We start from the raw sequence: 144179 nt of genomic DNA on the forward strand, positions 1-144179 counted from the left end.
TATTCATCACTCTAGTAGCTAAAATTGTGCTAGTGAGGAAGAAAAATGGAGAGATAAGGATTTGCATAGATTTTAGAAATCTAAATTAGGCTTCTCTCAAAGATAATTTTGCACTTCCGAACATGGATCATCTCTTACCGACTGTTGCAGGGTCAAAGATGATGTCTATGTTAGATGGCTTTTCAAGGTACAATCATATTCAAGTAGATGAGGCAGACAATTTAATACAACCTTCACCACACCATGGGGTACTTTTGCATATAGTAGGATGCCTTTTGGCTTAATTAATGCAGGTGCAACTTTTTGACATGCAATGCATTTGGCTTTTGATGATTTCAAAGATAAAATCATTGTTGTGTATCTTGATGATTTGATAGTCTTTTCTAAGAAAAGGGAAGATTATATCAAAGATTTAGAAAGAGTGTTACAAAGGTGTAGAAATCATGGCATCTCACAAAATCCTAAGAAATCAATATTTTGTGTAATAGAAGGTAAACTACTTGGTCACATTGTCTCTCAAGAAGGTATGAAGATTGATCTAGATAGAGTTAAAGCTATTCCACAATTAAGTCTATCATTGACCAAAATTGAAGTAAAGTCTTTCTTTGGTTAGGTAATTTTTTTAAGGAGGTTCATGCCTAATTTCTCTTAAATAGTTAGGTGTATAGTAGATACAATGAAAGGTAATAAAGCTTTCAAATGGAGTAAAATTGGAAAAAGAGCTTTTGAAGACATCAAAAGTGTTATTGCCAAATCCCCTATTCTTGTTTATCCAGATTATACTAAGGAGTTCATCATATATTGTTATGCATTAGAGCATACTATGTCAGCTATACTGATGTGGGAAAACAAAGAAGGAATACAAGCCCCAATTGCTTTCATGAGTATTCCATTGAAGAATCAAGACTTGAAATACTCACAAATGGAGAAACATGCATATGGAGTGGTGAGAGCTCTCAAGAATTTCAGGTTTTATATTTTGCATTCTCATTCAGTGATACATGTGTTAGATTCTGAAGTGAAAAAAATTTTGACACAACAAGATGTTGGTTGCAATAATAGAGAAGCCTAGATTGGAAAGGTTCAAGAGTACAATATTGAGATCAAGTCAATCAAGCTTGTGAGAGGAAATGTACTTAATAAAGCCTTAGCAAAAGATCAAATAAAAGAAGAAGGAGATACTCCAAAGGTTCTCATGGTAGGTCTTCAAGACCCTTGGTTTTCAAATATTGCATACTTTCTGACCTATGGTGAGTGCCCTAATGGATTGACTACTAAGTAGAGGAGAGATCTAAAAACAAAGGCCTTAAACTATGAAATTCATGATGATGACTTGTATAGGAGAGCTATTGATGGTACATTCCTAAGATGTGTTCATAAAAAGCAGCAAGGGAACCTCTTAAAATCTTTTCATAATGAAGCATGTGGAGGACACTTCTCTTCTACTATCATTGCATTCAAAATCTTAAGGCAATGTTACTATTGGCCTAGTACATTTAAGGATGCCTATAAGTGGGTTGTCAATTGTGAGAAATGTAAGATGTTTATTGGTAAACCTCAACTAGTTGCCTTGCCTCTTAGGCCAATGGTGATTGAAGCTCCTTTTCATCAAGGGGGTTTAGATCTTATAAGCTCAATCAATCCTTCTTCCAATCAAGGGAATTTGTATGTCTTAACTACCACAAATTATTTTAGTAAATGTGTGGAAGACAAACCTATGAAGAAGACTCCATCAAATGTGGTATGTGAGTTTCTTAAAGAACATATATTGGTAAGACTTGGAGTTCCTATAAAATTGATAATGGGCAACACATCTTATTTTTCTTCCTCATAAATTATTGAGTTTTGTTATGATAATGGTATCCAACTTGGTCATTCCTTTGATTATTTCCCTCAAATAAATGGGTAGGCCAAATTTAGCAATAAGAATTTGATTAATATCTTGATGAAATTGGTTTAGATGATCAGAGAAGTTGGCACAAGAAGATACATGATGCTTTATGGGAAGATAGGACCACACCTAAAAGAGCCATTGGTATCTCACCTTTTGAGTTGGTTTATGGAGTAGAAGCTAACTTTCCATTATCTTTGGAGCTTGCCACTTGTAAATTGAAGATTGTGATTGGAGATGGTATATAAAAAGATGGATTGGAAAAGAGAAGTTTGTATCTCACCAAACTACAAGAGGAGAGAGAAGAAATGGTTGACAAAATTATTGAACACCAAGGAAGAGTTGAGAAATTATTTGATAAAATATCAAGACCAAGGAAATTCATGGAAGGTGATTTGGTCCTACTGTGGGATAAGAGACATGAACCAAGAGGAATACACTCCAAGTTTCAGTCTTTGTGGAAAGGGCCATTTTAAATCATGCAAGTGAACTAGAACAACTCTTTCAAGTTGGCATATCCCACTGGAGAAACCCTTCCATGTTCTTACAATGGGTAGGATTTGAAGTTGTATCAAATGCAAAATTAAAAGTAGGTAACCCCTGCATAGTAGCTAGTTAAGTAGGTTTTTTTCATGCATTTTTCTTTAGCTTGGTCTCTCACTTTTTTAGTTAGTTGTCACCACTTTCCTAGATTTGTCTATTTTTTTTATTGCCAAGTTGTCACACTATTTTCTGGAACCAAAGATTGCATTGTCATGCTTAAATCCCTAAAAAGAGCCAGTTGTTGCCCAATTTTTAGTTCATCCCATTTTTTCTTTAGGTTGAGATCAAGTCAATGTGTCAATGTCGAGACTATGTCTAGAATGCCTCTAGGATGACATCCCTTCTCATCATCCCCTTTCAAGCTAACCAATGTGGAAAATCATGTAAGCATTGCACTAGTTAAGGGCTAGGTGATTTAGGGTTTGGTGGGTTAGTTATAAGTGTCTCCTTGATGAGAAGAAGGTTTGCAAACCAATGATTCATCATCTAAGGATTCAAAAGGATTCTAAGGACAAAGATCTCCAGTGGTTGCATTTCAATGGAAGATATCATAGGTGATCAAGCTTAAAATGCAAAGAACCCAATTTGTATCAGCAGCTATGTAGATGAGTGTAAAATTCAATCAACAAAGGAACGCATGTCATTGGTTAGCTCAAAAGTCAATTGCCCTTGGAGATGGATCCCTGACCGTCAGATGAAGATCAAATCAAAGATTTTTGCAACATTGTAGCTCATATTTCATATGACAAAAGATAAGTCATGAAGCTGTGAAAAGAGACCTTGGTGGTTGAATGTGTAGTCATTGCAACATTGCTTAGTTGAATGGGAAGTTAAAATATTAAGTTGAAAAGTTTCACATAGAGGGATAGTCAATTTCACATGGTTAACGCAACATCATGGGTGGAAAAAAAGTTGAGACTTTTCAAGTTGCAAGCATGCAAAAAGTTAGCAGTTAAGTTGTGAATATAGACATGCAGTTAAGTATGAAGTTGTTGCAACGTCACAGATGAAAGGAATGTTAACTCTCAAACCATAGTGAAGATGCAAAATAGTTAGTTCAATGATCATTACTTGGTTGCGAGTTGTTTTTGGCTTGAAGAATTCTAAGGTGCTTTGCTGCGAAGAACATGTAATAATAGTCAAAGTCAATGGTCACAACATCCCATGATTTTTGAAGGTTGCAAAGCTACGACGTAGTTGATCATTTGAGCTATCGATGTTTCATGACTAAGAGAAATGCTAAGTCTTGAACTACAATGAAGATGCAAGATGGATAGAGGAGATAGCAATCATCTGTTAGATTTTAAAGGATCAATGACTGTCACTTTCCCACTTTATAAATTTGTACAAGAAATAACCAAAGCGAGAAAGTGAGCATTGGACATGTGTACATAGAGGGACCCATGAAGGAAGTCATCGCTACTTCACTGTGATTCGTAAAAGGAGGGAGTGAGCAATTGTGAAGTGCCGAATAAGATGAATCACAAGGTCACAAGCTAGAAAACAATCAAGATATTCCAAGCTGTGAAAAGGTGAGGAGAATTTGATAGTAGAAGAAAATAATTTTTGCATTGTCACATGGGTAAGACATGAGCAAAGATGTCAAGCTATGAAGCCATGAAATGAAATAATAGTTAGTGAATCGCATCATCACATCGGGTAAAGCTATCATATGAATGACAATTGCAAAGAAGCGATAAGGAAAAAACAAAGAGGATTATTATGTTTTAATCATGATCATTGATTCAAGATCGACGATTAGAATTCAAACTTGATGTGATCGTTGAGGTAAAAATCACTTGAATTTGGTGCAAATAGCAGAATACGAAGGGAATGAAGATTTTCACAGGTTTTTTGAAGCCACGTGAAGATAAATGGTCGCCAAGTGTTCTTAGAGGTCCCATGAGTTTAAGATCATCACTAGGAAAGATGCCTCACATCCATACCATGTTATAGATTAGATATTTTCATGTTTTATCCATATTTTCATTCTATTGTGTGACTGTTGCACTACCAAAAATAAGGAATAACAGAAAACTATAAATGTAATTTCTGATGATAATGAAAAAGGTCAGCAAACTTGATGATGAAATGGCTCTGTAACTCCACTTACCCTATTTGTTGTTAAGGTTTTGTTGTTCCAACTTAGTTTTAAAGTAGTTTTTGCATAAAGAGTTGAAATACAATTGTGTGTGGCTCTGTTATCTCCTTTTGAATTCCATTTCATCGTGGTGTTAGCAATATAAGTAATTCCATTTATTGTCCGTATATGATTTTGTTCCTTCTCTCCTTCTTATTATTTTTCTTTGTTAGGGTTAACGATAGATTATATTTAGAAGTTAGATAGAAGTGTTGCAAGATAGTTCATGAAAAATATTCCATTGGGGGTTGTGAGTTATCCAAAACCATTTTACCTGAATTGTTTGTGTCTACAAGCAATTTGGTTAACCTTTACTGCTCTCAGGTTAAGAGCTTATTTTGTCATAAACTTTTGATCTAAGAAATACATATTCATGGCATATCATTGCAAGTCCTAAGAGATTTGTACCTTGTGATTCAAAGGGCAATGATAGAACACATACATTGACCCATTTGTTGGTGACATCCTTTTGTTTCTCCAAAACCTTAGGTATCAAAAGAGTTAGGTTGTAAACCACAACAGGAGAACAAACTATTAACCAACACTATTAAAGATGAATATAACAATGAGGAAAATGAAAAAATGGAACTTATCTCTCATTTTAGCAAAAATGATACATGGATCATAGATAGTGGTTGTTGTCATCGCATGATTGGTGATAAAACAAAATTTGAATTTAGAACACTATGATGGTCGAAGTGTTAGATATGGTAACAATGAACCATGTTATGTAAAAGGAAAAGGAATCATAGCATTAATTGATGGAATAAAATGTGAGAATTCCTATTGGGTTGAAGGATTAAGACATAATATACTTAGTGTAGCAAAATTGAACAATAAAGGATACAAAGTTGAATTTGTGAATGACAAAGCTAAACTATAGGATGGAAAAGGAAAACTAGTTGGAACTGGCAATCAGGAAAATAAAAATGAAAATTTGTTTTACCTATATCTCACTGAAAGTACATGCTTGCTAGCTCAAACAAAAGAAAGTTGGATATGGCATAAAAGAATGTGTCATGTTAACTTTGATAATCTAGTAAATGTAAGAAAGAACAAAAGAGTAAGAGGCATACCTTATTTGAAGAAACTTGAGATGGGCATGTGCAAACAATGTTAAATTGGTAAAATGAGTAAAAGAAGTTTCAAAAGTAAGTCCTACAATTCTGAAGAAATTTTGGAACTAGTTCACATGGATCTTTATGGGCCAGTAGGTGAGGAAAGCTACTGTGGAGATATATATTTCATTCTATTTGTTGATGATTATTCTAGGATGATGACTATAATATTTTTGAAAGATAAGTTAGATGCTTTTTAAAATTTTAAATAGTATTTGGCTAGAGTTGAGAAAGAAATAGGGAAGAATTTGAAATGTCTGAGATCAAATAGAGGAGGAGAATTCATCTCAAATGAATTCAATGAGTTTTGCAATGAAAGAGGAATCAAAAGATAGGTATCAACACCTAGAACTCTAGAGAAAAATGGAAGAGTAAAAAGAAGAAATAAATCCATGATGGAATGTGCAAAAACACCAATGATTGAGGAGAATGTTGTACCAAAATATTGGATAGAAGTAATCAATGCAACAATTCATACACTGAATCAAGTTCATTTAAATAAACGTATTGAAAAAAAAACCTTATGGTTATAAGCCTAATGTTTGTTATCTTAGAGTATTTGGAAGCAAATGTTATATCTTGAAAGATGCAAGGAAAGGAAAGATTGATGCAAAATTTGATGAAGGGATATTCCTAGGGTACTCCAATAAAAGCAAGGCATACAAATGTTTGAATCTTACTACTCTCAAAGTCATTTAAAGTGCACATGTGAAGATTGATGATTTTGCTAAAAGAAGTGAAGAACTAAGGACCAAAGAGCCTAAAGATTACAAAAAGTTTGTCTATTATGAGGAACCCTAGACTCTACCTCAGAAGGTTGAAGTCAATCAACAACCAAGTATACCCAATAACTCTCTAATAGTTCAGTCTGAGTAAAAAAAAAAGGCACCTGATTTACAGATAGTTCAACCCAAGATGCAGTTTTAGACAATGCAACCTAAGTCACAAGTAGTACAACTTGAGTCACAGTTAGAGGAAACTAAGTCATAACCAAATAAGCTAGAGGAGCATGAGAAAAAGGATGACAATCCTGGAGAACCAAGTGAACCAAGTTCAGAGCAAAGAAAGAAAGATCCAAGACTTGTTAAATATGTCAGAAGGCATCATGACACAAAAGGCATATTAACAAGGAACAAATTAAAAGGCACATGTTTGTGTAGTGAATTTGAGCCTAGATCTATAAAAGATGAGTTAGAAAATGAAAGTTGGATAGAAGCAATGAATGAAGAAGTTGATTAAATATAAAATAACAAAACTTTGTCTGTTGTTCCTAGACCCAAGGATAAAAATGCGATTGGTACAAAATGGATATTCAGAAATAAGATGAATGAGAAAGGAGAACTAACAAGAAACAAGGCAAGACTTGTATGCAAAGGTTATGCTCAAGAAGAAGGTATTGATTATGGGAAAACATTTGGCCCTATTGCAAGACTTGAAGGAGTCAAAATACTTCTAGCATATGCAACAAAAAAGAGATTCAAAGTAGATTAGATGGATGTTAAATCATCTTTCTTGAATGGAGTGTTAGAAGAAGAAGTTTACATTGAATAGCTTGAAGGTTTCACTGATCCAAGCCAAATAAACATGGTATGCAAACTTAATAAAGCTTTATATGGATTAAAGAAAGCTCCTAGAGCGTGTTATGAATACTACATGGATATTTGGTAAAAATTGGTTTTGAAAAGACAAATGATAATAGCAATTTGTATATTAAGGAAGGACCATAGGACAAGATATTGCTAGTAGAAATATTTGTGGATGATATCATATTTGGTGGACATGAGATATTATTCAAGTCATTTTAAGAAGAAATGAGGAAAGAATTTGAAATGTCTATGTTTGGAGAGATTAAATTCTTTGTGGGTCCACAAGTTCATCAAATGAAAGATGACATATACATCACTCAATTAAAATACATCAAGGAAACATTGAAATTATTTGGAATGGAAGATTCCAAACTAGTTGGAACACCTATCTCTATTGGACATAAACTCTCGAAGCATGATGACTCAAAGGAGGTAAATCAAACTACTTATAGATCAATGATTGAGAAACTTCAATATATTGTTCACAACAAACCTAATATTGCATTGGCAGTTAGCATAATTGCAATATTTTTTGCTAATCCTAAATAAAGTCACATGATGGTAGTCAAAAGAATTTTGAGATATCTAAAAGTAATTGAAGAATATGGGCTATGGTATAAGAAAGGAGGGAATCTTGAGTTAAGAGCCTTTACTAATGCAGATTGGGAAAGGAACATTTATGATAGGAAAAGTACTAGTGGAGGATAATTCTTTATTGGAAAGAGGTTAGTGCCTTGGATAAGCAAGAAGCAGAATTGTATTTCTCGATCTATAGCAGACACATAGTATGTTGGTGCAGTAGTTAATTGTTCTAACATAATGTGGATCAAGCAATTGATGTCAAGAATGAAGGAAGAAATCAAGGAACTAGTTGTTATCTATTGTGATAACACAAGTGCAATTAATATATCCAAAAATCTAGTAATGCACACAAAGACACAACACATTATAATTAAATATCATTCCTAAGAGAATTGGTTCAAGACAAAGAGGTGAGATTGGAATATGTGAACACTAAGGAGTAAATAGTAGATATATTTACTAAATCTTTACCTAAGGATGCATTTATGTATCCAAGAGGTAAACTAGGGGTTATTCCCCTATTTGATGCTTACTAAAGAAAAAGATAGTGAGACATCAACCAAGCTCCATTGAAGATCAATCAAGTTGATGTGGGGTAATGCAAACCATATTACATATGAATCAATACAAGAGGTACATTATAACTTCAAATTTTGTGTCCTTTGGAAATTGATGTCAAAGAGGGAGAAGTTAGTGTCAACATGGAAGATTGAGGAAAGTTCAGTTTTAGAAAGAAGAGGGAGAGTTCTGTATCTTAGAAGGAAGATATTCAGATGATGAAATGATCATCAAAGAGGGAGTAAATGAAAAAATTTCATAGCAAAGACAAATCTAAGTGGAATGTCAAAGGGAGTTAGTATGGATGAGAATCAAAATGAAACTAACGATATTATCTAATTTCTCATACTTCTATTAGTTTATGTTGACATGTTGTGTTGCCATCAATGCCAAAGAGGGAGTTTGATGGAAATAAATATTCAATTGTGTATTGTCAATGATGTTTACACAAATGTCAGTATTAACCAAGAAATGTCAGTATTAATCGAGCAATCGAGTAAAGGAGACTTTCTACTATTAACTGAGCAGTTGGTTCTTAAAAGGATTCCTGCTTGTAGTATTGACCGAGTGGTCGAGAATCAAAGGAGTGCAGTATTGACTAAGTATTTAGGCATCAAAGGAGTCATAGTGTCAACAGAGTGATTTGTCCTAGTGTTGATCGAGTGACAACATAATGTAATTGTCAAGTATTTTATTAATTAAGGCTGACTATTTGGATGCTTATTGATGTTTTGAAAGGGTATTTAAGATGATTTTTCCTAGCTTATGATATATAATAAAGGTCAAGTTGTGAGAAAATGAGGTAATAAGAAGAATATGAAATAAGATGGATATGTGAGTGAAGGCAAGGCAGAGTGGGAAAGTGTGGAAGATAAGCTACAAAGAACATCTAATCAAGAAAGATCTAGAGGTCAAGCTAGAGTAGAGATATGAATCTGCAAAGAAAGTTGCTTCATAAATTAGGTCAAATTATTGTTGCTTTCTAACAATTGTAGCAATAAAGAAATCTCTTAACAGAGTTGACTTAATAGTCATACTATAAATCCTCTAACAAGGGGCATTTCAAGATTGAAGTATTTGAAGACCTCTAATTAGGCTAGTTCTTATAGGGTGATCTAAATCCTCTAATAGGGTCATACTTAACGATATGATTTGTAACCTTTAATAGGGTTGGCTCCTAACAGGGCTCACTTTAGAAGAGTGCAAATTATTATGACTAGTTGCAAGGTGTTTTTTCTCAATTTGGGTTTCCATGTTAAATCTTAGTGTCATCTATGTTCATGTTATTTGCTTATGCTTAATGTTTCGACAACTAAGTTACTTAAGGATAAAATAGTTTAATAAATTGTAAGAGTGGTTCGTTAACTAAGCATCAATAATATTATATTATTAACCGAGCTATTCAGTATTGCATGATCAGTGGAAGTTTGTATTGACATCTAAGGGACGAGGATTTATTTTTGTGGTAACTAATTCACCCCTCCCCTCTTAGCTACTCTCTTAAATTTCTAAAATCAATATATAAAATTTGCTTCCAAAAACTTTAAAATAATTCACATTCGGTGCATATCCATACCAGAGTTCAAAAGGTGTTTTATTTGTTCCTTTCTTCACTTGAACTCAGTTTAGAGTGTAGACTATAGTACTAATGACCTCTCTCTAGTAGTTCTATGAAACATTCTTCTCCATCATCAATATTCTTGCACAATCCATAATTGATCTATTCCTTCTCTCATATATACAATTATGTGGTGGTGTCCTTTCTACACTCATTTGCCTCTTGATTCCTTTGTCATTGAAAAATATGTTGAACTCATATGAGATGAATTCACCACCTATATCTGATCTCAAACATTTTAGACTCTTTCCTATTCTTTCTCAACTCTAGCAAGATACCACTTAAATATTTGAAGTGCATCAAAATTTCCCTTAAGAAACAACATAGTCATAATTCTAGATAAATCATCAGCAAATAGAATAAATTATTTATCACCATAATTGTTGTATATTCCAATAGGATCAAACAAGTCAATATGAACCAACTCCAAAATCTCATTAGAAAAACTAAACTTTGTCATTTTACCCATTTGACATTGTTTTCATATCACTTTATCAGGTTTCTTAGTCTTTAAAACCCTCTAACTCTTCTCATTTTACTAATGCTTACCAAGTTATCAAAGTTCACATGATATAGCCTCTTATACCATAGACAAACATCTTCACATTGTACAAATAAACAAGTATCTTCAAATAGATCTATATAGAACAAATTACCTCTTGTTTTCTCTCCACTTGCAACTAGTTCACCTATAGCATTGTAGATTTTTCCCTTTTTATTCTAGAAATAAACTCTATAGCTTAAACTTATCAATCGTTCCACACTCAATAGTTATATTTGAAACCATCAACCCAATATGCATTGTCACACTTGATCTTTTCATTCAATTGAATTGATACTTTACCTTTCATGTAACATGATGCATCACTACCAAACTCAACACTACTTTTATTATAATGCTCCAGCTTATTAAACTTACTTGTATCACCAATCATATGATGTGAGCAACCATTATCAATTATCCATTTATCTTTCTTACTCACATGTGAGATTAATGTAGTTTTCTCATTTTCATCAGAATCCTCTTTCATTGCAACATAAATAACTTCTTCATCATGATCATCTATTGTTAGAACCATCCTCTTCAACAATATAACAAGATTTATTACCTTTGTCTTTGTAGTCTCTTTTATATTCTTCTATCATATCTCCTTCCTTTATACTTGAAATCTTTCCTTTACTCTTTGTCATCTCTATCAAGGCATCTAGCTGCAATATGACCAACTTTGTTACATGTAAAACACATAATAGGAAGTTTACCTTTGTATTTGTCTTTTCCTCTAGGAGGTATTCTTGCCAACAATGCTTCAAGTTGTCCAAGGTCATCATTAGATCCATTGTCACTTTCTACGTACTTGTTTTTCTTCTTCTTCTTAGATCCATCAAGATTTGGTTGTGCTTTGAATGCAAATTCAACATTAGCAAGGGAGTAATTATCAAAATTTGATAATTCAAATGTAGTAAGTCTACTATTCATACTATCCAAGGTTAGGTCGGTACTAGGTGTACACCTCAATTCTTGAATTGTAGATACTCTAATTACATAGATAGGAAGTAAATCCTTCAATACCTTACTTAACACAATTTCATTAGTTATATGTCCTTCAGATCCTTTGATAACATTCACTACTTCTTTGATTCTACCATAATATTGTGCAATATTCTCACCTCCTTGCATTCTCATGTCATCAAACTTTCCTCTCAATATTTCTGTCTTAGCTCTCAACACATTCTTGTCTCCACCATGGATTTTTGCCAACTTGTTCCACATTTTATTTGCAGTGGTGCATTCCTTCACATCATCAAATTTTGCATAATTGAGGGTTTGTACAAATTCAATCATCATTTTTTTATGCTACTACTTCTCTTTCATTTGTTCCATTGCCATGTGTCTAGGCACCTCAATGTATTCATTTTCCAAGTAGTAAGATGTGGAATCTCCAATTCCAAATAAGTGGAATCTCATTAGCCTTTTCCATGCTGGAAAGTTCTCCTTGTTCAACTTAGGTATCTCTCTCTTATACATCTTGATCTTTATCTTGAGTCCTTCAAAGTTTCTGACAAGCATCAATGCTCTGATACCAATTGTCATAATGATTTAAAATAACTGAGAAGGGCAGGGGGGTGTGGGGGGGGGGGGGGGGGGGGGGGGGACAAGTTATCCTCAAGTTCAAATGTACCAATCCAACTATTAAACACTTTAAACAACTTAATCAAACTTAGAGACCCACACAATATCTATAGCATATCATCAACAATTTAACATTTCATGCAATATCTTAACTTACTATCTTTATATGTGTTGTCATCCAGTAAATAAACTACTATTAAATATAGCATGTAAAATAACAACATCCACACATGAAAATGACATTTTGACACCAGGATTTGACATGGAAACCTAATTTGGGAAAAACCACCAAGTAACATGTCACTAATTTTTCACTCTTTGAAATGAGCTTGATTGAGAGCTAACCTCATTAAAGGTTATACGAAACACTGTTAAATATGACCCTATTAAAGGATTTAATCACCCTATTAGGAGTGGCCTAGTTAGAGGACTTTAGAACATTCCATTAGAATGTCACCTTGATTAAATGATTTACAAAATGATTGTTAGGTCAACCTTAATTAAAGGATTTTGGATTGATACAATGGCTAGAATGTAACAGTAGGTTTGATTTGTAAAGTATAATTCACTTTGCAAATTTTGATCTCCATTCCCACATCTACTAGTTCAATGATTGGCCTTTATTGAAATCTCCATCGATGATTTTCTTGGCATCTCCTCAAGCAATCACTCTTCACAAACTCTTCATACTTACCTCTGTTGTTCACCTCTTCACAGGTTCTCGTTAAGATTGCAAATCAACCTTATTATTCATTCCTTATGCCTCCTAAGTCCTTAAATAGGTAATTTTAATCTTTTGCCACTTAAATATCACTATTGATTTTAGGGTTAGTTCAAATTCATCAAATCCTTTCATCTTTTTGTTCTCCTTTCCCTTCTAAAAACTTCTAATAAAACCCTTCCTTTGACCACATAAAAAAATATCCTTGTACATTAAGTATGCCAACTCATCAATCCTTATCTTCCACATGCTCTAACTAATTAAAATCTCTAATTTTGTCAGCCTCAAAATCAAATCTTTCTCAAACTATAACTTTTGTTGTCAGTTGACAATCAAAGTGTTCTTCATCTTGGTCATCACTATGTAGCTCGACAAACACTATACTATCTTACTCGACATCAACATACTTGTTTGACCAATACTACACTCAGTCACAACTACACTTCTTCATAAATTTTCTCATAAATAACTAGTGCTTGACTTTTATATAAGTTCCTTAATCTTCTGCTTCAACTCCTTCATTGACCGTGCAATACTTATACTCGATCAAGCTTATCCTTTTGAATTTTTTTAACTCTTAGATTCATCTAACTGTCTTCTTCACTTCATTTATTGATTGAAGAAAATATTATCTTTTCAAGGACTAACTTATCAAATGCCCTTGTATTTCCATGATACTTAACACATCTCAACTCAACCATTCACTTGGTCAACTCCTAATCTTTCTTCTTTTGAAATTCTCTTCATCAATAAAATGATATGTCACTCTACACTATTAGTAAATTGTCTCTCCAGTAGGTTTGACACTTTTTTTACTAATAGGTTTTACATCAATGACAACATAACAATTGCTCCAATTATATTTTCCAACAGTACATTGGCAAAAAATATTCTATTGTTTTGATAGTGACAAAAGACAATGTGTGTGACATTGCAAAATAGTACCCACCAAAATATTTTCTATTTATTATTGGTAGCGAGAATTCATATTATATAGGTATTTACTTTATTTTTACTAAGGATGTGGGATTAAATCCCACGCCCCCAAATCTATCCCTTCAACTTGATAATCAAGTTTGCTCATATTCATTTTTCATTAGACTAAATCCAACTTGGCATCATACCGCCCAAATTGGCCCCTTCCTTGAATCTAAAGCTCCAATCAAGGGCCCCATTCTTTTAGTAGTGCTCCCATCAAAGAGCACAAATGATCCCATCACAAGTGAGCACTCTCAGATCTGACATTGCAAAGGACATAGCTTTGAGCCTAAGCTCAGTGAACAGTGGATTGCCCATAGTTGACATCAGTCTATACATTGCATCTCATCCTACAATGTAGACATTGGTCAAAGCCAAATCAACATTAGTTTAGGAGTTCATAGAGTCATGATGACTTCCTCAGCGACATCAAGACATTAAGTTGGGTAAACAATTTTTGGTTCTTGAGCTTCTTGATTTTGGGTCGTTGAACCCATGTCCAATGATTAGCATCACAACCATTCCTAAGTCTAAGATAAATTGGTCATCATCGAACATAGATCCACATGCGATATTGCAATCTACACTCACTGAGAGATCCGCATTGGAACACCACAGATCCTCAAGTTGCAACATGAGATCACAAAGATCCAAGCAAGCACTCACATCTATTGAACCTAATTCACTTCATCACTCCATGCGTGATCATAATTGGACAATGAGTTTGGTTAGAACATTCGCCCATGTTGACATTATTTTTAGTCATCCCTGGATTCCTTGCTAAGAGGGAATTGGTAAATTCTTTTTAAAGATTTGCATATTTTTGGGAAGGTAAATTTGACAATTGTTTAGTCATCTCTTGGATTTTTTTACTTTTCACTTTGACAAGTGGGAGACTGTCATATTTAAGATAGTGGAGGGAGTGTTAATTTCAATAGGTATTTGAAATTAGGACCCCTCACCATATACATTTTTGGTTTGGTAGTCCATTTTTCAAAGGCCATAACTTGGTCATCTGGGCTCCAAATTAGGCACTTTTTTTTGCTTATTTTGGTTCAAATCTCCTTAACATTTTAGTGATGCTATAATGTTTTTATATTGGTGGAAAAAATTTCTATAATTTGAAGATTTTGGTGACCGTACTTGTTCCATCATCGATTTTGCAACTTCAGAAGCTCTGTTCAAGCTCATACAAACACATTTTCTAGTGCCATTTTTTTTGGAAAGTGCATAATTTTTATAGATCATTCCAAATTTACTATCCTAAGATAGGATTTTTTGGATGAAAATTTCACTTTTTACATTTGGTCTATTTTGGCCAACATACCTTGTCAATCCTTAAGAGATCTTGTGTCCTAATTGCATTTAGTCTTTTTATTGCTTCATATTTATTATTGTAATAATCAAAATCAAAAGTCCACTTTGGCCAATTGAGCAAGTGGAAATCATACTCGCACTACATATAAAGTTCCCAATTCATCTATTTAGGTTGATGTTCTTTGGTTCATTACATTTTGGGGGTGCATTATTGATGTAATCATGGAACCACATCTTGCTGCCATACACTTAACTAGGGATAATTATGCATTATGGGAAAAGACATCATCACACATTGTAGATGGCTTAATGTCTTTCCAATTTTTTATGGACTCCTACCTGAGCCAAAGACGTATGGGAAGCAATCAACTTGATGGAGCAACAATCAACATATTAGAGGCACAATTTGTAGAAGTCTTGCTTCCTAGAGATATCATACAGTCTATCATACAACCAAGGATAATGATTCTCCTCTTCTTGCTTGGAATACTATTTGGGAACATTTTGGAGATCTAAATATTCCTCTAGTACTAGATGATCCCATTACAAATTGTATATTCCACTTGATGATGCAGATTATGTTCCCTATGATAATGATACATTATATTTCATCACAAGACTTGTATATGAAGAGAGTCTTGATGATCCAAATCTAAAAGTTGCATCTCCTAATCCTCCAATTGAAATCACATTTACTATTGTTCTTGATGATACTTGTATTCACACATTCATCAATTTAGGTGATTTACTATAGTAGGAAATTCCTTGTCTTCCAGCTACAACTCTTGGGATGACTTCCTAAAAAATATTGCAAGTTTGTTTGTGGAGTCCTACATTGAGGATTTAGGAGACAGTATTGATGACTTTCGTCTTCTCTTTGTTGAGGATGATCCTTCTTTAGTTGTTGTGAGGGAACACTCTGACCCTCATGATTATTCACTTGATCTTTCTTTTGAGTTTGATATGATTGTGGATCCTTTCTTATAGCAGTTGCAAGAGGTATCTTTCATTTTAGAGAAGATAGATGAGCCTTTTGGAGATTGATTTTCATAAGTCTCAAGCTACACTTGAGATGTCACATTGCATGGTTGATTGTACTCACAAGTTGGAGATTCCTATATAGTTTCTTGAGACATCATACTTTCGAGGGTTTCTTCCTACTAATTGGGGAGGATTCGTATATACACCCATAGCACCATTTCTTCCTCAGGGATAAACATCATTCATTTTTCATGGTGCAAATTCTCCATTGATCATGAAGCATTTTTCATGGGTGTAGAATCTACATTGAAGGGGGGCTACTTTGCTTCTCTTCCTTCTTTATCTTTTGAGGAGACATCATTTTCTTTGGAGTTTGAACTAGATTCTTACATGGATTAGTCAACATTGGTTCCTTGTTTATCATCTTCTCTCTTTGGGCTTGATCCTAGTTGGTTTGTAGCATCTTCATCATTCAAGGACAAGGTGAGACATTGGTAGACTTCAGAGACTTCATACTTCATATGGATTCCCCTTCCTTATTCCTATCCATAATGGGAAGCCTTTTTGCATTTGTATTTGGTGTATCTTCTTCCTAAGGAGATAAATGTGGTTTGTAGACATTGGACTACCTTTTGTCTTCAAGCACTCACCATATTTATAGGATATTATTCACTATGGGGTGATTTCATTTCTCCTTTTTTCCTTCCTAAGGGATTCTATATTGTATATTCATGCCATATGTCTAAATGGGGAGGGGGGTCTTGATTACTCCATCATGTATGCATCTTATTCTATTTTTTCATCTCTCTTTTTGGAGGGGTTTTTTACCATGTGGTATTCTCTCTTTCTTTGCTTTATGAGAGATTCCATTGCATTATTTTTGCAGTTTGTATATGGGTACCTAACATGGCCTAGTAGTTGGGACCCATCTTGCATCGTCATTCACCTTTTGTAAGCTTAAGTGCATTCCCCTAAGTTGTACTTAAGGGGGGTGTTGGGCGTTGGTGTAATCAAATATTACAATTTACACTTTACTTAAGTTTACTTAGGATAATGCATTTCTACATTAATTATCATGTAAACACCTAGGAGTTTGCATATTCATCCGAGTTGCCATGTAAACAAAAGAGTAGTTTGCATTCTATTTGAGCACCTGTTGTCTCACACCTCACTTTGTGTGATACACCTTTGTATTATTGTCCTCTCATTGTTGCATGCACTTTCATGCACAATGAAGGATAATCCAATGTTGGTGCACATGTGCTTAGTTGTTATGCTTATCACTTGCATGACTCCTATTCATCTTGATTGCCTTTATATTCAAGCTCATCTATGATGTATTCATCTTGATTTCATTAGGCATAGAGCATTGTGTTGTTGATTATTATTAACTTGATCAATTAATCATCATTTTTTCGATCTCTCTTGTGTTATCTATTAAGCTTCTAGATCTTGGAATTTTATTCTTGCCCTGGGTAAATTATTACATTATATAAGAGCTTGACTCAAATTCTTACACTAACCACAAAGAAGAAATCAATATTCATTGTCATACAGAAGCTAAACAAAAATACAAGAAACATGACATAGATATAGAAATGAATACCGAGATACCAAGTAGTCATTCAAGTGGTCTCATACCCCGCATAAATACAAACTTTGAAAAAACTTTTAAGTAATTTCACACTAGGATAGATGCATTTCCAAACATGCAAACATGCAAGGTGTGCAATGAATGTTACCTTGACATGCATCCCACTTTAACGTATTGTATTCCAATGTGTACTAGATGTGCTTGTGAGAAAGTAATACATCAATTGACAATGTCTAATAATATGGACCCCCCAAAAAATAAACAAATTCAAAAATCTAACCTATGTTGAAGAGGTGCTCAGATCGCCGGTAAATCCAATAGTGAAAGTAACCCACACTTGTGATGGAAAATACAAATATTGTGTGCACACAATTAGCTTGTCGCAAGATATTAAAACAATAGTAAGATATCTTCCACATTACATTAAAAATCTTTATGTATTAGTAGTTTGAAGACTCCATACCCATGGAAATTACTATGATTTCTATGTGAGTAGGACTCATGTATGAGTTGTATTATAATGTAAAGATCAAATATGACCCATACTACAATGATGTTCTAATAGATATTGAGTCTTTACAACAAGTACCAGATATAAGCATAGACATTTCGAGCATGATTCATACAATTGATGTTGACAATGAACATGAGTTATCACTTGATTTTGGACCTATTGTGGTGAGGATTGGGATGAAAATGACATAAAATACTCATTCTCATTTATGGCTAACTTACTGAATAAACAACATGAGATAGATATCATCAAAGAAACATTGTAAACTTAAAATGCAAATGACACCCTTATTCATTGGCTAGAGGCCCTTCTCCAATAAATCAATACAATACTAAGGGAATATTAGATATAGATTTTTGTCTCGAGATCAACAAGTTAGGATGAATGAATACGTATTTCACTTAATGAGATACTATGATAGAATATTTGGGAGCCACCTGGAAGGTTCCACATTTTTTTATTGAATCTAATGATGTGATATTAAAGTTAGGAATCTCTTTTGTATTTTTTAAGACAAATCTATATGAATGCATCTCAAAGACCATTGAAAGCATTCACTTGGACATAAAAAAATTGCCAAATACTCAATTAGTAGAAGAATTGATGCATTCTGGATCCTCCTTGAGGGGAACCTGTGCATATTACAGAAAACATCACGGTGAGATTTCAAATATGATCAACTAGATAGGATCCCCTAATATTTTCTTCATATTTACTATTGTAGATACTTAATGGCCTAAATTAAAGTGATTGTTTTCAAATGGCCTTCCATTTATCCTTCAAATCAACAAAGAACACACAAACAACATTATCACTAACCCACATACCACATCCCTATTCTTGCATCATAGGCTCACAATATTTCATGGATAAGTACTATAAAAACTCTTTTATATGAAAAATTACTAGTATATATATGAATTACAACATTGAGGAACAAGACACATATACAGGTTCATTTGGCTTCTTGGTGCACCTACATGGATAAACTCAACTAGTGAAACTAGGAGGAAGTAGAAAGAGAAAAGTCATTCTTTGACAAATGTGTGAATGCATGAGATCTTTGCACTCCATTTAGTAGAAATAACATACGACATTGATCTTTGCAAGAAGATCCTTTCTTGCTGGATACAATTGTTATATCCTTTATAAATACACTTGTTGACTATGAGGAAGTGATCAATCACATCTAATGACACACATGCAATGTAATGAAGCAACATGCTTACACAAATAAGGTAGAATTATAGAGTTCCATTACAAAGCCCCTTACTCCAAAAAGTGCGAGATAATCCTTGACATGTGATGATTCTGAAAAAAGCATATGTTTTGACATGAAATGATGATAGGTTAAATATACACAACCAGATATGATTTCGATATGGAGAGCTAATATGGATTGTCAATCGTTTGTATAAAAAATGCTTGTTCTTAAATATATAGCTAAATGTGCATCAAAGGCATAAAGGAAATCAAAGAGTTGTATTGATATCCTAATGTGCATATGCAAACAACAAGTAGGTGAAGACCAAGCACTATCAACATATCATAGATTTATGGTCGACATTATTGTAGATCATGATATTGGTGCACATATGACATGCCATATGCTAAAAAAATTACCACTTGTTGTTTTTAGTCACTCCTTTATAACACTAAATGTTGGATGCATGCTTTTTCATCAGATTAACAAAATTCTAGGTGATAATACATTGCTAGTGAGCTATCTTCTCTCCTATATACAAGAAATTGTTGTGATGGAACTAATACCATTAATTGAATCTACTAGATCATTTTCTTTTTGGCTACTTGCAAAGGGTGTAAGTGGAAAGCTAGAAAACATAAGGCAATGATCAATGTTTTCTCCTCCTTCTACAATATTCCCGATGAGGACAGATAACAATTTGAGACATTTTGCTAGAGCGAGATTCTTTTCTACAAGCATTGATATAGCATCTCTATAGATATTGACTTGATAAAATTGGCATTGTTGCAAATTAGAAACAAATTAAATTAAATAACTACTATGTTTGGTGTGTGAACCACATGGTAGATATAGAGGTCTACCTGAAGGGGATCTAGATGATATTGGTGAGGTGGATGTGAGAAATACAAATTAAATGAGTGAATGGGAATTTCTATCACAAATGGGTTTTATTGTTGCTAAGAACTTGAATTCCCTTGAAATGCTTGGTTGACATGACATTGATAATAATAACAAATGGGATGAGTGTTCTATACCTCTGCATTTTTGCAATAATGCAGAGCATTCCATAAGTACAAACAAGACATCCCAAAGCAATGATCACTCCATATTACAAGAGCATGATCCACTCTATCCATCATCTCCCAAACAAGAAATAACACTTGCCACTATTACAAAACATTATAATAATATTTTCTCCAACCAACCCCTACACATGAACATGCGAGGAACATCAAGCACATGGAAATCATACTTGATACATTGTATTAGGCTTGCACCTTGGGTTTTAGCATATAAAAAAAAAAACTCACTCCTTATTGTTGCTCCTATGGGAAAACAACATTCAAAATACACTCCTCAACCAAACATGCTGTTGTTAGAATACCAATAAAAGAAATCTACCCACTACATGGACAATCTCTATTGGTCATTTAGGAAGAGATGAGGCATGTAAAATACCTCCTTATTGACTAATTTGGCTTCATGGACCAAAACTACTTTTGAAAATAGATAATAGATTGCACGAAGCCTTCCCCAATTAACAACAAATTTGCTTTGGAGTACATCTGTAATACTTGTAGGTGACTTAGCACAACTACCCTCATTTATGGATAAACCAATCTATGCATCACACTCAAATGCCGAATACATTTTGGAGCAATTCAAAATAGTTATCACATTGACAACCATCTTTTGCCAACAAGGTGACACTCAAACTCAAGTAGACTTTCGATGCATGTTGCAAAACATGTGCAATGCAGAACCAACTAAACAAGATTGAGAATTACTTATGTGGCATACAAACAAAATATTAAGAGTTTATGAATAAAACACATTTGACCAACCAATATACCTTTACTCTACAAACAATCTAGTGGGGCTACACAACACAAAAATGCTTAAACTACTCAACTTGGACTTAGTACTACAATACAAACATACCTACAACCAAACATTGATAGTGATGTCAACCGACTTGCAAAATAATTCTTGTTATGTAGATGCAAACAAATAATGCTAACAACAAACCTCTAGATTCAAACATGTATTGTAAATGGATCACTTGGGGAGGTGTTAGATATTGTGTACACACTTGGCTATAAACCCCCAAAACTACCTCTTTATGTGGTTGCCCAATTTGATAATCAGAATGACCTACCTTGGAAACAAGATGACCCAAAAAGTTTACCTACAGTACCTACATCTCTAGGTATTTATAGACAAATACCACTATCCATGGCATAACACTCACCATACATAAATCCCAAGGATTGGCACTTCAAAAAACAACAATTGATATTGGTAACACAAAACAACAAGGTTTGACTTTTACAACTATATCAAGAGTTAAGTCACTAGACAACCTTCGTATATAACCACCATTATCCTTTGATCAATATTCAAGAATGAAAAACAATCCATATACAATTATCGGGCAAATGGAAGAGTTTCAATTGCAACAACTCTCAATATAGTGTGGAAAGATACAAAATCTTATTCTCTCCCTTATAATATATGCCTCTACATGTTTTTCCTTCATTGCTTTTTAATTGGCTATATTTAAGCATTTTAGTATCCTCTTTCCCTACTGAATAAAGTTGTTTTGTTAAAGGTACAATGAGAAGATGTCCCTTGTTGTGATGAAAATCATGTTTTTGCAAAATCCATTTCTTCTTGTTGCATAAACAATCTTATCATTACCTTGTACTACATACATTATATTAAACTTGCAAACAAATAAGTGTCTACTATTTTCCTCCAATATAAAATAGTTTGTGGGCAAAGCACATACCAACTGAACTATATATATATATATATATATTGATAAAAATGCCAGTTACAAAGATAAGCAACAAACGACTGTAAAAAGAATAAGCTGGAAGCATGAAAGACAATTAGCTACAACAATACATACAAGACACTGTAAACAAGAGCACCAACATGATCAAAAGCAAGATTAATCCTGTAAAAGAACTCTCAAGTGATGTCCAATGTTGACCTTCTTTCTGTTGAGTAGTTGAGTAATTTGAGCTTTAATTCGTTGAATTTGGAAATTCAACTATAAGTCCTTTTTAGCATCAGCCTGTAGTTGAGAAAAAAGAGATGTCAGACAATAAAAAATGTTTGAGTAAAGCCTTAGAATTACAAATTCCTGGTGAAGATCATTGTGATTATCAAAGACAACCAAACATCTTGTCCTCCATATATGCCACAATATAACCTGTCTCACACTATTGCCAATAATATTTGTATGCAAACCAACCCCAAGAAGAGCCTCTTTCCAGCTTAATTTATGAGAAAAAATAGCAAGCAAATCATTGAAAACATAATTCCATTGTTTTTTAGCAAACTGACATCCCCAAAAAATGTGCCTCACACTTTCTGGTTTACAACAAAATGGGCAATTGATTGACTGGACCATCATACATTTTAGTCTGTCCCCAATGGGCAGAACTATATATATTTTTTGTATTCTTCTTCTACATTTCTTTTAGTTTTATAATAAATGTATATGAATTTAAAAATAATTTAAAATTGACAATGTTTGATTTTTTTTTGAGCTTCTAAGTTTCCTTTCGTTTTATGCTAAATGTCTAATACAAAACATATTCACGGGCATCTTTTGTCATTATCGATGTACCCTTTGCTCCTATAGGTGCAAGACGAGTCAGAGGACAAACCATATGAGAATCCATATGCTGACATCACATATATGCCTTCTATTTTGCTAGTTAGATTTTGCCCTCACAAAATTACCTATCTCTTAGTTGATTATAATAAAATTAATAATAGTTTAAAAGCTCTCATAATCTTATTGTCAAAAATATTGCACAAGATGGTTTATGAGTAACTCTAATATTTCTATATTTATGACCAAATGTGCTTTATTTTTTTCTTCTCACAAGAAACATCATGCTTAAAATTTTTGATATTTTTTTATTAGATATTTTTTTATCCCTATTAATAAAATAATAAAAAAAGATATTTACATAATCATGTAACATTTAAAATAGTATAAACTATTAAAATTACATTTAAATTGATAAGTAGGAGATAATTTCCACAACAAGTCAAATTGTGATGTTGCTATCATGATCAACTGTGTGATTTTGAGTCAAACTCATTGACCCATGTTTCGTGAGTAGTGATTCAACATGAATCCATCTCTCATGAGAATAAATGGAACACTTAGCACTCGTTGAATCTAGGTGATGCTCATAGGGGTGAAGCACCGAGACTTCCCGAGAGGTCACCTATCCTAGTACTACTCTAGCCTGAGCGCGCTTAACTATAGAGTTTCCTCCATGGTTAAAGCCAAAGCTTGCAACCCCATTTGCAAAACCTTCACCAAGCGTTGTGCCTTATGAACCATTCATTAGAAAGCCAATTAAGCTCATTAATTGATAAGTAGGAGATAATTTCCACAGCAAGTCAAATTGTTATATTGCTATTAGGATCTAACTGTGTGATTTTGAGTCAAACTCATTGACCCATGTTTCATGAGTAGTGATTCAACATGAATCCATCTCTCATGAGAATAAATGGAACACTTAGCACTCATTGGATCTAGGTGATGCTCATAGGAGTGAAGCACCAAGACTTCTCGGGAGGTCACCCATTCTAGTACTACTCCAACTTGAGTGCGCTTAACTACAAAGTTTTCTCCACGGTTAAGCCCAAAGCTTGCAACCCCATTTGCAAAACTTTCACCGAGTGTTGTGCCTTATGAGCCATTTGTTAGAAAGCCCCTTAAGCTCATCAATTGATAAGTAGGAGATAATTTCCACATCAAGTCAAATTGTGATATTGCTATCAGAATTTAACAGCATGGTTTTGAGTCAAACCCATTGACCCATGTTTCATGAGTAGTGTTTCAACATGAATCCATCTTTCATGAGAATAAATGGAACACTTAACACTCATTGGATCTAGGTGATGCTTACACGGGTGCAGTATTGTGACCTGCCAAGAGGTCATCCATCCTAGTACTACTCCAGCCTAAGCGCACTTAACTACATAGTTTCCTTCATGGTTTAACCCAAAGTTTGCAACCCCATTTGCAAAACCTTCACCAAGTGTTGTGCCTTATGAAGCATTCATTAGAAAGCCCCTTAAGCTCCTTAATTGAATATTAATTTATTTAATTAAAAATAATTATGAAAGTTGTATTTAAATTCTTAAATTCTGAAACTAAATATCCTCCAAACTAGAAATCATCCCCAACTTAAGCAAAACAAAGATTTGAGAACTTTTAAGACTTTTCCAAATACTTTTGGTAATTACAAAGATTTAGCTCCTTCGTAGCAAATGAAATAGTGACTCCCAATATCTTGGAACAGATCTTAATTGGGTATACAAATTTCTTGGCTTTAACGCCGGTATATTTAAATCCACGCAAATGAAATGCCCAGATAAGATGTAAGAAACATATATTTCTGAGGTGGACACGGTATGCGGCAGGAGAGCCAAGCATTCTGAAGTAAAATCATAAAACATCTCCGTTCAAAACATTCCAATAGCGACGATTCTTAAATTTCAGAAAATGCAAATCGGAGTGATAGCAAAAGAGCGATTGGTGGGCATGCCCAGAATGGCCTTGTGCAGTAGCACTGCGTTATTACACCTTCCCAAATTTTCGAATAGTCTTAGTCCTTCAAATTTCATGAGCGAGAAGAAAACTTTGAGGGTTATTCAGTTAAAAATTATGTATTTAGGAAATCTAGGGTGCAGAACTATCTGCATGAGTTCGGACGGGAAGAAAATGTCAGCGAGATTATCACAGATGAACAAAGTTCTTCAGGATGCAGAGGAGCGTGCTGCCGGTGCCAACGAACCCATCCCCAGGGTCTCTTTAGGTACTTTTCTTTTTGCCTCTCTTCTCTCCAAATATGCTAATTTGAAATGTCCTTCAGCATTGTTTTGAAGTTTTAGCATTCTCCGAGTTGAAAACGTTCCAGGTTCGACTTTATTCTTTCGTTTGATATTTAAGCGAACTTGAAACTGTATTTCCATGGGTACTTAGAATAATCAGATTTACATCTGCAGACGCATCGTTGCATCGTTACCGGGACTTTATTTATCTGTTCAGCTTGCAGCCATTTCTTAGATTTCCATGGTGAATATTAGGTTCGTCTACTTTCTATTTTAAGACAATACATCAAAGACAATAATTCAAAGGGTGCATCGATTAATAGAAGTGAGCCATTAGACATTCATATTAATATAACTGTTGAAGGACGGCAGCGAAAGAAAAAGTGGCCAAGATTCTACATAGGGGGAGCGATTCATAATGAAAAGGAGGTAATAAGTGATGTATGCAAGAACTTATATTGTGGTAAAGGAAAGTGGGAGCTAGTCATTATGGTATAAAGTTTGTGATTATTGTAAGGAAGCAAAGGTGCGCATAATCGCTTCCTACACTAATTGTTGAGAGGGCGATTATGTAAATTCAACTAACTATTGTAGAGATCTCAAAAAATGCATAATAACATAATCAAAATAACAATGAACTCATAACACAATGATTACCGTGGGGAAACCCTTTCGGGAGAAAAACCCCACTCTCCAAAACCCGCACAATGTATTCTCAAATTTGGAAGATTACAATACACTTGCAATGCAAGTTCTTACAGGAGCGCATCACCACAACTCGAACTCGGAGTTGGACTTAGAGAGCCTCCTTCTAGCACCAGTCTTGCAAACTGAACTTGATGATTTAAACACCTCCCCAAGCCCTCTTTTTATAGTGATTTGCCACTTGGAAACCACTTGTGGTTTTAGAAAACCATGGGCAAAACAACTATGCCATATATTACTCACTTGTAATTTGTAATTCCAAGAATACCATTTTCGTCCATTCCATAATTTTGTTCTCTAGTTTAGACTCCCATAAAAGTTATATAATGAGTTGTTTACACTCTAAAAATAACCTTTCTACATTGTTATAGAGTCTAGAGACATTTTTAACAACTCATACACCTTTTTCCAACTCATAAACATGTGAAAACTACCACAAACAAATTTTAGAATTTTCTAAAAAAATTTCTAGAGTTTTTTGGAAAAAGAGCTTGCAAGGTTGAGAAACAATTCCCAACATTCTCCCACTTGTTGAACACCTTGCAAGAGTCAGGGGATCCATAGTTTCATGGACTTAATTGCTAGGGGCCAAGAGGCCCATAGACTTCAAACACCATCTAAACTTGTCTGTGCTCATGGGCTTAGTTAATGCATCAGCAACATTCACCAAAGTCTCTACCTTCTCCAACTTCACCTTGCCGTCCTCGATCATATTTTTCACAAAATGATATTGTACATCAATGTGCTTGGTCCTGGCATGAAATGTTGGGTTCTTCGCTAGGCAGATTGCACTCTGACTGTCACTATAAATTGTCATTGTACCCTGTTTGAATTTTATATCTGAACACAATCTCTTTAGCTAGAGAGCTTCCTTGTAGGCATGAGTAGCTGCTATATACTCTGCCTCTGTAGTGGACAAAGCGACCACAGCTTGTCGCTTGCTCATCCAACTGATTGCACCACCAAATAATGTAAATACATATGCACTAGTGGATCTTCTACTATCAACATCACCGGCCTAGTCTGAATCCACATAGCTTTGAATATCCAAGGAATGCTCATTTCCTTTTCCATGAAAACATATAGAGTACTCTGAGGTACCCCGCAAGTATTTGAAAACTCTTTTTACTGCATCCCAATGTGCTCTTCCTGGATTAGACATATAACGAGAAAGTACTTCCACTGCTTGGGCAATGTCTGGGTCTTGTACAGAGCATAGCATACATCAAACTTCCAACAACACTTTGATATGGTACTCGACTCATCTCTTCCATCTCCAATGGGGATATAGGATATTGTGAGCTAGAAAGCTTTGTTTCCATAGTAACAGGAACACTCAATGGTCTGGAATCCTACATATTTAATCTTCTCAGAATAGTACCAACATACTTACTTTGGCCTAGCGAAAGCTTTCTATTTTGTTTATCTCTTATAATCTCCATTCCCAGAATGTACCTTGCTGCACCAAGATTCTTCATTTCAAACTTTGCTGAGTGCTGAGATTTTAATTCTGCAATCAAACCTTTTCCTTTGCCAATAAACAACATGTCATAAACATATAAGGCAATAACCAAGAAATAATCACCATCAGACTTGTAGTATATACAGTGATCATATTTGGATTGCATAAATCCCAAACTCAATACATATGTATCAAACTTTTGGTACCACATCCTAGGATTTTGTTTTAGACCATACAAGGATTTCTTTAATTTATAGATTATATGACTTTTACCTTTCACCACAAAGTGCTCTGGCTGTGTCATATAAATTTCTTCCTCCAAATCTCCATGAAGGAAAGCTGTCTTCACATCCATCTGCTCAACTTCTAGATCATAAGCTGCTGCAATAGAAAGTAAAAATTGAATGGATGTCATTTTTGCTACAAGAGAAAAAATTTCACCATAATCAATTCCTGCAACCTGGGAGTAACCTTTTGCAACCAATCGTGCTTTATACTTCTCAATGCTTCCATCTGAACCCATCTTCCTTTAAAACATTCATTTAGAACCAACAGGTTTCTGTCCTTCAGGCAATGATACAAGGTCCCATGTGTCATTCCTCTTAAGAGTTGCCATCTCTTCTTCCATAGCTATCTTCCAGAATTCTGAATCATTCATACCAAGAGCCTCTTCTACAGATTTCGGTTCATCAATATTAGCATTCAAAGCAAATATACACCTCCAATCATGAGGAGAATATCCATACCTTTCTGGTGCTTTCCTTTGTCTATTAGACCTTCGAACAAGATCTGGTTCAGGTTCAGGTTCAAGTTCATGATCAGGTTCTCCCTCTTCCTTTGATGATTCAGAACTCGTAGAGCTCTTTTTCATAACTTGTCTTACTAAGGGCCTCGATTCAACTTTCTCAAGTGTAGCAGGAAGTTGAATCACATCTTTCCTTTCTTTTATTTGTTCTGGCTGCACTATAATAGAAGAAGACTTAGTTTCTCTAAAAATAACACTTCTGGAGTAAAATACCTTTTGTGCAATAGGATCCCAAAGCTTGTATCCTTTCACACCATAACTATATCCGATTAAGATACATTTGACGGCTTTGTTGTCCAATTTTGTCCATTTCTCCTTTGGCACATGAGCATATGCTTTACAACCAAAAACTCCTAGATGTCGAAGTGAAGGCTTGTGGCCCGACCATGTTTCCATTGGCGTCTTATTAACAAGAGCTGATGTAGGAGACCTGTTTATCAGGTAGCAGGCAGTGGTTACAGCTTCGGTCCAAAACTTTTGTTCTAGTCCAGCTCCACTTAGCATACTCCTAGCCTTCTCCATCAAGGCCCTGTTCATTCTTTCTGCAACTCCATTTTGTTGTGGAGAATACGGAGTTGTCTTCTCTTTGTTAATACCACAATCTTTACAAAATTTGTCAAGATCATTGGAGCAATATTCACCGCCATTATTAGTTCTCAAATGCTTTATCTTCTTTCCAGTCTGCAACTCAACCATTGCTTTAAATTCTTTGAAACAACTGAAAACTTCAGCTTTACTTCTAAGAAAATAAACCCATGTTCTTTGACTGAAATCATCAATGAAAGAAACATAATAAACTGATCTACCAATAGAAGGAACATCAACTGGACCAAATACATCCGAATGGATTAGCTCCAAAATACATGAGGACTTATGAGAGCTTGAGTAAAATTGAATACGGTTTTGTTTACCATAGATACAATGCTCACAAAAATGAAAATCAAGATTACAGTCATTCAACCCATCAACAAAGTTTTTGTTCTTTAAGGTTCATAGACCTTTCTCACCTATGTGGCTGAGTCTCCGGTGCCATAACATAGTCTTCTTTGCAGGTAACATTGATTCAGTAGATAGAGCACGCTTGGGTACCCAAAAACCATGACCATTTGTTGAAAGAAAAACCGTCTCCTTTTCCAACAAAGTAGTCCTCTTCACAGTCTTATCAAAAGTGCTATTGCACTCAACCGTGGATGCATCAAGTTGGTACAATGTACCCAATCTGCTTCCTCTTGCTATTACCATAGCACCTCTCACCATTTTCACACCTGCTTCAGAAAACTGTACATGCACACCTACATCTATTAGTTTGCTAATAGATTACAAATTCCTCACTAGTCCCGGGATATGCAAGACACCATCAGATCTTTTAATTCTACCATCAGAAAATTTCACACGAATACTTCCACAACCAACAATATCAATAACTGAGTTATCACCCAAATACACCTTACCGCCATCAAACTTTTCATACTTACTAAACTAATTTCTATTAGGAGTCATGTGAAAAGATGCACCTGAGTCTATCAACCATGCATTGACACCTGCATGAGTGGCCAAGGCTGCGATAAAAGCATCTCCATCTTCCTTCTCAGACTCAGAATCAAAATCTTGCTTCTTCTTCTTTTTCTTTTCCTCTTTGCAGTCCTTTCAGAAGTGTTCAGGTTTGCCACAATTCCAACAGATTGCTTTGGACTTACCACGAGATTTTGATCTCCCCTTATTCTTCAACTTAGAACGGCCATGCTGCTTCTCGTTCTTGCCTTTTTCCTTTGGTCTTCCTCTAACACTCAAAGCCTCTTTGGCATTTAGAGAGACCTTCCTTCTCATCTCTTCAGAAAGTAGAGAACCAACAACGTCCTCCATCTTCAAGACAACTGAAGTGCTCCCTATGGCCATGACAAGGCTGTCCCATGAGTTTGGCAACGAACATGGGAATATTTGGCACCTTTCTTCTTCATCCATCGACACCCCAACTGAGGTCAACTAAGTCATCGACATATTAAAACATTCAAGATGCTCAGAAATCTGTCCACCTTCTTCCATTCTCAAGGAATGCAACTTCTTCCTCAAGAAAATCTTGTTCACAAGTGATTTCGCTTGATAGATCTCACTTAGCTTCTTCCAGAGCTTCTTTGCCGTAGGTTCTTCATGGACATTAATCAGTATAGAATTTGCAAGACACAATCTGTTGAGACTTTTAGCTTTTCTATCTCTCACATCATACTCTGTGGTTGAAGTTTGATTTGCGGGCCTTAGATTCTTTTCATCAATCGCATCCCATAGATCTCGAGCAATCAATAGATCTTCAATCTTTAGCTTCCACATCTCAAAGTTTGTGCCAAAAAATTTCTCTACATCAATCCTCCTTGATGTGCTTGCCATCTTTGCAATCTTGCAACACAAAAATAAACCTCTGCACAAGCTCCCAATCAAACTTTGATTAGCTCAAAAAATCTTGTACCCAACAAATAGAACCAAAACTGCCAAGGCTTTGATACCACTTGTAAGAAAGCAAATGTGTGCGGAATCGCTTCCTACACTAATCTTTGAGAGGACGATTATGCAAATTCAACTAACTATTGCAGAGATCTCAAGAAATGTATAATAACATAATCAAAATAACAATGAACTCATAACACAATGATTACTGTGGGGAAACCCTTCCGGTAGAAAAACTCCACCCTCCAAAACCCGCACAATGTATTCTCAAATTTGGAAGATTACAATACATTTGCAATGCAAGTTCTTACAATAGCACATCACCACAACTCAAACTCGGACTCGAACTCAGAGAGACTCTTAGCACCAGTCTTGCAAATTGAACTCGATGATTCAAACACCTCCCCAAGCCCTCCTTTTATAGTGATTTGCCACTTGGAAACCATTTGTGGTTTTACAAAACCATGGGCAAAACAACCATGCCACATTTTACCCACTTGTAATTTGTAACTTCAAGAATACCATTTTCGTCCATAATTTTGTCCTCTAGTTTAGACTCCCACAAAAATTATATAGTGAGTTGTTTACACTCTAAAAATAGCCCTTCTACATTGTTCTAGAGACTAGACACATTTTTAACAACTCATACACCTTTTTCCAACTCATAAATATGTGAAAACTACCACAAACAAATTCTAGAATTTTCTTAAATTTTTTTTAGAGTTTTTTAGAAAAAGAGCTTGCAAGGTTGAGACACAATTTTCAACAATTATCATCCAAATGGCAGTGATGGAGATCATTGGGTGACTCATCTTAGGGTTATCATTTGTGCCTAATTATGAAGAGAATTCAATTGGATTTCAGCAAGACAAGGGTTTGAAATTGCAGAGGTTGAAATTGAGTAATGGCAGATTAGAAACGTTGCATTCTGGATTGTGTGTAGTGCCAATAAGGCAACCGTTCCCATCATCTACGCCACGAGAACTATTGAGGAGTGATGACCAGCTTGTGTAATGAATGCGTGATGAATGGGGCTGTAATACTGTTCCTAACTCCAACGTCGAAGTGTCTTGGGTTCTGTCGAATGGAGATTGTGACCATTAGTGAAGAACTACAGACCTGCATTAACATTCCGGGTTCCTTGAATTGATGTAATTGCACAACTTCATTTCCAATAATTGCTGTTGTATGCAATCAGATTTTATATTGGACAAACTGGAATACTTCTGCTTAGATTTGGAAAAGAAAGTTTATTTCATACATTGTTATTTATTTCAAAAACTCATACACGTATAAAACCCTAACATTTTGAAAAATTGAAAACATTGCAAAAAATTCAAACTTGGTCAATTGTCAGCAGGATTTGAGATCGAGCCAGCAAGACTTATTACAATAGTATTAGAGCAGTTTCCTGTCATTTTGTTCGGGTTGAATTTTATTATTGTATAGATTCAACCAATGACATGTGAGTGATGAATACCTAAGTTACCGGATTCGCTCCTGAAGGGGCAAAATCGAAATTCGATTCGCATGAAATCAAATTCGGTCCTGGTTCGATTCAAATTCGCAGATTTCCTGTTAAATTCCCTGTGGGTCCTTCATTTCGCACCCTGGACGAATTTGATCGAATTTCGAGCGAATTTTGGAGTCCAAAAAAGAACCCGGATGGAATGACAGCGAATTTCGGGCGAATCTGGGCATACAACGAAAAAGTTGAAAAAACGTTTGACTTTTTAATCATTTAAAAACGCGTTTTACTTTATTCTAGTCGATTTTACCATTTAATATTTATACAAAACCCTAAAACGACGCCGTCAACCATATTTTGCGTTCAAACTTCTTTATACTGCGGCTTGTTTTTGGGTTTGTTTTATACGGCGGTGTTCAGAGTTCAAATTTTCTTCTCCAACTCCAGCGATAAAAAAAGAGGTAGGTCTTTAAAAGAATCTGCACTACTCCAGATCCCTATTAACAACCAATGAATTGTTTTGCACGAATGAAAATAGTAGGATGAGATAAAACCAGGTCAAGCTCTCTCGGCTTTGTTTGATTGTGATTAATTTAGATTTTATTAAATATATTATATACATAAACTCTCCTAATCTCCTATCTTTTTAATAGCTTGTAATGTTAATGAAAACTTTGAATTTGAAAACAAAAGCTGGGGAAAAACACAGTTGTTAGACAGACGTACCAAGAATACTACTGTAGCTGTAATGTTGCTTTTAAGCTATCCAATAAGAGAATGCTATTCAACTGTAGAATTGTGTATGGTTGAAAATTTATTTAATAGGCTGTTACTATTAATATGTCGATTTGTGGCTGTAATTGTTATGTGGTGAGAAGATTAGAGAAAAATATTTCCCAACACAACCTTGTATCAATTTTAACTTTTAAGTACTATATTAATCCTGCAAGCATGTGCTGAGCTGGCCTTGGTATCATTCAATAGCAGGTAGATTTAAAGAAAATGTGTTTAATCGTCTAAAGTTAAATTTAAAATTTAAAATGTGTGGGGTATCACTGAGTGGTGAAGTGATCAAATGTCATTAACAAGGTTTGAGTTCAATTCCCACATGGAAATTGCCAAACCAAGCTCCATACAATACTGGCCCAACAAAATCATGTGCCAAACACAGTAGAATGGGACCCTTTCTAAGCCCCCAAATATGAGAAGTGAGAACTGCAGTTCCTTAGTGTCCAATTACCCTTGGCAAAGATAAAATTACAACTCTATAGAAAATTAAAAATTTCAAAATTATATTATGAGTATTGAATAACTTCTAACTTCTTACAAATTGTTCCTAGTTTTTAAATTTTCATTGTGAACTTACTGATATCTATTACAGTTTAGTTTGAGTGGATAAATGAGTTTTTTCCATATTTAATTTTTTGTTTTATGTATTGACATATTGTGTAATTTTTAAATTTGTGTGTAGATTCTATCATGGCTGGAAGTGATTCGGTTGGCAATAATCTCCACTTCAAAATCGACAGATGTTCCCCACTTTGGAAACATGTGCAAATGATTCGATCAATGCCGGGTGGAGGAGGTTACGTGTGGATTTGTAGCCATTGCAAGGAGGAATTTAGCAGCTCTTATAGTAGAGTAAAAGCACATTTGTGCTTTATTCCTCAAAAAGGCATCAAATTTTGCACTGGGAAGCCAAGAGTAAACGGGATACTACCTAAAACTTTTCTTCCAAATCACATCGTAAACAAATATATTCAAGAGCAAAAGCAAGCAGAGGAAGCGGCTGGGAGGGCAAATGCTTCACATCCGTTGGAAAGTGGTAGGCCTCTAAAGAAAGGGAAAACATCATCTATGTCTTCAACTACCACTCCTAGTGAGCCACCTGCAGAGGGCCATCCATTCATGCATCCTCCTCAACAACAGATTGTAAGTAAAACAATGGCGGGACCCTTGGAATCATCATTCCAAAATGAAGCTAGAGACATTGCTGATCAAGCCATAGCCAGATGTGTTTATGCAAATGGATTGTCATTTAATGTTGTTCGCTCACCGTATTGGCAATACATGGTGAGGGCAATTAATGTGGCTCCAAGCGGGTTCAAGGGCCCTGGGTATGAGAAGGTACGCACCACTTTATTGGATAATGAGGTGGCCCGTGTAGAGAATGCCATGCTGCCCATCAAGGATGCATGGGTCGAAACAGGGGTGACAATAGTATCAGATGGATGGAAAGATGCAAGGAACCGTCCTTTGGTGAATGTTCTTGCAGTGTCTACAAGAGGTGCAATGTTTCTAAAAGCAGTGGATTGTGAAGGAGAGGTAAAGGATGGTCCTTTCATTGCAAACATTCTCATCCAAGCTATCGAGCAAGTTGGCCCTCAGAATGTTGTTCAAGTAATAACTGACAATGCGAAGAATTGTAGGGCTGCCGGCTTATTGGTTGAGGAGCGATATGAACACATTTTTTGGACACCTTGTGCAGTGCACTCACTCAACCTCATGCTGAAAAAAATTGGCACTAAGATTGATAGGTTGCTAGTTCATCATCTGAGAGGAATTGGAGCACATACTCCTTCATCCACTCGATAAAACGCAACCGACTAAACTCCAAGAAAGCAGATAACTTGGTGTTTGTGCATTCAAACTTGAGGCTCACAACTCACAAAGAGAATATGTATAAAAAGGGGGAGGCAAAACAATGGGATGTCGAACCAGAGGCCGCGGAGTTGGAAGTCCACTTTGATGCACTTGCGATTGAAGATGGCGATCCTGAGATACATAGTAGTACTGATGGAGCTGATCTTGAGGCTACGACTGAGACTACGGTTGAGACTGCTGATGCTAGTGGCACTAATTGTGCTTCTAATCAGCAACTGCCTAATGATGATGAATTCTTCGATGATTTTTGATGATACATTGATATTTGTCATTTGATCACATATGAGCCTATGACTGATTATTGATTAAGTGATTAGTAATGTTGATATTCTTGTTTTAAAGACTAAAGTTTTGAACTGAAACATTCATATGGTATAATGGTGGTATATTTTGACATTTTGTCATGCCAATCGAACAAATCATTAATATATGTGGTGGTTGAATTTGCTAAATTGCTTTAGATTAGCATAATGGTGTATGAATTGGTATGCTGCAACATATTTTTGCATATATATTTTTTATTTTATTTTTAAAAAATTCTTGTACGGACGAACCCAAAAAGGACCCGAACCCAGCCCAAAATTTTTTGATCGAATTCCGAACCCGAATGTCGAACCCGCATCCGAACCAAAATCCGAACCGGCAACTTAGATGAATACTCTTACAGTTGTTCCAGTTATGGAAATATTTAGGAAAGCAATTAAACAGGGAGATCAGATGAAAGTTACACCACAAGATATAACGGGTGACAGAAAGGATGCATTGCTTAGCATGTTTGAGGAATGTAACACTCTTCCTCAATATGTTAAGAAAGATTTATCTTTCTATCATATGCAGTGTGATTGGTTAAATGAAGAAATAATATCACAGGGTAGCTTGTGACCTATTTGCAAGAAGAGTTGGTTCACATAGTGATAGGCAAATGGTGTCTGGTGGTAGAAAGGCAAAAATTGAAGAGGAATTGAACATTAGCAACGTCCAAGAAGTTGTTATCAGTGTGGATAAAAATTCTCATTTTTATGACAGTAGACTTAATATTGAGCCTACTCATGAGATATGACCCAACCCATGTGCGAAAGGTTCAATATCTCACATGGAATGGCTCATATCTGAAATAGTTCCATGTATGGAGTTTCCTAGTGTTGATACTCAAGATTTGGGTATTAGAGATGAGTTATGATGCAAATGTAGGCCGTAACAAATCTGATTTTATAAATCAGACTTGGGAAAATAAATTAGAAAACTTAGTGGTTGATAATAGGTCACAGGATCGGGTTTTGGATGGAGTTGCAGCTACCTTGGAAGAAGTGTGGGAAGATAATATCATATCTGTAACTTCTACATTACCAGTTGTTTTATATGAAAAATGGATGGATGTATGTTAATGAATTTGTGAGGTAAATTCATTAACAAACCATTTGCGCACATAAAACATTAAATACAAGAGAAAGAGGGGCTTCCAAACATAACAATCAATATAACTCAAGTTAGATTAGCAAAACCCAAGTATGATGAAGCAATGCCAATATTAAACCTAAATCATATCAAGGAAGTATGTAAGCAAGTCCTTTTTCATGCAATGTTAATTGATTTAAGATAAACAATGTGAATTTGAATTGAACTATTCGATTTAATGACAAATGCAAGATAGATCTAAAACTGTGACTGCAGTTTTGATTGTGAATCTGTGATCATGACAAAAAACTTTGAAAACCTTGTTTTCTTAGACCTCCAGGAATAGGTCGACTTGGTGGTAAAGTGTGTGGACACTTTGCGGGAAGATGGACATGTCTTGGGACATTGTAGAAAAGTTGTCCTAACTTCTTCCGAAAAGTCTTAGCGAGTAGTTTTCGGATCTATAACCACAATTTGGATATCTTGCTTCCACACACAAGAAAAATTGGTTTTTTCTGTTGGGGAAGGGTTTGCCTTGGTTAAGCCCTAAATTAAGGAATCAACCTTGAAATGAAATGTAATGTAAAACATGAAATGAGGCAAGACAAATGTAAATATTCATCTTGCTTGATGAAATCCTTGTTAATAAGGAGTTTGCAATGCTTGTGTGTTGTCAATGTTGATTTTGGTCATAGAAGGTTTGGGGTAATCAACAGTTTCTAAAAATGGTTACAAACTTCTCTCAGGTAGTCTCAGTTGTTTTTATATTCAGCTCAACCTTGGTGTTTCCCCACCATGTGACAGCTTCTCCTGAAAAATGATATATCCCCCAAACTACCTTTGAGGTCTTTGAGAAATTCCTAATCTCAAAATATTGTTCCATTTTTGTTAACCAGGCCTCTGCATCCTCTCTGGATTTAGAATTGGAGAACTTAGGTGGTTTGATCTTTTTAATGTCTACAGATAGGTCACTTACTATTTCAATTTTCTTCTGTTTTTCAATTTGGGTAAGTGAGGCTTGAGGGCTTTTCTCGCTGTGTTCAGATTTCTGTTTCTGTTCTGAGAAGGGGTGAGGATTGCATTTCCTCTTGGTTTTGTCCAATCTAAGCTACATTCATCCTCCACTCCATATTGACTAATTTCGTTTGTGTGTCTTGCAAAATCTGAAGTAGCAAATCAGTAGGAGGTTGTGGATTATTCTCATGGAGGTTGTGTGTTGCAAAATCTGAAGTAGCAAACCATTTCGCGCTTTGCAACATTCTCGTTGCTGCTCATGTTTTCTTACTTATTTGCACTGAAAATATTTGCAAGACTTTGATGTCAAATTTTCTTAACTAAAAGGATAGAGCTATATACTGAATTAAGAACAGATATGAAAACAATACTTCAATTAATTTACCGAATCTTTAATTCCATTTCATGTGAAATTAACTGAATTAACATTCAACTGAAACAACAACCAACTGAAATAATTTAATTCTATCATAAATATGGAAAGAACTTAAATCATTTAAATTAATTCTATGATATTTGATATTCACAAGAGAAAATAAACGCATAGTAAAGGATGGTAAAAGAACATACACAATCTAACTCGAGAGTCTCGTAATGGTTGTGCAAGCCTCAACTTTTAGATAAGAGGAGAAGCATTAGCTTAGGCTTAACCTCCCAACCGTGGACCATATCAATCCCCACACAATCTTTTGATAAGAAAGACCCTCCTTACCTCAGGCTAGGCTTGGGGCACTATTAGTCCAGCCATCTAAGCGATACTGGTATTTAGAATGTCCGCTTAGTAATAGATGGGCATGTCTGATTAACTGGTGCCACCGACATCATTTGATCTATAGAAGGCAAGCATGCCTTTAACGATCTTGGCCAAGGTTTTTGGATGGGTTTCTAATACCCAATCACCACCGCTCGACTTGACAACAAGGTAATTAGATGGAGATGCATGAGCTATTGAATAGTTCTTTAAAAGTATCAAATTATCATATCAATTTTTATTCTGTTTCTTGTTCTTGTAGAACTTTCTTTTCGCCTCTTCACCCTCTTTCTTGGCCAACCAGCCGGGTGAGTCTTGGGTGTCTGTTCATAGAGGTTATCAATTCATTTGCTAAAACTCAGCTGATGGAAATAATATTTCAAGGACTTCTCTTAAGAAAACTTCAGAGAATTATTATTCGAATTTGAAAGACAAGCTGATTAGAAGAGGAGATCAGAGTATGACATATGTATTTGGTTCAAACTTAACATGGTGAGATAACTTGATGTGCTTGATCGAATGAGCTATTTGATAGACTTAATTTACATCACAACCAAGCATTGTTATTTGAAAATCCTTGAAACTACTTTTGCATCTATACTTTCGAATGCAGTACATATACCAAAATAAAGAATGGGAAAACTGATCACATAACCTGATCAATGAAAGAATGGATCTTCGATTAACTGTGAATGGCCGACTCTCGAAGTCTGATTTTCAAATGCGGATTCAGATTTCGAAGACCATTTAATATCTGGAACTATAGCTTAGGTTCTCTCCAATATCAGCTGTAAGAATAAGGAAAGAAAAGAGAAGAGGGAACGGGAATAGAACTACAGTATCAATGCTTGCTCCAAGACATACCCTCGAGCATAAATCAACTAGGAATAATATAGGCTCAAATAGAAGCTGCGACTGCTGGTAGCAATTACAAAAAGATAATCAGCTTCTTGGTTAACCGATTTAAAAAAAAGAAGATGCCAAGTGTACTGCTCGACGTCCTCGTCTCTTATAGAGATTTATAATTATGAGAAAAAGAATTTGAAGGTCTCCTTATTAAAAGAATAATTTATACTTTTATATATACATATATTTATATATTTGCACATTTATATGTTATTCTCGAATGGTGTCATCATATTATTATTGTGTCCAAGGTTATACCTATTAGGATACACATCTATATACGTGCATAATTGAGAGATCATTTTATCTTCATATCCTCTCAATGTGTATATGTATGTATGTATGTATACGTATGTTAATAGAGATGAGCTTGAATAATTTGATACTATGGTGGCACCATACTTTTTATGCTTATGTGCAGATATATATATATATATATAATGATGAGAATGCCAACATAAACCATTTAAAGATACGTATTTTGATTATGTATAAATGCTTAATGTTTTATTGATTGTCCAATAGCTCATGCGTGTCCAATGTATGTACCTTGTTATGCAGTCGCTAGGTCCTTATCAAGATAGTTAGAGGTTATAACTGTCGATCAGATAAATGGACTAAGATAGTGCCCCATTCCGTATATCCTGTTAAGCAGTGCTTCCCTCCTTCGTCTGTTCTTGAAACCACTCGTGCAACATTTTTCACAATAATAACAAGTGCCCACGATAAATCCATATCAACATATAACATAGATAGTAGTAAAGAAATTAGTTAATTACCATCATTCGGAAAACAAGCAACTTCTAACTACCATCATCAACATATGACAAGTAACGGCTAACTGTAAAGTTTCTACAAATTATGCTATAAATCAGATTTAGATAATACCTTTATAGTGCTTGCTGAAGATGATCTTTATAACCAAACTTGTATGATTGTTACCAATAGTATAAATACTATTTTGAAAAATGTTTTATCTCTTCAATAATTCAGATAGGGTAGTATTGTTGAAGGAGCAAACCATGTAATATTCGTGTCCTTTATCCACAAACATACCCTATATAAGTATTAAAACCAAAGGGCATGTCCCTAGAAGGGACGTGTCCCTATCTAGGTCGGCCTTGAATTGTTTCCTTGAAATCGGCATCCAAAGGAGAAAACCTTTAGTTAGTGTTTAACCTAACTAATTTGATTAAGTTTAGACAAAAACAAAATTATCCAAGGGAGATGTCGATCACAACTAAGACGAGAATTATTTATAGGCTTATATAGAATGGATTTCATGCATTCTTAGATTTGTACAATGTGTAGAATCAGATCAGAATGTATTCATAGTTACAAAATTAACACTCCCTCATAACTTGATAATCATACTGAGAGATAGGATATCTAGCATCATCAATTAAGATGAATAAGCATAGATTGATACTCTATATCTATTTGAATCTTCTAAGCATGTGGTATCATTGAACACATGATACTATGTCATATTACTATACCTGTGATATGACTTATCACTTATACTTGTGATAATAGTATTGCATGTAATGCAATATACAGAATAAAATCTGGATAATGATTAAATTCTTCCTTTATACAAGTTGTGACTCATAGGTACTGCCAGACCTATATCACAACATGATCCCGAGTTAAGATTTACATGAACATAGGATAGAATCTGGAGAATGATTCAATTCTTCATTTATCCAAGTTGTGACTCATAGACATAGAAATGTCTAGATCACAATATGATCTTAAACTCATCTAGATCTGACAGTAGTTCTCTACTGTTCAACACATTATCTAAGAGATCGTCATCTCTCATAATGTCTTTTATACAAGTGTTCATTATCTCAGAGATCGTCACCTCTTAAATAATGAATACAAATGGTGAAGCCCATAACAGTCAATAGCCTGACAATAATAATTTTAATTCAAAATTATTAATAATTAAAGAATACAAATGGTGAAGCCCATAACAGTCAATAGCTTGACAATAATAATTGTAATTCAAAATTATTAATAATTAAAGAATACAAATGTATTACAATTCAACCATACCAAGTCTTTTCCTGAAGTGATCTATCTTCACTCGAGAGAGAGGTTTGGTAAGAATATCTGCTATCTGATTTGCAATGCAAATGTATTCTAATTTTACAGTATTCCTATCTACCATATCTCGTACATAATGGTAAGGAATTTCAATATGCTTGGACTTGTCATGGAAAATTGGATTCACAGAATGCTCGATGGAACTCTGATTATCACAATGAATAATAGTAGGATTCATGGGTTGACCAAATAATCCCACAAGTAACTTTCTGAGCCAAACTGCTTCCCGAGAGGCCATTGCTGCGGCAATGTATTCAGCTTTTGTGGAACTTTGTGCTACTGATGCCTGTTTTCTGCATATCCACGATATCATCGTTGAGCCTAAATTGAAATAGCATCCTGAAGTGCTTTCCCATTAGTAACACTTCCTGCCCAATCTGAGTCTATGTACCCATGTAAGTCCAGGTCAACTTTCTCATACTTGTGCCCAAGATTAAGAGTGCTTTGTAAGTATCTCATGATGGGTTGACCAAATAATCCCACAAGTAACTTTTTGAGCCAAACTGCTTCCTGAGAAGCCATTGTTGCGGCAATGTATTTAGCTTTTGTGGAACTTTGTGCTACTGATGCCTACTTTCTGCCTATCCACGATATCATCGTTGAGCCTAAACTGAAATAGCATCCTGAAGTGCTTTCCTATCAGTAACACTTCCAGCCCAATCTGAGTCTGTGTACCCATGTAAGTCCAAGTCAACTTTCTCATACTTGAGCCCAAGATTAAGAGTGCCTTGTAAGTATCTCATGATGTGTTTGACTGCAACTTTGTGCTACTAATGCCTGCTTTCTACATATCCACAATATCATTGTTGAGCCTAAATTGAAATAGCATCCTGAAGTGCTTTCCTATCAGTAACACTTCCAACCCAATTTGAGTCTGTATACCCATGTAAGTCCAAGTCAACTTTCTCATACTTGAGCCCAAGATTAAGAGTGCCTTGTAAGTATCTCATGATGTGTTTGACTTGAGCCCAAGATTAAGAGTGCCTTGTAAGTACTTGTGATAACAGTATTGCATGGAATGCAATATACAAGATAAAATTTGGAGAATGATTAAATGCTTCCTTTATCCAAGTTGTGACTCATAGGTACTGCCAGACGTATATCACAACATGATCCTGAGTTAAGATCTATGAGAACATAGGATAGAATTCAAGGAATGATTAAATTCTTCATTTATCCAAGTTGTAACTGATAGACATAGAAATGTCTAAATCACAATATAATCTTAAACTCATCTAGATCTAATAGTAGTTCTCTACTGTTCAACACATTATTTAAGAGATCGTCATCTCTCATAATGTCTTTTATACAAGTGTTCATTATCTCAGAGATTGTCACCTCTTAAATAATGAATACAAATGGTGAAGCCCATAACAATCAATAGCCTAACAATAATAATTTTAATTCAAAATTATTAATAATTAAAGAATACAAATGGTGAAGCCCATAACAGTCAATAGCCTGACAATAATAATTTTAATTCAAAATTATTAATAATTAAAGAATACAAATGTATTACAATTCAACCATACCAAATCTTTTCTTGAAGTGATCTATCTTTACTCGAGAGAGAGGTTTGGTAAGAATATCTGTTGTCTGATTTGTAATGCAAATGTATTCTAATTTTACAGTATTCCTATCTACCATGTCTCTTACATAATGGTAAGTAATTTCAATATGCTTGGACCTATCATGGAAAACTGGATTCACAGAATGCTTGATGGAACTCTGATTATCACAATGAATAATGGTAGGATTCATGGGTTGACCAAATAATCTCACAAGTAACTTTCTGAGTCAAACTGCTTCCTGAGAGGCCATTGTTGCAGCAATGTATTCAGCTTCTGTGGAACTTTGTGCTATTGATGTCTGCTTTCTGCATATCCATGATATCATCACTGAGCCTAAACTTAAATAGTATCCTGAAGTGCTTTCCTATCAATAACACTTCTAGCCCAATTTGAGTCTGTGTACCCATGTAAGTCCAAGTCAACTTTCTCATACTTGAGCTCAAGATTAAGAGTGCCTTGTAAGTATCTCATGATGTGTTTGACTGCAATTAGGTGAATCTCCTATGGCTCACACATAAACTGACTTAAGACATTAACAACATAGAAAATATCAGGTCTTGTATTTATCAAGTACATAAGAGACCCAATCATCTATCTATAAAGAGAAGAATCTATGGAGGGTGATTCTGCAGCTGCTTCTTTAAGTTTGTGTAGATTAGTCTCCATTGAAAAAGACATAGGTCTGTAGTTCCACAGTCCAAATCTCTTCAAGATGTTTAATGTATACTTTTCTTGATTAAGTATGATACTGTAAGAATTCTGCGATACTTCCAGTCTTAGGAAGTAATGAAGGAGTCCTAAATCTTTCATTTCAAATTCTTTGATTAGATCTTTTTTGCATTGATTTATAAGATGATCATCACTTGTTATTAGTGAATCATCAACATACAGTATCAAAATTATTATATCATCTTTATCCTTTTTATAATAGAGATTTGGATCAGCTTTATTCTTGGAGAATCCTAAATTGGAGAGATACTTATCAATTCTTTCATACCATGCCCTTGGAGCCTGTTTAAGCCCATAGAGAGCTTTCTTGAGCCTGCAAACAAAGACTTTAGGGTTATGAGTTTCAAATCCTTTAGGTTATTCCAAATATACCTCTTCTATAATCTTTCCATTTAGAAATGCTGTTTTTACATCCATCTTATGTATTTTCCATCCCTTCGATGCTTCAATAGCTAGGACTGGTCTTACAGAGGAGTATCTGGCAATAGGAGAAAAAGTTTCTTCATAATCAATTCCCTCTTTCTGAGAGAATCCCTTGGCTATGAATTTAGCTTTATATTTTTCAATGCCACCGTTAGCAGCATGCTTGATTTTAAATATTCTCTTAGAAGAGACAATGAATTTTCTTTCAAGTCTTGGAACAATTTCCCAAACATCATTATTAATAATGGATTAATATTCTTCCATCATAGCATCCTTCCAAGCTGTATGTTTAATAGCATCTGAAACACTGGTTGGTTTTGATTTAGATAAATCACTCATGTTTGTTGCATAACTAGAAAATCTTTTGGGTCTTTTGCTTTCTCTGAAGGTTCCAGATGGTGCAGTGAAGTCTTGTGCTTCCTCTATAGTCTTAATGACCCAAAGTGGTCTTTTCTTTGGATTTTGAGTTTCCTCAAGATTAAGATTTTGAATTTTATCTTCAATTTCTTCAATGTTCTCCTTCTGAAATTCAGATTCAGTATTTTCTTCAGTACTAGGTAAGGGAGAGGGATCTTCAGAACTTAGGGTTCTTTTGAATGCTAAATCTTCTTCGAATATTACATCCCTACTAAGTTCAATGTTTTCTTGACTAGGTATGAAAATTCTATATGCTTTAGATGTTTTACTATACCTAACAAAAATACGTTTCCTCCTGGAGGGTTCTAACTTAGTTTTCTTTTCTTTTGGGATATGTTTATATACTGGGCACCCAAATATCCTAATGGCTTATATTAGGTTTAAACTTAGTAAAGACTTCTTCAGGAGTTTTATCTCTAAGGTGGGAGTGAGGACTTTTGTTTTGAAATAGACAACAGTACAAGAGGCTTCTGCCCAAAGATAATATTCTAAATTTTGATCAAATATCATAGCTCTCGTTGCTTCTATAATTGTTCTATTCTTCTTTTCTGCTACCCCATTTTGCTATGGGTTATAAGGAACAATATACTCCCTCTTAATTCCTGCTTCTTTATAAAACTCTTTAATCAAATCTGAAATATATTCCCCTCCATTATCAGTCCTAAGAGTTTTAATTTTGTGTCCTGATAAGTTTTCAGTTAAGGTTTTGAATTCTTTAAATCTCTTAAGGATTTCTTCCGATTCTTTACATTTTAAGAAGTAGATCCAAGTTTTCCTAGAGAAGTCATCTATAAAAACTATATAGTACCTTAATCCTCCAAGAGAAGGAACAAACATAGGTCCACATAACTCTAAGTGGATTAATTCCAAAACATTGTTAGTTTTTCTAGTGCTATCATGAAATGGACTTTTGGTGTTCTTACCTAGAGCACATCCTTTGCATATGCTTGAATGATCTTTATTCAACTTAGGTAGACCAGTAACCATCTTCTCCATAGTCAATAAGGTTTTGAAATTTAGATGTCCTAACCTTCTGTGCCATATTTCGTTTATATCAGCAACTTCTGGAATTAAGGCTTGAATAGGTTGACTAGGTTCTGTATTTAATTCATACAAGAATCCCTTTCTTTGACCAATCAACTTTGATTTCTCAAATGAAGAGTTCTTAGACTAGGTCATTACTTTACCATCCATGAATGCAACATTATGTCTATCTTCAAGTGCTGTAACAAAGATTAGATTCCTCTTTATTCCTGGTACATAGAGTACTCTTTTGAGATGTAGAGAAATAACTGACTTCAGTTTCAAGGTGCAATTCCCAATTCCTTTGACTGAATGAGAGGAATTATCACCGATGGTAACTTCGCCATCAACTTCTTCTGATATTGAATCTAGTACTTCTTTGTATCCTGTAATGTGTCGAGATGATCCACTATCAATTACACATGCTTTGCTTGATACTTCATTTGATAGTGCAGAATACAATACACAATTCTCAGGATCATAGTTTTCTTCTTTCCTGGTAACGTTTGTACAGTTTACTTGCTGTTTTGTATTCTTAGGGCAATTAGATCTAGTGTCTAAATTTTTCACATTTTTCACATTTTATTTTGGATAAATCTTTCTTAGGTTTGTCATTTCTTTGATTTCCCTTCTTCTTGAAGTGCTTCTTCTTACCTTTATAGGAATTTGTGTTGAGAACATGAAGTTCTTCATCTTCAATTTTCAATTTTCCTCATTTCTTAAGTTTCCTAGATTTTTTTTGTAGGCAATCTCCTTTAAGTCTATTAAATTCTAGAAGATAGTCTTTAGCACTTACTCCTTGTGAGTGTTTCCCATGAATCTGGTAACCCATCTATAGTCATAAGTGTTAGTTTCTTATCTTCAATTATGGTCCCTATACTTGCAAGTTCGTCTCTTAGACTAGCCACCCTTAGGAAGTATGAGTTCGTAGATTCTCCCTTTTTTATCTGTATATGATTTGGTTGCCTTTTTAGTGCAAGGGTTCTAGTTGCATTGTTAACTTCATATGCATTTAATAATGCATTCATCATATGAAATGTTATTTGATGTTTCATTAGCATAGGTACTATTTCATTTTTCACTCCATGTAATATGATTTGCATGGCATTCTTGTTTCCTTTACTCCAAATAGTTTTATTAGGTTCAACATTAGGTTGCTTGGATTCTTTATCAACATATTGTCTCACATCATTGTCTTCAAGAATCATCATAATTCTGAACTTTCAAGCAATGAAGTGTTCCTTTCCATCAAACCTATCTTCGGGTCTGATTGTGCTAGCCATTGAATGTAGAAGGATGTTGCTAGATGTTTAAATCTGATTGTCAATTTGCAAAGCCTAGGTTCAATTACCAAAACTCTGATACCATGTAAAGTTTTTGCAAATTCTGCTATAAATTAGATGAGATAATACCTTTACAGTGCTTGCTAAAGATGATCTTTATAACCAGACTTGTATGATTGTAACAATAGTATAATACTATTTTAAAAAATGTTTTATCTCTGCAATAATTCGGATAGGGCAGTATTGCTAAAGGAGCAGACCATGTAATATTCGTGTGTCCTTTATCCACAAACATACCCTATATGAGTATACAACCAAAGGGCATGTCCCTAGAAGGGACATGTCCCTATCTAGGTCGGCCCTGAATTGTTTCCTTGAAATTGACGTCCAAAGGAGAAAACCTTTAGTTAGTGTTTAACCTAACTAATTTGATAAAGTTTAGACTTAAACAAAATTATCCAAGGGAGACGCTGATCACAACTAAGACAAGACAATTATTTATAGGCTTATAGAGAATGGATTTCATGCATTCTTAGATTTGTAGAATCAGATCAGAATGATTTCATAGTTACAGAATTAACGCTAACTACCTTCATCAACATATGACAAGTAATGGCTAACTACCATCATCAATAAACAATTATACAAAATAATTGATAACAACCAATTCAATATGAAACAATAGTTACATATAACTACCCTTTTCACATGAACAGGGAAAAGAACTTAGTTTTTAACTAATCATCTCAACGACTATAATAATTTTTAAATAGGTCAAAATTTTGGGATGTAACACAGTCAACTAACTTTACATGGAATTGTAATGAATAACCATATTTCCATTTTACTTGATCATAATATTTAATAAATTGTAAGTCAATTGACTTCACATGAAATCTCTTTTTTTAAATTAGGCAAAATTTTTGGTTGTAACATGTAGAATGATCGGTGCATTTAGTTATGACTATGTTGTCATTGATGTCAAGGCATAAGAAGGAAAACTAAGACTAGTATAGAGTTGTGATCGAAAAGGCACATTGATCTTGTATGTGCGACCCTAGTTTACAAGGGTGATAAGAGAAAGGTAGATTACAAGCCCAATAGAGGCGATGACAAAGGATATCCACTTAGGAGTTACACTAAGTAAAGTAAGAATGTGCAGAAGGATGTTAGTAGGAAAGGAATTTAGAACGACCGATGATCATACAGGATGGATTGGCTGAGTCAACAAGGAAAGCATGAGGTAGGATACTCGTGATTGCCACGTCACGAAGTAGGTAGATGTGCACTCATTGTTGCACTTAATGGTGATGGAGTTATCATATTGAGGAACAGTTGAAAGAATTCAAATTTGAATTCTTTCCAGTAATGCAAGTCATTGAGGACACAAGACATTTGTGACTCTTGTATGAACAAGCTACATTTGACAAGAGTGGCGCATGACAACAACAGGAAGTCAAGCTAGGAGTAGGCTTGAGAATTCAAATTTTAAATTCGTAGATTAGGGTTTCAAAGCCAAATGAGAAGAGACCTTAAAAGAAAATAGAGTTGAAAGAGAAAAGGTTAGATTGCTGATTGATTAGCGAGAGAACCAAGAGACTTGAGCTAAGAGTGATCTTGTAGTGAGAAAGAATGACAAAGAAAAGTCATAGCTAAGGAGATAGTGTGTTGAGGAGAAACCATTGAGCTCGAACAACACAAGTGTGATCATGTGCAAGAGTGAGTAGTGCCAAGTATGTAAGTGATTGTGTCTGATGTTGCAGAGCTGAGAGAAGGCAAAGCATAATTGTAGATGGGTCAAAGGAGCGGTAAATGGATCTATATTTAAGTTGTGTAGTAGCTATTTCATTGGATCATTCCTCTATTGTTTGTTAATCTCTACAACAGGTAAGCCCTTCGAGGGTGGACCCTACCAAGTTCTTTGTACTAAATCCCCTAACAGGGTGACACATCAATTTGTGTTTTGAAGTCCTTTAACCAGGCTGCTGCTAACAGGGCAAGACTTTAATAGGTCTTATTCGAATTCCTTAATCGGGTGGCACTTAATAGTGTCAATTGTAATCTTTTAACACAAATAAGCTTTTGACCTGACGCCTTCAGGAGAGTGCAAGTTTTGTGAGAAACGACTCACACATCGTGGTTTTTACCCCTGTCAGGTTTCCACGAGATAAAAATTGTGTTATGTGTTGCTATGATTCTCTCCATTGTTTTTGCTTAATCTTGATCGGTTAAGTTGTGGCTAGCACAAAGCTCTAGATTAGTGTGAAGTGTGGTAAAAATAGAAAAGTTGAAATTACTTGGCTATACTGATTCACCCCTCCTCTGAGTATGCCAACTTTATATTGGACCAACATTTGGTATTAGAGCTTAGGTCCTCTGAAGAAAGGAGTTTAACAACTCGAGGAAAAGATCAAGATGTTTAAAAGAGAAGTACCAAAGTTCTCTAAGGAAATCTATAGCTCATGGTGTAGAAAGATGCGATTGCATTCAAGGACTCTTGGTGATGCTTACTAGATCCATGTAGAGGTCAAATATGTGGAACCGGTTGGTCAGCTTAGTGCAGACCAGATAAAGGAAAAAGAAGCCCACTTAGCTACAATGGATGCTCTAGCTAGCACCTTGCCCTACTGTGAGTACAAGGATGTAGAAGATCTGGAAACAACATATGAGATGTGGGAAAAGCTCAAAATCATCTATGGTGGCGATAAGCATGTCTAGAAGGCTAAAGATGAAAGCTTGAGAGAAAAGTTTGATGACATGAGGGTGTAGGATGGAGAGGACATCAAGACCTATGAAAAATAGGTGAAAGATGTGATGCTAGCCATTAGAGTGTCTAGAGGCATACTACAAGAAGATGAGTGTGTAAGCAAGATACTAAGAACCTTTCCACCCAAATATTCCATAAGGGTGTCATCCATTTAGGAGTTGAGAACAATAGATAGATGGGGGGTATCCCTTGATGCCTTAGTAGGAAAGCTCATTGGATTTGAGCTAAGCAACTACGACAATAGTCAACCTAAGGAGGCAAGCACATCCAGATATAGAAGAGAACTTGAGAGTCTCTATGCTAAAGAAGCTGAACAAGAAGAGTTGGAAGCTTTGTTCGCAAAGAGAATAGTCAGAGGGAAAGGGAAGTACATAGGTAAGCTTCCATTCAAGTGCTTTAATTGCAAAAAGGTAGGGCACTATGCTTCTAAATGTCGCAGAGAATGTGAAGGAGACCGACAAAAGATGGCTAAACTCTAAAGGGAAGGAGAAGCGATGCTACATTGTCGAAAGTGTGACCGATGAAGAGTCAACCAGTGATGATGGTGAAGACGAAAATGAGATATCATTTGTTGCCATCACAAAAGAAAGCTAAGCTTCCATTCAAGTGCTTTAATTGCAAAAAGGTAGGACACTATGCTACTAAATGTCGCAGAGAATGCGAAGGAGACCGACAAAAGATGGCTAAACTCTAAAGGGAAGGAGAAGCGATGCTACATTGTCGAAGGTGTGACTAATGAAGAGTCAACCAGTGATGATGGTGAAGACGAAGATGAGATATCATTTGTTGCTATCACAAAAGAAAGGGTGGAAAGAGCCTTGATAACCAGTACCAATACCAATATCCACAAGAGCTGGATAATTGATATTGGTTGCTCGCACCACATGTCTAGTGACAGGAGCAAGTTTCATGAGGTGGAAGCCTACAATGAAAGAATGATGAAGTTCGGCAACAACTCACCATGTACAGTAATAGGTAAAGGTACTGTAGCGCTGAATGAATTCACTAATTGTGAAGATGTATATTTAGTGGAAGTGTAAGAATTTGGTATATCTCTGATACTATGTAAGAATTTACCATAGGGAAAAATTCACCCAAGAACTAAGAACTCAAACACAAGCACAACTGTAGACTAGAAAGGAGTATGATCAGAATAACAATGTATTCAATTCAATATGCACATAAGAGTACACTAGGAGTGCCTGTATATCTTTGCCTTTGAGATGCATCTAGAATGCCTAAGAATCAGCTACATGATAAGTCATACAACTAGACACATGTCCACCTGATATGGGTTATCCTCCATTAAGCATGGAAGTAAGTGCGATGATCAGAAAATAAGCCTACAAGGGTGTAACACGCAAATCAGTGTTGTAGACAACATGTGCTAAAATAGAGTTGCGTACTTCTGTGTTGTCAACATGACAACTCAAAAAGGTGTGCAAACTCCTAAGTGTCTCACAAAATAAATAATAAAATAATGCAAAATAATAAAATAATACATTAACCTAAGTAAACTTAAGTAAGTGTAAATAGTAAATACGTATTTACACGAACACCCCCCCTTAAGTGCAACTTAGGGGAATGCCCTTAAGCTTACGAAAACTAGGATGAAATGCATAATGGGTCCCAGCTACTAGGGCATATTAGGTACCCATGTACATAATGAAATGCAGTCTCTCATAAAGCAGAGAAAGAGGGAAAACCTCATGGGAAAAGCCCTCCCCCAAAAATAGAGATGAAAAGGGATGCATGGATGGATGGAGTAATCAAGACCCCCCCATTACGACATACATCCAGTATATACAAGTGAGAAATGAGAAGAACAAAACCTCATAAGAGGAAAAAGTCCCTCCCCATAAGAAAGAAGAGGAAGAGAGACAACGTAGTCCCCCCACCCCCCCCAAATGAAGAATGTCGACCAGTGATTGCTGCTCCAAGGAAGAAGTTGGTCCATGAATGTTGGATGATGTTCCTCCCCTTTGGAAGAAACAAAGGCAAAGGTGCAATCCTGAAGATGTATGGTGGCCCTGAAACCTGCTCAAGTATCCCTGTGTTGATGTTGATGTTCGCCCCTTCCAACACTGCTGAAAAGAACGAATGCAGATCTGGCAAGGATATCTGTTGAACCTGTCCCAATGAACCATGTGCCTCCTCAACTGATAAAGAGACCTCCAATTGCTATTCATAAGGATCCACAATCACGCCAACCTGTAAAGATTGATCATGTAGAGAATGGACATGAGGGTCACAGTGAGCCTTCACAACAACTGTAGAAGGATCATCTTCATCAATGAGAAGATGTAAATCATCAAGGTTGTCTCCCAAATTTGCAGTGTGTGACTCCATGAACAAACCTGCAATGTCTGCCAAGAATTCATCAACTGTTGCTGGAGCTGGAAGACAATGTGTACCCCGCTGTGCTAGAGCTTTCACTGTGGCAATATAAGCATGTGGATTAGATTGATGATGTGACCTCTCACTGCAACTGTCAATAGAACCCCACGTGTTTGAATTTGTTGAAGCACTATTGCTGGTGTCACTATCAGTTTCCACTGTGTATGAAGTGTTGAGAGGATTAGAGGATAAGCTGGGTGAACATTCCTCAAAGTGAACATCCTTCTCCACAAAAATCTCATGAGTCTCTGGATCCATAAGTCTATATGCCTTCACATTGTCTTCATATCCTACGAAAGTACAAGGCCTAGGTGCTAGTGCCTTGCATCCCTTGGAAGATAGGTTTGCCCATGCTGGACAACCGAAGACTCTAAAGTGACTCACAACTGGTTTTCCGCTGCACCATGCCTCAAAAGGAGTCTTGTCATCTAGGGCATTATGAGGAGACCTGTTAAGTATGTGAGTGGCATTGCTAATGGCTTCAACTTCAAGTGTTGGATCAAGAGACTTGGCTTTAATCATGCAACTTACCATGGTCTTAAGAGTCCTAATCCTTAGTGTTGCAACATTTGTCTTGTGTGGACTGAATGCTGGTGGGTTTTGAAGATCAATTCCCTCATGTTTGCAAAAGTCTTTAAGTCTTCTGTTCACACATCTGCTTTCATTGTCCATCCATAGAACTTTGATGGCTTTCCTTGATTTGTGTTCAACATGAATCTTAAAGGCTCGAAGATGATCAACCACTTCATTTTTGTGATGAAGTAGACCCATGTGAATTGTGAAAAGTCATCAACAAAGGTAAGGATGTAGCACTGACTGATGTCACTGCAAAAGGACCTGCTAAAACCATGTGAACCAACTGAAGAACCACTGGTGCTCTTGAAGACTTCCCTTTATCATACTTCTCTTTGAGATGCATATCCACCGAACATGATGAACACTCACCTTTAGAAAAGTTGATGTTAGGTAGACCTTTGACCATGTGTTTTGAGCAAAGTTGCTGAAGATGGCAGAAGGCAAGATGACCAAACCGCTCGTGCCATAGGTTGATGTGTGAATGTGAGTGAGTTAACAAGGCTTGAGAAGGAGACTTAGGCCCAAAGTGGGAGAAGGTATAAAGCCTCTTGTCATGATTGACTTTCCCCACTGCAACTGATGAATCATCTCTAAGACTGCGCACCATCACTGAATCTGGAAGGAACTCAACTTTGTGACCATCTCCAAGGTGAGTGATTTGGTAAATTGGGAGGAGATTGGAGCTAAGGTTTGGAATGTAGAGAACATCTTTGAATTCCCCATTTTCCATTTCCACATGTCCTTTTCCTTCAACTTCCATTTTAGTATCATCTCCCACGAAGATGTGTGGTATCTTTGACTGCCTCAATGAAGAAAAATCTCCCTTTAAAGAACCCATGTGATAGGAGGCAGCTGAGTCAAGTATCGATTTTGAAGAAGAACTTGAATTTGCCATAAGTGCTTGCTCTTTTCCCTTTGAAGAGGTTGGAGTGGAATCCTTGGAAGTACCTGGCACTTGAATTTTGTTCTTCCCAAGTAGGTTTTCCAACTCATTGATTCTTTTAGTCTTGCAATGATGTTCGTCATGATTCAACTTCTTGCAATATACACAAAAAAGTTTGTCCTTTTCATTACTTCCCTTCTTGTTGGAAGAAGAATTGCCTTGTTGTGAGGAGGATTGTTGTGTCTTAGATTGTCATTTCTGCTTCCATTGCTTCTTCTTGTTGCTAGAACTTCTTCCTCCTTGACTTGATTGGTGCTCATCACTAGCCACCAAGGCTTTGGTCTTTGATGTCGTGAGAAGTCCTAAATCCATCAAGTGAGATTGTTTAACAATCAACATTTCTGCAGAAGCATCAAAAGTAGGCTTTTGGTAAGCACTTCCCATGGTTAACTTGTGAGTATTAAAACTCGAATCAAATGAAGCATACTTTTAAGGTAGCCTCTCCAGGATGTGATGAATCAACTTGTCATCCTTCTTGAGATTTCCACAATCTTTAAGTAGTGCCCTATACTCATCAACTTTGTTGACGTGATCTTGAATTGTGTCAAAGTTCTTTGGATCCAAGAGAAGCAGATCGTCCTCAATCTGAAATCCCTTTTTCCTCATCCACCTTACCATACAATGCTGCAAGTTTGTCCCAAGCTTGTTTGAATTCTGTACAACTGGCAATGTGAAAGAAGAGATCTTTATATACACAATTCCTGATAGCTCCTAAAGCCTGTTGGTCTTGTTTCTAATCAATGAGCTCTTTAGCATCAGTAGGTTTGGTAATTGTACCATCAACATAAAGACTGTAACCTTTTTCCATTAATCTACTCCATGCAATATCTTTCTATGTAGAATAATTACGTGAAGTTAGAAGTGGACATTTAGGTGAACCCATGATGCAGAAATGAAAAGAGCACAAAAGAGAGACTCAAAACATAGTATACACCCCCCCTTTTCACTCAATCAAAAGACTCCCCCCCAAAAAAGATGCTTTTGGCACTTTATAAGTAGTGCGTGTACAATGGGCTACTTGTCAAATGTGGACTTCTGATTTTGCTTTTTACAACTGCCTTTTGAGGCCCAAATCTGTCACTAAGCACTGTAGCTCAGATGTACAACAATTTTGAGAAGTAATCAAAGCATTACAATGCAGAAAAAACCCTAGTTCTGAAAGTGAGATTTTTGTGCACACAACCCTAGAATCTGACTATAGATTTGGAAAGTAGACGAAAAATAACGCACTTTAAAAAAAAATGGAACTTGTTTTTGTGTCCAGATTAGCCTGTACGGAGTGTTTGAAGTTGCAAAATGTAGGATTAAGCAGGTACAGTCGCCAAAAAACACAATTTCTGAAAAATCGTTGCACCAAAACCAGAAAAGAACACTACTGAAAAGTTCAGAAAATTCTACCCAATTTCAAAAAAAATTGCACTTGAATTGGAGTCCAATGATTGAGTTATGGCCTCGCAAAGTCAGACTACCAAATCAAAAAGCAATTTGGAGAGGGGTTTGGAAGAAAAACTGCATGCTTAAATTTGATGGTCAAATGACCATCACAACAATTATAAAATGGTTTGGAATGACGATCAGACGACCATCAAATTTAGGCCAGTGAAATGATGATGTCAGCGACTCTAGGCCCTTTGATGACATCAATGTGACGTCATGATGATGTTGGCGTTGTACGAAATTGTATGGTTTGCCGTGTGTCGGTTGAGTCAGATTGTACGGTATGCTGACTTGACGGGTGATGCAGTGCTGATTGGATTATTTGCTGATGTGTCGCCATGTATGCTGTTGACTAGGTTGATGACGTGGGCGACAAGTGTATCGGCCGCTGCTGCTTATGTGGTAGATGATGTGTAAAATCTGCCAGGTGGGTGTCCTTGCTGTGTGCGGGCGATCTGATGGAAGGCGCTCGGGAAAAAAACAGCGGTGCCAAAATTTATCACCCTGAACGGAAAGTGGGGGCCGAAATTGATTTCGTTGGGAAATTAGACTTCGCGGCATCGGTGAATATAGCACTCTACCGAATTTTTGAATGCGTTCCCTAGAATTTTTTCAGGCGCCGGTGAACTTCAATAAAAATCCCAAATTGGTGGGAAGGTAGCCCTATGGGGTATTTAAAAACCTCAGTGCACAGGTAGTAAATAACGAAGCCCGTTGGAGATGAAAAGGCAGGGCCGGTCTGGTCTTGCTCATCGGGAATATTGAGTGCAATGCTGTCCGCCGGTATCTCGGGGGAATATGCCAACTGCTCGTGCCGGATTATGGATAATGAAGGCCGTCGAATAAATAAATTCCTCCCAAATTGCAAGGCCAGGGTGTGACTGCCTGGTTTTGTAAATTTTTTTTCTCTGCTAGCCCGACTGGGCAAACTTTTTTTCGAAAATTTGCAATAAAATTGTGACGGAAATACAGAGAAATTAAAATTAGATCTGAAAAATTAAATTGCAGATCTAAAAATGACCAGACCCGAATTTGCGAATCGGGGCCTCCAAGTGCCGATTTGCAAAAAGTTTTTGCCTCACGATCGACTTTGGCTTAGGGTAGCCGAATTTATAGTCAATCTTCACTGAATCAGCGTTCCAGACGCAATGGCGAGGTCCATTCTAGCTCTAGCTGCTCCCAATTTCTGTGGTAGTCCGGATTTGGGCCGAAGTGCTGAAGCAACAATGGTCTGGAACAGCTATGTGAAGAGAAAATCTCCAAGCTCTGATACCATGTAAGAATTTGGTATATCTCTTATACCATGTAAGAATTTGCCTTAGGGCAAAATTCACCCAAGAACTAAGAACTCAAACGCAAGCACAACTGTAGACTAGAAAGGAGTATGATCAGAATAACAATGTATTCAATTCAATATGTGCATAAGAGTACACTAAGATGCATCTAGAATGCCTAAGAATCAGCTACATGATACATCATACAATCAGGCACATGTCCACCAGATATGGGTTATCCTCCATTAAGCATGGAAGTAAGTGCGATGATGAGAGGATAAGTCTACAAGGGTGTAACACGCAAATTAGGGTTGTAGACAACATGTGCTAAAATAGAGTTGCGTACTTCTGTGTTGTCAACATGACAACTCAAAAAGGTGCACAAACTCCTAAGTGTCTCACAAAATAAATAATAAAATAATGCATTAACCTAAGTAAACTTAAGTAAGTGTAAATAGTAAATACGTACTTACACTAACAGGAAGGTCTTAAATATAACCTGCTAAGTGTAGCCCAACTAATGGATAAAGGTTATAGGTCTGAATTTAACGAAGGGTCTTGTAGAGTATTTGACAAGTAAACTTTTAGCTATAGGAGAATAAAACAGAGGTAATATTTTCTACCTCATTATTTCTGATAATAAATACTTAGTAGCTAAGAATGACAATAGTTGGTTGTGGCATAAAAGGTTATGTCATGTTAACTTTGAAAGCATTGTTAAGGTAGGAAGTAAAAACTGTGTAAGGGCTCTTCCTTCTATTACCAATTCAGACAATGTTATATGTAAGGACTGCCAACTAGGAAAGTTGGCAAGCTCTAGTTTCTTTAGCATGTCATTTACTTCTGAACAAGTTCTAGATCTAGTTCATACTGACTTGTGTGGTCCTATGAGGACGAAGAGTGTTTCTGGTGACATATACTTTATGTTATTCATTGATGATTTTTCCAGAATGATGCGGACCATCTATTTGAAGGAAAAGTCAGAAGCCTTTCACATGTTCAAAGCCTATAGGGCAAAGGTGGAAAGGGAGACCGACAGAGCATTGAAATGCTTGAGATCACACCGGGGAGGTGAGTTTACCTCACAAGAATTTGAGAGTTACTGTGAGGAGCACAAAATCAAAAGACAGATGTTAGCTCCCAAGACACCACAACAGATTGGTGTTGCTGAAAAAAGGAATAGAACAATCATAGATTGTGCTAGAACATTGATGATTCAGAATGATGTTGCATAAATTTATTGGAGAGAAGCTGTGAGCATAGCTGTGTACACCTTGAATAGGGTACAAGTGAAGAAGGGAACGAAGAAGACTCCCTATGAACTGTGGTTTGGACCTTGGTCACTCACCATTTTTGCCCTTTTTCAAGATATTTGGAAGCAAATGTTACATCAAAAGAGATGAATACCAAGGAAAGTTTGAACCTAAAAGTGATGAGGGTATCTTTTTGGGATACCCCACCAAAAGAAAAGCACACTGGTGTCTCCTCTGGACAAATAAGATTGTGGAATCTGCCAATGTGAAGGTAGATGAGTTCTTTGAGAAGAACGAAGAAGAAAGTAAGAAAGAACCGGAGACTACAAATAATTTGAATATATTTCAATAAATTATACAGTGGAGAGAGTACCGGTGGAAGTAAACTGTAAAAGAAAATTAGAAAAAACTAGTTTAATGCTATCCACTAAATTTTTGCTATCTTTTCTTAGCCACACCTACCTAATTCACCAGATTTTTAGATTATTTTCTTGTATCTCAGAAGCAGGGTGCTGGGGATTGTTTGCACAATCCAGTCATGATTTGCTTATGGTAGTGGTACATTCAGTCATCTCTTCTGTCAAGATGAGTTTGTTAATGTAGCTGGCAGACAAGATTGGCTTTGTCAAGTGGATATAGATTGTATTATGGATTTGGTAGAAAGAATTTGACTCTGTTTAGCTTCTAGCAGTTGGAATTTCCTTCAAAAATCTATATGAGACTGTAGAATGGGAAGTCTATGAAGAGAAAACAATACTTAGAATCAGAATCTCAATAAAAAAACATAGTGTTTTTCTGTTTAAGGCCTTCCAATTGTTGAATGCTTCTGAATATGAAGCATATTTGATACTTTATTGAGCATTCTTTTCTTAGGTGCTCCTGTCTTTGTTTGCTTTACCAATTCTGTGTGAGTAGGCGGTAATTGAGTTTTATTGAATCTTTGCTTATAGCTTGTTTGGTAGCAATTCACAGCTGTCTAGCTTAAGTGTTAGGTAAATGCCAAAGCTACTTGTGGTTTCAGAAGAAACATTGCTTAAAATCTCAAGACTTCTGTGGGGTCTGAAATTTCATGGGATATATGAGTAGAGTTTAATGAGTATGGTTTTTGATCTAGTCAGATGTGTAAAAACATAGTTTCGAGAAAGCTTGTTATCTGGGAAATGTCATTTGATTTCCATTTGAAAGATTTTAATAGTGTAACTGTCACATGCAAACATAATTTTATTTGATGAACATTTTTCCTCTTATTTGACTATTTACTTAATTTTACAGTCTGATATTCAAGCAGATGCATCCTATTTAGTACCCTATTGTTGAGGACTAATTGGATATAATCTTCATGCAGAGCATGTGATGGTTAACTTTGCAAGAAGTGGAGGACCAGGAGGGCAAAATGTCAACAAAGGTATTACTGATTTTCTATTAACACAGATTTGTAAAGAGATTTGAATGTTTAAGCAGAAATTGTAAAGTTTTGTCATCCAACATGTATAGCTCAATGCAATTTCCAATTCTGTTTCCCTCGTGTGTGTTGGTGTTTGGTCCTTGGTTGGATAATTGTGAATTTGGAATGTGTCATATTTCTAAGAAAATTGTATTCCCTGTTAGGATAAAAATTAGTTGTTTTGAATCATTAGAAAACATGGCATAGCTAGCTAGTTAGCTCGTTAAGTGTCGTCCACTGCAATCAGCTGGTCCAATATCAACATGTCTGGATTTTCCCTCGTGCGTGTTGGTGTTTGGTCCTAGGTTGGATAGTTGTGAATTTGGAATGTATTTTATTTAAAGCTGATTGTTTTACTTTGAATTACTAGACAGCATGGATTAGCTGGCTAGCTCATTAAGTGCCCTATGACACAATCAGCTGGTCCAATATCAACATGTTGGAGTTTCACATCATAGAAATAGATTTTGCTTTATATTCAACCGTTTGCAAATTATTTTGTCATAAACAAGTGGGACCTTGAATATATTAGGTAGCTGTTTTCTTTCCTTGAATGTGCTTATTTTTCTATGGTCTCTGGAAGCAATACAAAATACTCTTTACTAGATCCAAATTAGGAAGATGAACTTATTTTTGGAAGAATATAGCTCACACTTTTGTGAAGAAATAATTAAAGAGAAATTTATGTGATGTTAGGAAGATTGGTTGAAGCGCTTGTTGGTATATAGGAACTGGCTGCTTCACCACCCTGAGAACCATTTGAAAAACTCTCTGCGAGCAGACTTTAGAGGGCATTTGATTCTTTAGTAAAAATTCCTATAATGCATGAGCTCAAGTAGAGAATTAAATCGGGTTGGAGAGGTTGGCAGACTGCATTGTTTGCCAAGTGCTCTACCACTAAATTTGGACTTCCAAGGGTATAAGAGATTTGTAATCTTAAAAAGTCTTAGTTACCAGATTTGTGCTCCTAGGCCCCGAACCGGAACTAGGTCCAGATTCATGAGCCGGTTCATGCCATATTCGCGCAGGGTTCGGATATGAGCTTGCGGTTCATCTAGATTCATGGTCCACGAATTTGGACAAACCCACAGGGTCAAATCCAGACCTTGTACGAGTCTGATGCAAATCCATCACACGAATCCATGCGGATTTGGGAGAATCCGACACGAACTCGCATGAATCCCCAAGGACTTGCAAGCCAAACTTGCAATAAGTACACACAAAGCCATATTTATAATGCATATATATATTTATATATAATGCATATATATCAAGCTTCACTTAAAATCCAATGGAGAGCTCTTTCTTGGTGGTCTCCTGTCAGTAATTGCTTTCTTGTGGCAGTTTCCATCCTTTGGCTTCTGATAGTCCTCTTGCAAACATCCCTTGGACAAAGCTTTGAATTTTTGTAGAAAAGGAACCAAGACCATTAATGAGCTTTCTTTCTAGCTACTCTGCGTCGGATTCCCAAGGTAGAGCTTGAAATAAGATATCAGCTGAAAAATTTAGACTTTTGTGCCTCTTTGGCAATCCAAATTTCAAAACAATATACCTAATATTCTTTTGCAAAAAAGTTTCATCTCTGCTACCAGTACATTGCTGAAGACTTGAAGGGGGCATGTTGATGACCCATTTTTGAGATGCAATCATGGGGCTCTGCTTATGCCTGAATTTCTGGAAGATCACCTTTGCAAGACAAGCTTAACAATGGATGGCTTGTGAACTTTTATCTTACAACTTGGTTGTTTTGATTTAAAAGAAAACACAGTGATTCCCTCAAACCCCAAAATGCCCATTTTTCATTGTCCCTTTCTTACCAAGTTGTTCCTTTATGCTAAAGTTTTGAGGATATTGGGTTGCTAAATCCAGATATTCGTCTTGCAATTAGTGAAGATTAGTGTAACATAACTTTTTATTTTGTCCTGATATGCTCATGATACATAGAAATAGATTCACTTTCTTTCTTTACCTACCAACTGTTAATTTTTTGAACCAGAATAACATGAAACAAATAGCAAATAACTAAAAAACATAAGAACACTAGAGATACACTGGGAAAACCCTCCTACTCGAGGGAAGAACGTAGCCATACCAAAAAGTACTCCTTTATTGAATAATAATAACAGTTTTAGTACAGAGCTCACAAGCTTTTGAGCCTTCACATAGTAGAAGATTATATTATACTCTCTTTGCAATAATAATTAATCTGTAAGTTGGAGAACACCACACTTAAAGAATACTACATACAGTATACTTCTATAGCAGACACCGATGCTATACACACCATATGATAATCACTGATGAAACAACTTCTTGAAAATGATGTATACAGAAATCTCATAACAAAATTATAGAATGACCAAAGCTCTGTGTCTTCAAACACAAACACGATACTAACAAAATGAACAACACTGCAATCTCAATACAACCGCACAGCAACAACCTTTGAAAACAACAGATTCCGAATGATTGCTTCAACATCAAGAAGAATGATACACTTTGCAAACGATAATATTCAAAACCCAACGAATGACTAGACACCCGATGATCAGATTCATGTCACATACATGAGACGCATAATCTGCGATACTCCAAAATTCCATAAGACATGAATGAAAGATGCTTCATCTCTAATTTCCGTGTTGCGTGACCATAGGACAGTTATTAAGATGTGCTGTTCCATTTTCTTCATTGACTTCAATACGCGACATCAAGGAATGGTATTCTTCATATGGATGAACCATTCAGTATTGAAGATTACAACAGCCACAAACATTTATGGCTACAAAAGGATGACGCTGCACATGATTGAGTGACTCAGCAACCACATACACATGTGAGTCTTCGATTATCAACAGTTAGACAAGACTCTTTGCTTGCCAAATAGCACACTCAATAAGACACTTCGATAAACTAAAATCACAGATGGACATGTCCCTTTGATTGCCAACATTACCCAAGATAACGACTCTCCAGTCACCCTGAGTTTCTCCTGGTTACACAAAAAGCTTCATTGAATAATTAGACAGAATTATTGAAGACTCTTCCCAGTCTCAGAATAGAAAAAGTCCACAATAGCAAAGAGTGGAAACAATACAGATGCAATCATCACAGGTACGTAGATACCTTCTGCAGGCTGCAACTACCAAACTTCAACACTCCCTTTTAGAAAAGGAGATATCTAAGTTAGATTCTCATGTCATGGAGTCTCTCAACAAAACTTTTTCACGGAATATTTCAATGGGATAGTATCATGGAGTCACTTAACATGATGTTCACCATGGCTACTCCCATGTGTCAAATAAATGTATGCACAAGCCCTCATCACTGATGTTGTCATAGAGTCTCACAACATGACATCCACAATGGCCACTTCCATTAGTGGAAAGAGCAATACCTCTATCTTAGAGGAAAACAAGGGCTTCCACCTCAAATTCCTCTGTCTCAAAGAAAAATGCTTTACAATGGCTTTTCCCACATATTTCTTTTTCTTAGAGAAAAATGCATTAAAAGGGCTTTCACCTAAAATATCTCCATCTTAGAGAAAGATGTATTACAATGGTTTTCACCTCAAATTTCTATTAGAATATTCTAATGTTTCTTCAATGGTCATCTTAGATAAGTCTTTAGTTTATTAAGTAGTTTTTGTTTCTGTCTTTAGTTCACAATTGTTTATTTTCTTATGGATTTGTGCCCTAGAGGCTGGATCCGGATTCAGATCCGGATTTGTGGTTGGATTCGTTTGGATTTTTTTTTTCAATTATTTTCTTATAATCATTATGGATTTGATCCATAGATTCATACCAGAATCACAGTTACATACTATGAAATAATTTAGAATCATAGATTCGTACTTTGAAATGATTTAGCTTTAGAATTATGTATATTTCTCTCATTTTTTAGTATATATATATATATACACGAATCATAATTGGGAAATTTTTTTAGGAATCCACAGATTCGATTCACGTGCCCGAATTGGATTCGTTTCATGAATCGGTAACTATGTTTATTTTAGAAACATCATCTTTGTAAATCTATATAAGGAGTTTTCGTCTCCTTTGTTTAATACAACTACAGCAACATCAATTTATCATAACATGCTATCAGAGTAGGTTGATGGGATTTCATAAAATTTGACAAATTTTTAAAGAAAAATTTGAGCCTCTTCTAATCTGGAATTTTTTTCCAAAAATTTATTTTTCGATTTTTTAAATAAAAATCGTAAGATTTATTTTATGAAACTTTTGTGGTTCGTCTTCAAGGATTTTTGTTGGAAATCACAAGCTTGGTTAAGGGTTTTGATCTCACAATTTCTTGGTTGCAGCAGGAGTCTGATTTTTTAGGGTTGCATGTACTTGCATGTGTTGGTTTACCATGTGAAGTCTCATGTTTTGCCGCCCTTAAAAATTCTGGTGGGTTTTCATAACTTTTCCCTTAAAAATTTCTGATGGGTTTTCATATATTTTTTCCTTAACAAAATTCTTATGGGTTTCTATAATTTTCCCTCAATTTTTTATTTATTTTGTAATTTGCAAAGTTGCATGGGATTCCTTGGTGGGTTTATAATTTTTTCCTCAAAAAATATATGTTGGGTTTTATTGTTTTTCCTAAAAATGAAGCTTTGTATTGTTTGGTTTTGATCGATTTTTCATCTAAAAAATCATGTTCAGTTTTTCCAAATTTTCTTCTAAAAAATTGTGCTTTTGCAGTTTGTTTTGGCCCTTGGGGTATCATGCTCATCTGGAAAGTTTGGAGGGTTAGCCGATTTTTCTTCAACATCATGCTAGCTGTTCCAAGTGTTTATCTTTGTCTCTAGGGAAGAGCAGCTTCGTTATCCAACATGAAGTTGGATGTTTTGTGATGATTTCTAATCAGATGTTTTGCTGATTTTGGGAGGGTTTGTGGCAGACTCATTTTAGTGGCAGGGTCTTGTCTCTTTTTGCAAAGTATTCTAAAGAAGGCGACACCCTTCTCTATTCTATTATGGACGAATTTTGGCTTCTTGGTCATTAACATTTCGCAGATCCAAGGAGGGTCTTAGCAACAACAAAATGTTTTGAAAAATTTGTCACCAAAAGACATCAGTTAGACAATGACCATTAATGGAGGTTATTAGAATATTCTAATGTTTCTTTAATGATCATCTTAGTTAAGTCTTTAGTTTATTAAGTAGTTTCTATTTCCGTCTTTAGTTCACAATTGTTTCTTTTACAATCATCATCTTTGTAAATCTATATAAGGAGCTTTCATCTCCTTTGTCTAATATTATCTACAGCAACATCGATTTATCATAACAATTTCTTCGTCTCAAACAAAAATGCATTATAGCACTTAAAATAATATAAAAGACAACTACACTAATGTTACTCTTGTTAATGTAGCTCATTTGTAATAATATAAAATACAACTACACTAATAGTTAATTATTCAGCAATAAAGAATTAATCTTTGTCTCTTTGTTGTTGCTACACCAAATGGGCTAGACCTGTAGTTGTGTAGAGAAAGAGCTTGATGCATCTTGTGAGGAAGTCAAGCAGGCTGATGGATGAAGACAACTTGTTGTAATAGGACTGAGTTGTTGACACATAACTGGAGTCATCTTTCAAAGAAGAAGAACCTTCTCAGATTGTCTTATGATCACTTTCTTCTAAGAGGTGGAAATGCCATTCAAAGGGGGTCAAATTTCAAGAATTCAGGGCATGAGTTGAGAGCACTAAGATTCAAAGATTATTACAGGGGAGTTCAATTCTTGGTATAAGTCTTGAATCATACCATTTTTAATGTCTCTTGACAGCCAACATACATCTGCTGTGACTGTCTGAAACACCATACAATAATACTCATCAATCATATAAATCTAGATTGTAGCTATTCACGGCAAGTCTTGCTCAAGAAAATAGGGCATAGGAGCTGCACTTTATGTTCTCTACAGAAAACAGCAAGTCTTTTCACCAGTCTGAAACACTAGTGCTTGCATTCTTTATCTTATGCTCCAATACGAGAATATTAAGGCAACTTGCCTTCTTAAACAACAGCAATAAGTTGTCGCATTAAATTCCCAACTACAGACGATCTGAATTGAGACAAGAGATGAGCAGCCAACAAAAAAATGAACGATGTGATGGAGCCCAAGATTCTAAGCCTCAATTTGTGAAATAATATTAGAGAATTGATAAAATTCTGTCATTGAAGCATGTGAGATTGGAAGTGTTTTGAAGGTCTAAATATATATGCTACAGCAACAGAAGGTGCTGACAAGAATAGTTGGGGAACATATTGTCTTAGAATGGAGCTTTCTCCTCTTTCAAGATATGATACATGTCTTAGAAATATTTATAATGGTGTCTCGATGGAAGACAATGAGATAATCAATATGGAGATGCCAACATCAGCAAAGAGCAGTTATATTTATACATGGGATATATGAGTTGGCAAACAATTGCACAAACTATTGGAACACACAAAATGGATTCGATCTATGAGAAGGATTACAGATGGTATAATTACTGAAACTAATAACTGGACCACCAGATTATGGTCTATGTCTTGTGGAACCTATGATGGTATACTAGCATACCATGCTAGTCCAGTCACTTGTGTTGAATACTTGAGTCTCTGCAGGGGATAATCACTGATTTAACAAACTTGTGAAATCTGGAAATGATTTTTGAACATATTCATGATGGTGATTCTCTACAATATATATTGACAAAGGAATGGCAAGTATTTGAGATTAGAGATTTTATGAAGTGTTGCAAGATCACTGATATAATGAAACTACCTTTCCAATAAATTAGTCATTGATTGAAATAAAGGAATAATAATAAGATAATGACTATACTTATCCAGCGATTCTGAAGAATATTTCAAACTTGAGCATAAGATACGAACTCATCAGGGTGCCAGCTCACAGAATGTCTTGTTTATGGTTAAATTCATGAGCCATTTATCTGGAGACTTCACGAGATGTTTCAGAAAATAAGTATTGGGAGACTAAACAGCAGCCAGACAACTGATGTGGCAATTGATCCTATTATACGAATAGGTTTTCTGAATATGCCTGAGATCCAATTCAAAGTATCATTGGCGATGTTACCAACACAAAGACCAAGAGGAGTCCTTGGCTTCTAGGCTTCTCTTATGACTGCCTTGGGGAACACTGAAAACATGCCAGTTCAAATTGCAGCTCATGTACATGAGAATATTTGAATGCCTTAAAGACAGTTGCTTGCTGCTGCTATATCAAGTGTCCACAAAGATCTTCTTAGTCAGCCCCTTCAATTGATCTATGGTGTCGATATTCTTGGCAATGCAAGTAGTGCTCTTGGGCACATGAGCAAAGGTGTTGCTGCATTTCAATGGATAAGAAGTTCATACAAAGTCGCCAGAGACAGGATAGCAAAGGATCAGTTGAAGACATTGGTGATGTTCGAGAAGGTGGTGGGGTTTTCGCCAAAGGACTAATTCATGGAGTTACAAGCATTGTTACGAAGCCACTTGAAGGTGCTAAATCTTCTGGTGTTGAGGGTTTTGTTTAGGTTGTTGGGAAAGGAATCATTGGGGTAGCAGCCCAGCCAATGAGTGGGGTTCTTGATCTTCTGTCAAAAACAACAGAAGGTGCAAATGCTATGAGGATGAAAATCACTGCAGCAATTACTTATGAAGAGCAGCTCCTTTGGTGCCGACTACCTCAAGCAATTAGTGGGGACAATGTCCTGCAGCCATATGATAAGTATAAAGCTCAAGGGTAGGTTCTGCTGCAACTTGTTGAGCGTGGTGCCTTGTTTGGGCAAATAGATTTTTTCGAAGTTCGAGGCAAGTTTGCCTTTTCAGAAGCATATGAAGATCATTATCACCTTCCAAAAGGAAGAACTGCCATAATCACTCACCAGAGAGTAATGTTGTTACAAAGTCCAACCTCTATTGTGCAAAGAAAATCTGATCCCTCGAGAGACCCTTGTACCCATCTTCAAAATCGAATTCTCACACGGATTGTGGTAAGCTTGACACGGAAGTAAGAAAATGAGAAATTTGAGGGTGATGCAAGGTTATTCCATGATATTTACCGGGATGCAGATGAAGACTTTGAGGGCCATGATGGATACAAAGAGTCTATGGTGTTTGCACAAGCGACGTGTTCTAGAGTTTGGTCGAACTCAGAAAACATTCCCACAAATTGTTTTATAAATGTCGTCTTATATGCAAAGAGATACCATACGTAGCATCAAACAAGAGCCCGATAAAATCACAAAGTCATAGATATGAGTGCTGTTAGAAGTCTTGATACCTCACAAGGCCTTCTGAGCATGAGAAACATATTATTTGTCATTAGTAATTGGCTTCTAATGTTGTTCAGTGTTTATTTGCGAGAAGAAGAATCACCATGGAGGCACAAAATTCGAACCAAGCCATCACAACGATGGAGGAGTTTCCAAATAAAGCAGCGATGAGAGTTCATAAGGATGAGGCGGTAGTCTACAAGAGTAATTTTGGAGAATTGTATTATTGTATCCGATGAAGAAATATGCACAGGATGCATTTGAGGAAAGCGTTGAATTGGAAGAAGTTTGGAGATATACAGCGAACGAGTTGAAGTGTATACACATGGAAAGAAATGTTCGAGCTTAGTGTGGCCTCTATTTAAAAATATAACAACCAAAACTATATAAATCCTGATCATATTTAATCAAGATTATATTAGGGTTAAAAGTTCAGTTATTTTTTATAGAAGGGTGCATTGGTTGGGTGAATACCTTTCCATTGGTTATAAATAGGAGATGAAAATCAAAATGGGAGGACAATTTTCATATACATATACTCCTAATTTTTTATATACTATGATGCACTTTTGTTGTATTATATTCTCCGATTGGCGAAGAAATGTATTCTTGAACAAAGCCCGTGGATTGAATTATTGGGTGAATTGTGTGCGATCCAGATAAATTCGCAATAGATTGATCATCTGCAAGAAGTGTCTGTATTGTGATTTTATTTCCAGCATAATTATTTATTTTAAATTTTGGAGTTTTAAATTATTATTAAGTTGTGTCCTTTATAAATATTTTTATTTATTTTTTATAACCATTTTAAAATTTGGATAAGTGGATTGAGTCATTATTGCATTTTAAATTCGATAAACGTAGATATTGTGAAATATTTAATTGTTTCTGTATTTATGTCTAGTTTGTCTCCATATCATAGGAGTTAAAGTGCATCCTAGATTGGTTAAAAATTGCGTTCATATAATTGATTCGTTGCATCTAGATTATTAATTTGTTTATAGTTTAAATACATTAAAATTTATAAAGTTGTATGTTTCAACTTATAATATTGACTTTGATTGCCCATTTAATTAAGCACCGGTCTTTATGTTACTCTTGATTCATAATCCATATGCTGGCAACTGTTTCATTTCTTTCTATTGAGGAATTAATATATTCATTTGTTGCGTTCATTCTTTATTTAAAACATCATCACATTTATTTATTAATTCATAATTTTCAAGTTTAAAGTTTTCTATAATTCTTGTTGTTATGAAGACTTTCATCACATTCGCGTTCTAATTAATCTGCTATAAGTGTCTTGGAGCTAAGTGTTTTGTCCAAGATTAGGTACACCTGCCTTGGTTTTGCAGAGCTAGAAGTGTAGGGGATTTAGATCGCATCGATCAGTCCCGTCAAGTTGGCCATTACCGGTTGGATATCCCAGCATCGAGCAAGCAAGGCTCGTAGGATTCCAATCTGTGGTTTTGTTAACCAACACGATGTACTTCCACTTGATCAAAGTCCATGCACAGATGCAATCCAATAATCACTTCCCACAACAGATACTGAAGCCATCACAAGATATTATTATCATCATCCATATAGTAACCCATTGTAGGTAGCCGAAGAATGTAACATAAGAAATGGAGAAGCTTAACATAGCTGATCTGAGAAAGCTTGAGAACATGATAAACAACAAAAAAGATTGTGCAGCCATTATAGGTATAAATGATGTCTCATGAAGCTACTAAACATTAATTAACGCCCCTCTAGCCATTTTTATTTGGAGGAGCTGATGTCTCAAGGCCAAAGCTCTGCTGGTATTATAAAATTCATACAAGCTATGAAGACTCCCCAAAATTTCTTTAGCTGAATTCGATTTGGATATAATAGGCATTAGATGATCTTGTACAAAATCATCATCGGTTGGCTCAGGTCCATCCTCTTTCACATAGCTTAGAAGGTTGTTTTCTTCTACTGCAATCAAAACTTTGAATTTCCATGATGTGAAAGTGGAGGCACCATCCAACCTATCTTTAATCTTTAGTCCATTCACCATTTTTGAAACCTAAAAGAATCAAACTAGAAGAGAAGAAAAGAATACCTCAATGCTTGAATAAATCTTCTTCTGGATCTTTCCTTAAACCTACGCTGATGCCATGTTAAATTTATGAATAGAATAGCATAAAACAAATGGCAAATAATTTAAAAACACAAGAACACTAGAGATATCTCGGGAAAACTCTCCTACTCGAGGGAAAAACCCAGCCACACCAAAATGTACACTATTGAAAAATAATAAACAAAGTCTTAGTACAAAGCTCACAAACTTTAGAGCCTTTTGATGTAGGAGCATCCTAGGCTTTCTTGCAATCCTGCATGTTGGAGCCAAGTGCTAGTGGTTTCCAATTTTCTATTGCTGTCGAGGTAGTTAGTGTATGCCGAGTTACTATAGCTTTAATGCATGCCGGGTTACTATAGCTCTAGTGGATGCCGAGTTACTGTAGCTCTTGTGGATGCCGAGTTACTGTAGCTCCTAGTGGATGCTGAGTTATTGTAACACCTAGTGGGTGTCGAGTGTTCTTGCATGTGTCGAGTGCCAGTATTGGTCTTGGTTATATTCGTGCCGAGTTGTCTGTGAAGCTGACTTTTGGCATTTAATTTATGTATGGGTATTTAATTTAGTGTTGTAACCGACTTGTGGCTTGACCTATATTTAATATAAGGGATTTAATTTAGTTTGTAATGAGCTGGGCCGACTTGTGGCTTAGTTGGGTATAAGTAAGGGGTTTTGTGGAGTCTTAGGCAGTGGTTGTTCATTCCAACTTGGAGAAGGGGATGAAGTGTAGATGCGAATTTTGAAGAGCTAGTGTTGCGGCTTAGAAACCAGAGGATTGCTTGGTGGACCTGAGGGTACAAGTGTGGATTCTTCTTGGTGTTCTTATCTAGTTGTGTATCTGGACTAGCTGGGATTGGGTTTGTAAGTTGGATCTTGTTGAACTGATTTTGTAATTGCTATTTGTATTTGGCCCTAGCCCGAAAGGCCTTATAGCTGGGCATATTGCATGTAATCAGTTATCTATGAATAAACAATATTGAATTGGTATTAGATCTTGCATTATTGTTGCTTTGTTGTTGTATTTCCGCTGTGTGGTTGTTGTTAGGGGTTTGGACATCTCCTTTGGGGATTTTCTTGCCTTGCACTGTGTCACCTTCACATACTAGAAGATTGCAATATACTCTCTTTGCAATAATAATCAATCTGTAACTCGGAAAACAACATACTTAAGAACAATACATACAATATACTTTTATGGAAGACAATGATGCTATATGCACCATTTGATAATCACAGATGAAACAACTACTTCTTGAAAATGACATTTACGAAATTCTCAGAACAAAATTACAGATTGACCAAAGCTCTCTGTCTTTGAACACAAACATGATACTACTATAATGAACAACAATTTAATCTCAATACAACCCTACAACAACAAAAACTACTTGTGGAAACATTAGAGTACACATTTGATGATTAGAATCGTGTCACACTCGTGTAACGATACTCCAAAATTCCATAAGAGATGAATGATAGATGCTTCATCTCTTATTTCCATGTTGCATGACGATACAACAGTTACCAAGATGTGCTGTTTCATTTTCTTCATTAACTTAATTGCTTGACATCAAGGAACAAGATCCTTCATATGGATGAGCTGTTTAGTATTGAGGATTACAACAGCCACACATATTTACAATTACAAAAAGGTGATGCTACATATGATTGACCAACTCAACAACCACATACACAAGTGATTCTTTGATTATAAATAGTTACACAAGACATTTTGCTTGCCAAATAACACACTCAATAAGACACTTTGATAAACAAAAATCACACATGGACATGTCCCTTTGATTGTTGGCATTACAAAAGAATGTGAGTCTCCAATCATCGTGAGGTTCTCCCGATCACACAAAAAACTTCATTAAATAATCAAACTTAATTATTAAAGACTCTTCGTTGTCTCAAAATACTTAATAAAAAATCCACAATAACAGAGAGGTGACATAATATAGAGGCAATCTTTATAGGTATATAGATATGTCCTACAACTACCAAATTTCAACACTCCCTCTTAGCAAAGGAGATATCTAATCCAGATTAGCATGTCATGTCTCTCAACATGACAGTCACAATGACTACACCCATTGTAAAGGAAAAAGAAAACTTTATCATAGAATCTCTCAATGTGATAGCATAATGGAGTCACTCAACATGATATTCACCATGGCTACTCCATACGTGAAATAAATGTAAGTGCAAGTTTTTCATCTAGAGTCACTCAATGTGATATTGTCATGGGGTCTCTCAATATGACATCTACTATGGCTATTCCAATGACTGGAAAGAGCAATACCTTCGTCTCAGGGGCAAACAAGGGCTTTTACCTCAATTTTCTCCGTCTTAGAGAAAATTGCATTACAAGGGCTCCTTAAGTTTTTGTCTTAGAGAAAAGTGCATTACAACGGCTTTCACCTCAGATTTCTCCATTTCAAAGAGAAATGCATATAGCACATAACAAGAGCAACTGATGTTGAGACTCCCTCTCATCAAGAGTAACATTCTCACAGCCTAGTTCACTACAGTAATATATAGTTGACTCCAATATTTGATCAAAAAAGGAGCTTTTGAAGTCACACTGCTTCAAAAGCTCGCTTCTCCTCTCCAAAGGATTTGGCACTCTCCATTTGTTGCTCAAGCTCCCTCTAAATCTCTAACCTAATATGAAGAAAGAGTCACTTGCACACTTGAACCGGACAACATACTGGACATGCTTTGCCTAATGCAAAGAATGAACCCACAGATTGCAGTCACATCCAGATACGAGCTCACTGCCTATACATTCTTGCCCAAAACTTATAGAAGATGAATGTACAGTGCAGCTGTTGTCGAGACCTGCCTTCCATCATTAGCAACTGAATTATATAATGCCAAGGTTTACTTAAAAATGTCAGTAATATAAATCTTGAATAATGCCACTCTAATGTCTCTTTAAAACCAACATACTTCTGTTGTGACCCCCGAAAAAACATATAACAACACTAATTTTCCATGATAATCTGGAACCAATATTGTTACTATTCACAGGAATTCTTGTTCATGAAAATAGGGCATAAGATTTGAACTTTATTTTCTCTACAAAAAAATTCAGGTTTGTTCAATGTTCTGAAACACCAGTGCTTGCATTCTTTATTTTATGCTTCAATCTGAGAATATTAAGGCAACTTGCCCTCATAAACAGCAGCAATAAGCAGTCACATTAAAATTTCAACTACAGAGGATCTCACTCTTAGTCGAACCATTTGAGAGCCAAAGCTGAGGCAAGAGATAAGGAGTAAAAAAATATGAATGATGTACTTCTTCCACTTGAGAAAAGTCCATGAACAGATGCAATCCAATAATGACTTCCAGCAGCAAAGACTGAAGCCACCACATGATATTATTAACACCATCCAATATAATCCCCACACAATTGTGTTGTTACAAACATAGTTGAAAAATTCAGTTTCGGCAATGTTTTGGTTTTGAAAATCTCGGAATCGGCAAAAACTCGGCGAAAAAATCGGCAATAAATTGACAATTTTATCGAACATTTGAAAATATACAATTTCTTAAAAAATATATAATCTGTTAGAAGTTTAAAAACTAAATTACAAACCTATTAAAATTTAATATACTAAATTAGTAACTATAAAATAGTAAAAACTTGAAATGTATAAAATAATGAAATCTATTATTCAATTGTTATAAATCTATTCAAATCAATTATAAATCTATTTAAATATATTTATTATTAAATTTGAATCTATTTAACATTTTTATAAATACATATTTATAAATCAGTTAAAAATTAAAATATAGTAAACTATAAAATTGTAAATACTAAACATTAATACTAGTATATATATATATATAATTTTTTTATATTAATAAGCACTAATTTACTAAATAGTAAATAGTAAAACACTGTATAAATAGTAAAATTTAAATACCAATATTCATTAATAAATATATTAAAATTTAATATAATATCAATATAGTCTATGAGAGATATTATAGATTAATATCAATTTATTATTTTTTGATAATATTAGAACTTCAAAAACACTCTCTGCCACTAACTTCAAATGTATGCGGCTATTGATCTTCACTGTCGACTATGAAATGTCAGCTCTGTCTGCCATCGTCTTCTTGTGATCGTTGCTTATCTCCAGATTCCAAATGTGTCGTCGCCTGCTGGAAATCGCCTGGAAGATGTGTTTGTCGATCTTTGCGACTGGAAGAAAAACCTAAACAAAATGAAAAAACAAAGATACCATATAAAACAAAAAACCTAAAAGCATTGGACAACTTTGTCGACGATGTTTGACCATTTTATTCAGCATTTACTGCCGATATTTGAGGAAAAAAACCCAGTGATTTTCTTGGTATATCATTGCCGATATCTGCAGCGATATAATCACAGGCTACTTGGTAGTGCGAAATATCATGATTCTGGTGATATCTTGCCAAATTTTTGAACTATGGTTAAAAATATCCATTAATAGACCGAAATGGTCTAAGTTACTGGTTTGAGTTCGGTTCCAAGTTAGAAGTTCAAGAATTGGTTCGCAAGTTCATCAAAATTTTGGAAAGGGGTTTGGGTTCGTTTGGGTGTGTCAGTACAAAAACATGTAAAAAGTATATATATACATATTTATAAAGCATGAGTTAAAATTAGAATGTAGCATAGTAGCATAAACACATTTCAACAACAAAAACACCATAAAATTGTAATCATAGTGATCATACCATCATATAGTTCAAATAACAAGTTCAACATCAAAGATTCAAAACATAAAAAATAAATCATAGCATCAAGTCCAAGTATCATTTTTTCACGTTCTTCAATCTTCACCTTCTTCATATTCATCTTCTTCATCTTCTTCTTCTCTGGCATTAGTTGACTCAGCAATAGAGCTAAGGCCGATGGGATCAGCAGCAACACGATGGTATTGGCAGTAAATTCTTCAAAATCATCTAGTGTAAGTCGAGCAGTGAAAACAAAAAAACCCTATTTGCTCTTTCTTAAGACAAAGTAACCTTTTTGGAAACAAAAAATGACAATGAGAGGCCACCAAAAGCATTTCATAACAACCTTTTAGGGTTGTGGATGCCAAAAAGTTATTAAATTTTGCAAAAAAGACACTTTTTTGTTGTCTGCAGGGCCCATAGTTCATGCAGTTCGAACTTGGTTTGCTGGTTTTTGGTATTGTCTGACCGGGTTGGAATTGGGTTCCAAGCAGTTCAAACCAGCAGGGAAAACACTGAACCTTGCCTGAACCACCCAGTGAACCGGACCTGAACAACAGACCAGTTCGAACTTGGGCTGGTCCAGGGGGTCCCTGGGTGAACCCTGGTAACTTAGGAAATGGTTGACAAATGCTTCTAGCAATTGCAATGCAGATAGAAATGCATCCCACACAAGAGATATGGCCTGATAAACAATAAAAGAAGCTGTAACAACTAATGATTTCTTGTCTCAGTTTTCTGTTTGCAACTACATTTTTATAACAATACAATGTTCAAACTATGTGAAACGCTGATCATAGGAGACTTCAGCCAGCCTGACCTGGAAATCATACGGTTCTCATATACGATAAAACAAAATACCAATTTCGTTTACATTGTCAACAAAATAAAATAAAATATTAATATTGTAATGTCTGTGACAAAATCATAGAAGAAAGGCTACATTAAACATAATATACTACTGTATATATCATAAACTAAAAGAACAATGCTAGTCTTTAACTATTCAACAATAAAAAGTAAATCTTTAAATATGCAGTAACTTGAATATCATGCTAATAAAATTTTAATCTCAATGAGGTTAATCTTTTCGTACAATCCACCACTTGTTCTTTCCTGATCTTTGCACCTAATATAAAAAATCCTTCTGAATTGATACTAGATTCTTTATGAGGTGAAGCATTGTCTCATTTTCTGCAGCAGCTTGATGTTTTGGTCTTGTTAAACAATCTTTGGCAAAGTGGCCTTACTTGTCACATCTGAAACATTGAATTCTTGAGAGATCCTCCTTTGGTTCAGGAGCTGATCTGTAATTCCTTCCATTTCGATGTATGAGCAACAAGAACATGATCTTCTTCATGATGAGATTCCTCTCCATTTCCTCTTGCTTCTAATCTGAATCTTCTTGATATAATCAGCTCTCTGACGATCAAGCTTGGGTAATTCATCTCTTCCACTAATGCCTTGAATAAAAGATTCACAAGAATGAGGGAGACCATTCATGGGCAACATAATCAGGTCTTTATCTTCAATTGAATCTCTAGTGTCATTAAGGTGATTTTAATTTTATTTTTAATCTTCATAAAGGAGATAATTGATTCTCCTCAAGCCATTTTTATACGGAGGAGCTGATGTCTCAAGGCCAGAGCTCTGCTGGTATTATTGAATTAATACAAGCTTTAAAGACACTCAAAGATTTTTTTAGTTGAATTTTGTTGATGTTTTGGTAGCTTTAGTAGGATAAACCTGTGAGAGCAAGTTAATTTAATTAAAATGACACACACACACACACACACTTAAGTTTGCTATTATATTAATTTTCTTAATGAATAGACATGTCCCTCTATTCATGTCCCATGAAGGGACATGTCTCTTCTTGATTTATTCCTCATACAAAGAGATCAATGCATTTGGAAAATACATACCGAAGAAGGCAGTGCTATTACATTTAAAGCAGATCTTGAGAAATCTAACATGGTATCGGAGTAAGGTTGCAAATGTATCGAAGGAATAAGTAAAATGCAATTAAGGTCGAGGAATAAGCAAACAAAATTTGGAATAGAAGAAAATACAGAGCAGAAGTAATGTTTGATTACCTCCCAGACCTGTGAGGTTTATAATATTCATGTAACTGTGTTGGCTGTGACTGCACATGCAACACAAACTCATATATCATTCATCCAAGCGCCCGTGACCAAATGGATAAGATGACTTATTATTTTCTTCAAGACAAATGGGAAATCATAATCGTACCAGATTTGTATCAGAGATGTACTGCCGGGAAAGATGGATTTGGTGGCTAGAAAACTCTTCCAATTCTAGGGCTGTTAAGAATATCAAAGTTGTGCTCTTTCCTCTCCAAATGGGATTTTGAGACACACCAAATCCCTTCACCTATGTGAGCTGAAATCACCAGGCTTTCCTTCAAGTAATTCTCCAACAAAAAATTATTGAATTCAACTTTATCAATGATGTGCTACATATATCTGCATCTCATGGTGTCTACACATTTCACAGGGATATGAAGGGTTTGGTTCATGCAGATATATCTTCTTTTATAAATTTTTCAGATAACAATGGTTTACAGCCCTGACCCTAGTCATATTTCCATTAGTGTTGTTTGCGGGTTCTCAAGTCACGTGATAGTTATCATATGTTATTGTGGTTGATGATCGAATACAAAGATTACTGTGCGTATTCTACAGAGACAAATGAGACAATTTGTTAAAATATAATATTCACTATATACAATGGAAGTTTAATTATTCTAAACATTCTACACATCCAATATAATTGGCATACATCAAGTGGACAAAAGCTTGTATGGTGTCTAATGTTCTTGTTAGATCTGTGGGTTCCGAGCCTCGACGTTGGATAGAGAATAAAAAGGCCGGATATATGTGCCAATGGAGAAGGCCTTAGTGCCTTGAAGAACAAATAGTACATACAAACTTATTTAATGTTGTCAAGGGCAAAGGCCTTCCCAACATAAATAATATTATTAGTATTACTATGCAAGATTTCATATAATAAAGGGGGATCAAAATAGTAATAAGGCAGTAGATATATAAAGAGTAAAAGAAGCAAGTAATTAAATACCGACACCCCATAAAGATAGGAATCGATAAAGAAGAGGAGTCTTGTTACATCCCAATTTTTGACCTTGCTTGAAATATAGCCGTTGAGGTTCGCATGAAGTCAGTTGATAGCTTAATTTGTTATAATCTGGCGAAATGGTAAGATAGTTAGTCGTTATGATTTCAAGTGAAGATGACATGTTAATTGATTGTTAATCACGGATTTATGGAATTGAGATGAAGGTTAACTGTTATGATTATTTATAATTAAATAATTTATAATTTGATTACGGAGAAATTCCTTGCAGGAAGCATGTCAAAGGGGTGGAAGCATTGTCATAAAAGAATTAGGTAGGAGCATCACCATCATTGGGCAGATGGGTAGAAGATCTAGCGACTTGAAATATGATACATCTCTGGAACCGCATGAGTTATTAATAATTAATTTAATTAAAATAATTGAGTTAAAATGTAAAACATATCTCAAAGGATTTTAATTTATCTTTCATCATATTATTTTAATAAATATTTATAAACGTGCATATAATATTAAATGATTTGGCACCATTAAAATTAAATAATTTAATAAATGATGTTTATAAGTACATATAAGATTTTAATAATATTCGAATTATAATAACTTTAGAATTATTATAATTTTCGAATTACAACCTTCCAACTTTATTCTTTTCAATTTAATATTCTTTGCTCTATAATGATAACACTTGGTATAGCTAATCGATTAATATTTTGGCAATTCAAATTGTTTTACAATCTTTCTCCAACCTTTTTATTTTATCTTTTGATTTGAATTTTTGATCTATTCGAATGGTCATCTTGGGAATTCGAATAGCTTTTTTTATAACTGAAGGAAGCCGTAGAGTCAAGCTCAGTCCGGCCAAAACCATATTTTTATTACTTATGTATGTTAAGGATGGTAGCAGTGATAGAGATCTTCTGATCATACTTGTACTAGTTGTTTGTTCTTCTTTCTGTTCTCTATGGTGATATGGTTCGGCGTCAAGCTTATCTTATTATCACATGTCTCCTGTATGCTGCCGAGACATGTATTGATGTGTCGTCATATAGTCTATAATGTTAATGTGCCTGTTTTCTTTATTCCTGGTATCATTTATATTATGCATACACTCTTTTTTGGGCCGTGTCTTTTATTCTACCTAGCATCATAGAAAGCTGTTCACTATCACTGTCTATGCTGGTAACCTCTTTTATTGTAATTGACTATGGATGTTTATGATCAAATCGTCAGTTACAAAGAAGACATTGTCCATGGCTAATTCTCTTTCAGCTTTTGTGTATTCTTTTGTTCGTGGCAGTAAGACCAATTGTCTCCATCTTTCAAGTATTATTCTTTTATTTTACATAATCATTTTAATAGTTAGCGAATGTGAGAGTGGTGTGTGCAAGAGTGATCAGGTTTCAATTACAGAGCTTCAGCATAGCAGTTTTTATGTAATCAGTAGAGTTAAATATATTTGTTTTGTAGAAGAAATATTGGTATCTTTTGTATAGCCTATTAGTGTTGTGGTAGAGAATATATTGTGTGCCTTCAAGATTGATCGTGAGTGCATTAAGTTGTTCATTTCTAGTTTCCAAAGCTGAATATATTATGAGTTCATTTACTGTATCTGTGTATTGTAAATAAACTCTCTAATCATATATGATTATTGTGTATTGAGGATTCGTTTTCAAGGACATAGATTTTGTAATTGATTAGAAGATATAAGCATAGGAGACAAGTAAAAATCTTGCCAAACCAAGAATGGCCATTCGTGTTTCTTTATAATGCAAAAAAAAAAAAACTGTTGAATCAAGAATGTTCAATGTGTCTCTTTTTCATTGATATAATTACAGACTGAATTGTGGTGGACAGTAATAGGTATAGAATACCACTATCATACGTTGTGTTACAACTCATGCTATCACAATTTTTTGAGAAAATCTAAAATATTATTAACACCGAGGAATTCACCCGTTGAGAAGCCATGAAATGGTGAAAAGGTGGAGTTAATCCGCAAAAACGCGGAAGAGAAATCAGTTATGATTAAATTAATTAATTAAACATTCAATTTTGAAATCTTTAAAGAGCATAATTATGTAATCATAGATTGTGAAATGCTGGATATTTGATAGAACTGGTTATTCTGAGAATTCCTAACACCTGGAACTCACCTGGCTATGTAGCCAAAAAGATGGGTGATGAGGTGTGAGAAAGAAATCATCAATAATATGAATCAATATCAGTTATGACATTTCAATATTTATCAATTAATATGAATTGATTATTAGCTCATGCATATTCCTGTTATTATGATCTCCTGCTGCCAAGTCGTGTGGTGAGTTAATTACCAAGAAGCCCAGTGGATAGCAAGATGTTTCCTATCTATTCCGGGTAGGGAGGGCCTTTCTCATTAGAGATCGTGTGAGGATAAGTTGTGGTCCGAGGTTGGGTGGTTAAGCCCCTGACAATGTTTCACCTCTCCCCAAGATGTCAAGGTAAGATTAAATTGAGTTATTTCATTGTTACCGTTATTTTACTTTCATTTATATGAATAACGAATATAAGTATATTTTCTAATTTTGAGTTACTGTCACAGTTAAGAAATCGAAAGAAAAGGAATTCGAAGCCGTAATTGATCAAGTGACAGCTGGAACCCTACATGATACAGTTGTATCAGAAGCCCTAACTGAATCCATGGTATCAGAAGCCCTAATTGAATCCATGGTAGCAGAAACCCTAATTGAGTCCGTGGTAGCATAAGCCCTAAGTTATATAGCAGTATCAGAAGCCCTAAATGAACCGATGGTAAATGATGCCCTAATTGTTACAGTGGTATGCGATGCCCTAATTTTAAATATAGTGGTATTTAATTGTGATCATCATTTGATTTTGAGATAGCGGTTTTTAGATGATAGTCATCAAGTGAAATTGTTATAGTGTATTTGTGGACTAACCCGGGTGGTTGCAGAAGTATCCCTATTTTGATTACGATCTCGTTTTTCTGAGGTATGTAGTTTTCAATTTCTGTAATAATTTCATTTGATGGTATTTCAAGTTTTTAAGTTAAGAAATTTTGTCTAAGTAATTTTAACGATAAATCTTATTGACATGAACATGAATGATATAACTGTCTTTCTATGAAACGAAGTAATAACTGTACTTCTTTGAGTATGGTATTTATTAATTTAGACCCAGGAAAACCAGATGTTACAAGTCTTTTCCTAAAGATGACAACAATTGGTAATGAAATCAATATCGTGTGGAGAAGGAATTCCGACTAGCAAAGATTAGGGAAAACAATTTATTAAAAGGCAATAAAATAAGAGGGCGGCTGCTTAATAGGCTTGATCCCTTAAGAAAACTCTTATAAATCATAAAAAATGGATGATAGCTCGCTGACAAGCCCACCAACCTATATGGGGTGAAGGAGTGTGATGCATTGACATTATCTACTAATATTACATGGAAAAGAGTTTACACCGACATACATTCATTTGTAGCAGGGACAAGATTATTGGACTTTGTTACTTTGAGAACTCGCATATTCATTTTTGATACTTCCATCGGGGGTAATGTTTTTGGACATGCAATCAAAGGATGATACCTATGAGGAGTCTCATCACATAAGAAATGAATAAATGGACAACTTGTATGAAGGATGTGCAGATGAGTATTATAGTAGTCTCTTTCTTATTTATATTTCTAGACGAGTTATATACCTTGATTTTTCCTTTGAGAATGTTCTTGTAGGAAAAAGAAGGAGATTGAGATTCAGAGGGAGCTTGACATTTCACTAGAGGCAACTTTGAAAGAGAGGGAGTAGACAGAGGATGTGATTGAGCCAACCTTAGGTGATCTTGGTCTTATTGATTCAGAGGGAGTAAACCATGTTGAGATGGATTCTCCAGTGACAATGAATTGTAGCAGCCAAGGGGACTGTGACTAATGAATATACCTCGTGACTGTGATTTTGATGGGCCTACCTCTTGTGTACCTCATGAGGAAGTGATGACTTCCAAATGATTATCTCTTGTATTTGTAAAAGTTATTGAAAGGTGACGATCTTACAATAACTTAATTTTTCTATTATGATGGATATCTTATGATGTCTATGTAGATCATAATAGATTATAAATTTTTATTGTGGATGTTTGTATGGTAAGCATTATGAGAATGCGTGTGCATGTACCTTATAAACATTTTGAATATATAGTGAATGTTATGCGAATTTGATGTTCTAGAGGCCATTACATAGAGTACGTGGTGAATATCATACGACTTGATATTCTGGAGGCCATTACTCATAGCACTTGGTGAATATCTTGCATCTCATTCTGGAGACCACTACTCAAAGAGTATATGGTGAATACCTTATGTTGATATTTTGTAGACCAATACTCAAATATGATATTAAAATGGTGAATACCATATGTTGATATTCTGTAGACCATTACCTTATTGAGTGCATGGTGAGTTTCACGTGTTGATACTCTGAAGACTGTTACTCAGAGTATTTGGTGAATATCGTTGATATTCTAGGAGACCAAGACTCATGATATCAAATAAAATATCAAAATGTTGAATATCTTCTGATCAAAGTTATTCATATATAACATTGAGTTAATATATCATCATATGTTTATCCTCCCTAGCTAAGAGGGAGTGTTGATGTTTTGGTAGCTTTAGTAGGATAAACCTATGAGATCAAGTTAATATAATTAAAATGATATATACACACACACACACTTAAGTTTGCTATTATATTAATTATCTTAATGAATAGACATGTCCCTCTATTCATGTCCCATAAAGGGACATGTCTTTTCTTGATTTATCCCTCATACAAAGAGATCAATACATTTGGAACATACCTACCAAAGAAGGCAGTGCTATTACATTTGCAGCAGATCCTGAGAAATCTAACAAATTCAATTTGGTTATAGTGAGCACGAGATGATACACTAAAGAATTAATCAATGTCTTCCTTGCCATAATGTTATTATTCTTCCATTGAGCATTGTTAGGATTATTGGTTGGCTCAGGTACACCTTCCTTCACATAGTTGAGAGGATTATTTTCTTTTAGTGCGATCAAAACTCTGAATTTCCATGATGTGAAATTCAATTTAACATCCAGCCTATCTTCAACTTTGAGTCCATTCACCATTTTTGAAACTTGAAAGAATGAAACTAGAAGAGAAGAAAAGACTATTCTGATGCTTGAATAGTTCTGGTTTTGGATCTTTACGTAAACCTGTTCTAATACCATGTTAAATTTATGAACCAGAATAACATGGAACGAATCATAAATATTTAAAAAGTACAAGAACTCCAGAGATACCTTGGGAAAACTCTCCCACTCGGGAAAAGCCTCCTATTTGAGGGAAAAACTGCCTACTCAAGGGGAAAACCCAGCCACACCAAAAAGTACTCCTTTATTGAATAATAATAACAGAGTCCCAGTATAGAGCTCACAAACTTTGGAGCCTTCACACACTAGAAGAATATACTATACTCTTCTTGCAATAATAATCAAATTGCAGCTTGGAGAACAGCATACTTAAAGAACACTACATGCAGTACACTATACTCTCTTTGCAATAACAATCAATCTGCAACTCGGAAAACAACACACTTAACAGACACTAAATAAGGTATACTTAATAGCAGACACCGATGCTAGCAGCTATACACACCATATGATAATCACTGATGAAAATAAAGATAATCAACAATTTATTAAAAATGACTTTTACAGAAATCTGATAATAAAATTACAAATGACAGAAGCTCTCTGTCTTCAATCACAAACACAATAGTAACAGAATGAACAAAAGTCTAATCTCAATACAACAACTACCTGTGAAAACAGGAGACTCAGAATGATTGCTTCAGTAGCAAGAACGATCATACACTTTGCAAATGATAATATTCAAAATGCAATGAATGACCACACATCCAATGATCATAATCACGTCACACACGCATAACTTGCACTACTCCAAAATTCTATAAGACATGAAAGAAAGATGCTTTCATCTCTAATTTCTGTGTTGCATGACCATATGACAGTTATCAAGATGTGTTTATAGAATGGAAATACTACCCAAGTTCATAGAATAATAAAGATATTTCTACAAAACAATAACATAGAATGTACCTTATTACCACAATACCAAACTGATGAGGGAATGTTTTACTTTATTCATACCAAAATATCATGAGTACATCATCCATATACCAAAGTGTTTATACAATAGTTGGTTGGTTGGGAAAACCAACCGACACATCCCCTTGTTGGCTAACTACCCATCTTTAGTAATCCTAACTAATTTAATTACATTATTCTGTACTAAATCTATGCCTCCACAAAAAAGAAGTCGTCTTCCAGACGACTGCCCAACCAAAACTAGAAGAAATTCAGATTCAAGAGGTAGGTTGTGAGGATGTTCCTGAACTTGGTGCTTTGAGACGTGCGAGCTCCCATTCAACATCCTTTTGCTTGGCTCGTACTCCTTGTAGCACATGCAATGCATCCATCTTCTTTGCCTCTGCCATGGCAACTTGCTCTTCTAGGGCAGCCTTCTCCTTCTTCCACATGTCTTCTAAACCTGTTCTTTTTGCCTTTCATTTTGCTTCCAGACCGGTGTTTTCAGTCTTCCATCCTATCACGCTTTGTTGGACCAATTCCTTCTCATGCTGAACTTCCCAGTATGTCCGGCTGAATGCTACCTCCATTTGTGCCAGTAAGAAGAGGAAAGGTGGTTGTCCTTCAACTACAGGGATGGTAGTGTGGGTTGTCCAGCTGTCCAAGTCTTCTGACCTATACCCACTCTGCTGCAAAAGTTCCCAATCGGAGTGGCACGTATCCTTCATGAATGTCACTAAGGACTTTGCTGCCTTGATTGCTGCTTCCAGATTCTGACCCTTAGCCCGTTGTATAATTTCCCTTGTAGTATGTTCCATCCTGTGCAACTCCCTAAGAAGTTTTTCTCCCTTGTCTTCCAGTGATTGCATTTCAGAGGTCTTCACTTGTCCCTCTGCCAACTTTGTCACGTTTTTCCCTTCCACCTCCAAGGGGGTAGGTAAAGGTGGCGGTGTCACCAATCCCACTTCCTCTAGAAGTCTATCTGCCTCCTCTAACACTCTGTCCACTCTTGGTGTGACTTCCCCTAGCCTCTCATTACTTTCCATAACATGCTCCTCCCTGGGTTTGTCCTGCTAGTGGCCCTTTATTTTTTCTGTACTTTGTACAAGCTGCACTATTAGGGCAATGGGGTGTGCTACCACTATTTCCTGAGGTGCTTGTAGCCGAACTGTGTAATCACACATGTTATGGCACCTCAGATCTATCACCTTAGTTTGACGTGCAAGACCCAATTTTGTGACTTTGGTACATGAAAGTCTAGTAGATCCCCATTTGTGGCCCCTGATTTCCTTCATCCTCACAGCAGCCTTCCATGGCACTGTCCCTCTCCATGCCACCCCCTGTCGTACCACCTTTCTCCATACTAGGCCTAGTACATTCATCTTTTCCCTTCGTACCTTCCTCTTGTCCATCTATACCAACCCCCTTAGTGCCTCCTTTATGGATTTGTACATATTCTAGTAAAGGGCCTAGCAAAGGCCCTTTTATAGGTGGAAGAAACGTAATGTCCCTCGGGGTGCTTGTTAGATGACTCAGCTGAATTTCTACATCCTAGGAACGAAAAGATGTATCCGTGCTAGCTTCCTCCTCTTCTGAATTCTCATCCCAAACATCTCCAACCTTAGTTTTTTCTTTCTTGGTTCCTCTTCCAAAAGTGTTCATGTGAACCCAGCACAACATGGTCGGTTTGTAAGGCAGTACTTATTTGTTGGGACTAATGATCCCCTGTGTTCCATGACCAATTGTATCCTAACTGCCTCTAAGAATAGGGCAATATCATGATGTGGCATGTAAAATGCCTTGTGCTTCAACTCCATGAATTTCTGCAATCTCTCCGAAAGGAACTGTGCCCAGTTGTATACTTGTACCTGATTCAATCCATCCACCACTGATAGCATACAAATAGCAATATCTGATGTGCGGCTCCCTAATGTTAGTTTTCTCTTGATGAAGTCTACAATGCATCGCCATTCCTCATTGGCTATGAAAATTTTCTTTAGGCCTCGACTATTCTTCTTACTGAGGATACTTTCCTGTTCCTGGTTTGTGAGATCCTTTTTGCACATTATTTCTAGGTACTTCTTTGCTTCTGTTGTCATTCAAGTTTTTGTCAGTTCCTGTCCTTTGTCAGGAATTCTGAACACCCTATTTATTTCCTTGGCTGGGTAAGAAATTGTCAACAATTGTTGAAAATACTGGACTACAGATTTATGGCCTAGTTTATCATAACCTATCACCATGTCCCGTAATATGGATTCAAACTCCTTCAAATCAAACATTCGCGTGAAAATTATTTTATCTACCTCAGCCTTGCACAATGCCTCTTTCAGGGGATGATTATTGCAAAGTTTCTCTCACCAGATTATAATTCAATTGCAGATTGAAGCACAGTTGTGTTGTAGGTATGAACACTAATGCCAATGGACTGATTCGTTTCCAAAATTTGTAGATGTTAGTGTAGTAATAACAAAGTTAAAACAATATTATTGAATTCCGTGTTTCCTTCTGATCCTTTGATGTGCTTGCATTAATAGATTTCGATGCCAAGATTACATCGGGCAGATTGGATAAATATCAATAGAAGGGGTGTGGGGATGAATGGCCATGTCTCCTATTGGAGACATGGACATTCATTCTCACACCCGTTCATAGTTAACTAATGCTCATGATTAGTTACTGTCTTAAACACACTGATTAAATGTATAACCAATCATTACATTTGCAGACCAATATAAAGAATAGATCGTTCAAGATCTAAACATCAAAGGAACCAAAAATAATCTTGATCATGCCTTAATGATCTATGAACATATATATCTCATCGGCTTCAGATTGTAGAAGATACAACATGTATGTATGCCTATATGTATAACAATGTGTGCATCATGCTGTTGTACATATATGCATACTTATGTGCTTACCATAGTAATGTCAAACCGAAGTTACATGCATTAACAATTATCTTCTATTTTCTCCCACTAGGTTTGGCATTTGCTTCTCATTACACTTTCAAAAGTGATATTCTCTGCAGTGATCTTTTCTGCAGTTTTGCCCTTGCCTCTTGACATCTTCTTCACCTCCTTCTTTGCCTTCAACATTGGATTTTTCTTTTTTGAATCAATGATTTTCCCTCTGCTTGGGTTTCCCACGCTTATTTTTACCATTTTGTGGTGAAGCCTCAATTCCCAAGTCGTTTGAAGTGGCTGTGTGCTCCAACTACTCCAACCATTTCCTATTGCCACATGTGCAGTACTTGTCCTTGCTCCCCTCATAGACACTCGTACTAATGCTAGTACAACAAAGATGAGTTGTCCTCGTATGACAATGTCAAGTCGTAGTGGGTGTCCTCGTACTAGATGTTTTCGTATGGTAGTGAATAGTTGTGCTAGGTGGTCACGTACAACAATAACATGTTTTGGAGGATGTCTTCGTACGACAATGATCAGTTGTGCTGAGTATCCTTGTACGACAATTACCGATTCTGTCGAATGTCCTCATATGGTAATGACAAATCCCTCGTACAAAAATGATAGATTTCCTCCTACAGGTTTTGGATATCCTTGTACGGGAGAAAACTACGGTATGGAAATGACAACTCTTTGTACGACAATACTGACCTTTCGTACGGAAACACTGACAATGCTAATTTGCTCCCTTCTCCCTCGTACAACTGTGATGGTAGTAGTGGCTCGTATGATATCGATGGTCCTCTTCCCTCGTACTTGAATCGGGCCTCCTTTGATAGTATTTGTGCATGCTATGTCTCCATTTGGTTGTATGTCCATTTTTATCTCTTTATAGGCCGCAAGGGCTCTATGTACCGCAAATGCTTTATATAGGTTAGGGCGGGAGGTTTTTATTATGCCTCTTTTTGCTTTTATTTGTTCCTTGCCGCTTTCTCCTTCCATACTTATGAAATAGCTAGGGACCAACTTATTTCTTTCTTCATACGTTTTTAATTTAGACCCATTTACTAGGTCTTTCACCGGTTTATTATCTAGGGTTGATAATTTTATAGCCCCATTTTCTTTTACTTCTAATATTCTAAATGGCCCTAACCATCGGATTTTAAATTTTCCCGGCTTAATTTCATTATTTCTGTTATACTTGAGTACTAGTTGGCTTGGTTTGAAATTCATCTTTTTAAAGTGCTTGTCATGCCAAAATTTGAATTGCTACTCTTAGACTTGGTACTATATGTTCCATTGGCATTATTGCTTCTTGCCCGTACATTAGATGAAATGGGGTGTGCCTAGAGGTATCCTTGTAAGTAGTCCTGTACGCCCATGCCATGGCTTGAAGCCGTTCTTCCCAATCTTGTCCTTTGACTACATAGGTCTTGTAAAGGATTGTTACTAATATTTTATTCGTGGACTTTGCTTGGCTATTTGCGCTTGGATAATGGGGATTGGAAAATGAATGAAATTTTTTGTACTCACTTGTCATTATCCTGATGGTGTGATTGACAAAATGCACCCCTCTATCACTCGTTAATTGGAGTGGAATCCCAAATCTGGTTACTATCTGTTCATACAAAAATTTGGTCGTATTGAGAGTTGTGTTATCTGGTAGAGCCTGTACTTCCGCCTATTTTGTAAGATACTCTGTTGCCACTATTATGTACTCACACCGATGGGTATTGCTTATAGGTAAGGGTCCCACAAAGTCTAGCCCCCAGCGTTCAAATAATTCTTGTGGTTGAGACAAGAACAGTGGCATGAAATCTATTTTTAAGGGTTTGCTAGCTCTCTAACAGGTGTTACAGTTCAACACCCATTCCCTAGCATCTTCATACAATGTGGGCCACCAGTCTTGCCAATAAAACCTTTCTTGTGGTTGTATCCGGTCCCATATGACCTCCTACCAATCCTTCATGGGATTCTTCCAGTACTCCTAGAATTTCTTCATAACACATCTTAAAACCCCATTCGGTCCCAATTTGTACGATAATCCTTCGATCAACTGGAATGTGCTGCTTTTGAGCACAATCTTTCTCCTCTTTGTTGCCAACATCTCTCTAGGAAAGGTAGCTGTTGACAAGTACTGGCCAATCTTTTTGTACCATTGGGGTAGCACCGCAATTTGGAATAGGTGTGTGTCTAGGAAATCTTCATTTACTCCACTGCCAGAGGCTTCCCCTAACTTGATTCTTGACAATTGATTGACAGTTACACGAGTTTTTCTTGGTTGGACTACGATCTTAAAGGTAAACTCTTGCAGTAGGATTAACCATCTACTTGCTCTTCCTTGACCGGCTTGTTTACCAGGTACATTAGTGCTTGATGGTGAACTAAAAAGGTAAAGGGCGTAGCTAGTAAGTAATGTCTAAATTTCTATACGACATAAACCATATCTAAAGCTTTCCTTTCGGTGGTACTATAGTTGCACTCTACTTTTGATAGAAGCCTGTTGCGAAATACATCGGGTGATCCAGTCCTTCCTTCCCAGTTTGTACCAGAGTGATGCCTATTGCATAATTGGATGCGTCCACATGGACATGAAACTCTTTATTCTAGTCAGGGTATATGAGGATCAGGGCTCCTACTGGTCTCTTTTTTAATTCTTGGAAAGTGTCCTCCTGTTCTTCCTCCCAACAAAACTATTTTCCTTTTCTCGTTAGCTTTTCCAGGGCATAAATCCTTTTATAAACCTCCTATAGTGCCTTACATGCCCCAAGAAGGATTTGACATCTGTTATGTGTAATGGAGCCTCAATATCCAGAATGAACCTGATCTTGTCAGGATCTGTATTCAATCCTTCCTTGCATATGATATGACCAAGAAGTCTGCCTTGTGGAACCATAAATCTGCATTTTTTAGGATTCAGGGCCAACCTTGCTCATCGACATCTATCCATGCATTCACTAATAATTTTGAGGTGGTGCTCCTGCCCACTGTAGACAGACCAATCATCCAAGAAGGCTTTGAAGTTTCCTATCGACATACCATCGAAGGTGTAGTATGATTCTTTGGAACGTGGCTGGTCCATTACACAGCCCAAACGACATCCTGTTATAGGCGTATACACCATCTTCAACAACAAATGTAGTCTTTAGCTTATCTTCCTCTGCAATACTAATTTGATTATATCCTGAAAATCCGTCCATGAAAGAGTATATTTCATGGCTGCCCACTTCTTCTGAGATGCTATCAATAAAGGGGACGGGGAATGGATCTTTTATAGTTACCACATTTTGACATTTGAAGTCAACACATATCTGAATTTGGTTGCTGTCTTTAAATGATATGACTATAGGAGATACCCATTCACTCGCTTGTACTTTGAATATTATCCCTGCATCCAACATTTTTGTGATTTCTTCTTGGACCTTGGCTGCATAATTTTTACTCATTTTGTAAGGTCATTTTCATACTGGTCTTGCTCATGGTATTAGTGGTATTCGATGGACATAGCTCTGGGGGCACTCCTTTCAAGTCCCTATACATCCACACAAATCAAGTCCCTATACATCCACACAAAGATGTCCTTGTACTTTAAGAAGATTCTGAAAGTTGTTGCCTTCAGCACTAGGTCCTAGTCGTCCCCTATTAGAATCTCCTTGGGTTGATCCTCTTCCCTAGTGTTTATAGTCTGTAGTTTGGCCTCCTTGTATTCTACCTCTTTCTCAAATATGTGTGCTAGTGTCATACTAAGGGTTGTCGTACCCTCTTTGTATTCCTTATAACCCTCTAGGTACCTTTCTTTAGACACCGATTCTTGGATTTGCAACATATTACATTATGGCTGGAAAACTTCATAGTCTCCCATCTGCCAGTGAAATAATCCATTGAGGGAGCTCGTTTCATCTTCTGAGCATTCCCCAAGTTTGAGCACCCCTTCCTCATCTAGTTCCACCCTTTCATGGTCTTCTCCCTCTATTTTTTAATCCGATGCCATGTCCTGACTTACAGACTAGTTCCTCAGGTCTATGGTGTACTTCCTGCCCTCTGACTCAATGGATAGAGTGTTTCGTTTCCAATTATGGGTAGCTTTCGCCGTAACCAACTATCCTCTTTCTAGTAAAGCATCATACCCCCTTTTCTCTAGAGTAATAACCACAAAATCAAGGAAAAATTGTTGTGTACTGAGTACTACCTTTTGTCCCATCAAGGCTTCTATTGGCTTAATTTCATGCTGGTCCACTCCCACCAATTGAAATGTAGGTGGCCAGAGTGTGGGTTTCCCTATTGCCTTCCATGTTTCTTTAGATAAGACATTTACGATAGAGCTTCCATCAACAATAGTATTCGAGAATTTATACCCCAATATTTCCATTTCTACTATTGTTGGTGTCCTTCCCATTCCTATAGTGAATAGGGTGTTGTTTTCTTTTTGACCTAGGCTTCTTCTTTCTTCTCTTCTTTGGAGGGTGTCCCTCTCTTGCTTACTCCTTGTGTTAATGCTACCTGCAGTTGAGGTAATGTTTCTAGTAAATCAACAATTTTCACTGGGATAGTGGTCTCCAGAGCTTGTTTCATAATATTCGGTACACCCCCGTCGGTAGGAAGTTTATTCAGCCTTGCCTTACCTTCTGCTGTCATATTCTCTTGAATGCTTTTCTTGGCTTCGTGAAATCTTTCCTTCTCTGTAGTAGCATCTGGGTAGACAAGTGTCCTAGCTTGCATCCTTGTGATAGCAAGGATTTCACTTTTTGGTTCTTCAATCTCCAACATTTTCACCCCTTTTTGCTTGGGGCAATTCACATCCTTATGATTGCTTGGTCCACACCATTTACACAACATTCCTCCATTTTGTCTTCCATTTTGACAATCTCGTGCAAAATGCCCCCATTCGTTGCATGGCTTACATTGGATCCTATGTCTTCCCTTAGAATCATACTGTATTGCTCGTCGGGGTGTGTTGTTATTGCTGCTATTATTCCTCCCTCTTCTATTATTTCTATATCCTCCAGGTGAGGCTTCTGTATTTGTGTTCCTTGGAGGGGTGGAGGGTGGTGTGGATTGCTCTCCCTGGGTGAAGAATACTTGTGCATTCCATGCTTTTAGATTGTATGGATAGTCTTTGATTGCGTGTCCCAACACTTGACAAATCTCATAGAATGATTTCCGCAGGCATGACCCTTTTGTATGGCCTTCCTTTTCACAGTCTGTGCACCATAGCTCCCTCCCTTCCTTTTTTTCTTCCTTACTTCCCGTTACCTCCATCTACCGCCTCATCTCCTTCCTCAGGGCTTGGATGGTCTTGGATTCATTCCCACTTTCTTGTGAACTTTCACTCCCACTTCCATGCCTTCTTGCCTTGGAGGTTTTGTTCTCACTTTCTATGTCCATTGCACGAGTACACGCATCCAAAAAGGTTCATGGTGGAACTATTTTTTTCTTTTTCCTTAGGGACGATGTTAGTCCTTCAATGAACCACCTTTTCTTCAGTCCATCCGCGGGCTTGTTGTCAAGTTTTTCTATCAGTTCCTTCAGCCAGTACTATAGGCTTTAACCGATTCATTCTTTCCTTGCCTTGTATTATAAATCTCTGTCACTATTTCATCATCATCCCCGAGGAGTTTGAATTCTTCTTCAAAGGTTGTACAGAGATTATTTCATGTGTTCTTGCGTGCTTCCAAATCTGCATACCAATCAATGACTATGCCTCTTAGTGTGCGGGAAATGTTTTTAGCCCCTCATTTGCATCATTCTCTCCATTTGCTTTCCATATGGTTATGCATGTTTTACAATGACGAGCGGGGTCCTCCGAACCGTCCTTGGTGAATCTAGGCAATTTTTGTTTGTCCATTGCCATTATGTTGCCCTTTTTCCCTTTTGACGGGACGCTCCCTCCTGACAGGAAGCTTCCTCCCGACGGGATGCTCCTTCCGAACGAAACACTTCCTCTGGATGAGAAGCTCCCTCCCGACGGGAGGCTCCTTCAGGACGGAACACTTTCTCCTAATGAGAAGCTCCCTCCCGACAGGGTGCTCCTTCCTGATGGAACACTTCCTCTTGATGGGAGGCTCCCTCTCGACGGGCTTGATTCTTGATTGCTCGACCCGACAATATCTCCTTCTCTTGCGCTTAGGTTTTGTTCCTATCGAAGTTCTTTGCATATAGGGGTTTTTGCACCCTAACTTCCTTTCTGGTGTCTAAAAAATAGCCAAATTAGCTATTCCTTCTATTGTATGTTCAATCGACCCTTCTTGGATTCGGTTAGGGTCCCCCTGTCCTCTTAAATCACGATGTCTTTCCTCCTGTTGTTGGAGACATAATGTACTCAAGGCGACTTCCTCAGTCTCTTCCTTTGGTACCTGCCGTAGATATTTGTTTGGAATTAGGGGCATGAATTGGTTTAATGTCTATTTCCCTTCCTAGGATTATCACACTGCTTGAAGTTGCATTCCCATGTCCTTTTACCAAACTGTTGGAGCACTTGTTGCCTCCTTCATTCCCTTTCGTACCAAGTTTCTTGCCAGTAGGCGAGGAATCTGTCCAAGTAGATCATACAACACTAGTGGCATCGAAAGTTCGTCGTGCACTGTGCTCTCAGGAACCATTCTCTCACAAGCTTCCCTTTGCATGTACTGATCGATCGCAACTTCCCAAGCCATCACCAGATCGTGTGTCAACTGATCTTCTCTGGTTATTTTCTCTTCTCCATCACTATTTGTTACTTGTATACATGGTAGGAAGGGTCTTCCCATTACTCCATCCAGTTTTGCCAATCCTAACTTCTTTTCTAGTGTCTTAGAAATAGCCAAATTAGCTATTACTTCGATTGTATGTTCAATCAACCCTTCTTGGATTCGGTTAGGGTCCCCCTGTCTTCTTAAATCATGATGTCTTTCCTTCTGCTATTGGAGATGTAATGTACTCAAGGAAACCTGCCTTAGATATTTGTTTGGAATTAGGGGCATGAATTGGTTTAATGTCTATTTCCCTTCCTAGGATTATCACGCTCCTTGAAGTTGCGTTCCCGTGTCCTTTCAGTGAACTGCTGGAGCACTTGTTGCCTCCTTCGTTACCTTTCTGTTTCAACTCTTTCTTCCTCAACATGTACCAAGTTCCTTGCCAATAGGCGAGGAATCTGTCCAAGTAGATCATACATCACTAGTGGCACCGAAAGTTCCTCACATGTGCTCTCAAGAACCATTCTCTCACAAGCTTCCCTTTACACGTACTGATCGACCGCAACTTCCCAAGCCATCACCAGATCGCGTGTCAACTGATCTTTTCTAGTTATTTCCTCCTCTTCTCCATCACTATTTGTTGCTTGTATACGTGGTAGGAAGGGTCTTCTCATTACTCCATCCAGTCTTGCCAACGACCTTTGGATTTGGACTTAGGCAACAACGCCAAAATGTAGAATGGAAATACTACCCAAGTTCACAGAATAATATCTATAGAGCAATACCATTAAATGTACCTTATTGCCACAATAGCAAGTTGGCGAGGGAATGATATACTTTATTTATACCAAAATATCATGAGTACATCATCCATATACCAAAGTGTTTATATAATAGTCGGTTGGATGGGAAATCCAACCGACACATCCCCTTATTGGCTAACTACCCATCCTGAGTAATCCTAACTAGTTTAATTACATTATTCCATACTATAGTCTTGTTTCATTTTCTTCATTGACCTCAATGCTTAACATCAAGAGACAAGATCCTTTATATGGAAGTACCGTTAAAGTATTGAATATTACAACAACCATGGACATTTAAGGTTCCAAAAAGGTGATGTTATTACAAGATTCAAGAAGAGTTGGCAGATTAACGGATTTTCGGATGATTCATTGATTAACAGAGGAACAAATATGTTCCTTATAAAGAATTACAAGGACGTTGTTTCTAAAAGAAACAACGTAGACTGAAGACGGAATTAGAAATAAAACTAGAGACAGGATAGGAAACATTCTATCTGGACTGAAGAAAAAAGAGACGGGATAGGAAACATTCCTATCTAGACTGAAAGACGGACTACAGACAAGTAGTTGACTATTACAGAAAGTATAAGATATTATCTTAATACCCTCCCTTAATGGTCAACATACGAATGTCGGAACATTCTAGGATAATTGAGACCCTCCTTGGATCTACAGAATGCTGAAACCAAGAAGCTTTGCCAGAAGAGTGCTATGACTCAAAATAAGTTACAATTACAAAACTTCGTTTTTGTGGAAAAAACGGTAAAACCCAGAATCTCACGCAACCTTGCGTATTATAGACAACTTGGAATGATTTTTGAGGAGAAAATCAACAAACCCCAAAAAACAGAAACAGATTCAGAAGGTGAAAAATGCAGCTTCGTCTTGATCAGGAAGCTCAACAACTTGTGCTGTTGTTTCATGCAGCTCCTTCAGATATTTCCAGATTTCTGCAGCTAACTTGCCGGAAGGAATCTGCGGTAGCTGATCATCGATAACAGAGAGCTTGAGAAGCATAATAGCCTCTCGATTGCGATCATCAAACTTGTCCTGTTTTGCTTGGTCGGAGGTCGGAGGAGACTTTGTGCCTAGAACAAGTTCATCCAAACGACGATATTCGAAGATGGCAATGATGCGCTGCTTCCAGGTTCCATAATTGCGACCATTGAATTTGGAATTATGTTCGAGTAGAATATTTGTTAGAGATGCCATGGCACGTTTTTCAATGAAAAACTGTGAAAATCTGTGAAGACACGTTCTTCGAGGCAAAAATACGAAAGACCCAGAAGAATCAGAGAATGACCCAGAAGAGAGTTCGAAACATGCAGAAGGAATCTGCTGTCGTTTTTTGGATCTGTTGGCTCGAAAATTGGGGCACAAAAATCGAGGCACCCAAAAAAAACGAATGACAACCCGGTTGAGCTCTCGAAAAACCCACCAAGAATCTGCAAACAAAATATTTTTTCGACCCCAAAAATTAGGGTTTCGAAAAAAAATGGCCCTAGCTGAAAAAAGCTTGAAAAAACTTAAGATTTCTTGATTAAAAATGGCAGATTTTTCTTCAAGGATCAATGTGCATGGACGAATGGGGCTAGAGTGTGTTGAACAAACATAGGCAGACCCGAGTTCGGGAATTTCTCTAGGCCGAAAACCCTAAGCGGGTTTTAGAGAAATTCAACAGAAATAATTTTGAAAAAATTTAAACAAATAATTTCACAAAGAAATTATAAATTTTTTCGAAAAAATTTAAACAAATAATTTCACAAAGAAATTATAAATTTTTTTGAAAAAATTTAAGTAATAGCTCTGATACCATGTTACAAGATTCAAGAAGAGTTGGCAGATTAACGGATTTCCAGATGATTCATTGATTAACAGAGGAACAAATGTGTTCCTTATAAAGAATTACAAGGACATTGTTTTTAAAAGAAACAACGTAGACTGAAGACGGAATTAGAAACAAAACTAGAGACAGGATAGGAAACATTCCTATCTGGACTGAAGAAAAAAGAGACGGGATAGGAAACATTCCTATCTAGACTGAAAGACGGACTACAGACAAGTAGTTGACTATTATAGAAAGTATAAGATATTATCTTAATAGATGTTACATATGATTGACTGACTCAGCAGCCACATACACGTGTGACTTTTCGTTTGTCAACAGTTACGCAAGACCCTTTGCTTGCCAAATAACATGCTCAATAAGATACTTCATAAATAAAAGTTGTTGGATTTTTGAACCAGAATATAAAAATGCAATAATCAGCATTTCAATAGCAGATAACACAATTATTATCCTGGTCGAGGGAGTAACCCAACTGCACCCAAAAATTGTTCCTTTATTCTGATCACAAATGAAATATAAGCTTTATGCTTATGATTGATGTCTTCACACAGTCAATCAAAAAGCTTGCAATTACAAAGTCACAAAATCACTGATAAAACAACAGATTATAAATAATCTGAATCTCCTCACGTAAGCACTAGATGATCATCTATTGATCATGAACAATAGGACAAAACTGAATATATACAAAAGTTTCTGCAATCATATACTGCACAAGTCTCACTGTTCTATACACAGAACAATCGGAAAACAATACCGCCTAAATTCTGAGTATACATAACAATAAAAATATTGATTCTCATTAAAAAGCTCTGATAGACATATCTGCAGCAGCAAGCTGACATTATATATATATATATATATATATATATATATATATATATACACACACATATATAGCAAGAAGTGTTATCTTTCACATGGGAGACTCTTGGTATATCACTTGGAAGATTCTCTATATGCCAACCATAAGACACTTCTTGAGGAAGTTTTTCCATGTTCCAAATGCTGGACTCTTCATGTGAACCCATGTGACTCTTCAAATTTGTAATTCTCCAGTCTTGGCTTGGGAGAATCCACCTCTCCCAACGGTGACTCCCCATTTGATGCAGATGCCTCTCAATACAAACAGATGCCTCTTTATATCATTTGCAGATATCATGTCATGGTGCCTTCCAACTTGACAAGCATAAAGGAGCTGCAACCAAAGAGTGTCAATAGAAAAATCTCTTCATAGATTTTCTCAACATAATATCGTCATCTCAATCAACATTCACCATGGCTTCTCATAGAGGGTGAATCAACAAAAGTGCTACATCATGAAATTTGTTCCATGACATCCACCATGCCTGCTCGCAAAGGGTGGATCCACCATACCTATTCACAGAGGGTGGATCGAGGGCCTTCACTTCAAACTTTTCCCAGAGAAGAATGCATATCCACCATGCATACTTGCAGAGGGTGGATTCACCATACCTACTCATAGAGGGTGGAACAAAGGCTTTCACTTCAAAATTCTCTCGGAGAAGAATGCATTTCCATCGTGCCTTCTCGCAAAGGGTGGATCCGCCATACCTACTCACAGAGGGTGGAACGAGGGATTTTACCTAGAACTTCTCTCACAGAGAACTCATTAATAACTGATTTCATCTCAAACTTCTCTCGCAGAAAATAATTCATTAACAAGAAATTTCTCCACGAACTTGTCCTGCATAGAGAAGAACTCATTAACACGTATAAAAATGGCTGAGACTCTCTCTCAATAGAGACTCCCTCTTAGCAAGGGTAACATTCTCACTGCTTTGATTATCAAAATAAGGGAGTTGATTCCAAGTTTGACCAAACAAGGAGCTTTTAGCAGTCACATTGCCACGTGAGCTTGCAAATAATTAGATATTCTCCCTCTGTCACACAAGCTCCTTATGAATTTGATTTCTGTGGCTGAATAGTCTCTCTTTGAATATTATTTCTTCCTCTAATGATAATCTGAATAGGTTCTTCCTTTTTAATGAAGTTGTTTAACCAATTCAGTCCCAAGGCTGCAAGCAACATTCCTCATATTCTTGCCTTTGTATGCAATCTCTCATCATCTCGTTGCTTCTTGAATCTTGATCCATTCTGGAAGCATTTTAGAGAGATTAGTAACAATTTATCAAATCAACCTATCATGAATAGAAACATATAGATCAATGATAAAAACATACAATATTCCTAGTGTTCTAACAAAAAAAAATCATGATCAGTATTTAAAGGTATGACCATAGAATACTTATGTCTGCGTTATATAATTTTCCTCAAGAAGGATATATATCAGCACACACATAGATATGGGTCAATACACAGCTATCTCTTTGAGCAATATTAAACAATAATCACAAACCAACATTCATATGATGATCGTAGAATTGCATGTATACTATCTCAGACAATGAATGCCAGTGAACATCTCCATGAATAGAATATCTAAAGGCTTAAGAGTTCTGGTTTTGGATCTTTTCTTTAGACCCGCTCTAATACCATGTTTAATTTTCAAATGAGAATATACGAATGCAATAATTAGAAATACAATAATAGGTAATATGTCATGTCCCCTCTTTTAGCTCAGTCTAGCAGAGACATGTGAGTCAGCTTATTATGGGGTCTTGTAGGCTAATAGGATTGGATAGAGACCCAATATGGTTATTCAGTGTTGGGGACTTGATGTTCTGGCAGTTATTGATCAGTTGGGAGACATTCCTTGTTTTTAGGAGGCAGTTTCTACTTTTTAAGAGGTATGATCTTGCCCAGGGTTGGGTCTCCATGAGATTACTCTTTGGGTTTAGTTTCAGAGGGATAGGGCTTGTTTCCTAAATTTTAGGAGCATCCCTAGATTTTAGGGATGAGACTGCCAGTGGATCCTTGATTTCCAATTTCAGTCACAGACAGGTGACAGGATGATTTTATGATTTGTGATGTCAGTTGGGCATTTTGTGGCTATTTGGGTTATATTTTTAATATTTCCTAAGTTAGCGTTTAATAATTAAATAAGGCTAAGTTATAGCCATTTTGGAGTAATAAGGGGTTTTTGGCCTCATCTGGATTGCTTATCCCTTGGTGTAATAGCTCGTTGGAAAGGTCTTGAACTTTTCTAAATATTTCTCTTTTGACTCAGAGCATTTCGGTGAGTGGATTTCTTTCTATTGTGAAAAAGGTCATTTTCTGGATACTTGACCACTTTAAAAATGTGAAATATATTATTTCATAACCCAATGCCACATGGAGACACTTTTAGGGTTTGAACTAAGTTTGGTGGGTTATAAGGAGATGAAGACAAAGTTCGAAGGTATTATTGACATATTTCATCTTGGATTTGTGTTTTGGGCTCTGATTGAGCTTTCAGCATTTGGGACGCCAAACCCTCTTGCTTTGCCTGTTTGGGATGTAACCCCCAAAACAGTGATTTGGATTTGTTGCAGTCAAAGGCGTCTTGGAGATTGTGCATTGTTTCTTCTTGGGAGCGCAGTATTGAATCAAAGTTTCAGCTGGGATTTGGGCATTCTATCCACGTGTGGGCACTTTGTAGCTGTACGGCAACACCTGGCAGCCATATTCTTTCCCACATGCAGCATTGGAGAGCTGGAATCTGGTCGTATCTTCTTTTTGGGTTCATATTTCTTCTTCACGCCTTCAGGTTGGGTTTATCCTTGGTTGTAATCATCTGGATATTATTGTAAATCTTCATCCGGTTACAAACAAGGTTTTATATTTAAAAATCTGCTTGAAGCGAAATTACTTTGGCTGTATTTGAAATATATTTTCAGAACTGGTTCAGGTTATTGTACTTCTGTTATTACTTATTGCAAAATCATCAAAAACATAAAACACTCAAACCCTTTTGCAACTTCTGTTTAGCTCTGCAAGAAAATATTATTAAATAGGGAAAACAAATTTAAAAATAATAAAATTACAGCAGATCAGCAGAAGAGATCCTTCAAGGATCTTTCATAATACAATTGTTATCTTGGGAAAACCTTCCTTCTTGAGGGAAAAGTCCAGCCGCACCCAAAAATGTTCCTTTATTCTGATCACAAATCAAATACAAGATTTATGCTTATGATTGATGTTCTCACAGTCAATTGATAAGCCTGCAGTTATTAAGTCTCAAAATCACTGATAAAACAATAGATTATAAATAATTTGAATCTCCTTACATAAGCACTAGATGATCATCTATTGATTGTGAACAATAAGACAAAACTGAACATATACAGAAGTTTCTGCAATCATATACTCTACAGGTCTTGCCATTGTAAACACAGACCATGGAAAATAATACTGCCTAAATGCTGAGTATAGAAAGTGACAAAATTAATTATTCTCAATAAAAAGCCCCGATAGACATATTTGAAGCAGCAAACACACACACACAAAACAAGAAGTGTTATCTTTCACATGAGAGACTCTTGGTATATCACTCGGAAGATTCTACAAATGCCAACCGCAAGACCTTTCATGAGGAAGTCTTTCCATATTCCAAGCGCTGGACACTTCATGTGGATCCGTGTGACACTTCAATTTTGCAACTCTCCAGTCTTGGCTTTGGGGACTCTTCACCTCTCCAAACGGCGACTCTCCATTTGATGCAGATGCCTCTTCAATACAAACAAATGCCTCTTCATATTGAACATGAAACTTTTAAAAAATGCAGATGCGAGTTCATTATGAGTATAGATGAAATACTCGCCAAGTGTCTTGAACCAATAACAAAACCTTTGTAGGTAATAATGATTTCTCCCACAGCTACCCAAAACATTAACAAAAATCATGCATGGACATGTCCCTTTGTTTGCTGGTGTTACCCAAGAACGTGACTCTCTAGTCACCGAGGTTCTCCCGATCACACAAAAAGCTTCATTAACTGGACCGAATTATTGAAGACTCTTCGCAGTCTCAGAATACCTTTATAAGAAATCCACATCAACATGGTAGACATAAGACGTGCAATCATCAGAGTTACACAGATATCTCCCGCAGCTACCAAACTTCAACTCTTGAATCCTTCTCTGGGAAATCTGTTTCCTTTAGGAATAAAGCTTTGCTGAATTACACATATTTCAAATTTATGGAATGTGGATAGAATATGAGCTCTTTTTTTGAGATCTGGGAAAGGAAAATTGCAATTATTTCTAATGAAGAAATTGGGTCTGCTTTCACTTGCGACAAACACATATATTCAATCTGCTGTTACAGGTTAAAAGCCACATAGTGTGTTCAGCCGAGTTCCCTTACCTGAAGCATCTTGTCTCTCATTGAAGGAATGCTTCATGCACCATGGGCATAGTTCCTTGAAATGGTGAATATCAGTGTTTATACCAAAGGTGTCCTTTTCAGTCTGACGAATATGGTGCCAAGAAGTCATGGTTTGCAGGCAGCTATGGTCATTTTGCAGGTTTATCTCTTCCTTGGGCAGTGTTTTGAATTCCTTTTCCATGGCAGGACAATGCCATCCCAAATATCTGCTGATGTTGGAGGTAAAGGGCCTCATGGCGAGAATACACCAGTTGGCATCTTAGTTGCTGTGGTTGCCTCATTAAGGTTGTTCTTTTATTTAATTTATGTGTGTTCCTATTTGACAATGCCGGTAATGTGGATTCTAAGCTGGCTTTACCATGATATTTTGTTTGTTTTTATATTTTGAGACTACTATGCTGTTTGTCAGATTTTTTAACGATGCATCATCACAATGTTTATTTTGGGCCTTGATGCTATAGACAATAAAAACTGGTCAACGTGTGTGGCTTTCCTTTTTAATGCCATTCATTGATATTGTCATTCTTTCATTAATTAGATGATGTCAATTATCAACTTTCCTCTTTTGATTGACCATATCTTATCAATTTGTTCTCGATCACTAGTCTGATAAATTTCTCTCTTGTCCTAGCATGTCCCCCCTTGGCATAAATAAATTACATTTATTTATCCATTTGTCCTTTTGTGTCACAGTTAAATGTAAAATATTTAATTTCTTGTTGCCATTTGACGGAATTAATGAATAGGTATTTATTAATTCCACTTTTCTAATTTCTTTTTCTTTTCTAATTCCCCAAACCTTTCCTTTCCTACTTGTCCATTTGATTTCCTTTGTTTGGCCTTCTCATTTGATTCTGTCTATTGGTTGTCCTTAAATCTTGTCCATTCAATCTGAATTTCAAAATCTATAAATTGTAAGTTCAATTCTCATTTTGACAAACCATGGACCACGGACCACAGATGGAATCATGATCTTTTTAGTATCTTTGTTATTTTGTCAAATTGTCCTTGCTTTATCATATTTATGCACTCGTCATATCGAAGGCCATATTTAATTAGAGTCATAGTAACAAGACTCGCTGCGAGTTGGGCGAGTCGTTCGAGTTAGCGAGTCAAGTTACCTCAGCCAGGTCAAAATGACGGGTGACCCTAGCTCGGCGGGTCAACTGAACTGATACAGCTGACTCGACTGACTTGCCTAGGTGACTCGGCTGATTTTTAATTTTTTTGCCTTTGTAGTTACATAATCGATGTATGTTATGTATGTGATCAAATTATCTTCTATTTTATGATGTTATTGTGTCTTTAATCTTTATTCAATAATGGGTGCATGGAATTAATTTAAATCCAAAAAAATCTCTAAATTTCAAGGGTTTTATCACATTGCCAAGTCATAGGCGAGTCCAAGCCGGGTCATGAGTTGAGTTATCCTTGCCGAGTTCAAATCGGGTCCGAGTCTTGTTACTTTGGGAGAAACAATGGAGTGGAATGAAGGGTTTGCATAGAATTTATTTGTATTGTGTTGATTTTATGCAATTTCAATTTCAGAGTTTCATTGATGAGATTAGGATTTCTAATTTGCATGATAGAATAGCTGTTTGTGGTTGTCTTATCATGTTTATTTTTAACCCCCTACTTTTCCTGATCTATAAATACCTTTTAGACTGCCTTTTGTTTGGTAATACCTCTATATATATATTTTGATCGATAATATAACATATATTAATATAATGAGATTATACAAAGTTCTTATGAACGGAACCATCAATTGGCATAGACACGACAGTACATCAAGTAAAAACCCCAACCAACCATGACTCCATCCCAACCCATGCTGCACCTCCCAAACAAAATTGGAAAATTCCGTGTCCTTGTAGATGAAGACATTCCGCTTCCTTGTAGATGAAGACATTTCCAAACCATCTACATTGAAGTTGCCCATCAAAACCAGAAACAGCCCAGCTATTTCCTGACAGAAGTTCGCTTCCATTGAGGGCTCAATCGGCTAAAGGCACTCGATTACACAGCAATTCGGAATTTTTGGGATCACTGACTGCAAAAAACACTGGTTTATTACTTCCGTTTAGGGCTTTCGAGGGTTCTGCTTGATCTTTTGAGAAGCGCTTATATTGAGGGAATACTCTCACGTTCCATGTGACTTTCTTTATCACTATTGAAACTCACGATCCCATATTCCGCATGTATAAACATCTGCAGAGGGAGGTGTCCAGACGGAACTTGTCTGGTTGAAAATCATTGCCTATTACCACATCGATTGCCATCATTGGGTTGCAGATAGGTGAGGAGGGCCTTCCAAATCTAGAGGCTCGATCCCTCTGAAGTCCTCAAAAATTTCACTTTCATGATTACTTGCCCCAACCTTAGAAAGCTTATCAGCAACTTCATTTGCCTCCCTAAGAGCATGTGTATAACTTTAAAGTCTTCAAATTCCTCTAGCATGCTGTGGATTTGCTTGATAAGTTTGTCAAGATGCCAAGCCTTGAGCTCTCCTTTCATGATGCCTCGGACAATTACTTGTGAATTGCCTTCAAGGTGGAGTTTACGAACTCCAATCTTCTGACCTAGCAGTGTAGCCTCAATTGCCGCCAAACACTCTGCCTGATTGTTTGTTCCGTTGGGATTTCTTTTGGCTGCAATTGCCATTATGTTTCCATTCTCGCATCGGGCAACAGCCCCCATTCCAGACACTCTTATGTTTCCTTTGGATGACCCATCAAAATTAATTTTTATCCACCTCTTGTCAGGAGGATTCCAAAAGACCTTTTCGTCTTTGCTGAATGGGGTTTAGCCCGCCCAAGCCCATTAACGGGCCTGAATTTGATTGAAGGCCATTGCTTTTATATCAAGCTTTCTTCTCTGTTAAAGGGAGTTCATTCTGGATTTACTTTAGATGCAGCGTTGGAGACTAGTTCTGAGATTGACCTGTTCAACCTGGAAGTGAATTGGTTAATGCCTTAAGCCTTGTTTTGAAATGTCCTCTTGTTACACTCATTCCACAGAGCCCAAATAACTGTGGATGGGCTAATATTCCAGATTGCCGAAGAGGTTGAAGACCTAGATTTCACAGGCCAGGCTGCAAGCCATTATTTGATTCTGTGAGGCATAGGCCCATGCCAATTGAGTTTACTGAAAATGTGTCTCTGTGCTGCTGTTGTATACTCGCAATGAATGAACAAGTGATCGGGGGTTTCCTCCGCTTTTTCACAGAAGGTACATCTAAATGGCCCAGCAAAGCCATATTTTATGAGCCCGTCCCCTGTTAGAGCCCGCCTGTTCCCTGCAATCCAGGTGAAGGCCCTGGCCTTAGGTAAGCATGAATCATGCCAGCACAAGTTGTTTTCACAGTCTAGTCCCTTCGAGCGTTTTCCAATAATTGATAGCCCACCTTTACTGAGTACTTACCGCTTTTGGAACCACACCACTTAATAACATCTGGCCTGTTTGTTCTATACATTATTCTACCGTTTAGCAAATCCTTTAGCTTTCCTTGGTCTTCAATAGACAAGGCCAATGTAGAAACGTCCTTCCATACCACTGGCTTTCCAATTTGGTGCTGTCCAACCGTCATGAAATCTTGCACCTGTTACCCCAGCTTCTCTTGGTTACATCAATGATGTTACGGGGGAAATCCTCATCCACAACTGGTAAACCTTCCCATGAATCAGTCCAGAAATCAGCTTTAGCTCCATCACCGACCTGCCAAGTTATGTGCTCCGTAGTCAGGTTTCTACTATTGATCAGAAAGTTCCACAGAGCAGAGCCTCAGGGCAGGTTTTCTAGAGTAAGGATCCTTTCATCTACTTGGCTGTCTAGGTATTTCGCTCTCAGTACTTTAACCCACCTCTGTTCTGGATTTGAAAATAATTGCCATACAAGTTTTGCTCCCAAGGCTGAATTGAGAAGCTTCCAATCCCTTAGTCCAGCCACACCGCCACCTTTAGGGCTGCATATTCTCTTCCATGCTATAAAGGGGAATTTATCCTGAAGATTAATAGATAGGAATCTGGAAGCAGTTACCAATTTAAAAAAATCATTTTGCATATGTGATTTTGACTGCAGTGGTATGCATCTAAAACCTGAGATAGTTTAGGCTTGAAAAGTTAAGAGCAGTATGCTTGTATGCATTTTTAACTCACATGCAGCTATGACTTGCTTAGCTTTAAAAGAACTATACCTGAATATTGCTGCAATTTAACAGCAGTGACCTGTTTGACAGCATGCAATTGTTTATTTTCTTTGAATGTCCTTGCAAGATTCTTACAAATAAATCTTAGTGTATCCAAACCTTTAAAAAAGTGCTCTAAACCTTCTGTACTTTGCACTTTGCAGTGAACACAAAAGTGGACATGCGCTTCAATGTTGCAGCTGCAGATTGGTTGAGCCCAAGAATTAGAGAGAGGATACTGCAAATGGTGTGTCACTATAACTACCAATGTGAGAGAGTTTGTTCCATTCTGTTATTGACAAAAGTTCGTTTATAATTTATGGAAGCTGTTACCATGTTACAATATTGTCCCATTTGTCCTTTTCTCTTTCTGCCTTGTGATTGTTTTTTTGTGGACCATTTTGAGCAGGAGAAGAACCGAATCAATAACGATGGGGAGCTTGTAATATCATCAACAAAAACACGAACTCAAAAGTAATGTCTTTTTGATAAATTGTGTTCCTTAAACATTTATCTGTAAAAATCTATTTAAGTTATACAAATTATTGTAGGAACTAATTGAGCTTTATTGATATGAATTTACAGAGGAAATGTAGAGGATGCTTTGGAAAAACTTCAGGTATTTTTACTAGTTCTTTATTGCTTTGACGAAATTCTGATTGAATTTCATTGCTTTCATGCTTTCTTTTTCCTGCTTCCGGGTTTGACATGCTTTTATTTGAGTTATGTGCATTCTCAGAAGTTTGAATGTGAATAGTTAACACATCATGGTCTTCTAAGTGTACAGATCCTGTTTGGTTTCAGGCAATAATTGATGCCGCTGCTTATGTTCCACCACCTCCCTCAGAGGAGAAGAAACAGAGAATACGGAAACTGTAAGGGCCTCTTGCCATTATTTTTGTTTCAAGTATTCTATTTTATGGATCTTTTTAGCAATGGGATTACGCTTTTAAATGTTGAAATTGAACAAACCGCCGGTTTTTACATGTAACAATTGGGCAATTTTCCATTTGGTATGATTGCAAGCCTAATTCTTGTTCTGAGAGGATGATTAATGTCTGGAAACATTGTTACAGATCACCTGTAGCTTCATCCAAGTCCAAAAGTTTGGATTTATCCTTGATTTCACTCTTGCTCGATACCCTCTTTATGATGTTTTCCCCTGCAGCAACAAGATTATTTTCCTAGTATGCTCACCACTTACGGTTTATTTTTGTCTTTTGATGCTTCGATAGTAAATCTTTCTCTTACATTTATCATTACAGTAGGAACTGAGAAATTTTCTCGCATTTCTTTTGTATTCCAAGAATCCATGGTAATGATCAAATTCATCTCTGTGTTGCTGTTTTGTAAAAGGAAGCTTTTTCTGTTTGTTATTTTCAACTGGAAAAATTTATGTATTGCATCACGGATATTTTATCTATTTTTTCCATGGTTCAGAACACATGCCTGAATATAAAATTGGAGGTACATGCCTGTAAAAGAGCAGTTATATGTCAATGGGCCTTTGGTCTACTGGTGAAGTTGAAAGGTTCTTGATGAGCCTACAAGGGATTGAGTCTTGCTGAGTGCAAGTCTCTGACATTGAAAAGGGGATGATCCTGGACAAATTTGAAAGAATGAATACCCCTTAGTCATTGGCTCCTTTGTTGAGTAACTAAAAAAGACTTTGTGGAAGTAAAACCTGAAAAAAATGAGCAGTTGTTTATTATTAACACATTTTTTTGCAAGTCAGTTGCTTATTTCAGGGAAGAAAGGGCTCAGAACTTTGCTCATAGCAACATGTGGGTGGTGTGAGCTGATAATATTTACAAGTGGCAGAATTTCTTTCTCGCCTCAAATTGTTTGGCTGAAAGTTTTAGGGTCATATTTAAGATAGAACTCCAGAGAGTTGTATTAAAAAAGCTAGTTGACTGTGGTCACCTTAAAGTTTACAGTACTTAACTCAATGAAGCATTTGAAACAGAAGTTTACTTTTTTGAGATTTTATAAAGTCATTTGACTGCTGCTTAGCTATAGTTTCATCTTCTTTTAAATGTAGGCATGGGACAGAGCAGTTCCTGCGAGTCTCTTTGATGAATTTCAGACTATTCTTATATTTGACCCATGCTATTGTCTTCCCATCGTTCACTGCAGTGTGTTTCTTTGACATTAATGCTAAACTTGTTTTTTTAATTATTGACAGTATTAAACTGGTTTAGAATTTCATGTTTACAATGCCCCTTTTCTAAACATTTGCAGTCAACAGAATGAATCGTTTGATGTTGCATCATCAGTTTAAACAGATCTATCTTATATCAAGTCATTATTGCTAGATTCTAAATGGAGGAATGGTATTGCTATTAACAGATCGAAGAGGTTTTGTCCTTAGTTTTGTGTTTTAGGGACATCAGTGTGAAGTTGTATTAACACTTCTAGTTTGTCCTTGGACTTTGAAGGGCGGCCATTGAAGATCAAAAGAGATTAAAAATGAAAAAGGCCCACTCTCAAAAGAAAGCTACGAGGAGAAATGATAAACACGGCTGGGAATGATAAACAGACATGACAAGGCTGTTGTTGCAATCCCTTTTTCCTGGTTATGAAGTACAGAATGATCAAATTGTACAGGTAGCTTATTCCCCGGAGATATAAAAAAACTTCATTAATCGACGCATTCTTGTGAATAATATATTATTTCATAACTGTATATGCTCTTCCTATTTTTTCACTTATATGAAATCAATTTATAACAAAGGCTTTCAATTTTAGTGCATAACGTCATGTTCTCTCAGATTTGATTTAAAATAAATATAGATATCTGTTAATGTTAACTTTTCTAAAGTTTAATCAAGTCTAATTAAATAAGATGCATGCACATAGTCAACCTGGATTAAACTAGCACTTGCACCTTTGAAGAGTGCAAGGTTTATGCTGATAGTTTTATATATTTCAAATGTTGTTATTGTAGTATTGACGTGGAAAATCTTCTTATAACATTTTGTGTGGATAATAAAAAATTAGTAAGATGATTTTTATATATATTATTTTTTCTTCCTTGGTACTCATGGACTACACCGTGTTAGACTTTTTCTTCGTTGAGGTTCATCTTGTCTGTTCAAGAACTTATCTTCTTTACAAGTTTTACCGGTATCTTTGCACTCATTTTCATCCATCATGAACTTTATAGCTATTGGCTTGAACTTTTATTGTCCTCCTCTAAAAGAATGAGTGCAATAGGAACATTGACTTTGTTATTAATGAAGTATAAATTATTGTAGTGGTTTCTATCATTATATGAGACATGGAGTGGGAGTATTTGCACTATCAAAATTGTAGATCTGAGATACTTGGCCCTTCAAGTGGTGCACATGAATGTTAGTTTGAGTCACTTTGGAGGATGTGTAAACCTCACAATGGTCTTCCTAAGTTCCATCTTCAATCATTTTTCATAGTATTCTTCAAAATTTATTTGATCTTTCTAAGAAAAGAAAGGTTCAAAGTGTGAATGATGCTTCATAATGTATTCCACTACCATACCATGATACTCTGAGTGTTGGTCTTGGTCACCATCAAGTTGATCTGCAAGGGTTCTGAAAAAATAATTTCTACCTAGTATCATTTGAGCAAAAAGAGGGGTAATAATTTCTACCTAGTATCATTTGCACATTCTCATTTGAAATCAATTCTATTGACCCTTAATTTCCCTTGGCTCAACTCATAATTTTCTTCATCCAATAGGATGCTTAGTTGAGATATCTTGTTGTCTTCTTTGGTGGGCTTTTTAGGTTGAGGAAGAGATGGTTATGATAAAATAGTTCTTTAACATATAATTCAAACAGGTAATGAGATGTATAATTCAAACTTATGCATATAAACCATAAGCATTTTAATTCAAAAGAGAATAATGGTATGTTCAACTATTATTTAATAGTCTCAAACTCTTTAAAATGTAACCCTACATAATATAAATCAGCTCAATTGATGTTTATGAACACATAAAAAAATGCAATTACCTCTTAAGGTGTAGGAGATAAATAGTTACAAGTGCAAGTGATGGGAGAGCCAAAGATGAGACTAATATATCTTTGGTAAGTTGTGAGAAGCAAATAATAATATGGAGCTTCTATATATAGAAACCGCATATATGTCATTGGCATAGTGTGAGGAGCATGTAATAAGATGTTTATGATTTATAGACAAGATTTTATTTGAGACACTAATTGATACAATTTTCGAGCTCTATCGTGCTCACGTGTATGTTCAATTAAACTAAGGCATTGCCACATTCATTATCCTTTTCACAAGCTTTTACCATACACACTGCTAGTTAAATAACATTTTGATCATGTATGTGTAGATTTGATTTGATTTTGACATGTATTTATATCCTTTACATTTTGTTGGTCCCTTTTAACACCAATATTTGATTCCCCTAACACACTTTATTTTCACACCATTCTATTGAAAAAAGTAAAAATTAACAAAGTTAATCTAGCCTGGATAAAAATATAATCTAAATTCTAAAACTACGTTAAACTAGTGAGAATCAAATTAATTAAAATTTTACTTATTCTAATTAGTAATAAATTCAATTTGATTAAAAAAAAATCTAATCTAAATTATGAAAATTTAATTTTGGAGCTCTATAGTGTTCACGTGCATGTTTAGTTAAATTAAGACATTTTAAGAAGCTTTTACCATACACATTGCTAGTCAAATAACATTTTGATCACGTATGTGTTGATTTGATTTTGACATGTATTTATATCCATTACATTTTGTTAGTCCCTTTTAACACCAATATTCGACTCCCTTAGTACACTTGGTTTTCACACCATTCTATTGAAAAGAGTAAAAATTAACAAAATTAATCTAGCCTAGATTAAAGTATAATTTAAATTCTAAAACTAAGTTAAACTAGTGAGAATCAAATTAATTAAAATTTTCCTTATTCTCATTAGTAATAAATCGAATTTGATTAAAAAAATGATAATAATCTAAATTACTAAAACTTAATTATACTAAGTTTCAACTTTAAAATGAATAGCAATAAAATTAAAAATTAATTAATAAATTAACAAAATCTAATTTAAAAACTAAATCCATTAAATTAACAATTTTAATTATTCATATGTCAATTAGTTATATCATTAACTAAAAAAAACTTTAACCAACTAAAATTCCTACATGATTTGTAGGGTTATCGTGTCACTTTAAAATACTTAACTAAATACAATTCTTATATGATATATAAATAACAACAAACTATCTTCTAAATAAACTATCTTCCACATTTATCATAAATAAATTAATCTAAACCCACATTTTATTTTGCATTTATTGTTATATAACCGCTTACTTAGAAATATAAAAGAAAAGGACAACACAATTTGAACTCTTAGATTTACATCAATAAGACAATTCATAAACCAATGCAAGTGTAAAGGCTTGTAAAGTTAGTAAACTTAAACTTGGAACTCATAGACTCAAAAAGGATGGAAATAGGGCATCCATGAACTCCAAATATATATTATATATATTTTAATGTCGCAAAATAATCACTAAAGTTTAATCCCATCCTTTGGAGACTACAGTAAAATTACTATGGGATGTTTTCAAATTGGATGATAAGGTGTTCTAGGAAGCGGTAATGTTGGTGTTTAGACATGAGTATTTGGAGAAGGATTGGAGGCCATAGTAAAACCTAAATATCTCATTCATGCTCTTGGCCTTGGTGCTAATGAACTCGAAACCACAAGTCTTGAGTGTGGCAAGGAAATCTGTAGAGCTGAAATGAGGCATTGGTGTGGAGGATGTAGTGAACCAAACAGTTCTAGGGGTTGGGTTGCATATGGGTATCCCTCCATGGAGGATCATCGATGGTGGTTTGGATGAGTTGCAACCTTTGTTGGTCTAGTCATCAATTGAGCCAGGGGAGGTGCATTCACCAGTGGCACGAATGGGCTAGTGCAAGCTAATTATGTACCTGTGCACATGCAAACAAGCTAAGGTTTTGGGACTTGTTGGTCACCTTGGGAAATGAAAGCTGACATGGTAAAATCTTTGGTGTATGTGAGTGAAGAGGGTCGTCCTTTAATTTGAAGACAAATTCTAGTAAAGTGGAGGAGTGTGACAAAAAATGTGTGTCGTATTGTGGCTGGGGGATCTAGCGGTCCTGTGTCTAGGGTGAACATTTCCCTTTTTGATGATCGTAATGATGCTTTTAGGAGCATGGTTGAAAGTGGTGGTTATTGGGCTTGGGTTGGAGGTGGTAATGGGTTTGCTGGCATTCCCAACTTCTCTAGGGAGGAGGTTTTTGGTTGGTTCAAATGATTCTAGGGTGCAATCTTGTCTTTTTTTGGAGATGTTTGGGTGTTGGCTTCTTTTTGCTATTGTAATCAGTTTTTTGAATTGTTTGGTTGGGTAGTGTCCATAAGCAATGGTGTAGTTTTTTCTACAATGGCACTAGTTGGCCTTCTCATATATGTAATTTTTTCCCACAAATTAATATAAACTTGTGTTAACAATAAAAAAAATCACCAAAGCTTCAATTATAAAAAAACCAACATGGTTGAAAATTGGTGTCACTAGTGAATTGGATGTCAGGTCAAGCAGAGATAATATGCAATTAAAAATTAGTATTTCAGACTTTCTATAGTGGATCGATTGATTTCTAACATTGATCGATGAATGTTATGTTAAAATCATATACTTGTATATATGTATCACTTTCACCTTTTTAAGCTGTTAAAACTTACTAGTATAAATAGGACTACTCACTTGATAAAAAATCATGAATACATGGAAAAGGAGAGAGTTGTCCACATGATGGGAAATGCGGCCACGTCTCTACAAACTATGGGTGTATAGTGGGTGATGTGTTTCAATGATCCGAAGATCAAGCAACTTTACGCTTTGGCACATTTCCCACTCACCATTCACATGTCCACAATAACTTACACCCTCTTTTAGGTTTTCAAGTGAAAATTAAGGTGAACCAATTTTGATATTTGTCGATGTCATTCCCTTATTCTAGCGTGACTTTGATGTTTGAATAATGGCGACTGTTCTAATCTTCCACCTCTTCTTCCTAATTCAACCCTTTAACCTCTTCTTCCTAATTCAACCCTTTAATTTGTTATATTTTTTAAGTAGTGTATATTAATGCCCTCTAACATATTTTCTATAAAGGAATAACCCTTTAACTTCATTCTCTTTAGTTCCTTGGCGTTATTTTAGCATGTGAAGTGAGTGACTGTGTAGGAGTGATTCTATCTTTTATGTTTCTATCTCTTTGGATATGTCTTATCTACCTATCTTATAAGTCATTTTTGGAGACTTAAAATTTAGATGAAACATGCACAAATGAAAACCCTTGCTACTAATTATTCAAAAATTTCTTGTTTTTTGAATTTTAGTTAGTGTTTCAAATAACCATCTATAAGACAATACCCATAGTGTGTAGTGAGCTCCTCAAAAAATCATGATAACACATTTTCTTATATTTTTAAAATTTAAATAAACACCAACACCAAATATATTAGTATAGTTTTGTGCGTATAAATTCTATTACAAATTTTAATCAATGTGAAACACTGATAGAGACAAATGCTTATTCCATTATGCAAGCCAATTATCTAGATCTTTGTCATGATGAAAGTTCATTGGATCAATTTATAGTATGATGTCTATTCATAAAATTATTTTGTTGATGACCCCTCTTATGAATTAATCCAAACATTGATGTTGGGGCTCTTAAGAGTCGATTCTAACCTTAAAGAAACATGCTTCATACCAAAATTATCTTTGTTTTAATGTTTTTTTATTTACATAATGTCACAAAAAGTCCCACACTCAAAATTAAAAAGAAAAAATATTAGCAAACTAAAATCAACTAACAAGACATTTTAATTTGCCAAAAAAATCTAAAATCTAAATCATAACTAGTACGTTAAATAAGACTATATCGAACCAAACTAAAATTAATAATGTATACAAATTAAACTAAAATTACTTTTGAACAAAAGAAAAAATTTATGACTAGCTAATTTGGGCCATAAATCATTTAGAGATTAGTGATTTTGTGGGAAAAAAAGCTAGAGGTTGAAGGAAGTTTTAGATTGGTAAAACAAAAGAAGAAACTCAAATAATCTTTATGGGAAGGGCAAGGATTCTGATTAGTATCACCTAATACTTGATTGGTTGCATGAGGCGATGGGAGGAATCACACATTAGGTTGCAACGAGTAGGTAAACTGAAGATAATGTTTTAGTTAACCAAAACCATACACAAAAAAAATATCACCCTACAAATAAAACTCTCTTTTTACATGGGGTTAGTGGAGCAATGATGAAAGCCATGGCAGGCATTTGCATTGTTTATTCGAAAGCAAGTAAATTGAATATCTATCTAGTTCAACTTATGACATGTATCAGTACATACTTATAGACATCCATTTTACAATCAACTCACTTGCATCTTACTTCATTCAACTTGAAGCTAGAAGAATTTAGAAATTGGACAACCATTGCCACCAAAGAGGTAGGATAATCTTCTAAAACCATTCGCCATTCCATCCATGGAGCTCCCATCAATCCAAATCTATAGCAACATAGCAACCTTAGAGTAAAAGTAGGGCTCAAATGGGTGAAAAAGAATTTTGTTAAGCCCATTAATCGTCAAATACTAGAGAATGGTTTATCCATACAAGGTACAATAGTAATCTCATTATCTTTAGACCAAATCCTACCCACTACAACATATCTTCGAGCACATAACCTCATTTGTAAGTTCTAGAACCAAACCTTTCATATTTCCTATTTGTAAGATCTATTGTTCAATGATTAGAAAGGAATATCTCAATTTTTTTTTAATAAATGAGGCTTCTGGGGTCTTTTTAGGTCTATTTGAAACACCAACTAATAGAATAGAGTTTACAAATAGAAAGCATGGGTACATAAGGGTTTCAAATTATGCATGCAAATTTGGACACCAAATTTTGACCCCATAAATTTGATTCTAGTTTTTCCCCTTTCTCGATTTAGCTACCATGTCTTCCTTTGGAATAAAGGAAGATGGAAATTCTTGAATGCCTATTATCCTCCAGTTGGTTAATACAACATATTCCAACCCCTCATGTTGTACACAACTTTGTATTCATATAGATACTTCAAGGAGCTTTCCATTATATATCAAAACAACTTCCATATCAGGCATCTAGGACCAACAAGTTGTGGTAGAGACTCCCACAAATGTTTGGCATACTTGTCATCTCATTCTGTCAAACACCCAACATTCATGCTTGCAACCAAAATCACAAGTTAAAATTCAGGCAAAGGAAATAATTACGTCTAGAAATGAACTTCAATGTCAAAAGGTCAAAAAATTGACTCAATTAGATGAAATACTACAATCCAATCAACTATTCTCATTTAGCCATATTTGAGGAATTGGTTCAGGCCTTCATAACATTAATATTTCACTACAATTGGAATTTGATATACAATGTTCAAACTTTCCTTCTATTCTGGTGAAATTTAAAAGGGATTTCAAATGTATGATCCCGACCTTCAATTTTTATCTATGATCATAGCGTCCAAATAATCTTATTGCACTAGCAAGAAATCTTACTACTCTCCTTCCTAAACACCATGAGGAGATTATCTAGGATGTCTTGCATCTTTTTGATGGATCCTATCTAATGGATGAGATGAAAGTAGATACTCTTTTCAGCAATCCCTTTCACAGGAAAGAGTTATGTTGCCTTGGAACATTATATAGAAGGTCTATTTGATAGTGACTCACAAATTTGGGCTTCTCCCCTCCTCCAACATCTAATATTCACTTATCAATGGCTTTGATAATATTCCACAATTATCAAAACATGGATTTGATGCATCAACCACTTTGTCTCTTCTTCAAACACCATATCAATCACTAGCAAAGAAGAGAGGGCATAAGAAAAAAGTCACTATACCAAATATGACTCCACTAGACCACATATCAAATGGGAAAATAAAAAAGAAGCAAAGAATCCATTCACAAAAGATATATCTTGATCCATAAAGAACATTTGTAAGCAAACAAAGGAATAGTGCAATGTGTGCTCCTCAAAAGGTATGAAGCTCATATTGTGGAATGTCAGAGGCATTGATGCAAGTGGTGATGATCTCATTCTACTTCAAGAAATGAAACCATCCAATTTTGATGTTATTGACATCTTCTCTAAATGGACAAAAATGGAATTTCATTCCACAAACAACGCATGGAGCTTCTGGTGGATTGGTTCTCTTTTGGAATCCAAAAACAATCCATGTTAGCATCATCTCTTCTCATTTTCATTAGTAGCTCTTCCAAGTTTCTTCTTTTGACATGAAATTTATGTATATAGTATTTATGCACCTAATTCTATGGGGGCAAAGAGAAATTAGCGATAGTTATCCAACTCTTTTCAACACATTCCCATTCAAAGATTTATTCTTGGGGGTGATTTTAATGCAATTGTGTCAACACTTAAGAAAGTTGGGGGATTTTACCCCTCTCCAACAGTTATTGAAGATTTTTCCTTTTTCATGCATGACAATGGCCTTAAGGATATTCAACCATCAAATGGAAAGTTTACATCGACAAATAAACAAAAGGATTTTCAAGAGATTGTAGAAAGTTTAGATAGGTTTCTTCTTTTAGTGGATTGGTTTACACCAAGTTGTAAAATTGAATCACATATCCTTTCATATATTTCTTCATATCACTGTGATATTCTAGTATCTATCACTGATTCTATGACTCCAAAAAAGAAATAATCGTCTTTCAATTTTGAAAAGATGTGGTTATGAAACTCTCAATTTTTATCATGCATAAAACAATGGCGGATTTTTGCCCCATTTGTAGATGGCACCTGAATTTATCAATTGCACATGAAGCTATTGCACTTACAAACAAAAATCAGGGAATAGAATAAGTCTATATTTAAAAACATCTTTTTAGAAAAGGAGAGTAGAGAAATCTTTGAAAGATATTCATGACATTGTACTACAACAGGTTCTCTCGACAAACATGTTTGACACACAAACTGTTCTTCAATAGGAATGGGCAAAACTATCACTCAAGGAAGAAATTTATTGGGAATAAAATCGAGAGACATGGTTAAAGGATGGTGACAAAAAAATTGCACTATTTCATAATGCGACAAAGATTAAGAAGGAATATAAACTATCTTTTCCATCAAATAAGCTTCAACAAGATATTATATTAACAATTCAGAAGATATAGCTCAAGAGGGTCTAAGATTCTTTTCATATCTACTTTCTCCTATTCCTTCTAGCCAAGATGGTTGTGCTATAGATAAGATGGTTTATCCATACAAGGTACACCAATAATCTCATTCTCTTTAGACCAAATCCTACCCACTACAACATATCTTCGAGCGCATCGCCTCATTTGTAAGTTCTAGAACAAAACCTTTGAGATTTCCTATTTGTAAGATCTATTGTTCAATGATCGGAAGGGAATATCTCAATTTTTTTTATAAATGAGGCTTCTGGAGTCCTTTTAGGTCTATTTGAAACACCAATTGATAGAATAGAGTTTGCAAATAGAAAACATGGGTACATGAGGGTTTCAATTTATGCATGTAAGTCTAGACAATCTAGATTTTCCCCTTTATGGATTTAGCTACCACATCTTCCTTTGGAATAAAGGGAGATGGAAATTCTTAGAATGCCTATTTTCCTCTAGTTGGACAACACAATATATTCAATCCCTCATGTTCTACATGACTTTGTATTCGTATAGATACCTCAAGGAGCTTTCCATTAAATATCAAAACAACTTCCATATCAGGCATCTAGGACCAACAAGTTGTGGTAGAGACTCCCACAATTTTTTTCATACTTGTCATCTCATTCTCTCAAATACCCAACATTCATGCTCACAACCAAAATTACAAGTTCAAATTCAGGAAAAGGAGATAATTACATCTAGAACCTCAATGTCAGAAGGTCAAAAAATTGTCTCAATCAGATGAAATACTACAATCCAATCAACCATTCACATTGAGCCATATTTGAGGAATTGGTTCAGGCCTTCATAACATTGATATTTCACTACTAGAAGTGGAATTTGATACATAATGTTCAAACTTTCCTTCTATCTGGTGAAATTTAGAAGGGATTTCAAATGTATGATACCAATCTTCAATCTTTATCTACGATCACACGGTCCAAATAATCTTATTGCATTAACAATTTTTTTTACTACTCTCCTTCCCAAACAACATGAAGAGATTATCCAGGATGGATTGCATATTTTTGATGGATCCTATCTAATGGATGAGATGAAAGTAGATACTTTTTTCAGCAACCCTTTTCACAAGAAAGAGTCATGTTGCCTTGGAACATTATATAGAAGGTCTAATTGATAGTGACTCACAAATTTGGGCTTCTGCCCCTCCTCTAACATCTAATATTCACTTATCAATGGCTTTGATAATATTCCACCATTATTAAAACATGGATTTGATGTATCAACCACGTTGTATCTTCTTCAAACACCATATTAATCACCAACAAAGAAGAGAGGGCATAAGAAAAAAGTCACTATACCAAATATGACTCTTCTAGACCACATACCAAATGGGCAAATAAAAAAGAAGCAAATAACCCATTTACAAAAGATCTATCTTGATCCATAAACAACATTTGTAAGAAAACAAAGGAGGAGTGCAATGTGTTCTTCTCAGAAGGTATGAAGCTCACATCATGGAATGTCAGAGGCATTAATTCCTTTAACAAGAGAAAATGCATCAAACATCAACTTGATGCAAGTAGTGATGATCTTATTCTACTTCAAGAAATGAAACTATCCAATTTTGATGTTATTGACATCTCTAAATGGAAACAAATGGAAGTTCATTCCACAAACAACACATGAAACTTATGGCAGATTGGTTCTCTTTTGGAATCCAAAAACGGTTCAAGTTAGCATAATTTCTTCTCATTTTCATTGGTAGGTCTTCCAAGTTTCTCTTTTTGACATGAAATTTATGTTATATAGTATTTATGCACCCAATGGTATGGAGCCAGAGATAAAAACTAGGGATAGTTATTCAACTCTTTTCAACACATTCCCATTCAACAATTTATTCTTGGGGGTGATTTTAATGCAATTGTGTCACCACTTAAGAAAGTTGGGGGATTTTACCCTCCTCCAATAGTTATTGAAGATTTTTCCTTTTTCATGCATGACAATGACCTTAGGGATATTCAACCATCAAATGGAAAGTTTACATGGACAAATAGACAAAAGGGTTTTCAAGATATTGCAAAAAATCTAGATAGATTTCTTCTCTTACGGGATTGGTTTACACCAAGTTGTAAAATTGAATCACACATCCTTTCATATATTTCTTCAGATCACTTTGATATTCTAGGATCTATCACTGATTCTGGGACTCCAAAAAAGAAAACTCTCAATTTTTATCATGCATAAAACAATGACACATTTCCCCCCATTTGTAAATGGCACCCAAATGTCTCAATTGCACATGAAGCTACTGCACTTACAAACAAAAATCAGGCAATAGAATAAGTGTATATTAAAAAACATCTTTTTAGAAAAAGAGAGTAGAAAAATCTTTGAAATATATTCATGACATTGCACTACAACAAGTTCTCTTGGTAGGCATGCTTGACATACAAACTATTCTTCAATAGGAATGACAAAACTATCACTCAAGGAAGAGATTTATTGGGAATAAAATATCAAGAGACATGGTTAAAGGATGGTGTCAAAAACACCACCTTCTTTCATAATGCGACAAAGATTAAGAAGGAATATAACACTATCTTTTCCATCAAATAAGCTTCAACAAGAGATCATATTAACAATTCAGAAGATATACCTCAAGAGGGTCATAGATTCTTTTCATATCTACTTTCTCCTATTCCTTCTAGCCAAGATGGTTGTGCTACAGATAATGATGCCATGTTAAGTGCAATCCTGTCACCTATTATAGCCGATGAACATAATGCTAATGCGGAAGTTCACATTAGAGGAAGTAAAAATTGTTGTTCTCTCACTTTCACCAAATCAAGCTCCAAGACTTGATGGGTTTATTGTTATTTTCTTCCAAACAAAATGGAATTATCTTTGTTTTGATCTACTTCTTGCTATTGATAAATCAAGGAAAATTGGTACCATGCTTAGCTATTCTAATAAAATAAATATTGCTTGTATTCCAAAGGTCCTCCATCCAATTTAGACCTATTGCACAGTGTAACACCAAATAAAGATCCAAGACTTGATGGGTTTATTGCTATTTTCTTCCAAACAAAATGGGATTATCTTTGTTTTGATCTACTTCTTGCTATTGATAAATCAAGGAAAATTGGTGCCATGCTTAGCCATTTTAACAAAACAAATATTGCTCATATTCCAAAGGTCCTCCATCTAATTTAGACCTATTGCACAGTGTAACATAGTATACAAAATCTTAACAAAAGAAATCTATATGATACTTCAATATTTTATCCCAAAACTAATTTCCCCATAACAAGGAGGTTTCTTACCAGGTTGGGAAACAACAGATGGAGCTATGGTTTCATATGAGGCACTATTCACTATCAAGAAAAATAAGTTGCCTACATGTATCATAAAATTGTATATTCTAAAAATTTATGAGAAATTGAAATGGGACTTTCTACTCCAAATTTTTCAACATTTGGATTCAACTTGAAGTGGTGTCAATGGATTAAGGTTTGTATTCAATGCATTATTTTTTCAATCACCATCAACGAATAGTCCACTAGTTGTTTGAACAACAAATAGGGTATTCGCTAAAGAGATTCTTTTCACTAGTAACGTTCATCATTATGGTAGAAGCTATAAGCAAAGCCATTACATAGTCTCATGCAAAAATGGAGATTGGCAAGGTATCCACATTCCAAACTCAAAAATCTATTTTATGCATTCCTTGTTTGCCAATGATACACTATCATTTGCTCAACCATCCACATTGGAAGCTGTTCATGTTTAAAACATCTTGACAATATATAAAAAAGTTTTAGGACAAGCTATTAATCATATGAAATCAACAATGTTTGTCTTCAATATCAAGCACTTAGTCAAAAGAGAATTATTCTCAATCCTAAAGTTTCAAGACACTAACCTACCTAGTTCTTAATTTGGAATTCCATTCTTTATGTGTGCCAATAAGGCAAGTTATTCGATGTCCATTCTTGATAGGCTTTGACTTAAAACCTACTCATGGAAAGAAAGATGGTTGTCGAGAAACATTTTCTTGATGAAAACATGCTTGACAACTATTCCTGATTACTTCATTTCAGTACTAAAGGAAACAACTACTATCATTAAGGATTTGGAGAAAATAATTTCCAATTTTATTTGGAAAGATAATATGATAGGCAAAAAAAAGATCCCCTTAGTGTCTTTGAAATCCATGTTTCAAGATACAATAATAGCTAGAGTTCGCCTTCGTGATCTCCACCTATGGAATATAGAATTTGGAGCAAAATTAGGATGAAAAATGTATACAAATCCTGATTCTCTTTGGGAACACATTAAAAAAGCTAAATACTTGGACAACAATACTGATACCAAAATTTTCACTATTTGCAATCGAACATGTGGATCTACAATGTGTAACTTCATTTCTCAATCGAGAGATGATCTTGTTGAATATATCACTTGGGAAATTCATAATGGTGAAGATACATAATTCTAGAGAAACTTATGGTCATCTTTTCCTCTGTTAATATCAACACCCGATCTTCATATCACTGCAAACATAGTCTTCGATATTTGTGGTGAGAAACTTCACAATTATATTGTTGTTGTAAAATGAAACAAAAGAAGTATAATCTGGATGGATTTCTCTATTATGCCAATCCTTTTGCATCATCAACTCTAGCTAAATCTAATTCTCCATAAAAGGTGTTCTTCTCTAATGCAAAAGATGTGATAAAATGGGCCCCTTCAACTTCAGGTAAATTTTCAGTTAAGGAAGGCTATAAATTCTCCTTGCCATTCACAAGCATTCCAACTTATAAAAACCATTCAAATTTTGTTGGAATTCATCTATTTCCTTTAAGGTTGGATGTTTCACATGGCTTGCTCTTAAAACAAGATTCTAACAAGTGAAAGCTTTACCAAACTTAATAATGCATTGCCCTTTCCTTGTCCATTATGTAAATCCTGTGATGAAAATATTGATCATCTTTTTCTGCACTGTTGATTTGCCTATGATTGTTGGATGTGGATTTCATGTAAAATGCATATTCTATTCTTGATTCCATTTAGTTTGTGGAGTCTTCTTGAGTCATGACTTCTTCTTTATATATCTTCTTTATTCACAATTCTATAGGATGTAATACCTTCATGTGCCATTTGAGCATTATGGTGGAAAAGGAATAAGCGAATCTTTAGGCAACATGCATATTCATTTCAATATTTTGTTGATAGATTGGAACATGATATTGTATAGATTTTCGATATCATTGTTGTCAAATTGAATCATTTAGCCACGTTATTCACAAGTTAGGATGCCTTTATGAAGAAATCATGGCTAGCACTTCATATTTATTCCTCGAGGGTTTACAACGATGGACAAAAACTTAAAAGAAGACATGAAACAAAATGGTCTCCTCCAACGTCTCCATATCTTAAGTTAAACTTTGCTGGATTATCTCAAGAAAATCTAGGTAAATCTAGTGCTGGTTTCATCGTTCGGAATGAGATAGGCTTGAATCCCATATCAAACAAACAATCAATCAAAAGCACTTGCACTCTTATACGACCTCCAATTAGTTTCAGTTAATGGCTTCAACAATGTTCACATTTAGGGTGACTCATCAATAATTGTTTTGTCAAAAAAGTCGGGTATAACATATAATTGGCAAATTAGATGTATTATGCAGAAAATATGGAACATATTATCAACATTGGAAAACATTATAATTGGTCATGTTTTTTTGAGAAGGAAACATGTCAGTAGATGCTTTTTCTAACCTTGACATTGAGGAGATAGGGATCACACTAAAGAACACTTCCAAAAATTTAAATCACTTCCCGAAGTTGGGAAATATTCTTGCTAAAGAAAAGGTTATTTAGAAAGGTGTGACATCATTGCATATTGGCAAACAACTCATTCCACCATTCACGAGGAGAGAGATCAATATTAATTAAGTTGAAATTTATTGTTGCGTGATTCAAATCTTGCTTAAATCCTTGCATTAAACATTCAATCATTTCAACTTTTTTGAAACTTTCTAGTGCCACCGTCATTCTATCACATTAAGCATAGTTTGAAACACCATGACATCCACTTCACACTCATATTGATGTATGATCGCTGATGAGGGTATACGGTGACACTTAAGACTTATGTGGCATGTATCCATCGACATGTGGTTTACGTCCCCCAATATCTCATTTTTACTTCACCATTTCTTCTTATGATTATTTTCCTCTCTCTGTGCCTGCAACAAACATGCAACCACCGTTTTTAAGCTATCATGACCTTGACTCAATCAATGTATGGAAATAACACGGAATTCCATCCCTGCTCATGGTGCATTGCAAAAGGAATGGAGTATATGAAGCCAAGAATTAGAGTGGTAGTACGTCCCTAAGCTCCATTTCACTCTTTTACGGGTAAATTCTCAAACAATTCTATGAATGCCTTCTATCGTATGGATTGTGAACAATGTGCTTCTAGCAGTAGGGTCTTTTCGGGTATTGAAATTATCTCCCCTTCTACAAGGCGACTCTTGTATCCTCATCACCTAGTATCTATTTTTCTTTCAAACGCCATGGATTTGATTCAATCTGATAGTGAATATTGGAAGTCTTATTGGGAAACTATGGTACTAAGAGGGGGAGGGGGTGAATCAGGATCAATAAAATTTTTAATCTGTAAAACAATCTGAGTGCATTCACCACATTATCCATCTCGTATGTAGATTATGCATAACATACAACTTCAAATGTTGTAATAGATCTAACTATGAATCACATCCATCATGAAAATGTAAACACATAACATAGATTTTGGTTACCTAGAAACCCTCCAAAGTGAAGGTAAAACTGGGGTGGGGATGACACCTGCAAATCGTCACTACTATAATAACAAAGTTAGCTTGTTAGGACTACATGTTTGATTACTTTTGATGATCTACCTTGTGAGAGGTCTGCCCTGTTAGGAGCTTTACAAACACTGTTAGGTCTATCTTGATTAAATGATTTAACACTTACAATGATGTAAGGACTGTATTAAGAGATTTCCATAGGTCTGTTGGGACCACTCTATTAAGAGATTTACCCTGATTCAATCTACCAAAATTAATTCAGTACCCAATCCTTCGGTTTGCACTTACAATGCTAATTACGAATCTCTTCCTTCCAATCTATGATATGATCTCGTGTATGATAAATCTTTAATTTTTCATTCATTGCTTCATTAGGTCGCTAACTTTGTTTCTTCACAACTTTCACTTACATCCTCCAAAACCTAACTCCTTCGCACAATACTTCGCTTCCTTTCTCTTCTTACACACACACTATGCAAAATAGGGTTTGGACTTGCCCTTTTAAAATAATCTATAGAGTCTTCTAGAATAAGATCAACGATCTAGATGTTTCCCTTTTTTCCTCTTTATTTGATGGTTGTCCTTCCTTCATAGGGATCGATGATCCACATCACAACATGTAACAACCTTTGCAACAAACTCTACGATCACTAAATTTTGTTTATTTTTCGGTTGAAAATGGTTTACCTTAATGTTTGTACTATTTCATACATTTTTGTTCACTCTGTGTTACTCGACACATACTATCTCTTATGCTCAGTCATAACTATTCTTCTTGTTGTTACTCGACCTTAACTAACTCAACTCCTTCTGTATGAATCAACATATATATGCTATATCTACTCGACATTTACTAAACTTAGCTTATATCAAAGTACTTGGTGACCAAATACTTGCTTGGCTTCTATAGACATACACATGATTATTTATAAGTCTTTACAAATACATGACTTGACTTATATAGAGTAACTCGGTCACAGTGATGACCGAATGACTTCGCCTTATATTTGACTAAGTGTTTGACACTAATAAACAATAAAACTTAGAGAGATCAACAATCTCTCACTTTGACATTAGTGACAAAAACACTTTGTCATGATTACATCATTACAATACAAAAATGATAGTACTCCCCCTATGCCCATGACTTGGTCCTTACAAGATGAGATAAGATAATAATATTAATGTCCAACAAAAGACCATGACGAGGGTCTATGGGACTGGAAGCTTACACCAAGAAAATAGCAGACAAATAGAGCACCAAATGGTGTCCACAAAAGAACAAGTACAACAAAAGAAGAAGAAAGTAGGAGACATCACAGAAAAGATTAGGTATTCGTCCTCATAGGGAAAAAGTCCAACAATGACTAATTAGTGTGGCTACTAGAAGCCCTGTGATGAAGCTGAGTGCTACGAGTTCTATGAGAGGAGTGTTGCTAGCGAAGAGGTCCCTTCCGGGTCTCACAGATTTGGAATGGCCCATATTAGGGAAACTGTATGGATGCTTCACACCCCAAATTGGAGTTAAGGGTGAGAAGGTGGTCATAATAAGCTATGTCTGAGCATGACTCCTGGAAATGAAAGCTGTAAAGTATGATCATGAAGTTGTAAGGAGTCACAAAGATAGAGCGCAATGCAACGATGATCGATGTACCAAAAAAAATTTGAGAGGGATCTAAAATCTCTAAATAGATAGTAAAATCTCCCTCTAATCTCGTAGTATATGGGGCATCTAAAAAGAGAATGAGTCTTAGATTCAGCCTCAACTAAGGTACAAAGTGTGCACACCCGATCCTCTCTAGCAATATGGTGATCAACCTAGATCCGAAGTCTGTGTGAGCCCACCCTGAAGGAGCCAAGGTAGATACACAGGGCGTGTGTATAGTATCTGTGTAAGTACTTAGGGAAAACAATAATCCCATCCTGAATATCTAAGAAGTGCTCGACATAGAAAGCCATCCTCAGACTTAGTCCCCCTAGAGGATCCACCGAGGTCCATATGATATACTACTTGTAGATGTCAAGTTTGACATGCCCGTTCAAATCCTACTAGAGGGGAGTAGATGAGTAGGAGCATCTAATGAAAACTGGTATGGAGGGAGACGATCGATGTCGATCCCAACTGAACTCAGCAGGATAGTAGCCTGAGCATACCAATAGTGGGCTCTAGTAGCTGGATCAGAGTCTACAATAGCAATTGAGGAGCAGTAGGCTAAATAAGGGTATCTGTTTTGGCCTTCAACCGAGTCTGCAAAACCACGATGATAATGGAAAAACAAATGAGGTAAAAGATGGCTGCAAGCTTGAGTAGGTGACCTCCAAATTCAGCCAAAATAATACTGTGGGGGGTAGATCTATGACATCTGATAATCTAACAAAGGAATAGAGTCTAGGTATGCTCGATCATGACCCAATCCAAGTCTAAAAGGGAAGGACCCCAAACCATTGCACCATAGAGCACTATGGGTCTTACTAAGGAATCTAGGAGGGATAACTTAGATGACGTGTCCTGAAAGTGGTGTTTGAAGCACTGTCTCTCAAGCATGGCAAGGGAAACCAACCCTTTACTGATCCAAAGCTGAATGGCTAATCTCAAGTTGAAACAAGATCTAGAAAACTTAACCCCAAGTTATGTGTAAGATGATGTAATCTCAACTTCTCAACTCTGGAAGTGAAAATGATGTGAGGTCTTCAAACAGTTGAAGACCATAACATGAGTCTTCTCAAGGTTCACGACCAACTGTCTCATGTCACAAAAAATGCAAGTCTATTTAAAATCCTTTGAAGACCCTTAGGAGAAGAAGCAAGAAGAACCACATCATTAGCAAAGAGAATGATGAGATCAATACCTGGTGTAGATGACAACCATCACCTAGAAGCGAGGAGTCATTGAGAAAAGCCTCAAGCTCATCAATGTAGATCTTGAACAAGGTGGGCGAGAGAGGGCAACCCTGCTTCACCCCAATGGTGCTCTGGATAGGGTCGGAGAGGCCCTCTGTGGTCCTGAGTCTACTAATCACTGTCTCATATAACCTCATGATAATCATCAATAAGATCTAAGAAATACCAATATTTCTCAGTCTCTGAAAAAGGGCCGCTCTGGGGATGGAATCAAAAGCCTTACAAAAATCCACAAAATAATAGTAGACTTTCTTCGAGTGGTGTCGAGCCTCCTCAATAATAGCCCATAGTGTAAAGATATGATCCATGGTTTGGTGGTTTTCCCTGAATCTTTCTTGACCCTTTGCCTTGCAATTCCTCCAATTGAGCTCACTAGATAAAATAGTATTCAATGCTGTAGCATAAAGTTTGGCAAATGTATGCCGAATCATGATGGTCCTATAGTTTCTAGGATCGGAGGTCAGGCCAGACTTATGGATCGGGTCAACAACGTGTCTTGACCAAGAGTCTAGAAAACCAAAACAAAGCACTCCATTAAAGAGTCTAGAGAGATAAGGGCATAGGATCATGGTGCCAAGCTTGAAGAGCCTCCTCATCAGCTGCCCTACTACATTCTCAAAAGTTTGATGGCCTTGTGAATGCTAGAGGTGGAGAATAAGTGACAATGGGGGAGTGGGCTAGGAAGGTGAGTGAGCTAACTCGAGATATCATACAACATGGAGACATGAGAGGCAGGGAGGCAAAGGTCGGGGGTGGAATGGGGTTGGCTGCACCAGGGGAACATAATGCGCCAAAACAACTTGGGATACTGAATAAGTGTGTCATGGAGGGATCTGCTTTGTGAAGGAATAAATAATCGCTTCTTACAACAAAGAAAGCGTTTGTAGGAGAGTCGTAAATTGGTGAAAGCAAGGGAATGAGTATCAAAAGCCAAGCGTAAGGAGCAGTGGAAGGTTTTATAGGCATCATCAAACCACTGGTTCATGGGACAAATATTCTATTGAATAGATCTGGAAGTGCTGGAAATGGAGTAGTGAGGGATAGAGAGGAAAGCCGACTCCCAAATCGTGGTAGCTAGTGAGTGAAACATTGTGGACACCTGACTGTGATCCATGAAGCTAGCAGAGCGGAGGAATATTCTCAAATGGAAAATGAAGAGGTCTTGATCACTATCCTCAAAATGGAAATGAGTAAGGAGGTGGTTCTGGGAAGGATGGCTAGAGATGGGTGGTAGAGGGTGGGAAGACATGCGAACCAAAAAGCTAAGGAGGGCATGATCCACTAGGGGAAGACAGGAGATAGTAAAGTTTTGGATGGAGGGGAGGAAAGAAGCAACAATGAGGATATAATCAACCATGCTCGCACCCCCTCTATGAGGTCAATACGTTAAAAAATCATAACCCAGGAAGCAAGAGAGGCCATTTAAAATCACCAGATTGGAGGTCTCATAGAGCTAGAGAAGGTGGTGACCATAGAAAGTTAGAGGTCCACTGTGATCCTCAGACAAATGCTGAAGCCCCAAACTAGTAGGATCCTTCTTAGTAGTACAAATCAAGTTGGACCCATGGTCATACTGGGGGGTCTAGAGATCTTTAGTCCATTAAAGTCTCCTAAGATGATGATGTCATCCATAGCCCCAAACTTGGAGATGCTCTTGAAAAGGTTTGTAAAAGTATTCCCATCCTCAACACTGTGAATGGCATAAGGTGAGGAAGTCGACAGAAATTAACAAACAACAATGAATATATCTCTTTGACGATGACTGGTGCCACCAACCTGAATCCACATAAATCTAGCTGAGTGTCAGAAAGAACCAATGTAGTAGTACTGAACAAATCATCTCTAATCAAACAAGCAACCCCACCGTAGCCATGCACACCACCTAAAGTGCGGACCTCCTCTCTGTAGACTAAAGGCCACTAATATCCTATGTAACCTGGAAGGGGCTGAGCAAGAATCTTATGAGTCTTGGTAACAACCAACAAATCAACATACCCAACAACATCATGAAGTAAGCCTGGCAAAGACCACAACAAGCCGTTGCCATTCCAATAGTTGACAAGAAAAGAGCCAATGGAGGGCTTAGACTTGCCCAACATCTGTTGGTGCTTAAACCATCATTTGGCTTGGGTATGTTTCTCATCACAACCCTTGGGAGGTGAGTCACAAATAACTTCTTTTAGATTCCTTATTATTGCCCATTTCCCGTTACTCTTTGCTTCTACCACAAGGCTCCTAGAGTGCTTTAGTTCAGCTACCTGTGATTTTGTGAGGTCCTTATCAAGAAATATCTTTGTAGAAAGAAGGAAGAGCTTCTTCTTTTCCCTGAGAGCTTGTAGTCGATCAGCTAGTGAGAGAAACCTAATAAAAAGGGTGCCATTGTGTCCAAACCATGCTCTGTCTAATGTAATATCAAAAATACCCAGTTGCTCATTGAGAAATGAGTAGCCTGTGGGGAGAGGATCAATGGAGGATGAAGGAAGACCTCTAACCTAAAGGTTGAGTTCCCTGAAGCACCTAACCCGATCCTCTAGCAACTTCTCTTGGACGATTTTTCCAACCTCAGGTAGAGGCATAGTGCTAGAGTTTTTGCAAGTAGAGGCCCAAGTTTTAATTTGCTGCTCTATTTCAGTCAAAAGAGATGTTTGTTTATTAACAAGATCAGTCTTCTTGTCCTTGAGGTTTCCCATATCCATGAAGTCATTAGTAATGGAGTTGATATCTTTTGTAATGCCTGTTGTTTGTGTGGTAAAAGTTTCGGAGATATCTTGGATGTGTGAAGAATTAGCCACAACCTGCTGGTTCAAATCATTCAATGATTGAGATAGGGAATGAATAGTGTCTTGGAGAGTTTGATTCACTGATTCGTGCTTTTCCAACTGCACTAAGAGACCTTGGGAAACTATTGAGAGAGAAAGAGTAATGACTTTCAGAGTTGCATTATCCTTCTCCAATAATGTCAAGCGGTCAACTATCTGCTGTAGTGTTGCGGGATTGGGTGGGGGTTCCATGATTCAACATAGTATTATGCAGTATATAATAAACAAAATTAATCCATATATTGATAAACCAAAGCAGATACTATACTCGACATTCTGTCAAACAATTCCCATACAATCTTGTTTCAGGTGGATAATCTACTTGCGGTGGATAATCTACGGACTGGAACTTGGTGGGCAAAGCATCAAGTTGCTCTTTAGTGCAAATGTGAGGGACAAGATTCAACCACAACTTCTAGTGGGCTTCTACTTGTGCTTGCTTGTGCGGAAAGCACTGTAGATGAACTCACAGAGCACCCTCTTTCATATGTCGTGCAACTTGTGTAGAAGGCCAAGGCCAGAATTTCATATGATTATGTATGCTCCATGATTGAGGATGACTTAGACTGACAAAGCAAGCCAATGCAACCCACAATGGAAATCCAACAAACATAACATCTACTATCTATAAAATCATACCACTCCATCCATCCTCATTCAATCCCTCAATCGGCACCCAAACCCCATTTCTGCCGATTCAAAGCAAATTCCAAGCAGAAATCTACAATAGGACTTCAAAAACCATCTTTTACAACACAATATACAATACATATTTTACATGACTCAAAACAGTCTAATGTAGCTTGTCATACCTTTGTTCTGACTCCTATTTTTCATCTGAGATCAACATTGTTGATTGTCTCATTTTAATCCAATTTTTGCATTTGATCCCACTTGATTTTTTTAATTTATTATCTATCCCCCTTGATTTTGACACTTATGTCTACTATGGGGATTGAGTAGATGGAATCAAACCATATTTTTCAATGAATGGTTTATGGCTTTGAATAATTGTGGCAAGAGGATGATCCCATGTTGTTCTTACTGATACCAGAACATGAATCTTTATCTCCAAATTTGTAGCTAAGTCAATTAAGCTATCAACAATAGAAAGATTATGATATTTTTGAACTAGATCCTTTGTTGAAGCCAATTCTCATTGCATAACCTCCAAATGAGGCATCAACCTTGACTAGATGGAGATAAGCTTGGCCCGCATTATACTATCTACTATATGTAGCTCGACTAACCTCCCTTGTGCAAACAATAATCTGTTGTAGTGCATGGAACCTGATCTGGCTGACTAAGAAATAGAGTTTCTTAATAATTTCATGTTAGCCTGAATCTTCTGAATGCTGGTTTGAAATTCATTTGTGAATCTGGGCATGTCATAAAGAATATTGTAGAGATCTTGTATCTTCTTCGCAAGTTCTTCTAGATTCTATACAAGCATTGTCACTTCAACCTTCCTCACTACAATCACAATACAAACTTTCTCCAATACCTTCTTCTCAAAATTTTTCTCTAACAAAGCTAGTAATTTTTCATTTGCTTCTCTATCCTTAGTGTTGACTTTCTCAATAATTTGCACTAGTTGAGAGATGATAGAGGCTTGATCATCAATGTTGTGAATATCAAAAGCATCAACAAATATATCTTTGATATCATTCAAAACTTGCCTTTGTTGATGCTCTCTTCTCATTTCCTCTTGTTGTTTCTTTCTTGCCAAAATGTCTAGCAATATGACAATTTTCTCGAATGTGAGATTCTTCAAATCTTGATTCAAAATTTTAATAACTTCATTCAAGGTAACAATAGTACTTGGAGAACTGACCTTCTTCTTTTTCCCTTTTCCCTTCTTTGGAGTGTTGCTGCTCGACATGACTAGGGCCATAATAGGTGAAGAGGTTTCACTTCTCAGTCTAAGTTGTGTATTAGTACTAGAAACAAAAATAATAGCACTCAGCGTGACTTGATTAGTAGGGGTTGGCACTTGATGTGCATATGTGAGATATGACGTTGCTGGGAGTGGAGTGTGAACTTGTACACTTGACTCTATATTTGAACTTTCATTCTTATCTTTTTTCCCCCCTTTTTGTACTATCTCCTTATTTCCCTCATCTAGAGGTCATGAGACTTGCGGTCCTTTTTGACCTATAGAAGATTGGTTTAGATTTAATTCCTTGTCATGCTCCTTTTGTTTTGCCTCCTTTTCTGGCTCCTCAGCTTCTATTACCAATGTTTTGGTCTGCAAGGCTTGTTGGAATTGTTGCTCAATCTGTTTTACTTGTTCATTAAAATAAGCAACTTGTATTTTTGTATCTTCTGTCTTAGGATAGTCCTTTATTTTTTGAATGACATGAGTATTAGGTGTTGTGGCATGAATAGGGGATATATTGCCTTGTGGACTCAACACACCTATATCTTCTTCATCATTTTGATCATCTTCAATAGTTATAGTGTCCTATTTTTTCTCTCGTTCAACTCCTTTACCTTTGTCATTTGTAGTTAGTCCAAAAATACTTTTCCAAAATAATTCATTTTTCTATATAATAACCTCAACTTTATTTTGTAAAATCACAAATGTTTTATATTTAGGAACAAATCTATTCCTATACTTCTTCAAAAAGGTTGTCTTTTTCTTAGGTGTAAGATTAGGCATAGTTTTAGCTAAATTTCCTTCTTTTATTTGCTTCTCAAATCCAAAAATCTGAAACATGTAAAATAATCATATGAATACCAATCACCCCAATTATGCTTGATCTTTTCCCCCAATCCATCATCCTTAGGTATTACAAATCTCTTTATGTTAGGGCTGATGGAAGGGAAAGCTTGATACCCAAACAAGTAAGGTAACAAGATGCACTATATTTGTAATCCCATATAGAAGTCCACATTTGAACTGGATTTTCCTCGCCATTTGTTTCTTGCACATTCAATTTCAAAATTTCATGCCACATATTTCTTAATTGACCACAATATAAAATCATGTGTATGAGTAAAGAATAAAATTTGAAAGTAGGATAATCAACATCATTGAAATTAACAAAACAAGAATAAATATTACCAACAACATACTCAACATATCATAAGGCGTAGGCTCCAACATTTGAACATTAGACACCAATACCACGGGTCCAATTTCCATTAGGTTTGGAACTCCTACTCCTCCTACTTGCTCAGAAGACTGATATGTCATACCAAGATATGTCTTGAACATCTTAATATTAAATGGTGGTCCATCTACCTCAATCAATGACTCCCTGACAGTCTTATGTAACATTAGTTTCAATTGCCTATAAGATATATCTGACCTTTCATATTCATTCTTCAACTTAGTAAATGACAATCTCGTTGTGAGCTTGTGTGTCAATTTGAAGACCTCATTCAAGGAATCAATTGAAATTTCCATGAATTCCTCCCTTGCATTGTCATAGATACACCTATAATCAAAATTATACTTATTGATGATAACTTTCAATAACTTGACATTCACAAATACATTGGGCACAATCAATTTTCCCAAATTCATCTCCCATGGATGACAAATAGGCACTTTGTGATTCCTTCTGACATAATGGTATAAGAAAAGATCATAACCCCTCTTCCTCATTTGAACATCTCCTACTTCACTATATTTATCTTCCAATTTGTAAAGAGAAGCAATTTACTTCTTCTAGATTTAGGGCCAACAAAATCCATTTGTTTAATCAAGTCCTCATTTAACTTTCTGGGAGGAACTTCATCTTTTGTTCTCTACTTCTCATTTTTTCCCTTCCTTGCTTTCTCAACCTTCCTTTTCAGTGCCAAGCTAGAAGTCTCAATGCTTCTTTGGTAGTCCTTTTTGAATCAAATTTCTTAAAACTCCGTGCACTAACAAAAAACCTTACAACTTCTATGAATTTTTTTGAGTTTGGAATGTGGAATGATTACCCTTTTAGTACAATGTGCCTTATATGTTTGTGCATTTATTTCCCATCATGAATCAATATCATAAAGATTTTGATTGTTGTAATACAACACAGATTGTCAAGGGTCATTTCCTATCATTACTTCCTTGCTTTATAAAATATATTCAAATATTTGATTCTTGCAACTCCTAGCAAAAAATACCTACACGTCTTTGATTGCTTTATCTCTGCCCCTAAATAGTGATCTATTTTATTTTTCACACATATCACTATAGCCATGGCGATAACCTTATTGCTCATCTCTATATAGGAAATCCCCTTTCTACGACCTTCGATAGGTGTTTTCTCTATAGAGTATAACAATCACAAGTTTTAGTCTTGGTTGTGAGTTTTCATCTTATCACTATAATACATAGTGATACATAAATGCATATTGCTCATTGCTATGTCCATTATTCTCCAAATGCAGTCCATGATTAGCTCTGATCCATCGCTACAAGCAATAGCAACCTCTCTTGAAAATCTTACTACTCTATTGCTATAACATATGACGATCAACGAAAATCCTTTCTTCAATCACTGAAAGAACTTATCACCGTATCATATAGTGATATAACCCTATTCATCACTGATCATCAAAACCAAAACCTTATCTCCCCACTCGCCAATGATCCCAAAAGGTTATGTTGATACACTAATCTTTATCGCTCATCACCATAATGATAATATGCCTTCTCTGCACAACGATAAACTTCATCACTATATGTTATAGAGATTCCTCACCCATCTTTTAAAATGACTCTGCTACTATCCCCATAATACATACTGATACTTGATGCTTCTTCGTTGTAGCTATAGTGATATATGAAAAAATCATATATCTCACAGAATTTCAAGAAAATCAGAACCAAAATCCATAGATAGGGAGTAAAATGTGACGAGTAAGCTCTGGGAATGCATTCTAAAATGGGCACAAACACAAAGAAATGCAGTAAGTAATTCTTTTATTTGATCACAACCATATAATCAACCTAGGCTAAGAAGAATATCCTTGAAATGATAAATAATTAGCAACATGAAAATAAGTCAATGAGATCAACTATAATCAAAGCAATAATAGATGGAAAATATTTATAAAATATTAAGTTCCACTAGTTGCTCTAGTTGGGGACATGTGCCCCTTGTGGGTGCAGTGAGAATTTAATTATCTTCGGAAAAAGAAGACCAATGATTAGATCTAAAAAAGGAAAAATAATAACACAAACAAATAAATCAAAAACAAAAAGGGAAAAAAGTTTAGAAGTAAACTTGATTTTCGGTTTTGAAGGAAGAAAATTTTTAAGTACTCTCCTTGAGTAGATAAATCTTGATCACACCCATGAATATCCTAAAAGTAATAAGAATCTTCACCATTCTTACCAGTGATAACATATGGCCCAAGCCACAAAGATTCAAAATTTCCAAGTTTCCCCTTTTCTTGGTCCTTTGCATTCCACTTTAGGACCCAATCTCCTTAAAACTTTTTGCATTCTGCTCTTTTGTCATGTAATATCTTTACTTTTTGCTCTTACCTCATGTTTTGGTCATGAGCTGCCCTCCTACTCTCTTAAAGTTCCAATAATGCATTTAATCTATCATCCAACAGATCTAACTCTTTCAAACCTTCCTCATTTATTAAATTATAAATAGGCAATAAATTATGTATTGGCATTCTCGCTTGTTTTCCATATACTAATTGAAAAGGAGAAAAAACAATAGACCTTTTAACTGTTACTCTGTTTTCCCAGATAGTCATATTTAACTTAGAATCCAACACCTTTTTATTCTTATCTAAAAGTCTCTTGATGATCTTAAGAATGTTCTTATTGTTGGATTCTACCGGCCCATTCCCTTGTGGATGTCAAGGGGCATAGTAAGATATAGTGATACCATAAGTATTATATAATTCAACAAGTTCTTTTTCTCTAAGACACATGGTGTTGTCAAGAATAATCTTGTGAGGTACTCTGAATCTAAATATAATATCCTCCATTATAAATTTCATAACTACCTTATGAGTGGACTCTTTTACTAGAATGACTTCAACCCATTTTGAGAAATAGTCTGTTGCAACTAAAATCCATCTATGTCCTCCACTTTATTTCTCTATTATTTCACCTATGAAGTCAATTCCCCACATTTGAAATGGTTCTTTTGATTGCATAGGTCTCATGGGTAAAACACCATTAAGTTTTAATTTACTAGATGATTTTTGACACTCTTCACATTTTCTGACAAATTGATAACTATCCTTAAAAATCGTTAGCCAAAAGTAACCAGCCCTTAAATTTTTATGTGTAGTAGTTTTAGTAGAGAAACGACCTTCACATACTCCCTTATGCATCCCTGTCAATATGTGTTTTGACTAATAGGGATCCAAACAAAAACATAATATGCCATCTCTATTTTTCTAGTAAAAATCACCCTCAATAAGAATGTATTTTTTAAATTTTAATCTTATAGTTCTTTTATGACTATATGTCTTTCCTTCTTTAAAACCCATAGTTCTGAGGAAGAAAACAATATCAGCATACCACAAAAATGTTTCAATGCTTACCTCACAATGATATTCCTCTGTTTGATTCACTTGATTAGCCTCCAAGTTTGATTCTGCCATTAACTTAGCTAATCCTTGTCCCTTAGCTAGTTTGGTAATTTTTATATCCATATTAAATTCTTTCACTTGATTAATCCATCCACACCTCTTACCTATAACTTCTGATTTTCTGAAAATCTCCTTAACAACAACATTAGGAACATATGCTACTATTTGTGCACCTACCAAATATGGCCTAAAAGACTTTACTAACTTTACTAAGGCATAAGCTTGTTTTTAAGTGATATCATAGTTTAACTTGGATGCTTACAAACTTTTATTGAAAATTGTAGTGGGTTGTTCATGACCATCCTCATTCTTCTATAATAGGGCTGCTGCTATAGTATGAAATGATGCAAAAGAAAATAATTGGAAAGGCTTAGAAAAGTCAGAAGACTTTAACACATGAGCCTCTTTAATAGCCCTTTTGATTCTCCAAATGCTTTTAATGTCTCATCATTCCAAGAAATGTTTGCATTCTTTTTCATGATTTTAGAAATAGGCTTTAGTAATTCTGAAAAATTTGAAACAAACCTTCTTACAAAGTTAATTTTTCCAAAGAATGATTGAATTGCCTTTTAAGTTTTTGGAACCTGTATCTTATCTATGGCAACAACTCTCTCTGGGAAAATCCTTACCCCTTCCTTGGATAGAATATGACCAAGAAACTTTCCTTCTATGACAGCAAAATGAAATTTCTTAGGATCTAAAAACACTCCATAATCCATAGTTCTTTTAAAGATTTTTTTCCAAATATTTACAATGGTCCTCTACTTTCTTAAAGAATGCTGTGAGATAATCCTAATACATTACCATAATAAAATGAATCAAACCATTAAAAGCCACATCCATAGCTCTTTGGAAAGTAGCCCCTACATTTGTTAACCCAAAAGGCATTTTTGCATACACATAGATTCCCCATGGTGTAGTAAATGCTATTTTGTATTGTTCCTCCTCTTTCACCTTGACCTGATTATACCTTGAAAATCCATCCATCATGGATAACAATTCATTTCCTGTAACCTCTTGTAATAATGCTTCCATGTTAGGCAAGGCATAATTGTCTTTTAGAGATGAGATGTTCAAATTTCTAAAATCTACACATAATCTGATATCCTCATTCTTATTTCTTACTCAGACCAAATTAGAAACCCATGTTGAGTTTCTAATTGGTTTGATGATTCTAGAATCCCTCATTTTTATTAACTCCTCCTTCATTTTTGGAGTAAGAGTAGGGTTTATAGGCCTCTGCCTTGCCTATAAGGTTTGGCATCAAGTTTTAGTGACACTTCATGTTGGAATAGGTCTTCCCTATAAGCTTTGATGTCATCATATGACCATGCAAACACATGTCTATACTTCCTCAACAAATTAATGATATCTTGTCTAATTTTATAGGTTAACTTCTTCCCTATAAACACCTCTTTAGGAGAGCATTCAGTCCCTAGATTTACCCTTTTAACATCATTTTCATCTTTAACAATAATCTTATCCCTTTCTTTGGTGTCCTTGTTATCAAATACTCTTTCTAATGCTACAAATCCATCAGGAATTTTGTTTGTCTTTAACTAAATGAATCCTTTTCCAAATAATGTCTCTTTCCTGTCAACCTCTTCCACAAGATTATTAAGGTCTATAATTTGACTTTCATACTTCCCTTCACATGCTAGGAAATTAATAACATCTTTGTCATCTTCAAAAATGTACCAATTATGCACATTATCAGGAACTTCTAGCCTATTTTTTATTTCTACTTGTGTGATATATGCATAAGGAATACTGCCTTGCTTGACTACCAAATTAGCCAAAAAACTTGCAAGAACATTTCTAGATTTGTTTATCCAAGTTATGTTAAATGCATCAAAATGTTCAATGGTATCCCATACTTCATCTTATATTGTTTCATTTTATCATTTTTTGTAGAAAACTTATTTTTGACTTGGGAAACAATCAAATTAGAATCACTAAAAATATTCAAAATTTTAATAACATGTTTATTTTCTATCTCGTATCCTAACAGCAAGGCCTCCTATTTAACCATGTTATTAGTACACTCAAAAGATAACAAGAATGAATATTTGAAAGTTTTACCTTAAGGAGAAACACATACTATACCTACATCATTACCTTCTTTGGAACACAAGTGATCAAAATTCATCTTCCATACTTTATCATGATCTATGTCAATATATTCACTAATGAGATCCACTTTTTGAAAGGCTTCCTTAGATACTTACTTGATAATTGTCTATATCTGTATGGCAAAAACAAGTCATTTGATCTGGATTGACATCTTCTACCAAATATGTTGACCTAGGTTCTTTGTCTATCCTGATAGTCCTACCATTTATTAGGATGGTTGTGTATGATAAATCTAATTGAATGTTGCCTCTTACCAAACTAGACCATTGTCTAGAAAAAAGAATACCATACATAGCAGGAACCTCTACTACTATAATATTAGTCTTATAAACCTTTTCAGGACAAGAAAGAAATTTGAAATCAATATCTTTTACAATTCTGACATCAAGGACATATCTATTGTCCATAGCATAACATTGACCATAAGGAGCATCAACATCTAGATTAAACTTTTTAGTTTTTCAACCACTTTCCCACAATTTCCAAATATCATGTCAACCATGTTCACTACTCTTGTATTATATTTCTTAGGAGTATACTCTTGGTGCTCACCTGTATGTGTAGATCTCCTTCCCCACATAAACTTCACTGACACCCTCCTAAAACTATCTTGCTTTCTTAGCAGGACCAATTGATTGTTCATATACCTTTTAACTTTAGAGCTGCAACCTCTATTATAGAGGAAAAAATATAATTTTTTCTTTTGGGTTTTGCCTCTAGTAGAGTGCACAAACTCTTCTCTCTATATTTCTAATCTTATAAAACAAATAACTTATGGGTTATTCCACAACCCTTGATTGTGCAGACAAATCCCTAGTAGAGTCGCCAATTTGTTGGTGCCCAAATTAGCAAATTAGGTTTCCTATGAAATAATGATCCAATTATGGGAAATCCTAATAGTAATTTTCCAATTGATAGGTTCCACTCCAAATGAATGCGAACCTCTAAAATTCTGGCTCTGCAAAACCAAGGCTGGTAGGTCTATACCTCTGTTGGTAAACAGATTTGTCACAGTAGAATTGCCCAACGGAGTGTGTGTGGCAAACCATTCACAACAGTTGGATAGGCCCTTGATATCCGGCCTTCCTCTGCGTTTTGAGGGGCAGCTCCCTCGTATGATATAATTTTTAATAGATTTTCAGATAAAGAATTCAAACTTCAAATTTCAAGGGGAGAGTCATGGAAGACGAATGCACTACACGCCCTCACAACCCTCTGTGGTTAACAAGATCGATAACGGTGGTGTCCGAGAACTACGCTTGAAAGCAACCAATGTTATTAAGCATATTCATTATCATTTGTAAACACTCGCATAGCACCATGAGAATGTCTACCAAAAACGTATAACAATTTGGATTTTAAAATAAGAAACCCAACGCACGTCTCGTTTCTTTTTCTTGCACCAAGAAAGCAATAGAGATTTTTCAATTCAAAGATAAAAAGTGTACATACTTTCCAAAATTTATCTCTAGATCAAAATTTCAGCATAGTGTTCCCTTATTTTTCCAACCAAAAAGTCCCTTTACAAGCCAAAAGGTGTCCTTATATAGACATAGAGGTTAATAACTACCTCTCTGAGGTTAATAACCACCTCCGAAACACAAAATTTTGGAAGGTTAATTAGCCTTAAGAAAATTAACCTATACAAGGAAACTTGCAAAAACAAAACTTTAGCTAGAATTCCTGAAAACGTTTACATATACAATCACTAATTCTTCTAGCTATTAGCCCTATCTATCAGGACACAATTGATCTGTCTCGGAAAGCCCTGTAAGCATCTTGGACGAGTATCATTGATTCATAGTTCGGAATGAACACGTTTTCCATCTTGAGTTTGGCTGTGAGATATCTATCTTGGATTTCTTCTGACTCCTGCCGGTAGGCTGAAATGTTATAATCTCCCAACGTGACTGCAACTAGGCTAAGCTTCATCATAGTTTCAGCATCTGACACACGGTTCTCTATTTCGGAATGAATCTGAACGCTGAATGAATCATGGAGAAACTGACAATCAACATGCTGAAGATCACTTACTGGCATCCCACCTGTGATAGTAGAGATTAATTCATCTGTACTTTTTGCTTTTAACTGCTCCAAAGAGGTTATTAACTTTTCGAACTCAGTGATCCCTTTGTTGATGTTTATCATCTTCCAACCAACACTTTTACTCCAGATACGTATTTGGTTGTCACTCGGATCAGCAATAATTTTCTCAAGGAGTAGGGTGCCCGTATCCAACTTGGCTATTTCCTTTAATTCATCGGCTACTTTTTGCCAATTGGATTTATGTTCTTTGCTATTTTCCAGCTCCTTAGAAATTTCCTGTACCTGCGTGATGGCTTTCCCACATATCTCCTTTACTCCAGTTATAAGTTTTGAAGCATCTTCTATCATCCTGTTTATCCAAGCCTCGATCATTAAACTATATGACTTTTGTTGGTCAATTCTTTGAACAATAGTATGATCTAAAATACCATCAAGTCTTGTTGGAACTGGCGGGGTGGCCATGACTTGGGTATTAGAAGGGTTGCCGATTGAATTAACATAAGCTACCATCATTTGAAGTTGTTCTTTGAGTTGCTCTTTGGCTCTTCTCTCTTTCTTCGCCCTTTGCAACATCTGAGTGGCAATCAATTCAAAATTTTGAAACTCTCTTTCCACATTAGAAGGACCAAGGTCAACGTTTTCTAGAATGAAATATGATTCAGATGCTTCATCAACATTCTTTTCAACTATAGGCTTGGCTAATTCTACATACAGATTGCCTGAAGTTTTATCAATAGCTAACCTAGACATCACTTTGGTCTTTTTCGCCTTAGGAGGCTTCTGAAGAATGCTAGAGACCATATCAAACGGAGGCGGAACCAACTGAACAACATTCTTCCTCTTCTGAAGACTATCCTGGAACCATGAATGTGTAACCTTTGAAATTTGTTCGGCACCTGTTACATTTTTAGCAACCATTATTAAGTCCTCCGAATTAGATAACGGGTCATCCAACTGTGTAATGTCTATTATGGGCGCATCAGGAGGAAGAAGACTCAAGTGAGGAATCGCTACATCACGAGGGGATGTAATCGGAACATGTGATTCAGCAATTTGAGGGGTTCTTTGGTATTTCTCATTTCTTCTACCTTTCATTTTTGTCCTTTTCCTTTGTACTGTAAACTTATCTGGCTGATTCAAATTTTCTTCTTGATCTTGAGCATCTATATCTAGTTGTCGTATCTTCTCACTAGAAGTGGCCTCTATCGCCATTCGAGACGATTCCCCTGTATTATTTCTCCCCTCTTTATTTTGAGATTCACCAGTTGCTTTTTCGATTCTGACTTTACTGATCCAGTCTCTTGTTCTTCTAAGAACATAGGAAGACCTCTCTTTCAAACTTTTCAATTCAGGAATTGACCAATCAATAGGAGGGAGCTCTAGTAATTCAATTTTCTCGTAATAATAAGGATCAACCAAAGAAACCTCATCATCATCTATGCCTGTTACATCAATGTCTAACTTAAAGTTTATTACCTGCCATACTGTAAGCCACATCCAATCCCTCTTCCTGACTTCGAAGTCATTTTCGCAATCCTCCCAAAAGTCTTCTAGAGCCGGGAAGTGACCGAGACTGGGATTTAACTTCAATTCATTCACAGCATAGCCCTTACTATCATAAGGGAAACGCATCGTGTAAGGATGCAAATTTATCGTGGCGATAGATCTTTCAATGTTCCTGGCATCTGATGCGGTGTCGCAACTATAATATCCGATGCCGATAGGGAAAGTTATTTCATCTGTCCTCCTGTTCCTGCAAAGTTTGTTGATTTGATTAATTTGCCTGCACATTTCAATTAAGACTAGTTTATCATCAACAAACCTAGGTAACATCAACGGACATCCATCATAGGCAGCCAGCCGGATATAAGTAAACTTCGGAAATTGTATAAAAACACTTCCATATTTTTGCACTTTCATTGCTGCTTCTGGTGAAATCCTGAGCCCAATGTTCCCCTGAATTTCCCTTACAGTTAGCATGGTGAATGCGTCATTCACTCTTCTGAAATGGTGTAGGCTATTATCATACTGAATTTGAGGAAGATAATTATAAATGATGGTCGTGTCATCATAAATGCCCTGCCGGTTAAGTCCTGGCCAACCTTTGGTACTTGCAATGGCGTAGAAAAGGTATGAAGTCATATAAAAGTAGTCATTTTCTCGAAGTCCCATGAGCTGTCTGTGCAGTGAGTCACTGATAATTTCAGCCCAATCAATGTATTGTTTTCCTTCACAGACAATATTAATGAATAGAAACATCCAACCTTCAAACTCGTGTGAATCCCGAAGACCAACGATCCTGCTCAACAAAGTTACCATGTCCACCACATCTTCTTTCAGTGATGATCTGTGAATGGATTTGCCTAATTGAGATTTGCCTCTTCTCGATTGGAAAAACCACGATCTTGCCACAGTATTTAAACATTGAGTTTGATTGGCAGTAAAATATTCCTTGGCAGTTCTTAGATTAACGCTGGCATATTGCATCCTAGCAGGCAATCGAAAAATGATAGCAATAGAGGCAGGGTCCAGGTGGACAATTATTTCATTGTTCGGCGAAACAACTTCTCTAGTGCTGGGATGATAAGCCTTCATGCACTCCGGCACTAATTCTGGGCATTGTACGGAAATGGGATGCCCGCCTGCTTGGGCCAAACCACTTTCCAGTATTTTTCCAGCTAATGGAGTCTTTTCTTCATTCGCAAGAGATGACCAGAAGTCTTGAAGACAAACATTTCCCAAAATGGTATCGCCAATATCTGGAAGCGTACTTCTTAAAACAGGAGCATAATCCGGCCTCTGATACTTGTACTTCATGGTTTGATTTCCAATCCTTTTCTCAAATATGCCGAGTTACAGAGAAAATAAAGATGCCCCCTACTACTTGTATCCCACCATAGCAACTATTGGGTCTTGTCCAAATAGGAGATCTAATACCTTCAATAGTAGGTATACTGGTAGAGCGACAGTTTCTCTTCTTTTAACATTCACATGGCTTCCATTCAGAAATGGTACCCATCAATTTAAATGCAGTCCCCATGGCGCGAACAAGCTTTTCGTCGCAACCCAATCAAGAAATGAAAATGCATGGCACCATACATGCCAGACCTCACTCAATTCCCGATTCACATTACTGTTCTTCTTTCTGCTTTCAGATTCATCATTACTTAAAACCCTCACCAAAAAGGGAGTGTCCGAAAATAGAGTGTCTCCACTTCTCCCACCGAGATTATTTTATTAGCTCTGGGGGATCATCAATGGCGGTCTATCTGAGGGCGATTGTGTTTCTTCGCAAAGCCTGAGACAAAATTTGCACCCAATCTACGGCTGTCTGTTTTGAATAACAAACAATTGCTATTCCGGTTCAGATATTTGATGTGCAGGACGGTTCAGATTTTATTTTTAAAGCGGTTTGAAATGACGTCTTTTCGATACTCAGGCATGGCCTTTCTTTCCACCAATTCAACTGACTTAAAGGATCCTGCATTTGGCGTGTGTTTATTTGTAGAAATTGCTAACCGTCATGATAGTGGCAACAAATTCATCATGGAGCGGATTCGATTTAGAAATGGCCGCAAAAATGTGGATTATTTTTACGTCTCCACCAGCGTGAATTCACAATGGCGAAGTTATGGAGATGGAGGTGGATCACACGTCTTGAAACTGTCTCCGCATCTTGCCCCACTTGCTGGCCTTTACCGCGGTTAAACTTCAACTAATTTATCTGTTTCTTCATCGTGCCCGCCAAGTTGTCGCGCTCTTTCTACCTTCACATAACCGCTCATCAAAATAAAATATTCTGATATTACTTTCCGCACTTGAAGGCATAATGAAATGCGGTTCCAGGCATATCGATTGGAGTGACTTTCGTTCCAGCAACGAGGCCTCAATAAGTTCTTTCCATTTTGTCTAACATGGGCTTTCTCTTGAAACTTATTAGCAAAGAGCATATGTTGCTGAAACCCAAAGATTTGATCTCCTCAACTACGCCGAATGCGTCTTTTAAAGCATGCTGTAGTATGATGAATATATTCTGCAATAAGCGAGGCTTATAAAATTTGAAGAATTTTATAACAGGGCAACAACCTCACACCCTAGAGGCTTTTTAGAGAAGATAATTTGTGAGACTTGGGTGTTTTAGGAATTTAAAATATTGATAAATATTTTTCGGTGTGATATATAAATGTATAATGGATTTAATGACCTTTTTCACTTGGATGTATGTCCTTTCTATAATCAACATGAAGATTCAAAAAAAAATCAAAGACCATTGCCTTAATCGATGGAGTCTTTATCATTATTCTATCAATCACTGAAAGTGTTTAAAGTAACCCTTAGAAACAAACAATAAATCCCTTCAAGATATATTGCTATCACTTTAATAATGTATCAATTGTTGAATACTTAAGTAAATTTCAATACCAAGTCTTATTGATTTTAAGTCTCCTGAAGAGCCCAATAAGATAGAAATACACATCAACCAATCAATACAATGTTACTATTTTAAAAACATTGAAACAACTTATTGCATTCAATCAATTGAACATTCAATTGAAGAAAACTTGACATTTGATCTGAGGAAACAAAATGTATGAGACATAAATGATATCACCAAAAGATCAATCAAGCACATGAAACCGTTGTATTGAATTTGAAATCTTTCACCACAAATGCATGTGTTGTTGGTGCATACAGATAAGACAATCCAAAGTAGACAAAAAAGGATCCATTTTCTCTAGAAAACATATGTATGGAATTATATGGCGGTGTTGCATCTCCAAGTTCGGTCCTTATAATTATAGACAACACATTGGTTACAAAATGAAAATATATGACCCTTTGTTTACAAAATTGATATTAATTAGCCAACTAATAACCAACTGTTATATGCCGATTAATCAAAACAAATTTACAAGGGAAAATAGATTCATTGGGATGAATATGATGTTGATTTC

The 144179-nt window shown here is 35.9% G+C and overlaps 1 protein-coding gene across 2 annotated transcripts; it reads left to right on the top strand.

The window, feature by feature from the left end:
• The first annotated feature begins 24890 nt into the window (after positions 1 to 24890).
• LOC149530761 (uncharacterized) lies at positions 24891 to 107420 on the top strand. Of its 2 annotated transcripts, none has more exons than XM_089809213.1 (7): positions 24891 to 25334; positions 58510 to 58569; positions 104852 to 104934; positions 105097 to 105161; positions 105273 to 105306; positions 105492 to 105562; positions 107126 to 107420. In XM_089809213.1, exons 1-7 carry the CDS (start codon positions 25022 to 25024, stop codon positions 107217 to 107219), a joined length of 720 nt encoding a protein of 239 aa, XP_089665339.1. In that variant the 5' UTR covers positions 24891 to 25021; the 3' UTR covers positions 107220 to 107420. The 2 variants fall into 2 exon arrangements, with proteins under 2 accessions (XP_089665339.1, XP_089665340.1); XM_089809214.1 differs by lacking the exon at positions 107126 to 107420 and adding an exon at positions 106128 to 106671.
• Positions 107421 to 144179: the final 36759 nt, after the last annotated feature.

Source organism: Cupressus sempervirens, chromosome 11, assembly GCF_028749045.1.
Source record: "Cupressus sempervirens isolate cs-2001-9-10 chromosome 11, ASM2874904v1, whole genome shotgun sequence".
In the NCBI taxonomy this organism is placed as follows: domain Eukaryota; kingdom Viridiplantae; phylum Streptophyta; class Pinopsida; order Cupressales; family Cupressaceae; genus Cupressus; species Cupressus sempervirens.

Bases quoted from the DNA above. Each gene is read 5' to 3' on its own strand.
- LOC149530761 (XM_089809213.1), top strand. From the start codon at position 25,022: ATGCAAATCGGAGTGATAGCAAAAGAGCGATTGGTGGGCATGCCCAGA. The intron at 25,335-58,509 runs GTACTTTTCTTT...ATCTTCATGCAG, and splicing joins CATCCCCAGGGTCTCTTTAG to AGCATGTGATGGTTAACTTT. The intron at 105,563-107,125 runs GTAAGGGCCTCT...TGGACTTTGAAG, and splicing joins AAACAGAGAATACGGAAACT to GGCGGCCATTGAAGATCAAA.